This window comes from Danaus plexippus, chromosome 17, assembly GCF_018135715.1.
Source record: "Danaus plexippus chromosome 17, MEX_DaPlex, whole genome shotgun sequence".
NCBI classification, from domain to species: domain Eukaryota; kingdom Metazoa; phylum Arthropoda; class Insecta; order Lepidoptera; family Nymphalidae; genus Danaus; species Danaus plexippus.
In genome coordinates this window covers 6,623,874-6,729,662 of record NC_083548.1, presented here as the reverse complement: position 1 = coordinate 6,729,662, position 105,789 = coordinate 6,623,874, and the positions used below count along the sequence as shown (strand labels likewise).

General features: G+C 29.8%; 6 protein-coding genes and 3 non-coding genes across 11 annotated transcripts; 5 read left to right on the top strand and 4 right to left on the bottom strand.

Moving 5' to 3' along the window:
* Nucleotides 1-5,145: 5,145 nt before the first annotated feature.
* On the bottom strand, nt 5,146-6,717 carry LOC116771399 (lysozyme-like). Its single transcript, XM_032663249.2, has 4 exons — nt 6,512-6,717; nt 5,944-6,123; nt 5,788-5,861; nt 5,146-5,358 (listed from the first exon to the last, which is right to left on the bottom strand). The coding sequence occupies exons 1-4, from the start codon at nt 6,585-6,587 to the stop codon at nt 5,209-5,211; spliced, it is 480 nt and encodes a 159-aa protein (XP_032519140.2). The 5' UTR covers nt 6,588-6,717; the 3' UTR covers nt 5,146-5,208.
* Nucleotides 6,718-8,947: 2,230 nt separating this feature from the next.
* Nucleotides 8,948-9,020, top strand: Trnaf-gaa (transfer RNA phenylalanine (anticodon GAA)). The gene has a single exon. It is a non-coding gene; the product is annotated as a tRNA-Phe (tRNA).
* Nucleotides 9,021-16,258: 7,238 nt separating this feature from the next.
* On the top strand, nt 16,259-21,557 carry LOC116771367 (lysozyme-like). Its single transcript, XM_061523226.1, has 5 exons — nt 16,259-16,509; nt 17,076-17,166; nt 20,226-20,405; nt 20,629-20,702; nt 21,125-21,557. Exons 1-5 carry the CDS (start codon nt 16,507-16,509, stop codon nt 21,278-21,280), a joined length of 504 nt encoding a protein of 167 aa, XP_061379210.1. The 5' UTR covers nt 16,259-16,506; the 3' UTR covers nt 21,281-21,557.
* Nucleotides 21,558-25,612: 4,055 nt separating this feature from the next.
* LOC116771369 (lysozyme-like) lies at nt 25,613-28,672 on the bottom strand. The gene is made up of 5 exons (XM_032663211.2): nt 28,600-28,672; nt 27,495-27,577; nt 27,175-27,348; nt 26,562-26,635; nt 25,613-25,861 (listed from the first exon to the last, which is right to left on the bottom strand). The coding sequence occupies exons 2-5, from the start codon at nt 27,562-27,564 to the stop codon at nt 25,703-25,705; spliced, it is 477 nt and encodes a 158-aa protein (XP_032519102.2). The 5' UTR covers nt 27,565-27,577; nt 28,600-28,672; the 3' UTR covers nt 25,613-25,702.
* A 2,344-nt stretch (nt 28,673-31,016) lies between these two features.
* On the top strand, nt 31,017-35,197 carry LOC116771368 (lysozyme-like). Of its 2 annotated transcripts, none has more exons than XM_061523349.1 (5): nt 31,017-31,176; nt 33,011-33,094; nt 33,856-33,945; nt 34,203-34,276; nt 35,028-35,197. In XM_061523349.1, the coding sequence occupies exons 2-5, from the start codon at nt 33,025-33,027 to the stop codon at nt 35,181-35,183; spliced, it is 390 nt and encodes a 129-aa protein (XP_061379333.1). In that variant the 5' UTR covers nt 31,017-31,176; nt 33,011-33,024; the 3' UTR covers nt 35,184-35,197. The 2 variants fall into 2 exon arrangements, with proteins under 2 accessions (XP_061379333.1, XP_032519101.2); XM_032663210.2 differs by having other exon boundaries at nt 31,018-31,176; nt 33,766-33,945.
* A 2,744-nt stretch (nt 35,198-37,941) lies between these two features.
* On the top strand, nt 37,942-38,014 carry Trnaf-gaa (transfer RNA phenylalanine (anticodon GAA)). Its single transcript has one exon. It is a non-coding gene; the product is annotated as a tRNA-Phe (tRNA).
* Nucleotides 38,015-44,555: 6,541 nt separating this feature from the next.
* On the bottom strand, nt 44,556-105,475 carry LOC116771267 (rho-related GTP-binding protein RhoN-like). Of its 2 annotated transcripts, none has more exons than XM_032663076.2 (7): nt 105,257-105,475; nt 58,126-58,269; nt 49,770-49,857; nt 47,938-48,047; nt 47,404-47,538; nt 46,555-46,698; nt 44,556-46,391 (listed from the first exon to the last, which is right to left on the bottom strand). In XM_032663076.2, the coding sequence occupies exons 2-7, from the start codon at nt 58,261-58,263 to the stop codon at nt 46,311-46,313; spliced, it is 696 nt and encodes a 231-aa protein (XP_032518967.2). In that variant the 5' UTR covers nt 58,264-58,269; nt 105,257-105,475; the 3' UTR covers nt 44,556-46,310. The 2 variants fall into 2 exon arrangements, with proteins under 2 accessions (XP_032518967.2, XP_032518969.2); XM_032663078.2 differs by having other exon boundaries at nt 44,556-46,388.
* Trnaf-gaa (transfer RNA phenylalanine (anticodon GAA)) lies at nt 48,243-48,315 on the bottom strand. Its single transcript has one exon. It is a non-coding gene; the product is annotated as a tRNA-Phe (tRNA).
* Nucleotides 65,530-66,772, top strand: LOC116771266 (mitochondrial import receptor subunit TOM40 homolog). The gene has a single exon (XM_032663073.2). The coding sequence runs from the start codon at nt 65,636-65,638 to the stop codon at nt 66,596-66,598; it is 963 nt and encodes a 320-aa protein (XP_032518964.1). The 5' UTR covers nt 65,530-65,635; the 3' UTR covers nt 66,599-66,772.
* Nucleotides 105,476-105,789: the final 314 nt, after the last annotated feature.

Here is a 105,789-nt window from a genome sequence, read left to right as displayed (position 1 = left end):
CTTAAGTAAGTTTACCATAGAGCATGCAATACATATTAACTTCAAACAACTGAAATTTTATTAAAAGTTTATAATTATTTTTTTTAATATATATCAAATCATTAAAATTGAAGAAAGAACATAGTGACATAAATATTATTATAGTAAAGAGAGAAATATAACTTCAACAAGCGTTCCTACCAAAACAATTCATGCCAATTAAGTATAAACTTTAATTCACACGTCATTTTTCCTTAATTGAAAAATACTACCCGCCCAGAAGATATTTCCCATACACATAACGACAATATAAAGCCATTGAGATTGTTTAAATTTCAATACTCCTACTCATAGCTTTAACCAATTATTTTTTTTATTTTTGAGTTTTACTTAAAGTTATTCTCACCAGATTTTATGCCTATAATGTTATATCTCGTCGAGCTAATAGCAAAATTAATTCAAAAATTCAAAATTTTGGACTTAAATTGATTTTAATTGAAATAATTTCCTACGCTATTAAAATTTTGTCTAAACAGTTACATTATTTATTAAATGTAATATTTATTATGAGCTGTAATAAACTCATTTTTATTAGGAGGTACGTTCAAAAATGGAACGTAGTATAAACGATTGAAATAAATTAAAACCTTCGAGGCTGTGAAACGTGAGTGAGAAATTTAACGATGAATAAAATTGGTGAATCGTAAAGCAAATAAACAATCAAAGTGAACAAACTATTTGTTACTTTGTTAATCTAACTAACCAAGGCCAGGCTCACGTCACAATATACATATACGCTTAGCCTGAAGTCGCTTGTTCACACCATCCATCATTTCCAGTGAATCCTTTTCTGCTAGGATTTTCACTCCAATAAACCTTCTTCAATCAGAATATTTTCTGTACTTCACGCTCCATAACAGAACGGTATGGTTAAGACAGATAAGGATTTGTTGAGTCAAGGTTATGATTTAAAGCTATTTTTTTTGTTATCAAAAATAAAAAATTGAGTTATTATGTATGTTTTTTTTTATGTTGTTTTACTATAAAAAAAAGTGATGTTTCTAACAAATAGTAAATTTAGAATGAATATTTTTTTCAAAATTTTAATTTACTGATAAGTTACACAAATTATTGATATTATTTTGATTTTTTTAAATATTTCAAGTTTTTATATTCTATCGAAATCGCTAACCGGAAAAAAAATTGCAAAATTATTTTTTTACAAAAATAGCAGTTTGCCAAAGAATAGCCTAATCGTACATCCAATTAATGAAGAACAACAGGTCATTGAAGCTACCAGACATAGAAGTACTCCTAGTAGTTAGGTAAAAAATATACTTATTATAAAATTATTAAGCGGTTAATTAAGTTTTCAGACAGTCGTAGAGCTTATTGATTCCAAAAAAATGTGCTAAACAACGGTTGAAAACCCAAACCTCAGATAGTCTCAATGTATATATCCATCCTTAGAGACTTTCTTGTTTCCTTAAATCACTTTACCAACACAATACTCGGGTTATACGTATCTTTCACTGTACGAGCACTGATCACTTTTCCAAACGATTGGTTGCGAATGTGTCGAATGCCAGTGCGACCACCTTTTTATCATCGTCTGGTGGCGCCAACGCAATGGCGAGTGACCGGGAATATTTTCAAAACTACCGACTGCAATACGTCATCTATGAAGTCTCTCATTAGTAATATTTCTAAGGTTACCCACATTATACCCATCATTCATAAAATAACGATAACAAATGTTTCCACAAATATTTCGAATACATTTTGATAGCATCAAACTTTATTGCTTTTATAAATAATAAAAGACTACAATCATTCAAATACAAAAAAGCTTAAAGAGTGCTCACAAAGCAGGATGGCTGTATTCCCCGTTATGCTTCCACTTAAGTTAAATATCAATATAGAGTCTCTAATAATATAATATATTACAGAGAAGAGCTTGGTGGCATTACAATGAAAGAAATTATCAGATGTTCATTGAGAATAAATAAATAAGACATGTTTAATGTGGGAAACCTTTATACAATGAAAACTTCAAGTAATTTTAAATTTATTCCAAGATATATATATATATATATATATATATATATATGTGTGATACCAAATTATACTCCCTTTAAAAACAAATACCTCTTAAACTTTCAGCTTTTTCAAAATCTCAATTTCCATAGCATTAGAGTAAGTAGAGTATTTGTAAGTTACTAATATTAATATTTTGGTTCCCATCATTTTTAATGACTCATTACGTAATATGTAGTTCTACGAAAAATATATAACTTACTGTTGTTGGTGTTAAAGTTAAGTTAAGTTTAAGTTAATTTTGTAAACATCAATAATGTTAAAGTATTAGGTCTAAGTCCAAATGAATCCAGTCTTCATGTTGTGAAGAAATATTTTCATCTTCAATCTTGTATATTACCTTAGCTTTTACGTATGATATCAACACAATATTATTAGATGCTATCAAAAAATCTTGTATATAACTATCGCCTTTACGTATGATATCAACACAATATTATTAAAAGCTTTCAAAAGTAAGCGATTCATTAAAAGTTATTTATTGGAAAATTACATATTAAGTCATTGAACCTTCATAATTACCTCTTTCGTGCCAGTAATGCGAATCGTATCATGTCCTTTTACGATTATTATAACAATTCTATTTATAACTCAGAATATTGAATTTTTTGTTCATTTTTATTAAAGTTTTTGTTTGTTATAAATAATAGTTATCCTTTATTATATAACTCTTATAATATTATAATGTAAGGACAAAACCCCAGACCTGTATCTAGACATATATATTGAATTTAAACTCAATTTATTCAGTTACGTATGACTCCTTTGCTTAATTACCTCTTATATGATAACTGCTAGTATCTTTCAAAGTGATTGTGATATATTTTTTTTGTATCATATATATCGGATTTATTATAAATTCATTATTTTAAAGAGAGGACGCCAGCCTCGCTGACGTCACTAATGTCACTTGTTTCAGTACGTTCCAGATATTTTAAAATGAAACTTCAATTCTTCTTAATGTTCTTGTATTTCTCGAAGGTTCTTCATAATCACATTCTTTATGATTCTTACTCGCTGAACTCTGCAGTCTGCTGTCGTGCGTCCAGACGTCATATTTATACCAGAATTCAAACATAGTTCTATTCTCTTTGATTTCGTTTTACTTTTAACAATAGTAGCGACGACCAATAAGTTGTTATAATAATTGATGACAGCCTTGAGTTATTTTCATGTTGCATCCGTTATTGAAGCTGCTTGCGCCGATATATATGATAACCATTTTAATTAATGCCGTTTAACTCAAAGTGAATTCGTGGCATGCAGTCAAAGACTTATTAGTGATTGAAGCAGAAAATATTATATGAATGCGATTGACTCGTTGAATGTAAACTCCGAGTGATACTTCACTTATTAAAACAAGTACTACAATAATTATTGATCATCATTGCAGATTTAAACTACTTACGATGTAAATATATTTTTATTGAAACGGTTATATAAGAGACGGTCGATTTATTTTTCACATATTTATAATAAAGAAATATTGTGTTTAATGAAAGTATCTCCTTTTATTGGAAACTCTTATAAATATATTTTTCTGTTTAATGTTTTATTATCAGTTCCCTTAACACGTGAATACGCAGCATTACTTTTTCTTCATCCTTCTTCAGTCTTCGTATAAAATCCGTATTTTAATACAGCTATATAAGTGTCACGAACAATCATCATTTAACAAAACCATCGTATCTCAAAGAAATTACAATTTAACTCAATAACAACGAGATTCAATTCTTCACTCGTTTGTTTTGAACTTACCATTAAAATCAAACGTAGCGTTAGGTTAAAATACATCAATGGAATCATTACAAAATTAAAGGCAACTAAACTAAAAGTGTCATTCACACTGATTCAGTTGTTTTTTAGAAGAAAGACACAGACGAGCGGAATATTCTTATTACGAGAGCCGGATAAAGGTTGCTTATATTAAGATTTTTCTTCAGGTAAGTGCTGCGCTTTAAGTGCCATATAAATCAGATAAAATACGACCTTATTATATACCCTTATTTCAGACTTCATTACTCTTTTTATGGACGTAATTGTGTAATTCTTAACAACATATTTCACAGTTTATAGCCCTTTGTTCCTGCTTAGAAATTGTATCATAACGTTATACCACAACTCATTGTGTTATCTTTGTCTGATCTTCATGCAAATTACCGAGTGTTACTAGTTTCCAGGATAATTCAAAGGGAATCTTCACATATATAATTAGAACAATAATACTATAAAAGATTTTAATGTTGGATGCTTGTCTCACTGTTAAAACTTAAGTTACATGTAATTAACGAATATAATCATATTTAGTAATGGATTTCTTATAATTAAGCAAATTTATTTTTGTTAAATATACATGTGTATTGCACAGATTTCTGCCTTCATATCTTTAGACTGTACAAACATGAACGGTTATAAAAATTTAGCATTCAACTCCCGTTTGTTATCGAACAAAATATGTATATATCAATGTTAGTCACGAATAATTCGTTGGGAATGCAATGCAGCTGTCTGTTCATCTCAAAGAAACTATTGTAACGTGATCTCATTTCAATAACATCAACTGAAGAATATTTGTATAGAACAGAAATATATTTAAAGCGCTTGGAATAAATTATGGGAATCTGAAAGATATTTTTTTGTTGATTTTCGTTCAAAAAACTTAAAAATTTACGTTCTAAGTAACTTTTTTTCTCATCAACACTTGTCAATAAAATTTATAGTTATCTATGTATGGCGTATAAATGTTTTAAATAAAAGGCTATGTGTCCGTTTGTCTGTGGTTTAGCATGTCTAAATTTAACATCAAGAAGGTTTTTATAGGTTTACAAGACATTTTATTAAAAATTCTAATGACTCAAAATTATTCTGTGACACCACGTTTTAAATAATCATCAACAGCTCCTGGTCCTTACCAAAACATTAAATCACCATAGATAGAAACTAGTGTATGTGATATCAAATAACTTAATTTAAGTCACGAAAATGAAGACGAGAGGCCAGTTCAGAGCAATATTTTCTGTCCCTATGACTGACTTTCCTTATATTCGGTTTTTCATAAAGTGAAAATATTATTAATATTTTTATTTGTAATATATTAAAAAATATCGAATACATTAAACATTATAATAATTATCAAGCCAGAATTCTGGCTACACGACATTCCTCGTAACGTTTGAGCCACACGCGTCCACTCAAAGACTGATTTAGCGGCCTGCAGTCTCCGCCGTTACTATTAATCGTCAAGATGTCATAGCAATTGATCATGCCATCACTATTGCAGTCCTAGAACAGAATAAATCAATTACTATCAATAGGTATGCTGGATTAAATTAGTTGATTTAACATAGTCAATAAAGCAGTTCCCCTTCTTGCAGTTAGACGTTAGAAAGTGTGATTATACAGTGCCGAAACAAAAAATTGGAGCAAATTTTAAAATTTAAATATAGGGTATAATTTTTTTTGATGTGCTCAAAACATTATATGTACTAGTAAATTCTGCCGAAACCTCAAACTAACAGTGGCTATAACTAATATCATTAGTTCAAAGGTGACTTATCGACTTTAAAGTGAACATGCTAACAGGTCTGTTAACTCGTGATAGTAGTTTCTATCATTAAGTTATACTTTGTACTTATAATCTATTTAAATAGAACATAAAAACCCATACTATTTACTAAGGGTACTAAAGAGGAACAATTAAATCAACGTCACCTTTGAAAACTTTTGAAGATAGCCTTTCATTATGTCCTGAGCGCAGAAGTAGTCATTAGCGCAATCCTTCCAAGCTGAAAGAAAGATTCAAATAAGAAGTCCCATTAAAATTACAATTATTAACAATATATAAGATATAATATTGCTTTCACGCACCGTTTTTTCTGTCAGGATCGTCCCCTTCTAAGGTTATATTACCAGCTTCTATCCAGTAAGACTTTGATATGTGGAACGGTCCACAATATTCCTCGCCGCACTCATTGGATATTGTACAATAAGTATATACGTGACAAAGACAGCGAAAACAACCCCGTGTTATATTTAGGTCCGACAAATCTATAAATAAATACTTATAAATAAAGCATGTTTTAAGTTTCGTCTTTATCAAATTATATTCATAAAAATTGTACCTATTGGTTAGCGGTGATCTACATGGATGGAACTTGTTTAAAAAATTATGTGAAAAATAACATCCTTATATACTTTTATTATTAATTTAAGTACTACTAACAAATTTAACTAAAAAATATGATGACACCGTTTGTGTGTATAAGGAAGTTTTATAAATTAATAATAATTATTAAAAATTATTTATTCACTTAAATGAAACTGATATTTTTCGGATAAACTACGCGTGATTTATTTTTGTAAAAAACTACATACTCCCGAAGTTTCGATTACTTTACAGCGACCGTGATCACGGGCGGACGAGATTATTACCTACCTGCAGATTCAATAAATAACAAACTAGCTGTGATCAACAGAAGTGACAGTATTGAAGTCTTTGTGTCGGTAAACATGTTGATTGCTTGTTATTTTAAAACTTAACCACTTAATTTTAAATCTCAGCCACAGAAGAATATCTAAAATGTATTAAAATTTCCTTAACATTAACTCAGTTGACGTATCCTACAAAACCCAATATAATTAAATTAATATAAATATTAAAAAAAAAATTAAGACAAGATATATCGTCTCACCGAGATCAGACGCACATTGACGTCTTCCAAAATAATTCTTACCTTAAATATTATTTATAATAAAAAAAGATTATTGAACTCAAATAAAAATCTTTTAATTGTTTTATTATTATTATTTTAATTTTCCAAGTACAACGGGCGGAGTGGAACTAATTGATAATCACAAAATAATATAAAATATTGATTGCACAAAATTATGTATACTGACTGGTGTATACAAATATTCATTCACTACATAAGAATAATAAAGATTCCATACAAATTTATTTATTTATGACATTTAATAAAATATACAGAGTATGTATTACTGATCTTACAAAAGTATAACAAGTGATGTAATGAGGTAAAGAAAAGTTAAGCTAACAATATATATATTTTTTAATATTAACAGAAAATCAAACAAGCGGCTGGGATTAAAAGAAAAAAAACATGACAGAAACATACTTTAGATTGTATGGTTTTCCACTTAAGAGAAATATTTTTGTGAATATTATATTTTTGTGATATCCAACTGACAGTTTTGTCTGCAACAAAAAAAATTACACAAAGAAAGTATTATTCCAACAAACAAATCAGTCACCTGGAAAGCGCTAAATTGATTATTTGGAGTCTAAAAGAAGTGATATTTAATAAGATAGTTTACGCTGGATTTAAACAAAATCTCATCTTTAATTTCGTCAAGATAAGTGCATCTGAATGATTTGTTAAAATATACTTTTTATATATATTTTTATATCTATATCATCTATCGCATGTTGCATTACAGCCGGTCACTAAATATTAGTAAAATGAAAAGATCTTCCTCTGTAACGTATGTAGTTTCTTAACATCAAAATATACTTTTGTCTAATAGTTTTTTCAAATAGTCTTACATCATGTGTCCAGTCAGATTCAGTAGGAGTGTACGTTGAAATTATTAAATATATGAACTCAGACCACAGCCCAAACCTTGTTTATTCAATACACCCTTTTGTCTTAAGAGGAGCCACTTTCGTGGACCAACTTATACGTGAATGATCACTGTCGAGTGACGGATCTCGTAAAATAATAAGTGCATTAGTATTAGTACTTCTTGTTCGTAATTTTATGCGAAAGGCAAAAGGTAAGTGATTCCTCAACTTAATGCTGTATACTATGATATATTAAGTTATATAAAATGCTATTTAAATTATCGCTATTTTATAATAGGTTTAGTAAATCGCTTAATAACAATGCATCACCGCAATAAACCGCAAACAACATTACTTTATATACATAGGCTGTGGTCGTTCGTCACGTTTTGATATTATCGTATATATTCGTTTATTTATCATCAATAAATCATTACATATTAATTTTATTCTGAACTTTATTTAGATAACATAGAATTTATTTTCGTATGCATTTCTTTTTTTCTAACATTGAAGTAATTTTACGCCAACACTTCCATCAACTAAAACATTATTGCCTCTGTTGCTCCTGTTATAACCCTTTACATGAAAAGTTGAATACGATATGCCATTAACGACATTCACATCATCAACCCAAAATACGATTATCTTTATTAAGACGTCCCCAAAAATAACTATCACGGAAATAGACAGAAACAATGGATATAAATACACGTCATATTGTTATTATAATAATAAGGAAACTGAATCTCAGTGGAAAATTACGTCATTTCCCTATCGTGACGTTATCCGGGTTAGTGTTATTTGCTGGTCTCTGTGAATCCTAAATATGTTTTTCTTATTCACTTATTTTTTTTTTATCATACTCATTGTAATATTTTTAGTCATCTAATCCTAGAATGCTAGTACAATAACCTGCAGACACTATCACAGAATCAGGTTATTTGGCCCACATTTAAAGCTATACACATCAAATAACTTTATATATATAAATACAGTTTCATTATTATAAACATTATTATTAATACCAACAGTCAAACTAAAATTCAAAGTAAGACGCTTCTTAAAACTATAAGATAAGCTTCTTTTAATAATAAACCATAGCCACATTATTTCGGTAAAAGCTCTTACGCACTTATATTTAAATGGGAGATATTACATGCATATCTACTATTAATATCAGTTCGCACACAGACTTTGTAATAAAACCGATAATTAAAAAATCGTAAACAGTCAATAAGTATACACCATAACTTTTTGGGAACTTTATTTGAACTAGAAGTAAAAGAAGCCGAAATAGCTCAGTTGGGAGAGCGTTAGACTGAAGATCTAAAGGTCCCCGGTTCAATCCCGGGTTTCGGCAAAAAATCATTTTGCCGAAACCCGGGATTCACGTCTCATCTCCCCCTGATAACGGTTGCTGAAAAGTAACCGAAACGTCGGGAGTATGTAGTTTTAAAATAATAAAATACGAGTAGTATATCCGAAAAATAATTTTAAAATCAATTAATGAGATCTAAGATTTTAGCGAGTTTTATACATTTAAATGAATTGTTATTTGAGTTGCTTTAATTTTGTATCCTTTTACAATTGCTTCGTTGTATACTTAGAAAGCAGCTTCCCTTGTTCTTTGATCGCAATTTCAAACAATGAAAATAATAAGTAATCCCATATATAGTATTTCCATTATATTAAAACATCACTGACGCTAAAAATGTTTCCTATGGATTTTCAAATAAAGTATGATACAAATGCTAATTTAATTCCCTATATCACCGATATTTTAACTGTGTATTAGTATAGCTAACGTCATTAACTGGTTCAAGATCATAAAGCACTCAGCTGAATGTGATATGCGTTATTGTGTTTGTTCAACGCATCTGAGGCTAAGATGTACCAGGAACTGACAGGGCCTCGATATGAACAATCAATATTCTACAAACATCTCGCTTAACACGAGTTATACGCAATCTAATGGATAGCCTTACACGACGCTGTAACAAGTTTTTCAGAACAGCGTTCACTGAATTAATAATCCTCTATCGAAATTTCATTAAATAACACAATTATTAATTACAATAACAGCTGTTGTTCTCAGTGATTAAAAATAATTTAATCACTCCGCACAAGGATTTCTGTGTACAATTATATTTTATTAATGTACAGACAATCGATATCCTTTTTAATATTCATCGCCCATAACAAGACATGAACATTTTTTACTAGTCATATTCACATTATGATTACATATAATTCGTGTTCATAAATAGAAAAATGTGAACATTTGTAGCATCATGGGAAACTTTTACTAGACACACGAAATACTCCGCTGCCCAGCTGGCTCGAACAGCTTTTTAATGTCAGAAGTTTCAGAAAAAAAAATATCCTGCAGAGGGTTTACAAAACGACTGCAAAGTTTGGCGATTTACAACATGTCCTGAAATATATGCTTAGAAATATATAGTCTAGTACTGGCGTTATACGCTGTATTAATTAGTTTAGAAAACAAGTAAAGATTTAATTTTATGTCGCAGGAAAAGCTATAAAAAAGTATGGAATAATTTTTATCTATTAAACAAGTTAGAATTACAGCAGACCATGGATTAAATATTCGTTAAATGGACATCAGTTTGATTTTTTAAAGTCGCTACTGCTGTATTTCTGTCCTGTATTTTTCTGAACTCACTTTTCAAAACAAACCTCTTTTTTTTATCCTTCCCACTTGTTTGTTTTAGTTTAGACAAACCGAGTTAGATTAACTAGTGGAATTCAATTAATTACAGTTCTCAGCAACAGGATTTAGAAGATATTTTCGCTTATCCTTTTAATACAGTGAGTAAAAAAAAAATTTATATAATAAAAATTGTGTTTCAAGACTAACCCAAATAGTGAAAGTATGGAATCAAATTAAAATGCAATATTAGTCTTGCATAAAACTCCGTACTGTTTGTAACAACGACAAAATCCTTGACAACTACAAAAACTTAAACACGCCTTAATCTCCGAAATAGTCAATAAGAGAGAATTATTAATAATGGCAGGATTTAATTAATGCATATATAAAACACATCTAAGTAACGCCAAGTCTTCTTTATACACAAATAAACCTTTTACAAATTAAAGAAAATGAATACTTAAAACAATTACTTAATAAATAAATGTTTTTACAAAAAGAATTATTTTATTTATCTGATACAAAAGGTGGTACGTTCCTTATCATCAAACCACTTCCTAAACAATAATTAAGTGGTTTTTGAAGTGAAACTTCTTTAGAATCGTTGTGATTTCAAACCTGATGCAACGGAAAAAACGACAGGTAAGAGACACAAATACAAAAATGTGTAGAATGAAGCCGGTAAAAAATGAGACAGAAATATACATACTATTCCATACTTCGTAGCGCCCCCACTCCCGTCTTCTAAGCATAGTCGCCTGTAATTAGTGAGCCAAAGCGAGAGAGCACATATTATAACATTTAATTTAAAAATGTGAAACAATCGCACTCAATCAACTACGAGATCAAAAACGGTAATAGATGCAGTATTCCAAAGATATATCAACCAAATTGAAACTAAAATATTTGTATCGTATTTTAGTTATCATAAGCCTCTTGTATCATTTGTTGAAACTGAAAATATGGAACTTGAGCAATAAATTATGTAACATATGTTAAATAAAATATCTATTAAAATTAATCAAAATACTTTCATTTTTAAACGAACAAACTTTGTAATTATCCTACCCTTGTTATATATATTCATCTCATTCTTTTCTCGATTTACTGAAGTTTCACTTCTATCGTGTGTGAATCGCACACGCACCTTTTTTTCTTATTACTGAATTGCGTCGTTAATTTACAATTTTTAGGTTCCATAAATTTAATTAGTTGGTATTCATGGTACGGAAAAGGGTTTAGACTTTAGGGTTCAGCAAAGACATAGATAAAATGCCCTTTGATAAATGAGATGCGTAAGGTTTAGTGCGTGTAAGATAAATAGTGTACGTAAAATGACATCACTTAACGCTGGCATTCATTATATTTGAAGTCCTATTCAGAGATGAACAAACATACAATCAAAAGCTTTATCAAACAATGAAGTAGAAAACAATGCCTGCTTCATGTGCACACTACATTTAATTACGTTTAATTACTCGTTGTGAAATCGACGTTAGGTAAGAAAGGAACTAACGAGCTGTTATTTAGTCTAACAAGATAATCATTTATACCGTATATATTTAAAGAACAACAAAACCTCTGTTCTCATTGGTTACCATATTTCTAACCATCACTTGCCTACTAAAAGATTACAGTTGGTCGTCCACAGGCGTTCCATGTTTGACTTGTTTAAAATACTAAAATATATGTAAAGTCAAAAACAAAATACAAAATATTTACACACATATTTTATCGGTGAATAGGATTCTCATATCAGTTGGAGTAAAGGCGACTATTTTGTCACATATTAAGATAATAAATTTAATTCCAGCCTTCATTTATTACACTGTAGTCGAACAAGCTTAACAAATTGTAACAAAGTGTATTTTATGTGACGCTTTGAATTGTAGCCTCGAATTAAATTTATTTTTACAAAAATAACATAAGAAATAATATCTACGTTGGTTTGCTTTAAACGATATATATATTTTATATCTTTATAGCATATACTTGTTTATTTAATGAAAAACTGGATCTCGTCCAAGTGTTGCCTTCGCGTAATACCGTACATTCGACAGCCAATTACTGGGACACCATTTACATCTATCTGGTTTTTATTTAAAGTCTGTGTGTTTTTATTAAATTACAATAATGTATAATTTAATTTTGACCTGTGAATAAATTAATATATAACTAAACTTCCATTTAAGGCACGCTAAATTGTTTTTGGGGCTTATTTGTTAGAACGTTCAGCAAAATTTTCTAAAATTCATTTCAGACCTTTTTAGTTCTCTTAAAATCTAAATCAAAACTTTTATATTTATAGCATCATAAGCTTTAGTTGCATAAAATAAAAGAAGTGACAAAATAACTTTAAATAACCGACCGTGAACTTTAATTGACGTGTGGTCCACGTTAGAGATACGAGCAATAAGATACCTTTCTTCTAAGCAGAGTGAGAGACTGTTTTAATGACATTAAAGAAGGATGATACTTAAAGTCTTTCTTATCATATCACATATATAATAGACCAATATGTTTAGTAGACATAAATCCTCACTTGTCTGTTATACATGGAAATCACTAACGGTAGAAATGAATAGAAACAACTTTATTATTTATTTAGGGTAACATCATTTTCATCCCAGAAAGACTTCGTAAAGACAGCTAATGGCCCATTTAAACATTAGGAATAAGTGAAGCCGTCAAATGCCTAGATTACAGATTCGACAAAACCGAAGAATTTTTATATTTTAATAAACTTTAAACAACTTTATTGATAAACTACTAATAGAAATTACATAATTGAGGTATGGACTTTGAAAAATTCCATACTCCTTAATATACGGTTAAATAAAGATATTAAATAAAAATAAAGCAATATCTATTTTCTGCTGTTAGAGATTGAAACGACTTATTCTGACTGCAGATTGTAATGAAATACATATCTTTGCACTGATAAAAATAACAAAAATAATACTTACAGGCGAAAAACAAACAAACCTTCAGGGCCCTTAATTCCATCGAGGACTAATAAAAAAAGTCTTAACTATTACCTAAAATTAGTTAGCTACAGATCGCAATAAAAAAATTACCGTATGCCCTTGGAATATGGTGAATGGTATAAAACCAAAAAAAAAATATGTATTTAAATTCAATGTGTCAAAAATCATAACAAATTCAACCCATACAAGGGAATATCCAAAATATTCTTTAATTAAAGTCATTTGATAAGCTTCGGTGTAATATTAAGCAAGATTCCTAGTATATTTTCTTTAATAACGCACTGCAAAGTTTGTCACGTAGTGTTCCTACATTGTTTGAGTTCTAAGTAACTTTTAATAAGCTAAAGGAACTCTGGAAAATCTTAAGAATATAGGGACTTAAATTTTACTTAACATACATTACACGCCTTCGCAAAAAGTAACGTTAAAAAATATTTTTATTAAAAAAGTAAACTACACTTAAGACAGTTTAAGGGTTTTAACCGTACATTTTAATATACAACGAATTGGACTTAGTTACCTAAAATGTTTGTTAATCCCTTTTTTGACTTCGTCCTAAAAATGTATATTTTCCTTATACAATAAAAATTACTTGGACATGAAAAGAAGTCTAGAATGTCTTGCTGTACTTGCACCATTTAACTGAACAAAACTTTTTTTATATCAAAGGCGGTAAACGAACAGACAGACTACTTGATACAAAGTAGTCACCGTCGCCCATGGAAATGTTAAGGAATGTTGATGCGTTGCTGACTTTCATTGTGGAAGAGGGAGAGGAAAGGTTAGGGAAAAGGATAGGACAACCTGCTCTCTCACTTATCCGACGAAACGCAGCCATTAAAGGCTACTTCTCGCCGCTCTTCTATGAGAGGGTGTTACTTTCCCAGTCGAACCAGCCCATGTTCAAGCTGTAGTAACTTGACAAAGCTAGGCTCTAGCGCCTATGAACCCGTTAAATAATTGAAAAATATGTGGACATATTTATAAATGCACTAGTATTATGTGAATACGATTTCTAATAATAAATCCGATACTCCCTTGTGTTGTAGGACAGCTTATCCACAAGATCCACACAAAGTGGTGATAGATAGCATAAAATGGTAGCAGCAGACCTGTCAGGACATATTGCTTCCAATATACATATTTCTGTCTTATTGTCACGGTCATACTTAAACTTTTGCTTAGAGTGTTCATGGAAATTGAGAACAGCTCACATTATACTTATATAACTGAAAAATATTCTTCTCATAGAAAAAAAACATCTCAGTTTTTCGGTACGTATCCCTTGAGTCTCTCTAAGCTTAACTTAAGAAACAGGAAAAGCCAAAGCAATACCGACTGACTTTTCTATCATTCAATATATTTTATTCTATTGCACATTTATACCAAACGAAACAATGTCGAAATCAATTATTGAGGTTGTTTAATAAGTCAAAAAAAATAAATTGTCACATAATCGTGCAATTGTTTACACAATTTAGATTACATGAACCTGTAGGCTAAATTCAATGAAACATGTTGTTGAAATCAAAAGAATAGGTGAACGTAAAAAAATGCAGAGTACATGAATTATTTGTTTTAGTAAATCTATTTTGATACATTTTCATGGATGAATGGTGGAGGGAGTGACAGAAACATCAGACTTATACAGTGGGGTATGAATTTAAGAGGCTTTTAAAAAAAAATTGAAGCTGTTAGTTTCATAACTAAACTATTAAATATACACGAAGATTTAACAAATTGGTGTCAATTGGCTGCAATACAGTCCTTATCATCATCATCATCATCAGCCTATGAGAGCCCACTGCTGAACACAGGCCTCTTCTCGCATGGAGAAGGTTAGAGCATTAATCACCACGCTTGCTCAAGACGGGTTGGCGATTTCAATCTTATAATTTGAAATTATAAGACCAGGTTTCCTCACGATATTTTCCTTCGCCGTTTGTCAGTGGTGTCTAAATACTCTTAGAAAGTACATATGACTCGGAAAAGATCACATTGGTACTTGTCAGGTTTCGAAACCGTGCCCTCACGTATGAGAGGCAGGCCTTTAACCTCCAGGCCACCACGACATATATACTATTATATACTATTTATAGCATGATGTAAATATTTATTGCTATTTCGCTGTATTTGTTTTTTTTATAAAATTGTAATAGTTTGGTAAGTTTATTGTTGTAACCATGGCTAGCGTACAAAAAAAACGGTTTGACTTGTCAGGTCAGAGACCCGAAACATGCTACAACGTGAATAGCTTACACGTTGATACCAGTCATCAGTATCAACACGATTTTTTACCACCAATCGTATAACATAATGATCTTCCCACATTCAATCTTTTGCTTTCGACAGAATGTTTTTCCTTCACTACTTTGATCGCCGTGTTGGTTCTAACACTAAGTGGACAACCTGATCTTTTTCTTTCACGAACAAATGAGGTTTCGATGTACTCATCTCTAGTCCAGTACATAACCATTTAAATAATACAAGCATATACCTGGGTTGTCTTTTTCAACTCACTACATTTTAATTTCACAAATATTTTACAATACATTAGAGAAAAACATCCCTGATATGAGAAAATACCTCTGTATAAAGACTGAAAATTCTCAGAAAAATATATTATCAAACTTATAATTTAAAACTATAAGTCCAGGTTTCGTCACTATGTTTTCCTTCACCGCCGGTGAGTGGTGTCTAAATACCCCTAGAAAATAGATAAAGACTCGGAAACAACAGATTCTTACTTGCCAGGTATCTAACGCGTAATTTACATATGTTGATATACGTTCACTATCATTGTTAATGTTGTAAAAAGACCACTTCAATACAAGCACTGATGATCCAGGACAAAGTATGTAATAAAACCAGCTGGTACTCAGTGAGTATATAGCTGTCTCATAAAACCTGTATCATAACAACTAAAACGTACAATGCTCATATAGAAACAGTCTGTACACTTCAGTTATAGCCGACCACCGTGTACAATGTTCACAATAAATAAATAGCAAATATTCATACATCATATCACAAGTATTCATAGCAATTTTAATAACACAAAAGTACATACGGATAGTTATGTAGTAGTCATTAAAAATACAAGTGACCTTTTAGTGTTTGTTCAATACATTTTTGTGTCTTTGGATTTAATTGTGTCAGGATATATACAAGAATTTTTTTTTACTAACATGGTAAGTTAATCTTTACGATCTTGTGATATATCTGTGTCCACGACTTCTTCTGCGTGGAATTTTTATTATATTTTTTGTATATAAAAAAAATTTAAAAAAGTAGCATGTTACTTCTTGTTACATAAACTATCTGCCAGTGAAAGTCTCGTCAAAATTGTTGTAGCCGTTTCAGAAATTAATGAGTACCAAAAGAAAGACCGACAGATAAACTTAAAAAAAATACATTTTGATATAAAATGAATCGTGTATATATTTATATTCATTTCGTTAAAAGCTTTTATTTTAATGTTACAAACAGACACTCCATTTTAATTTATTTTATGTAGATATAATATTGCAATAATTACCATATACTGTTAAAAATACATGCCTTTATAAAAAAAATATCTTACTTATATAAATGTTTCATTAAAAAACGAGTTTTAATACCTATTTACGTATTGTAGAAATACAAAGTTCTAGTATATTATTATTTATATAACATGAGGCCAAATGAAATAGTGTTCGTTTTTATAATACTACATATATTTATCTAGTTAATTGCTCTCTTTTTTTAAAACATTAAGGTCAACCAGAGCAACATGAGTACATTATCTCAGAAGACGCTTCTTACATTCAGTATAACGACTGCAGCTTTGTTATGGACCCAATCTGGAGGTACCTTTTTAAATTGTTAAATTAACTTAGAAGTTATAAATACAGAATATATAATTTTACTGGTATAAAATAAAAAAAAAAAGGATGTATTATTCTATTATCGGATACTAGTGTCAGACACTTTCATCTCGTCTGTCCATGACCACGGTTGCTGTAAAGGAACAGAAACTTCGGGATTGTTGATATAAAGTAATAAAAAACGCATAGTATTAAAAAACCTTTCTTTCATTTAGATGTCTACAGGCGAAAATTTTAGATATTATTATTCTATACTCGCCATATTTATCTCATTTTATCTTATAACAGAACCAGTTGGTTTAATTTTCCTTATAAATATTACAATTGCTAATAAACATCAAGTTTTTATATGTCCTTTAACTATAAAGACTTTTTGAATTTTACTCATATATGTTAATATTTCAATCTTTTCCATGAAATCAGTTTCTGATACTTATTTAATGTAAATATATATATATTTTTAATAAATATTCATATGTATACAGCAGTTATATTTGCTTTTGAAATATGTTCCATGAAATCATAAATTAAATTACATATTTTGACTGGCATTTAACATTTTATCAAATGTCAGATGCCAGTCAAAAGCATAAAATTGAAGCTAATGAATAGGTTCTTGACATTTTAGTACATCAGCAATCATGTATTATTGCTTGTAATAAAAAATACACAGAATCCATTTTTGCCTGATACGTAACACCAAACACTGTCAAGTACTATTGGATGAAGTGGATAAATTCCGTAAGTGGAAAGACGGATTAATGACAAAATCAAATAAATGTCACTGTATGTGTCACGGTAGGCGGAAAACAAGATATACCTCATACGATCCGCGATTATCGTGAGGCGGTCAATGCGTTGCTACGATTACGGAAAATGCTCCTTTTAAATTTCTCGGTCGTAAGATAAATAAAAAATGTCGTCCTTAGAAGAATAGAAGATTGAACGATCTTAACCAACCAATAAGTAAAGTCAAAAAAACTTGGATCTACGATAATTATCTAATATCACATTGGAATTGGCCTTTCCTCGTCTATGATTTTAATAAAACCCTTTTTTCTAAGTTAGATGGAAGCGTCATAAAGGTATGATGGACGGCTCGGGCTCGCGTTGTCATCTGATTAATCAGCTTTATTTAGGAATCGTAATAATTTTGGGATGAATCTAAAAAGGCCAGCGGAGCACTATAAATACCGAAAAGTTTGCAAGACGCATATCCTGGAGAAATCTGATGATGACGTCGTTACATTACTCCTCAAAAACTAAAGATGCTCAAAAATCAATACTTCAATTCCACAAACAGTTTATGATAGGGGCATAAAGTAACAGAGTAGAGTTAGGATCAAGTAAGAAGGCCAAAGATACGGATATATTAAAGACTTTTATTCGGCACGACGAGTAATCTAAATATAAGATCCATGCAATGAACTTAGAAATGCAGATGACCTTCCCAGATAAGAGAAATTTAGTAAGATGTGATAAAGGTACCGACAAAACTTGCTACATCTCCGTGGAGGCAGTTGAAACTGCTAAGCATTTGCTGAAGGGATGTAGGGTACTCCTGGATAGCGGTCAATACTCGCGTCCTTACGATAGGGTTTAAGAAATTAGAAATCATTTGGTAGCCAGACCCCAAAAAGAAATAATCACAAACGAGAGATCAATAGGTTTTGTGAAAGAAGGCACTAGGGCTACAAAATCAAACGTCAAGCCTTACTCTATCATTAAAGCGGTTTCGGAATGGACTATTATCATAGATACGTATGAGAAGCAATATAAAATCCCAGAGGATATTTGTGTGTCGACCTACAGACCAGACATATTTATATTCACGAATTTAAAAGCGCGTTGTACTAATAGAACTCACGGTTCCTTGGGAAACCAACATCCCCAAAGACCATGCCATCAATACGAACTCACTAACAAACTCACTAAGAATAAATTTGTCGTTAATTTGTACGCAGTAGAAGTGGGAGCGAGAGGTATAACAGCTATATCTCTCTGCAACGTACTAAAAGACTTGGGCCTGTCCAATAACAACATGAATTCATTCTTAGAACGTACTTCAAAGGCAGCTCTAGTAGATTCGTTTCAAACTTTGCTTAGATAGAGAGAAGAGGGAAGAGAGGAGGTCGCAAGTCCCAGGCACTGTTAAAGCTACTAAGAAGAATACTAAGAATAATCAATAATAGAATACTAAGAAGATTCGTCTTTATACATTTTTTTAAATAACGAGTAACGTAATTAACATTTAGTGTTACCAGCTCCTGCTAATATTTAGTTTTGAAATTAAGGCACTTTATATTTAACTGTCACTTAATCTCGGTTTTATTCAACGAGGAAATCGATTCCAGCGTTTGTTCAAGCTATATTGAAAATTTCTTTTAATTTCAAAGTTTTGGTTCAAATTTTTCTATCGCTCCTACCTTTGGCGATCATGAGTAACTAAAAATATCTAATCGTATCTGAGTTCAAAATACTTCTACATAAAAACGTAGACCCTGGTTTGGTACTTATAATTATTTATGAAAGAAATCTTAGGGGAGTAACCGGAGTATTCTTCCATTCAATTACTGTAACGGTTACTGAAGTATTCAGGGATTCGTTTTGAGCCGCGTGTATATTACTTAATGTAATGAAAAATCCCATGCAGGGACTCAAGTTGCACTGAAATCTGGCATTAACTCCAATTTTTAATATGAATTTATATACAGTCAATAAAAATAACGGTTTACCCAAAAAAATATTGTCAAGAAAGAACTATTAAATAACATAAAATTTACAAAAAAATCAAAACTATCTTAAAAAAACTAATCAGTAAAAAATAACCTGTGAATAAATTTACATTAAAATTCTTCCTTTCTGCAAATTATTTGATAGTTGTTTAGATGGCCAGTCGTTCTTTTTTCTGCCTCTTTGCTTTTTCTTTAAATTTATCTACCGATTTAGTTGAATGTAAATTTTTTTCATCACAATAAGGATGGTGACATATCAGAGTTATTTATGTTTACAATAAACTACATTTTTTATGTATACTTCAGGTGTCTTCATTCCAAATCTATCGGAGGGTTGCTATCGCTGCCTCTGCCACGTTTCTACTCTTTGCCAGCTCTCAAACGAATGCAAGGGTGGGTACTGTGGACCCTTCAACATCTCCAGGGTATACTGGGTGGATGCTGGCAAAGTCACGCTACCAGATGATGATCCTGACAGGAACAATGGTAAATTGGAAATACGGATTTTAATACAATATCCGGTTTTAAGCTTTCATTCTATCAATCACATGCTGTAATCCAATTAATAAATGCTATTCACAGTGAATAATTACGGATAAAGTTTTGTTAAATGATGATGTGAAATGTAGAAAGATTAATGTTATTTTTACTAGTTTATCATCTCTGGACTATAATAATTATGGGTTCATAATATACCTGTTGTTATTAGCGTGGAGAGACTGTGCCAGAGACTACTACTGCGCAAAGAAAATCATAGAAGGATACCTTCAAAGGTTCGCTAAGGTAGTGTAAAATAAGGTATATAATTAAATAATTTTAATTGTTTAGTTCAAAATATCTCCGTGCATTTTTTATTTGAGCCTTTTCATTTATTAACATAAATATAACAGGTTGAGTAGCATTCATTGTCCGTTTTATCTCACCGTCGTCCTTGATCGTTAAAAAGGTTAAAAAGGGTAATACTTACTGAGTTATACACGAACAAATTAAGTGCCATAAATTTATTACATTGCTTTTGTAATTTATTAAGCTATTAATATCGAAAAAATTAACGTTTACAACTCTAATTATATCTATACTTAATTATTTATTAAAATTTACATTTGAAAAAAAACCTTCTTTATCAGTAAGCCTTGGTAATGGTACTGTTTTTTGTGTTTTTGTTTTTCAAATATATTATATGCCTATAATTATTATGTTTCCAGGACTGCAACGGTGACGGTGTGACAGATTGCTATGACTACATGATGATTAATGGCAACGGAGGGTATGGATGTACTTCGCCTCTCAACAGATCAGAGAATGGAAGGAGATGGCTCAGGAGATACGAGGAATGTCGCAGTTCACTCATCAGAACCTAAAACTTAATATATATAGTAACATTTCGAGTTATATTTCTAAATTAAATCTATCATGGTTTTAAAATATGAGAATTTTATAATATTTATCAAGCTAATTCAGACCGTATCACCCAAAAATAGTCTTAAAAATATCTCACTCATAGAGCGAATGCTGTGCCATCAAAAGACACATTCCTTTATTTTTTGATAAAAAAAATTATTGCATGTGTGCTCAGTAAAATATTTACAGGAAAGGGCTCAAATAAGATTGATTAAAATTCAGGTTTTACAATTATTATTATTTCTTTTTAATATCTATGAGTAGTTCGTTTTTAAGTAACGATTAGAACACAACTTCCTTCATTGTAAAAATTACCCATAGCTGTAAATAAACAAATAAGAAGACGTTTCAGCTAGTAATATATATATATATATATATATATATATATATATATATATATATATATATATATATATATATACATATATATACATATATTGAATTCTCATCAGACTGCATGTCCCATATACGGTGCTATCTTAAGACAGATTTATGTGAAACGTACTTGGGGCATTGTAAAACAATGATTTATATAACAGTGTCTGGTGATTAAAGTGATGTATGTGATGCATTCAAAATTATCCAATATATTTCCCTAATAGTCCTTTAAAGTTAATAGTCCTTTTAACATTTTTAATAAATATACCGTATAATTTGCTGTAATGAAACACTATTATTCCACAACTTACTAGATAATTACCAGATAATCTTGTTAAAATGAAATGTGGAAATTCTCTCCGAGGACTTCAAACAATGAATACTTCATTTTATAATAGTTGAATAGCCATATTTATACAGTCGTTTTTATGTCAGTCTGTTGAAACAAATATATATTTTTAAAGATGATCAAAGTTTAGTTACCAAGTTATCAAACATAGGAATATATAAAAGCCGTTACAACAATTGACAAATATTCCAAAAATCATTAAAAAATATCTGCAACTCATTATAAATGCAAAAACCAGAAATCTAATACGGATCAGCAAAATCAGCTTTAATAGACAAAACGTCGAGTAAATTTGTTCAGCCTTAATCTCCCCTTTTCATCCTCTACAATATGTAGAAATAAGTTAGAAATAAGTTTAGGCAGTACTTCCACTTCGATATTTATCGCTCCACGACTTGTAACAGAATTCCAAGTTCAACATTTACATTCTATTTAAAATACTCATCTACCCTCAGGTAAGTTACATTATACAGAGGGCGCTTCTTTCCCTCATAAGAGTTTACATTGAATTAAAAAAAAACTAATCGTTATGTAAAACAAGCTATGACTCTAATTATAAATCATCAAATCAATCGTTAAGTATTTGTATATTTAAATTACTGTACAAACATATTAGCAATATTAATTTACTATATTTAAATGAAACTAGTATTGTTCGGATATACTACGCGGATTTTATTATTTAAAAACTACATAATCCCAACGTTTCGGTTACTTTGCAGCAACCGTGATCACGGGCAGACGAGGTGACACAGTTTTTAAATAATAAAATCCGCGTAGTATATCCGAATAATACTAGTTTCATTTAAATGAATAAAACTCGCGAAAATCTTAGATCTCATTAATTTACTATATTTTAACTTATACACACATGGCGCTAGTTCACTATTATAAGAATTATTATTAACAATATATATAAAATAAAGTCTTCTTAGGTACACTATTTATTATATATAACTCAAGAAAGGCTCTACGGCAGAGGTAACCTGAAACTAGCAGACCAACATAGGATACCTTTCACCAACTTAGACAGAAAAAGAAAAACAAAAAACTTAATAAAATACAAAATCTCCTTATTTACTTACTGCCACTGAGGTGGAACAGAGTTCGCCCGGTTAGCTATACATTTCAAATTTTGAACCCAACACAGTCGAAGTCGCGAGCAAAAACTAGCAATAATTAATTAACAATCTGATGGAATTTTTTACTTTAATATTATGCCATTAGAAGTGCAACAGCAATTGTTTTATACAATTAATTGAATTAAAAAAAAACATTATGCATATGTGCAGAAATCAGTCATGATGTTTATTCGTCCGACACACTTCAACTGTGCGCAATTCAGTTCTATAGTTATTATTCAAAATAAACGTTTATATATGAAAACGATAAAACCAAATGTAAGCTCCCTTGTCACAACATTCCCGTTTCATTGAATCCAACGCTGGTAATGTGAAGCGTTATTGGCATCCACATTTTATGTACCATACAAAATTTCTAATAAAATGTGTTTTTCAGATACGATACGGAAGCCATTTATGTTCTGTGTATTGCCGTATTTGGATTTTGATACTGTTGCCCTTAATCTAAACGCGAATCCAACGCGATAAAAATATATATCCATGTGTATTTGTTGCTTTAATATAAATATTTTTTGTAACTTTTTTTTTTGTATCAAAAAAAATCTGTAATACTTTTGGAGTTTTAGCTCCCCGAAGTTGACTCAATACTTAATAAGAACTGTTAAAAGGATTTTACTAAGCACTGATAGAATTGCAGAACAATTTTAGATCATTAATGTTATTAAGGTATGGTAAAAAATTTCTCTCTTCTATTCCTAGACTTTATTCAAAGCAGGAACCTGTGCTACATGTTTCATGAAGCTCATTATGTATATAGTCTTACAAATTTCTTTTTTCTTCAAAATCAATATTAGATAACAGAAAACAGCGACTATAATAGTTTGTACACGATTTAATTTTAACATCATTCATCCCCTAAGGACAGGAAATTTATTTCTACACCCCCAATAAAAAGGCAAGAAGAAAGGTTTTAAGAATTTTTTCATGTTTTATTAATGTACTCACTGGCTCACTGCATACTTAGATTTGGTTTCATTTAAGTCCGTAAAATAATCAATACAAAATTTAAACAATGATTTTTTTCATCAGTTGCAGTGTCGTATATCCTAATTATTCAATGATCAATAAAATAAATTTTTAAACAACGGATAGAATACATAAATTTAAAGAATGTTCTTTTATTTTACTGACACAAACACGCATATTGCCAGACGATATGCCAAGTAAGTTACGGGCAGATTAATCATACGATTAGTGTTACTGGATCGTTCTCAAATCGAGAAGTACAATTACTGGTGACTTTACCTAGCAATTAGTTTGTTGGATTCTTTACTTGAGTGAGAGACTTACAACAAATGTCATATAGCCTCATTTATAACCAAAAAAAAAAAAATATCAACCGTTGATTCAAAATGAGCTTCACATACTTAACTATGTCTTTATATATGAATGCTTAACTATAATATTTGCAACATTAAACGAAATATTTTAGCTGACTAAAGTAATAGTTCATACCCGTGGCTTCGTCCTGGAAGTTGTGTTCAGTGATAAAAAATACAATGTCTAATATAAACATAGTAATCGAACGAAACAATCTATCGTTACACACGTTACACGACTTTTATGATGTGTTACCATGGAAACGACACTGAATTTCGCCATTAATTCTTATACAGACATGTATGAAATATAATTAAATTTCATGTATTGTAAAATATCATTAAAATCCATTAACAATATATGTATTCAATAAATATTTATAAATAGAATAAAGCCTGATTTAATTTCAATACTTATTAACAGTTCAGTATGTAAATTATCATATAAAAATCAGCTATAACTCATTTAAATGAAACTAATACTATTCGGATGTGATCACGGTCGCTGTAAAGTAACCGAAACGTCGGGAGTATGTAGTTTATTACAAAAATAAAGCACGCATAGTATATCCGAATAATATTAGTTTCATTTAAATGAATAAAACTCGCGAAAGTATTAGATCTCATCAGGTATAACTGACGCAAATAAAACTCTATCCCGAATATTTACACAAGTAGTTACGCTATTAGCTTGATCTTTGATCTTGAAAAAAAAAATATTATCGTTGGACAGTTTACATAGCATTCTTTTAAAAAATTTTATTTCACCCGGTATATATTTATAACAACCCGATAAGTTTTTAATGAGACAACCTGTTTTAATTATTAATTATATAAAGCTATCTCGATTTTAATTATACGTACATACTTGACTAGTTCTCCGCCACAATCTTATTACAAATTATACTTTTTGTTAACAATTTTTACGATTTATTATAAATTGACATATATATTTATTATATTGTCAAAATAAATTCTTATATCTACGAATAAATGTATTCACCCTATTAATATATCATCAAAAAAGTATTGTAGATAAACAACGGATTTTCTGAGCATTTTATTGTCTATGGTTTCTCAGATAAGAAAATAACAGACCGAATCTATGGCGTCAAAATTTTATTACCCAAAGTTTATTGTATACGAACGAAACAAGAATATTATTGTATATTACTTATTTGATATTTATTGAAATCAGTGCAATAAATTAAGTTTCGTGTGACATTCGTCGTAACGCTCCAGCCACATGCGCCCCGTCTCGGACCTGTCCAGCGGCGGGGTACAATTGTATCCTCCATTACTATTGATCATCATGTAATCGAAGCAGTTGATTTCACCATCGTTATTGCAGTCCTATGTAACACAATTAATTTATTACTATAACATAATATATGTATTATATAACAAAGATTTTTAACACAAAAGTCGCTGTAATTATAGCGGTTATATTTAAATCGGAAAATTATCCGATAATATTATGATTTACGAGTATTACAGATACAATAATTTTATTATAATTATCACCGTAATTCAAACGTGTGATAGAGAATTAAATAAATATAATAAATTATGTAGTGTAATGTAGTGGGAACATATTTATTGCTATATATTAAAATAGACAGAGAAAAGCGCCATGTGTGAAAAATTACATGAATACATATGTAAATGTTTTTTTTTTATCGAATTTTATAAATATACATTCTGATCCACACAAAAAAGATGGTTCGTGTCAAAAATATTTATAGCGAGTAATGTTGTATTGTAAAAAAAGCGATGTGCTTGAAAACAATTTTAAAATGAATGTGCCTGAATAAAATATGGGCTGTAAGTTTAGATGGTAAAATATCTGGATAGTGATATTTCAGAGATAACAGGTTCGTTTCCCGTTGTGTCGATACTTTTTCATTTTATATATACTAATTTAAATACTAGCTCAACATTGCACGTTTTTAAGTTAAAAATCTGGTCAATGCCGAAATAGCCTCTAATTTTTTTTTGCGATTAGTCAGTCTGTTCCTACGTTATAATTATTTATATGAAGAAATTAAATAACCTTGACAAACTTCTGAAGATAACCTTTTACGATCTTTTGGGCGCAGTTGTAGTCCGTAGCACATTCCTTCCAAGCTAAAACGAAAAAAAAATACTATGTACATTTTCCTTATTCATAAATTTTTATATTTATCGTTTTAATGACAAGAATACATTCAGCAAAACGTGTTTGCGTGAGACGTAGGATCCGATTTGGATTTAATTTTTTTTGCTCTATCCCCATAAAAAAAATAATATTATAATTTTATTACAAAAACAAATCTATGGGCTAAACTAAATAATAAGTTTTATATAAGTAGTATTAGCGAATAATATTTGTGACTTTAGTAAGATATGAACAGTTGTAGCGTGGTAGGGATTGGCCCTAAGCTACCATCGAAGGAGTGAAACACTTTTTCATTGGTCTGGTCACTTAGCAGAATACGATAAATTGTTGACAAATGACAAATGCTTTACAAACAAAATAAAATTCTGCCTTCAATTTTGGCAGTGTGTCATCATGCAACAATCACAAATTTAACACATAAAAATCACTTAAACTTCCTTAGTTGCTGTAGTACTCATAGCAAAATTTGAGATATTTAGGCAGACGTTTAAGAACGAATTTCATTTACCATTCTCGCTAGCGGGATCGTCACCCGGCAGAGTGATTTTGCCAGCCTCAGTCCAATACACCTTAGAAATGGTGAATGGACCGCAATAATCGCCAGAGCAATCGTCTGATGATTTACAATTGGTATACACGTGGCAGAGACATCGGAAGCATGCCTGATTTAAATTAGGGACATCTGAAAAGCAATCCATATTTATACAAAACAATTGTGATATGATTCTAATGATAGAAATAGAAAAAGTAAAAGAATCTGTCGGACTAATGTTTCACAGTCACAATTAATAATTAAGTGTGGTTAGTAATTTCCAGAACAGTCTTCACCTGTACATTCAATGAGAGACAAAGCAGCGAGTACCGACGTAATCGCTAGAAGCTTTACTTTCGCTGCCATAATCAAAGTTTTTCTGAAATATTAAATAAAATTATATACCTTTACTTATTACATATACAATCTCTTATTTTCCAAAAACATTCTTATGTTATAAATGTAAAAAAATGTATTCATCTATTTTGTCAATTCGATCGCAACGAAAGTTGTCATTAAGCCAGCTACTGGCTTAGACATAACTTAATTTCAAACAAGTTCAAACATTTCAAAGAAGAGTAATAGATAGTTATTCATTAAGACGAGTAGAACGGCGAGGCAAAACTAGTAGCGTATATCAGCATCTATTTTTAAACTAGTTTAACAATAAAATTTCTATTATATTCATAACGAAATTAATATATCTTTTTACCAATCTTAACTATTAACAAGTAATTTCTCCCAAACTATTATTATATACAATGACAAAAATTTTATTATATAAAAGGGGCAAAAGATATAAGACACATAAATGCTATGCTTCATCTTCACAATAACCTGTAGCTTAGGAGGAAAAAGATGAAGTAAATTGATATCACAAATAAAAAACTATTGAAACAAACATAATAATCAAATAAATTTATGTTTATATATCGTTTTGTTAAAATCTATTTAAAATTATTTTTATATAACAATTTTTTTATTTATATTATATCATATTGAAACCCAGACCAACTCATGTTATTTTACCTCCGAAAATCAAGAGCTTTAGAACTATAGTTACACTATTATATGTATATATACAGATATTTATATATGTGAAAAATTTTATTAATATATTTAAATACACGTCAAAATATACAACATATAATTTAAATAACAAACTTGTATAATATAATTTAAATAAGTATATTCTTCATAGAACACTTTTTCAATATCGTAGTATACATTAATACAGTATTGTAAAATCATTTTTTTAATTTCCTTTCAGGCATCAGTCTTCCAAATAGATTTAGAACCAAAAGCGACCAACCTAAACGACTATTGTAACCACAAATTATAATATTATTTAATAATAATTAATAAATTTCTAACACAAAATGATATACACATATTACTCACCCACAGTTTTGCTTATAGTATAATCACCGTCCTTGCACGCGCTAGCTCTTATATAGCCTTTGTGGAATACATCTAAACAGTAGTAACAACACAAACAACTTATGGAATAGTCCAGTTTTTTAAAAATAACTTTTCCTTATTCATAACCATACATTTTACAAATACACATTTAATTTTGAATTCAAGAAAATGAATTTATTCGCTCCTTAATATATTGTGTTATATTTTTAATATTAAAAAATGCTAACAAACCTATAATAAATTAAAACGTAAACATGTATTAAACAGCCTTTCGTAATGTACACGAAAATGTACATTAAATCTTATTTGCTATATTTTATAACAAGGCTTTTACGATGAGAAAAAAAATATATTAATCGCATAAAAATGTCCTCTAACGATCTTCATTAGAAGCACCAATTAGGCTTGTACGAAATCCGTCGTACACTAGTCCTGTAAAAAGAAAAAGAAGTTTAATAAATTCACATTTGAAATTACAATGTCTGAAATGTTGAATTTCTTTAAAAGTACCTACTTACTTTTCTATTTGCCACATATATGTCTCTTAAAAATAAAAAGAATATTGTATAACGAGCATTCGTATACAAAATAAGTGTATGTATAACTTGTGCCACAGAGTTAAACAAACATAGATACTTACATATATGAGTATATTTACGCTCTTTACTTTAAAATAAGTCGAAAAGTATGCTGAGTCCAAGTCCAGGAAGTACAGCTTTTCATTCATAAATCTCCTTTTTAGTATTAATGTATGTTATTGAACGAAAAACGCTCCGTATATAGTCTGACGATGGAAACTTAGAATAAGCATAAAAATTCGAACTTATATATTTTCACTTAACATTTATTTCTTAATTAATCACGAAAATATGAATTCATTAAAATAACAAACAAGCATTTTTAAATAAAAAAAAAAATAATAATTGTAAAAAAAAAAAAACATTGGCTGTATATTTTGTATTTATCTGTCTGTATACATGAAACGTTTAGCTTAATATAAAATTTAAAAAAAAAATTGCAACGGTATTACTGCCCATTGCTCTATTCACTATTGCATTGCTTGCTGATTTTATTCAAGGCGTACTAAATGCAGACTAATATTTAAAATACACATAACTGTCTTAGCAATATATTTACCAAATTATATTCCAAGAATAGTTATATTTCAAATGCTTGTTACACGACTCAACTCATAAGAGTGGCCAGTTTGATGTCTTTTATATTTTCAAAGAAAATAATATCCTCTTAACTAGAAGACATGAATATTTCTATCTGGAGTCTGTCATTACAATAGTAATAAGACGAATGTATATAATTGATTTTTATTTTTATTTTTATATCATCTATTGCTGTAATCATTCTCGCTAACTGAATCTTCTAAACTGTTGTAACATCACAAAAAAATGATAGTATTAACATAGCTATTTGTATGACGAACAGAAGACGATCGTGATAAGCGTATTTTGAGGAAATCTGAAGTAAGGATGAGGATTTATTTCATATCAAATTTATACATTGTGTGATTGACTTAAAAGTATAACACTATGTGACTATCGCAAGCTTTTAGATAATAAATTCTTCCTAAACCTGTTTAATTCCATATTGAAATATATTATCAATAACATGCAACACAGACGACGTTTACGTACAATTAATAATTACTAAAAGTCTGAAAAACTTCTTAATATTTATGGTACACGGAAAAATGTCTAATAATGAGTCACAATCACAACCTATTCACGATACAACAGGTACGCTTAGTGCAAATGTTCATCAGCTCTTTACATACGGAGCGTCAATAGTTTATCAGTCATAAATCTTCGCCCATTGATAATATTAACCTATGTTATTGCGAAAAAAACGGGCAAAGTTTAGTAATCGTACGTAATGTGATTTTGCGAACTTGAACTAATCACTTATTATATGTAATTTTTGAAAGAACTATTCAACCGCTTAAACTTACAAATTAAATATTATGATATATTTTATTCTGTGATGGTTATAAATCTATAATTGTATGGAATTATGTGATGATTGTATTTTCGTGCCTCTGAAACAAATATACATTTAGGGAGACTTTCAAAACATTATATATAATTTAAAAAGTTGAGTCACTACACACAAGACATCCATTCAATTATATGTAGAAACCAACTAACAAAATCAACACGAAAAAAATATCAATCACCTAACTATAAATCATGATCGATAGAACAAAATATGTAGTTGTTTCGTTTTACAATATTTTGAATATAGAATAAATTATATATAAGAGTCATGATATGTAAATAAAAATAGTAAACATGTGTCTGTTTATTATAAAATACATTAAAATAACTTAATACAAGACGATACGAAGTTTGCGTATGTATATATACATACTGACATGACAACATAATAATTATAGACAACACGTACATTCATATACAACCTGATCTGGTTACAATAAAAAAAAAATAAACTGTGATGCAGAACTAGTCTGCCAGCTAAAGTGTGCGAACGCTGTGGATTTTGCATTCGATTTGACGCTTGGAAAGGAAACAGACAAAGAAAATTGTAAGTTTTTCGAACTATATAAAACTACTTACAATAATATTTGTACGTGTATGTGTATTTTTTAATATTATAACAGCCCAAAAAAAAATCATATATTGTGTATATATTAGAGTAACAAATATTTTTTTTTATTGCATATCAAAATCCAGTAAGGAGGTTTTATAATCGTTATAATATGTCATATACATAATTATAATTTATATATAGTACGATTAATGATTAATTATGATCTATAGACATTTTGATTAGCTGTTTTCCTCAACACAGTATTATGTTACTCAGTTCGAATGATAGTTTTTTCAGCCCGGTTTCGCTCGAAGTAAACTTCGCCGGATTAATGTAAAGCTAAATTGTCCAGTCAAGTCGGGAGTGGTAAAAATATAGACGAATTTTTATATCTTATTTGATAAAGATTTTCTATTTCGTTCTTTCTAATCAAACTGTAAGCTCTTTCTTAATAAATTCAGACTTTGGTTTGGTTTTCACTTAATAACAATAGCTTACAGAACAAATATTAGATAGGCTTTGTATGTTAAATTTAAATCAAGACCGTTTTTAAATCACACACGGAAAAATATTAAAAGATTCAAAGATCCAGACGCCGACTAAAGCAATACATACAAATATTACATCAATATATGTATAATTTAATTATTCAACACTCATTATTTACTAGTCAGATACATATATACATATCTAGACTATATATATATATATATATATATAGATATCTTGTTTATTATATTTCAAATAAATAATGTAGATTGAAGTTTTCTATCCACCATATCTTTTCATGTGTTTGTTTTAAGTTTCTTCTTCTTCTTCATTCATGTGTTTGTTTCTTCTAAGTTAAGTTTCTTATTATAGCTATGAAGCCTATGGTTGCGGTTCAATAAATCTTAGTAGAGTGACCGAGTCTCATTAAAACTTTTGTGTGTACTTTTTTTTATTTCTACCTTTGCAAATATTTTCAGTATATCCTTAATCCTGATCGTGATACATAAATACTAAACTGTTTTAATGAGATTTTCATATACATAAAGTTTAAAGTTTTTTCATACAATGCTTATACTTAAAAATTTTAACTGTAACTATATCTATTATAATTGTCGTTCCTTAAATCCTTCGAAATATAATGTTGTGAGTTAATTTGTTTACATTATTTTCCTATAGATATAAATATATATATTAGATATTTTTTATGACTCATTCCTCAATAGATTCAATTAAAATTCACTGAAGTATTGTATATATATTGGATTGTCCTCACATTTTTTTCTCCATTTCCTCATCACGAGGAAAATATGTCTCACTATAGCGACCCATTATCAGTAACATAAATATGCAATTGAGTTTTGTTATACGTACCTATGCCATGATTCAGGACTCACTGCTGACACGCTAATGATTTCCCATTTAATATTTCGTTTCTTACAAAAAACAACCCACTTTCAATATTAAGAATCACCCGTAAATAGTATTTGTCTGATTGGCCGGACGTTCCTCTTTGAATATATATTAATAGGAATGGGAATCTTTTTGAACAATCGCAAAAAGGCATAGTAAAACCTAGCACTACCTATCAGAGATCTAAAAACAGAGCAATGGTAGAGGTACTTTCAGATAATTAAAGACATTGTTCTCAATTAAAAAGGGTTTGAGTTTTCAGTTAAAGACCTTTATCTTGGGTCAGTTATTGGGTTTCGAATTTCAAACAAAATTTCAGTGCTATAGTCTTTAGGTCTGTACTTTGGAGTTTGGGAGAATTTTTTATGTTTTAGAAAATTTTGGCAGTACAGAGTCTTGTTTATTGTATTTTATTTTCTACTTCCAGTTAGAGAGTACAGCATGATATCACCAGCGCAAGTGTTGTTATTGTCGATCCTGCTCATTGCGTTGCTCTGGACCGGATCTTCAGGTACTAGAAAATAATTAATACTATACTTAAAAATTGCTATTATTTCAAATCTATTGAGAATAAATCCAAAATATATTTATATATTTATTACTTTTATAACAACTTATCTGAATTAATAGGACACTATCTTAATTGTTTTTGTCCTACAAGTTTGTGAAGCTAAGTCATGTAACCTCTATGCAAAATTTTCTGAAGTCTTCATATTATAACTTGACAAATCAATTTCGTTCATTCTTTTAGTGTTCATTTGGCTTAATGTATTCTGTCAATGTTATTTACATATTAGTGCCCTTCCGAATTCTCGTTTCTAAAATCTAACGCTTGTTAGCGCCGGTTAAAAAAATATACACTGTTCCTGGAATACGCAACCATAACAGACTACCCGAATAAATAAATACATACACAAACTTAAGCCCCCTTAAAGTAATATATGTATATCAATAAATTTCTACCAATAAGACAAACAGATTGAACTAGTTTTTATTTGTCTTGAAGAGCAAATACCCTTAGAATAAAACCCATCATTTAGAAAGAAAAATTTGTAATGAAGAGATTACATTTTTTATACAGTTCATATTTTAGCTGCAAAGAAGTCTTACTGTCTTAACTACAACTCTACAAATACTGAGAAAAATAAGGTTTTACGCTATATAACCATTAACGTTTTGCAGGCGTATTTATACCAAATCTAACAGATGGTTGCTATAGATGTTTGTGTTACATTTCGACTCTTTGCGACGTATCCAACGATTGTTCCGGAGGCTACTGCGGTCCTTACAACATCTCGAGAGTGTACTGGGTAGACGCCGGCAACGTCACCTTACCTGATGACGAGCCTGAGAGAAATAATGGTTAGCATATTTCTGGTATTGAGAATATTTTGTAATATAACTCTCCATTTAATTATAACTGTTTTTACTTATCGTAATTGTAAAGAGAAAATAAAACGAAGCTGTTCCTTTATTCCGAAAACCTTTAGTGGTCACAACTTGACATGAACTTTATTAACTTACTTTATCAATATTTTGTTTATGCATAAAATTTATAGGCCCTACTCGATTTTAGTTTAATCAATGGTCGTTTGTATAATACTTCTTTACCTTTTCAGCTTGGAAGGACTGTGCTCGGAACTATCAGTGCGCGAGAAAAATTATAGAGGGCTATCTACAAAGGTTTGGGAAGGTGATAATACAATAATTATATATTCTTACTAGCTTTTTCTCACTGCTCGACTTGTCGTACGTCGGCTATCGTACCAAATATGCATCAAAATTAAATTTCATTAATATAATATAAAACGTTTGACCGTAAAAAACAAATCAGCAAGTGAACATTTGATATAGTTCGATAATGTATTATAAACACTAAGAGCGAGATAGTTATGTAATGACATCAAAGTGAAATTAATATTTTTCGGATATACTACGCGAATTTTATTATTTTAACTGTATAACTGCATAATACCCACGTTTCGGTTATTTTACAGCAACCGTGATCACGCGCAGACAAGACTATGTAGTTAAAATAGCAAAATTCGCGTAGTAAATCCGAAAAATATTTATTTTAATGTATAATAATAAAAGTCTTAGATCTCATATATCTAAGTATTTCGAGTGTACCCATTAAGTGAAACTAAGTATTTCGGGTAGTACGCGGTTTTTATTATTTTATAACTACATGATTTGAGTCACTGTAATGTAACCACGATCACTTGAATCTCGTCTGACAAATTTCTATTTTCTATTTTTTAATTTTAAAATGTCAACTGTCATCTACAAATATATAATTTATATTCCCAAAGAAATGGATTTGTCTTACAAATCCTTTTATCAAAAATATTACTGTCTACTTGTGTACTATAAATGACTTTTTCAATTATTTTAAAGTTCAGAATAAACAATACATTCCTTAATGTAAATGAGTCTCTTTGTAGGACTGCAACGGTGACGGTGTGACAGATTGCTATGACTACATGATGATTAATGGCAACGGAGGTTACGGATGTACTTCGCCTCTCAACAGATCAGAGAATGGAAGGAGATGGCTCAGGAGATACGAGGAATGTCGGAGTTCTCATCTAGTAAATTAAAACTATGAAACAAATCAATACTTTTTTATAACTAAATATCCCTCAATGTAAATAAGAAAAATAAAACAATTATAATTGACACTATTACAAGACCACGTATGCCTAATAAAGGCCGGTCGAAATAGACATTCAAGGCTGCATTAATTCGCACAAAGCTGAAAATTGGCATGAATGTTTTGTTAAATGCAAAAAATCGATTGTTGCAACTTTTGACCTTGAAATAATTTTTTGGCCCATTCACGTCACGATTTTTGACAAATTGTTATAGTGTTCCCAACATTCATCCCGATTTTCAGCTTCATGCAAATCAATAAAAGCTTACGTCTATTTTTGAAGGTAATCGTAGCGGTCTAAAATCTTAATAGCAAAGCACTATATCTTGATAATGAATTATTTATAGACAGATATTGCTTGCAGACTACAGCTGAGGCTAAGTTTGGACAGACAGGCAAACTGTTTTCTACTAATACACATGTGTGTATACATACAAACATACGCTGTGAAAAGTTAACATCAGATTAATCCTTTGTTTTTATTAGCTTTTTATTAGCTTCACATGTATGTTTGTTTGTATGTTTGTAACCAACTTCTTTGGGCGCGATTTTGACCCACTTTAAATGGCCAGATTTCGTTCAAACTTTGTAGATTTATCGAGGACCGATGACAATACACTAATTTGATAAAACTATTCCATTTTTCAATTTGCAAAATATGATATTTGTTAATTTATATAATTTTCATCTATAGTCGATAAGGTAAGAAACTTAATTCAAATTAAAAAAAAAACAAGATTTTATAAATAAACCAAACTAAAAAGTAAAAAATAAATAATAGTTTAAAAAAACTTAAAAACACGCTTTTTATAGAAAACCGAACTAAAAAATAGAAAATAAATTTTAATAAATTTAAATTTAGAAAATAGTGTTAAATTATATTTAAAAAAAAGCGTGGGTGCATGGTGTCAATAGTTATAAATATATTATTGACAGATATGAGTAGAGAGATTATCATTTCGATAATATCTTAAAAAGCACCCCACGCTTTTTTTTAAATAAAATTTAACACTATTTTCTAAATTTAAATTTATTAAAATTTATTTTCTATTTTTTAGTTCGGTTTTCTATAAAAAGCGTGTTTTTTATTTTTTTTAAACTATTATTTATTTAATTTTCTTAAGAGAAGCACAAAAGATAAATGTAGCATTAGGTATAGTTCAGAAGGGGATTTTGTTTTTTTTATTTAAGTCTTATTATTTTAGGAGCCATTTAGTTCAAGAAAATCCCGCAGTGCCAATACAACAAATGTTTAGACTTATTTTATTAATAAATAATCTTAAGACGTAACAGAAATGTGTTTCACCTTAAACATCTGTTAGTTAACTAGAGAAATTATAATTAGTACAGCACTATCAAATCTTTGATTCCTCTTTCAATGACATGCTACAATTTTTTTGTTTCACTTAAAAATACTTTTACTTATATTCGGAGTAAAGATGAAGTGTCAATAATAAATAAAGTTGTAGATATGACTGCAGCCGGAAAACAATATATTTTATTAGAATTTTTTATTTTATTTAAAACAGTAGTAGTTATAGTTCTCCAGCTTATATGAGTCATCTAGTGAGATAAGTGAGTGTCAATATTATTCTCAAATCATGATTCAATTATTTGGGTACGCTTGTTCCTGACACACAAGCTATAAATATCGTAAGATAGAAACGACAATATCAAAAAAATAAAAAAATTAAGTAAAAATTTTTTCTCAAGTGACAAAAACATTATGAAACACACAATGGAAATTCAGATAGCAATAGGTTTAAGAGGTTTCGTCTGAATACCAATATTTTATATAAGACGTCGAGACAAAAACTTCTCATCATTCCATGGATAGACCGTGCGGGTGCCGGGTCCATGGCGTTGCAGGGAGAGGAGCTTCAACAGTGCCTGGGACCTGTGACGCAGGTGTAGGTCTAAGGGGGCCCTATCTTACGCGCGTTTAAGGCTCCCTGTATTAATATTTTTTATTTGAAAAGTTTTTTTTAATGTATTTAGTATTCCGTTATTTGAAATACTTCATGTATATATTTAATTTTTATTGCTTATCTAATTTATAATTTTAAAATCCTAAATATAGAACCTACTTACCAAGTTCTGTATCTGATAATTGACTGTTTTCGTTTTTTAGAACGATTATAAAGCCACAAAGATGGAACATGAAAGATTGTTTTTTTTTTTAAACCTTATTAAGTTTTCAACTGTCATTATTTCTAATGTAACCCCAGAAATCTATTTTGAAAAACAGTAATGTATTTAATTTCTTTTTTATTACATCGTATAACAAATTACCGAATTATTTTCTTTTGTATGCATAAAATACCATCGTAACTTGGTAGTTCGGAGATTTATTTGTCATTAAATATCTCGTGTGGGCCATGTCGCTAAATAAATCAGTGGCGTCCACCCCGTCTCACCGCTGACATACCTCATTTTAGTGAAAACTTCTAGTAATCATGTTTCATTGTTTATTTATTTGAAAAAAAAAATTTGGAAGAGGTAAAATTAATGACTTTATAGAGATAGTAATTAAAAATAATTTATCAAATAATTTTCGTATAAAGAGATATAATACTCTTCTCCGTATGAAGGACATAATTTGACGGAGTTGAATATTTTGAGTTAAATATTCAGGAGTAATAGTAAAGGTCAGTAATTAAAAGTTTTTAAAAGTAATTCTTAAAAATTTTATTCCGATTGACGGAGCCGAAATAGCTCAGTTGGGAGAGCGTTAGACTGAAGATCTAAAGGTCCCCGGTTCAATCCCGGGTTTCGGCAAAATGTACTTTTTAATTAAATTCAAGGCTTCGTTTAAGTAAATGTTAATTTGAATACTTTTAGAAAGCAGCTTCGATGCCTTTTACTTTGAATACAATGTGAAGCATATATTTAGTGCAAAAGAAAATTTAATATTAGATTTATATAAAATAAGTCGATAAAACCTCGTTTATTCTCGGATTTCAGCCAAATGTCACTTTTAATAGAAATTAAAGTTATCCATAACTTTAATTTCTAGTCTAGTGTGGCTTTATAGATCAAACGTTAGATAAAAAAGAATTTTTCTTATGAAAGAAAATACATTCACCAAAAACACTTTCATCCAATATCTCCAGGACGCGTCGAAACAAGTTATACCATCTTGATGCTTGAAGTTGGTTCATGTAAAGATCAAGTCCTGACTCATAGCCTTGCTCTATTGGCGCTAACTATATTGTATATTTTATTAAGTAACAATACTTTCACCTGAAATTAATATCTAAACTTATTATTTGTTCCTTACTTTTGTTATGGTTCTTGTGTAGTCAAGCGGCTTTTAAAATTTTATTGATTGATGCTTGATTTGTTTGCGTACCATTACCCTGATGTGATACAAACATTATAAAGTAAATAATCATCATCATCATCATCAGCTCACATGGAGAAGGTTAGAGCATTAATCACCACGCTCGCGATGTTTTCCTTCACCGTCTATCAGTGTAAATATTCTTAGAAAGTACGTATGAAAAGATCACATTGGGACTTGCCAAGTTTCGAACCTGCGCCTTCACGTGTGAGAGGCGGGCCTTTAACATCCAGGTCACCACGACTAAGTAATTAGTTATCAATAGAACTAAAATAACTTATAAATATAACGTTTTGCCGAAAGCCGGGGTTGAACCGGGGACCTTTAGATGTTCAGCCTAACGCTCTCCCTACTGAGGTGTTTCGGCTATAATAACCAACTTCAAGCTGTTAAACTTAAAAAAAATACCTTTTAAAACGAACTTTTGTTGACCTACTGCAAACATAACTTATAATTCAATGATATTAAATGGAAAAATATTTACATCCTTCACTATAATTAGTTTACTGTCTTTCATATGAACATGCCTTCATACTCCAATTTTACGATAAAGTTGTTTTTAAGTTTATAGTATAAAAGGATTCTAGAGTGATAAGTTTTGGAGTTAGCTGCTATAAACTTGTTTAAAATACGTCAGTAAAATTTTATAGAGATTATGAAAGGTGGAATTCAACAATCCTCCTTTTCAACAACCCTTATAATATTTTATAGTTATAAAATCGTATAGATTAAGGAAAAAAATTTTTTTGCCTTTTTATTTTCGACTGGATTGTGCTTGATTGTCATAGTCCCAGTAATTAGATGGAAAATGAAGTTGTAGTTGGTGTACAAACTATCCCACTAACAGCCTATTCACTCTAGTCCTGAAGCAACCCAAATTATAAAAGGATGAAGAACAGACGTAAAAAGTTTCAATCTTTTTTCTGTGCATGAAGAAGTAAGAGTCTTGCTCCGTGGGGACTCTAGAATTTTTTTAAAGAAAAGATGTTTTTCGATATCAAAAATGGGCTGAATGAAATTCGGAGTCTTGTGGTTTTTTAGCATCTACTCGGGAAAAATCATCTTTATTAAAGCTGAATGCTTGATCTCTGCTACCTGACCATATCAAAATATCAATCAAAATCAATCAAAAGAAATGAGATATAAACCTGATGCCATAGATAAGATACTAAGAAATGTCGCATCTCATCCTAATCTGCTGACTTGAACTGGTACAGTCACCTTTTATCGTGAAGCTCATGATTCGGGGGAAAATATGTTGACAAAGACTTAACTCGATAGTGGTCAAAGGTACCCAAAGTGAAAGAAAACTTGATAGTAGTATATTTGTCTGGATCTGTTTCTATCAGAAGATAGTATTTGGATGGAGTAGAAGGTATAGCCCTACATATCTGGCATCCTTGTATCTACTTTTAACAGTTGGGAAAGTTTTAGAGATAAGGAGACATTTATTTACATATTTACAGTCAGTTTATATGGAAACAGCAAGTCTTGATGATAAGCATAGAAGTCTCCTAAAAAGACCAGCAGTTTACCCCAGTAGAGCCACATCGGTTGACTAACTAGAATGAATGAAAAGCAAGCTTACTAGTTTTTAGGATGTGGTGGACATGTAAGAGATTACAGCGAAGACCTCTGCCACGAGTGGGGCGAATTTTTAAAAGGAGGGAGTGCAGCCCTTTTATTTTGGATCATTTCGTTTTTATATAGAAAATAATAAATATGAAGGACATATTTTAGGAATGTTATTCAAAAGTAGTAACCCTATTGATGTAAAGACTTTTCACACCCAGTAATTCGTATGGACAGACTTTTAGATTTTCAGAACGTAATATTCCATAATACAAAGGTATATGTCTAATTTAATAAATGCACATAAGTTTTTCACTAATCTTGTTATTGATCAAATCACTATATTTATAAAGAAAGATATTTTTTTTATGTTTCTCTCTGTGTTAGCTACACAATTTACTTGAAGTAATAAATCATCTTTATTAAAGGCTCTTCAAAGGAATTTCGCTTCAACCTTAGAAAATGTACTGTATTATTTCTTATGATAAAAAGATTTTTATGTTCGATATAGAAAAGGGTAGTTATAAAAAGATATTTTTTAATATATGTTTTATTGATACGGTATATGTTTATATGATTCTTCTTTTTCAATTGTTTGATAACTAAAATAAATAAAGGTAGTCGTAGACTAGACTTATTAATAAGTAAGTCTGTATTTATGATAAGTCTGTATTTATGAAATGATATTCTCATCCAGAAGAATTTTCATAATCTGTTTTGATAAAAGGTTGGCTATTAAACTAATAAGAATTTAAGTGTAACATTGCTTTCAACTTATTCTTGTTACAGAAAAAGTCTTTTGCGAAGAAATTACATTATCGGCAATGTGAAATAAAAGTCATCGAGACCTTTATGTTCGAACAAAGAACAAATAATTTGTTATGTCAATGTTCTTAATTCACTTTGGTAAATTAATTAATAAGTTTTCAAATAGTATGAGATAAATTATATTTTGAATTTATTACGTAATGATAAATGTCAATTCAACTTGCTTTTTACGTAACCAGTATAATCATAAATTAGAGATGGGGTTTTGATGGAAACCAGTTGGTTTTGACGATGGTACAATGATGTAGAACCACATCAATTTTGGTAGCGATTGCAAAAATCCCTGCTAATTTAAGGACAGCAAGAGAGAAAGGGCTAAGTTTCGATTGGAATATCATCGACGTACACTATATCTCATTTTCGGACTTAACTCAAACAAATACTCACTTCTTTTGGAATTGAGTCTATATTTTTAGTCATATTAAAAATAAAGTATGCTGTTAATCCAATATTGCAGATGAAATAGCTTTCGAAAAATGTTATAAAATTTCTTCCACAATTTTTCTTTACCAATGATACTGTTAAATTACTTATTAAACAATGATATTCTTGCTGTCTTCATGTTTGTGCAGTATTATAAGTTTAGCTGTAATCTGTTAAATGATGTTGCAATATGAAGACGGAAAGTCATCAGATGTTATTTTATTACGGCAGACATATTTAAGGCATACATACATAAACACAGTGGATTTTTTTTTATCTAAATTGTTATATAACTATCGATTTCTTTTTAAAAAAAGTAACAAATACTTACTACTTTTAGTGACAAAAATATTTGTACATGTTCACTTTTAATTTTTTCATTACTAAAGTGTACATTAGTTTGTATTAAACATAATAATTATTAAGCACTTTAAACTGAAACCATTAATGTCTACTTAACTAAAAACTATTTCTTAACTGTAAATTTATTTCTTTATATTACATTATACTTTAATATAATAATTTTACCACAACGGAATAAATACTTACGGAATCATCAAGTCTTTTCATCGCGCATGTTGCTAAGTAGGTAAGTCAAAATTGTTGACAGTACACTCTGCTTACTGGTAATACTATTAACAATTATTAATATTCATTAATGTTTTACCGAAAATTTAATGTATCATGCGTACTATTGTACAAAAACAAATTAGATATATTTATAATATATATTGTATTCACAGAATACTCAGTCCTATTTCTTATAATATCTAAGCGACATATAGTCTCGTTTTCTTTTTATTTCTCTAAAACGGTACCAACTTAACTTATTGGGTCTTAAAAAAATAGAAATGAGCCAGACGGCATTGGAAATGATCGAAACAGTTGAAACTAGTACTAAGAAAATGTATGTAAACATTAAACCCTTAAAAAAATATTATACATAGGAACGTAGAAGTAATGTGAAACTTGGTAGATTATCATCAAACTATGATATAAAGACAACTATTGACTCTCAAATCTGAATATAATGGATTTTCCATCTTTTGTTAATAATAATTATTGTGCTCAATGTTTAATACAAACTTATGTACACTTTAGTAATTAAAAGTGTACATGTTAAAATATTTTTATCAGTACAAGCAGTAACTTAATGTCACTTTATTTAAAAAAATAAGAGAATATGTATTTTTTTTATACTTTTTATGAAATAATAATATCCATGGTATATCACTCCGTAAAGAAATTAAATATGTGAAAGCAAAAAGAATGTCATAAATAAAAAATATATGAAAAGTCCAGGATAAAAAAATAAAAGTCCATTATATTTGTTTTAATAATAAATTTAGATAAATAAAAAATATGACTAGAATAATAAAGCACTTATTCGACTATGTATTTTTAGATATATGAGTCTTATTAGGTTTTTACCATATGTAGCCTACGATATTGTTTTAGGCTTTTGTGAGACGATATTTTTTCATAAACTAAATATAGGTTTTATTCCTGTATGAATGTACTTTTTTATATTATTTTTGTTGTTGTTTGTTTAAAATATTGCCTTCATCCGTGCAGAGACGTGCACAGTATATTCTGCCAGTGTCGTGTAGAATGGAGGGGGCACGATCCGGGATAAACTTTTGATTTTTTTTATATTATTCCATCTTTAATTTATTTCTTGTTGTCAACAATTTGGACTGCGAACAATTTGGTCTACAACATGTTGCCGATGTTTGGGGTAATTGCTCTTTCATCGTTGTAGGCGGTAAGAGCTAGCGATTTTTTACACGCTTTTTATTAGCTTCACCTGTATGTTTGTATGTTTGTAACCGACTTCTTTGGGCGCGATTTTGACCCACTTTAAACGGCCAAATTTCGGTCAAACTTTGTAGATTTATCGAGGACCGATGAAAATAGACTAATTTAATAAAATTATTACATTTTCCAAAATTATCTCGACAATAGTATGCAAAATATCTTGATTCTGTTAACTAACAAGGCTATAATACTAAAAATAGTTGCCAAAATGAGGCGATAAAAATTTTTCGATCGTAAAGCACTGTCTGACGCTTCGCATCATGAGTCGTGCAATATTTAGTCAAAAAAACAGACTATTATAAATAAACCAAACTAGAAAGTAGAAAATAAATAACAGTTTAAAAACTAAAACACGCTTTTTATAGAAAACCGAACTAAAAAATAGAAAATAAATTTTAATAAATTTAAATTAAGAAAATAGTGTTAAAAATTTCAATAAATATAAATTAATAATAGTGTGAATAAAAACAAAATTATTGTTTAAAAAACAGCGTGGGGTGAATGGTGTCACTAGTTATGAATATTTTATTGACAGATATGAGTAGAGTGATTATCATTTATATTATATCTTAAAAAGCACCCCACGCTTTTCTTTTAATAAAATATTATTATTTTTTTATTCACACTATTATTAATTTATATTTATTGAAATTTATTTTCAATTTTTTAGTTCGGTTTTCTACAAAACGCGTGTTTTTAAGTTTTTTTATTTAAAAATAACTGGTTACTCAAACGGACGAAACCATCTTTATGATGTAAATAATGAATACTGTTGTCTGCTCGGAATCTAAGACACCACAGACATTTGTATAACATCTTAAATTTATAACATGGAAGACTATATTCTAAAAAATATCATTTTTTTCTCGCGTTGAAGAAAAATTTGGAATAAATACCTAGTGTTTATGAATATATCGGCGTTATCAGCACCAAAGATGGATGCAACATAGTGATAACTTGTAGCTGGCATCAATTGTTATAAAAACTTATTGGTGTTCATAGTTATTGTTATAAGTAAAACAAAATCACACTGTTAATAAGGAGAATAGAACTATGTTTGAATTTTGGTATAATTACGAAGCATGGCCCCACGGCAGCAGTGTTCAGTGAGTGCTGACCATTGAAGAATGTGAATATGAAGAACCTTCGAGAAATACAATGACATTTAGAAGAATTGAAGTTTCATTTTGAAATATCACAGACGTCCTCAAAGAAGTGACATTATAAAGGTCAGCAATGCTGCCGGCTCTTTCTTGAAAAACAAGGAATTTGTTATAAATTCATATATATATATATGTGTAATCTGAAGCAATAGGGGCAAAAAATAAAACAAACTTTCAAAAAACATTGAAATCTATATTCAGTATTCTAGAAACAACATTCAAGTGACTTAATTAAAAATTCTACGAAAGAAACTATGTTATATTACACTAAATCGCAGAAAAACTTAAACAAACCTCAATAGCATTTACATAGAAGCAATTGTTATCAACCACAATTCAATCTACAACATACGTGTAATGTTCATAACATCTTCATTAACGCTGCCTACTTCACATATTTTTATATTAGCCTTTCATCATTGGTACATTTCAATAATTTAAAAATAAAAATATTCCCATTAAAATTATGAATAAATGAATATTTTTTATGATATGTTTTGTTTGACGACAAAGAAGACATGTGAGAATGTGATAATATGTTCATAAATAAAAGTAATATATTAAAAAAATATTATTATATCATTAAATACAGCAACAACTTTTACACAGTAATTAAAGCTAAACTTGAATTTAAAGCTTTTAGAACCTACAAACAATTTAAACAAAATACGATTGATGATTTATAAAATGCTCTCATGGTCTATCAACAATAGAACGCGCCTTTAGAATAAGCGCTTTTCTATATGCTTATATAAAAAAGCGTCATTTGAATAACTTTGTATAAGGGATAAGAATAAACTGTAAAATAATTTTAAATAGTGAATATTTCCGATCGTAATAAAAAAATAGTAATTTCGTATTTCGTCTAAACCCTCATTGGAAATTTCATCGTTTTATTATTAATAATTATACCAAATTATTACAACAGCTCGAGAACTACGACACATGAAAAGTGGAAATTGTTTTCTAATCTTATATAATCCTCTGACATTCCTCAAAAAATTGCATATCATAGACACCGAAGACAATTTCGAATACACTCGTAATAATGATATCGTTACAAGCAACACTTATCTCACTTATTAAAAAGTACAAAAATCTACTCTAACAGCAATATGGACGTGGAACTAAGTGTGTGGACCGCCGTAGTAAGTATTGTCCATCATTGTGCATATCCGTATTAAAATACTTTACGTATTTATATCACAAATAAAACTTCGATTCATCAAACGTCCCAAAACCCTAACGTCATCCGAAAAATCGCTAAACAATTTGAGCACATCAAATATATTCAAAATGTTATATCTATTTATTATATTTTATAGAAAACATCGATTTAATATTTATTCTATGTTATGTATATGAAACACATTGAAATATGTAATGCTTGTTATATATAAGTAAATATAAAACCTTTATCGCCGTGTCCATAAACAAGGAAGAAGAGCGTCTATGCCTCACTAATTTCCAATCTTTCCTACTGTTATCCAAACGCTACATTTTAACATTATCACAGGCTTTTCACGCTCTTAACCCTGGGGGTCATTCATTGCACCTTAGTTCAACGATTTCAAATAATTTTCTAGTACTTATTATAAATTTATTAAAACGAACTCTGTTCCAATTACACTAAAAATATCAAGATAATAATATTCATCCTTATGTTAGTGTATTTTTTGTTTAGTAACGTATTTTGAATTTGAAGTTCACTTAATAATTTCAAAAGTCTTTAGTATGTAGCTTGGTTTTCATCGCAAGCCAGTTAAGGGTTCCACAAGGCGCTTTTTTAGACCGGAAAGTGTTCCTTGGTTACATGTTTAACCAAGTATTTGTTTAATTTTTACGTTAAATGTTTCGAACTTGATTCTTGAAGGGTGGCGGTCACCTAACAGTCGTGCGGCCACCTGGATGGGTGGCCGGCCACGGATCACATGACGCAACAACTTTTCGCTCTTCCCTTCAGCTCAGCTTTCAGATCGCGTTTGCTCTTACTACGTCCCACTTGCTTCTATCACAAATAATATATATAAACAACAAGTACTTATAAAATAGCAGAAAAGTAAATAAAACGTACAAGAATAATAAAGACGAGAATAATAGCTATCTGTCAAACAGTTTTATGAAATCTGAAAGGATAAAGAGCATTTTATTAGCTCCTTGTTGCTTCGTACCTGTTGCTTCATTTGTTGTTTGTTAAGTTTCCCGAGAGCTGCTAAAGCTGCTACCTCGAAGGCATCTTTCACTCCCTTGCTAGATGCTCTAGCTGACGTCTCTACATATGTCGTCGCACCAAGCTGTCTCGCTACTGATAGAGCCTGTGAGAATTTTTTATTTAAATTTTCACGCCTAAACGAAACATTAAAGTAAAACTATTGATATATATACATTAACATTATTACAAGGACTACATTTTTCCAATTAAATAATATTTTCTTTGCAAAAAAATTATAACAAATTTATTAAAAAAAAAAACAACTTAAATTTAATTTCTTAAGTATTTAACATCAAAAGCACAGTAGACCAGCATAGTGAAAGTAATATTAAAATATTTTTAATTAATTTTCAGTGCTAAATGTAAAAAAATAATAATACAAAAGGTTTTCTGAAATTGAAGAATACATTTAATAAAGATTGAAGTTGGGCTCGGTTAAACGGGCCTTGAATTAATAGAACATTGTTCCATATTCTTGCTTACAATTGGACAGACGAATTACATTGGAGTTATATCATAACTATTTGTAAAGGGGATAAATGAATTCTGAAATTCTTTAACAAATTTAAAACAGCAACACTCCACTTTTATTATGAAAATTGAAATGTATTTTATATTGTCAAATTGAAATAAGCCCTTATGTTACTGTTAAACGAATGCATTCGAGCACTATTATATTTTTCTCGTCGAGTGATCATAAAATAAGTGATAAGTAAATGATAATATAAAGAAGCTTCATATATCAACTGAGTGATGCGAATGAGGACTAAAAATTATAATGAGTTTGTTTTGAAGAGCTAAAATATACCTCTTCACTGGTGACTGGGTGAGTTCTGAGCTTGGACAACATAGTGAGGGTTTCTTTGTCGTGTCTGAGATCCGCCTTACATCCACACAGTAAAACTGGAGCTGAACCTCCATGAGTCCGTACTTCTCTATACCACTGGAATCATACATTACATTACAAATAGATTTGTGGAAATTGCACAAGCAAAATATTTGCATATTTTCACAATCGTCGGTGTAATTATAAGCAAGATTTTAATTAAAATATCATCAACGTTGTTTATTAAGGTATAATGTGAAGGTAAATATAGAATTCAAAGTCCATGAGCGGAATGTTATACTTCAGAATTTAATTCCCAAATAATTCCTAAAGAATTCCAACCCAATGGACGATGGCTAAGGATTTTAATATAATATTTAGATGATTTATTAAACTCAATTTACAGTTTGTTTAAATATATTAGCTGGAGTTTAAAATTTTATGTCGGCTATTGGAGGTTCAGAAATAAGGTGCACTTTGTGTACCATAATTACTGTTTGTCTGCTTTATCCATACCTTTGCGGCTGAATTATTTAAGGTCTCTGGTTCAGCTATGTTGAAACAGATCATAAATATCTTCGCATCCTGATACGCCAGGGGCCTGACGGTGTCGTATGCTGTTGTTCCTGGCAATAAAAGTTAATAGTAACAATTAAAACAGTATTTAAAAAAATGCAATAGTTCATTAGTCTGATCTTTAATTTCTTTAGGTAGAATACTTAAGGTTAAAATTCAGAGTTACAGAGCCGTTAACAAGAAATAGGTAAGATAAAAGTGTTATACTTGTATCGTTAGGTTTGGAATTATTATCAAAAATAGTCTGCCGAAACCCGGGATTGAACCGGGGACCTTTAGATCTTCAGTCTAACGCTCTCCCAACTGAGCTATTTCGGCACCAATTGTTCGCTCAAAAGTATTATTGTCATAGGATACAATAATTAATTTATAATGATAATGCTTCATGATAATTTAAATTATTAGATAAGAAATGATATATATAGTTATTTATATAATTAATTTAAATCGTATTGACATTTTGAATGGCAACGTTTCCTTATAAGTCAGTGCGTGTCGGCGTTGAGTGATGTGTGAATGAATTTATGACTATGTAATTTGTGTTTAGTGTTGGAAAGACTACCGAATAAGTTCGGATTATTTTTGAGTATGTATTCAGAAATGGTGCTGGTAGAATATAGGTCAAACATTGTGTTGTGATGGAAAGGTAAAACGGTTCTATATAAAGTGTAAAATATTTCCTATTTATTAAAAAAAATATGTCTTATACCATTACGTTAAGGTTCAAAATATAATAAATGTTCCATTGATTTTAAGATATGGTGTGGACAAACTAGTTCTATTTATGACACTAATTGAGGTGATATTAAAAAATATATAAAAAGAGGTGCGCTATGTGTAAATATACAACAAAATAATTGTATAAATATTGCAAAGATAATTTGGTTCTATGAAGTTGTTATCGGTTTGGGAATATATAAAGCTAAAGAAGGGCTTAGATTGAGTTCCCATTTACATGCAAAAACTCACTAAGTATACCACAAATTTCATACAAATAAAAGTATACGAGAGGAATATATTTCCAAAAACAATATTAATGATTTTTTTTATAAGACAAATATATGCCTCATATTTTATATGCTTAGTAATGTGAAAGAAAAACGTTGTAGAAGTGAAACCTTTTATTTATAGAGAAAACCTCAGGAAAATTCTCTTCTAGGTTATTTTTCTATTATTCTTATGTGAGTGTTTATTTAACGTCCAAGAAAAGTTTATGTGGTAACCCTATTAACTATTTGCGGGAGTGAAACTTTGGAACACAAGATCAATAGTCTTCGATTGTTGAGCCACAATCAGGTTTAGTTGTTCTTTATTTGGAAGTTAAGTATTGCTAGAATTTATTATTAATACGTATTATTTCTGTATCGTTTTTCATTCATAAGTAGTTTAATAAACCGAATTAATCTTGATACATATGAGGATATGACCATTTCGTTGACAATCCAATGCCTTCACGTTTCAGAATCACTAAGGTCTCAAAAAGCACTTCGGATACTTGTATTCGATAGACACTTCGGACTTGTATTCGATAATCGATCGCAATTCTGTCGTTTCATTCATTTTAAAATTTCAAAATGGACCGATTTTTTTAATGTTTGCATAACAGGTAGAAAATACCTTTAAAGTTGAAAAGTAACATGATTGAGGTTGTCTTAGATCTTTCGTTGTTATTAATATTTGAAGAATAAAATAATAATAATGAGCGCATTTTTACTCAGAAATCGAAAATAAAAAATGTTTTTTTTTTAAATTATAAAACATAAAAATCTCACCCGAGGTGTCCCAAACAGAGAAGTTGACTTTATAATCGGCCACAGTGCACGTGTACCCATATTTCTCAAAGCCAGTTGGAGCGTAAGCCTGGAACAAAATAGTTATAAAATAAATATCTCAATAGAAATAATTATTATAACATTTACATGCACATTGACACTCAAGACGCTTTAAAGCACGAAATTAAACATTTCATCAAAGTAAATAAAAAATAAGCGTTGATGTTCAAGCAAAAATTCTCTGTAAATGTTTTTGATGAAGTGACACTCGAAGGAATTTCGTGCTTATGGTAATTTTATTACTTTTAGGGACAGTCTGTTAAACATCATTTAAGAATTTAATTTCAATATTACTCAATTAACATTCCACTGAAAAGAAATAGCCGACGTCTCAGCGTGGCGATTAAAAAGACTTCTTTGAAAGCGGGAATGAATGACGTGCCCTGGATTTGAAAAAAAAAAAACTCTTCGCTGTAACTTAAAATCATATATATCAAAAATATTAAAAAAAAATAATGTTTTATTTACGATGTTATTGAAAATTTTAATAAGGCTTCTTTCTCTGAGTTCCACTTTATTCCATCAGAAATTGTGCTTAGATTACTTTAAAATGAATTCACAACAACTAGCTCAGATAATTTGAACTTGTATCTACATTTAATAATTATCGGAGGAGTATTGATGACTATAAAGTGATATCAGATTATAAGGTAAGAAATAAACTAATTTATTTCCTGAATTATTGAATCATGGTGTACTGTGACCAGTTGTTTTAAGATATGCCAAAAGACATCTTTATCAGACAAAAATAACAAGTAATATGTTACATGAATAAGTTGAACACGTGTACAGCTTTACGAACGAGTAGAAACTAAGGACTTTCGATCAGCGGTATTCATATCGAGAGAAGAGATTTAACTGTGACAAAGTTATTTCGAAAATTAAAAAAAAAAACAGGCATAATACGCCACCTAGCGAAACTCCGCCGAAGCTAGAAAAAAGTCAAGTTAAGTGATTTAAATGAAACTAAGCTGTTAGAATAACTGAGCTTTGTATTATTTTATTTCTATATTTTGCAATCGTCCATGAAAGGCAATAATTGTATGCGTATTTGTCGTTAATAGGCAAAAATTAACTACAATAAATTTGGAATTTTAAATGTAAATAAATCAAATAGAATTCTTGTTATCTCATAGATCGATAAATTGAAATTTTCCCAAATATCAAATATTGTGGTCTGTGTTAATATATATAGGTTATATAAATATATTTAATACAATAGTCATAAAGGTCGTGAAATAATAAAAATAAAAACATTCGTTCCTTATAAACTAAGGTTCAGTGACCCCTGCATATACATATTGTATTAGCAAGATGCCAAGGGAATTGAACAGCTTGGAATTTTTAAACAGAATGTGTTTGTTATTGAAACGGTAGAACTGAAACTATTCAGTAAATAATAAGTAAAACTAAATAATATTTTAAATAAAAATATTGACGTCATTTAACAATTATTAATTGAATAATTCTCATTATTTACGAATCTTAGATCATATGTAAGTAAAAAAAAATAATATCAAAATGTAATCGCCTTTGAAATTAATATTTTTTTTAAACAATGCACACGTTTCTTACAACAAATTGATTTAATATTTCTAAGTGTATTACAGCAATAAAATACATTAAAAAGTCTTATATCCTGTATAAACTCGTATGAATCATTGGTAATAATTTCGGTTGTGAAAGAACCAGATTCAGGTAAGTAATTAAGTAAGGAATTTCTCTAAGTTTTGAGTTAAAACATCATTGACTATCACACGCAATGAACATTTAGATTAGATTATAAAACAAACTGGCAGTAAATATGTACAACGGTTGCCTTGAGAATAAGTAAAGGTGAAGCCTTGAGAATAAAGTATAGATAAGTATAGGGAGCCCAATATATTAACAAAAAAATTTATCTTATATAAAAAAAAATCTCAACAAACATATCAAACAAAGTTGTAATTCCTGATAATCATTTTTAATTAGAGTCTAAGTTTTTGTGAATGACTTAAATTAGTCGCACAAAAAAATCAAAAACGCAGGAAGTGGATATGTTTAAAAAAAAACTGAAGAACATTCCCACGCTCGGAGTTACAGGTACGTATTTTTTATAAGCAAATATTATATTGTTACACTAATCAAACAATTAATACTTGTACGTAGTATTTTAAAATGAACTGACTCAATTAAAATTATACCATACTCCTCTAAGTTTATAAGTTGTATCTGAAGTTGAAAATTAAATTACAAGACTTACACAATCAGCAAAAGTTTCGGGCTTAGATATCTGTAAGGTTGTAATTGAATTTCTTCGTATATTAGAAGGAGGGAAACTCGTGTTAGTATAATAAGATTATAAAGTTAAAAATATTGCCTGTAAAAGAATTAATCCTTTGTTTCAAATAATGAAAACGTGTATACATTAGAAATTTGAATATTTAAAACATTCAAGGCTCTCGGTGGGAAATGTCGAGATTGGTGGGATGAACGCTGTTATAAGATGTCTTAAGTACAAGTATTTTGTTAACAAAGAAGATTCAAATTTGAAAACACAGAAATAGAGTAATTTTAGCAAAACTGCACTTAAACGAGGATAATTTACCATAAAACGGAATTGCTTCCTTATTTTTAACTGCCGTAGCAGAAGTCATTTATATTTTACTTCAAGAGTCAAGATACTAATGGACGATTTAAATTTTTTTTATGAATTTTTCCGAACGTTTCCAAGCGGTTACATAGATTAAGGATAACTTATTACATTTTAATGGCACGGCTAGGATTGAAAAATATATAGTTTTATGCCTTTATAAGTAAAAACTTCGGTGATAATTTTATTAAGATAGTCAGCTATTGGTGAACACGACAGTACCATCGAAGGACCAAGATGTGTCATGATTCATATAAAGTACCTTGTTACCTTGATACGCCTTTTATAGTCCATATAATAAAATGACTAGTTCAATGAAATTTGGTTGATTTTGATGAAATAAAATAGCTTTATCCGACGGCATTTCCCCCATTTATTTGTGTCCTGGGTGCTCCATATTACTTTATGAGGTTACAATTGATATCAAGCGCACTTAAATATTACATTAGTATCGTAACTATGTATATTCAGGTTATCTTTCAACTGTATAATCTAATATAATATAATATTGTCACGTTATTACGGAATTATAATAACGCAGCCGCTTAAAATAATTGGTAGTTAAAAATAAACTAATAATCAACTGTAGTTCTTGTAAATTATTAATATTATAAAAATTTCATAAAATAAAATTCAAGCAATGTTTAATAATTCGATATTCCGAGTTATTACTAACTAAGTGAAATATCTCGAGATGTGATACGTTTTTGTACGATCTGTCTGTAATTAAATTACAGATATGAATTTACACAGATAGTATTTCCGTGCCTTAGAGTTGTGCCTTAAAATTGTTATAAACCATGTTTTGATGGCAGAGTCGAAAAGGAATCACGAAATAATATTGACATATATAATATAATTTTCATTTAAAATAATTTTTCAATATACTCGGTTTATAGGGTTAAAGTTTATATACTAGAGTGCTATAAACATTTCAATACTTTGGTTAAATTAAATTTTAATATAAAATTATAGTTTGCTACTGAAAGCTCGACCATACTAAGGAAGACATTATGTTATTACACATATATATGATAGATAATAGTATATACTTATTATATAATGTATGTACAACAGAGTTAATAACCGTCCTTATTTATTTTGATTTACAATTATTAATTAATGTAAATGAAATCGTATTTATCTCGAGAAAATTTAATTAAACGAGACTTCTGAGGGTCCTTATTGCAAAAATTAGGGACCTTAAAATTTTATTCCATTATAAAATTCCAGATATTAGGAGGCTTTTGAATAATGATTACATACGGTTTTAAAAATTAAGTTATTTTGTTTAATATGTGATGTTTTGTTTTGCTTCTTGTCTTAATTTTATTCTTAAACTTTTTTGTTCATCAAGTTGATATAAACAGAAGCCTAAATTTATTTTCCGAGACTAACTATATGTTAATTGTTTTAGAAGTTTTAGAGTGTTATATCCTTTTCATATATTTTCCTTTTAATATAAGTTGAACTGTCTATTACTATTTTTGCCTTGTGAATAGGATTTTTTTTTTGCAAATTTTCTGATGTTTCATGAATACCGTAGCTCTTAATGAAATCCACAAAAAATGTTCATTAAATTGTGGAATAAATTGTGGTAGAACTCAAATCATTAAGTCAATAAATCAATCTGACTTATCAGAAATTGAATCGCAACGAATTAAAAATTTGTCTTCAACAAATACTTTGTTCTTTGTTGAAAACAAAGGTTTCAGTGACTCTTTAATCAAGTTGGCGATTGAATTTCCTTCGTGATGTTTTTTCGATAACAGGATATAGATGGAAGTAGGATTTTTTGTACATTTATTATTATTATTTCAAAATTTTGATAAGATCGTTTACATTGTATATATTCGCTGGTTTCATTGTAAGAAATATGTGAAGTAGCGTCGATTTCTCCTGAATACCTATGATCTATATACAAGATTTTAAAATATTATTAAGTCTTAATCTAATAAATAATTTCCTTAAAATTAGTAACACCATTGAATTATTGTAAACCGTTTGTTTTAAGAAACATCTTAGATGTTACTATTAGTTTTTATTATTTTATATTACAGTAGAATACAATGTCTTTGAACGTTGCTATAGATTAATATCGTAGTCCGTTAAGCAAATAATACTCAATAATTTAGATCCAGTAAAGTGTAGGTTTGTGCATTGTACATAGTTACTAAGATTTAACAAACTTGAGATTCGTGACTTCTTCATGCTTGTAGAGATTATTTCTGTTTGCAGTCTTGTAGCAACATCGTAAACAATACAGTCTTCTAGAACATTATTTACATTCACTTACAAATAGTTAAATTTGATTTTTTTTTCAGGTTCTATATAGAACCTCAATAATAATAGTTAACTTTTTAATTATAATAACACATTTTTCTTTTTAATTACGAGTATGGTCCAAGATTTATGACTGAATTACTACTTTAATACTGGTTATATTTATGTCAACGCCGCGTCGCGGTTAGTTTACAGATAATCTTTTTATATTTTTCCAAAACTAAAATCGTATCCGTATGAAAATTAATTAAAATCTATTCCGATTCGTAAACCCTATATGCTCGACGAATTTCGAACACACCGACGCTGTAATCAAACAGTGGCTGAATGAAAAGCGAAACACATTCATCAATCAAATCACGTTCGCAATACATTGCTGTAATCATTCACTCTTTGCCCGCGGCCATTCTGTTTTCGAATTCATTCACTTGGCTATCAGTTTATTTTTATTTTCACCATATAAGGGAAAATATTATTTTGTTCAATACATCATAAATCCCTTCTGACACTCAGCACCAGATTAATTCCGCTGTGTGATTTTAGTAATTTATGTGTTTATATTGATAATAGAAGGGGGAGTTTTTTTTAATATATTTTTCGTATTTATATCATAAGAACGGGAGGGTGTATCAAGTACTTGACCTCTATATATATGAGTTGGCCTTTTCTTGACAACAGGAGCCAAAGAATCGGTATCAAGTGTTTTTTTTTTTTACGATAAATTAAATTTTACTACCAATTACTTAATCTGAACGTTGACGAACATAGACTTAATCTTCTGCACGTCGATATGTTTGCTAATTCAAAGTGTTCTGGAACAAAGAAGTTCACAAACTTCCGGGTAACTTGAATATTTTCTGCTGGCTTATATTTTCTTAATCTTGTATAGAACAAAATGAGAAGTAACTAGTTTACCTTAATTTAACAAATATCACAAATTCTTACCACAAAATCAGCACTTGAAAGAGGAGTTACTAGCTTTTCAGTTTACAAACATACAAGTAATGTATAGTTTTCACCCTTAATTTTCCTTGTTGAAAAAGTTGACCAAAAAATTCAAATAGACTGCCAAATTTAACCAACTTCCTATAAACTTTAACGGGCTTTGTTAAAATTAAGATTTTTCTAGAATACAAAAACAAATGAAACGCAAGAATGAATTTAAAACTCAGTTTCAACACAAGATATTTCTGTTTGCTTGTGCGAAAGTAATTAATGCTAAAAGAACAATCTGAATCTTCATATTTGAAAGAAATATAAACGAGTACTGTAATATAGATATGTCACATCGGAGCAATTATTAAAAAATATATACTTAGCCGTAAAATCGACTAAAAAGTTTGTATATGTATTGTAATTTATTCTAAAACATCTATACGTTGACAGTGACATTATGCCAAGTGCATAAAAAAGTAAAATAAAACGAATAACGGTTAGCAATAAAACGTCAAAACTATTAAAATTCCCTTTGAAATTCAACCGATGATTATTTAAAATAATTTGCTAAGGCACATTAGTGTACTTACGCGAATAGGTAAAAAAGGAGTTTATAGCCAGCTGTACAATTATATTATTAAATTATCCCTATACACGATAATTACTGAACACTTTTCAACACGTTCTGATATTATATTTCACAATATTATTGACATATAATTCAATGATAGCGGCTTCAATAAAAACTTGCTACACCAACCGCATTCAGTAGATTCAATTTTTTTTTTTTTAAACAAGCAAACGACGAGAATACGAAATAGATATGTATTTGAGAATTCTGTAAGCCTTTTTCGTAGTCTCCCAAAAATCTTGAATAAAATTTGTTTTTACAATTACTTCAACGAAGTTAAATTTTCTATCTAGGTTTAACTTTCATGAATGTAAATGAAATTTCGTATTTTTTTTAAAACACTAGATTAAAACCTTGGCTTTTTCTGTTTTTAAGTGTTACAATAACAATTGAAGCAATATTTTATGACCAGTGCTTAACTTGTTTGAAAGCGCTATAGTACTTTTATTTTCATTTATTAATGAAAACGATATCAAAATCCTAGCACATGTTAGTGAAAGCTAGAACAGAACGTTTCCATATTTTGGATAGTGAAATGAGAATAATAATAAAAAAATAAAATCTAATAATTAAAACAACATCATAACTCAATGAGCATATAGTTCTTATTATAATATATCATATATATATAAGGTTCTTTTCATGTAATTTTGGGCCTCATTTGCTTAAGCCTCGGTTTCATTTTGTAGTTTGAATATATACATTTATTTGCTTCTTTTCCTCAATACAATTAGTTATTATTACAATTATTATTATGAAAAAATTAACATCTCAATTCAATATATGTTTAATTTAAAAAAGCAAAGGCTAAAATTTTACGTACGATTGTAGTATAGATTATGGAACAACACATTTAGTGTTAAATAACTGATTCAAGTCGAACCACTTGTGCATATATTATTAGATAAATAATGAGGAACCGTAAGTTCTTTCAACAAAAAAGATAAACCTCGCCGTTGGAAAACTTGTCCTCTCACTTCGACATAAGTAGGTTCATTAGTTCGTTGACTGCAAATGTTTATACGGATTTATAATAATGGTTCGTTTTTTAAATTAAAAAGATAAAGTGAATTCAAAATACTGTCGTTCGGTTTTTAAACAGTTGTTTATTTTTCTGTTAAAACTATGCCAGCTTTATGGCCAGCATAGTTTCTATTCCACATAGTTTCTAACTTTCTATCTAGCCGAAACTTTTGCAACAGACTGTATCTGAATTATTTTGATTTACAATATATAAATGTAAAGTTTGTATAAATTTATTTATAATTTAAAAGAAAATAAACCAAAAATTAAATAGGTACATAGAGTGGATTTAAAAAAAAATAACCATTCAGGGAATTACGAAAAATTTTATTACTCAAACAAGCAACTTCATATTAAAATCATAGTTTTAAATGAAAAATATTATATCTCAGTTAACAAAGGGACACAGCGGTGCGTTTAAAAAGTTACCACTTCATTAAAATTGAGTTGAAACGAAAAAGTCGGTCACGAGAGGCCTATTTAAAAAAAAAAACACTTTTGAAATATTGTGTCGCTATACAATATTGCTACAATTGTATGCCTTTAAAAGATATAACAACTATCTTGTTACTTTTTGTTTTAATCAAAGCCCATATGACATTTCATGATATTTAGTGAAAAATATATCGATTAGCACAAGGAGTCTGCGTACATTGGAAAAGGTGGATAAAAATATTTTAGTACAAAAATTTTATACACAAGCAATTGTCCTTTGTCGTCCAAAAATATAAGATCGGAATAAAATCTAGGAAGGACACGAAATTACGTAATGACATGTGTCAGGTACTCACCTCAACAAAAGTGTCAGACACAAATCTCTGAACGAGTGATGTTTTGCCGCACTGAGTGTCACCCACAAGTACTACTTTAACCTCCTCTTCAGTGGGTGTACCGGCGCCCCCCTCTGAACACTTCTTGCCTGACCACATGGCTCTCTGGAAACAAATACAACTGTCTATAATCTGAGTAAACGTGTTTTTGAATATCGAATATATAGACAAAGCAAAAGGCATTTAGGTTGTTTAGAAAAAACAAAATTCTAGTATTATAATATATCTATATATTTAGTTACCAAAGACATTTAATTCTGTGTTCAGAGATTTAAAAAGGACCGTTAATTTAACTGACCTGTCCTCGAGCACTTGTTAGTTTTTAAATGAGCATTGACTACTTTTCTGTGCTTAAATTAGTTCTGACATGTTTGGTATAGTCTAATCAACGAGATAATTATTTTAATCCTAACCCAACCTCAATTTAATCATAAATATGGTACTTACAAATCTTTGATAAACTAACATTGAATCAAAGATCAATGTCAAAAATCATACCAATTCTTAGCAGTAAATAATTCTGCAAAAGATTCCAAGTAAAAGAAAAAAACGATCATATAACAATAAGGGTAACAAATTAAATGTCCTTTAAGGTAGTTCAAAGTTAATAGGATCATAAGAAAGTGAGATAAAATCTCTCAGGGCTCGTAAATCCATAAGAGAGGGAAGAAACGATGACTCAAAATTATTTTTACGAGGTAGTAGGGTGAGCTAGTTATTGTTTTACTGCGGATGGTATATTTTTCATTTAACTACTAACATTTCAGTTTTGCTAGAATTAAAGCAGACTTTTTTTATATGACTCACAATTTATTGGCATCACGTGTATTAAATTTTTATGGAATAAAAATTATTTCGTTTTATACATATACATATATGTTTGTGACCTGAAGTCATAGATTTGTCCACGGCAGCTTACATAGAAAATAAAATTCTTATATATTAATATATTTTTCAAGTTTGTTCTAAATTCATATTATTATTATTTCGTTCAAAACATCAACTTCCGAGAGAATAAAAAAATTTATTATGTTTAGTTGGCTGAGTAATTCTTTTTAATATAACGATGTCATTTTCAGGTTGTATTTTTAACGTAAGATTTTTAATTTTATTAAAAAAAAAAAATAACGAAATTAAAAAAAAAAGGTGACAAATGATAATTATTATCAATTGTATATATTTTATAAATGGTATTGAGTTAATCAGTGAAACCTGACTCTTGAAATATTTAAAAAAAAATATATGGAAAAATAGATATATATATATGTATATATATATGATTTTTAACTCAGAAATTTGCTAGGGAATAAGTAGGACTATAAAATGCAGACTTATTTTAGTAATTTGTTTAATGTTGTAGTTATTGTACTGTGTGAATCTCGTTTAATACTACAATATAACCGCTGAGGTGTAATGGTTAAATCTCTCTACAACCTACTCAGATAGCGGCCCTTTAAACCTACACCTGGGTCGCAAGTCCCAGGCACTGTTGAAGCTCCACTCCCTGCAACCACGGACCCGGCACCCGGACGGTGAATCCATAGAATGCTGAGAGGTTCTTCACATTTTAAAGAATTCATACATTAACTTGACTTTTAAGATATATTTATATACTTATAGATTTAGCTTTAAGTTATATATATATATGTAGGTTGTATGACACTCGAATGTCAATATGGTACAGCGCTATGTGACTATAATTAAATTGAAAATTCTACTTATGATTTAACAAAATGTTCCGCGTTCAATAAAAATTACAATACCTTATAGAATGACGTCAAAAACGATGTATTCTATATGAAAGGTTTATAATCATATAAAATAGTTTTATAATTGAATTTGAGCATGTTTTTAAATAAATTTACCTCAATATGCATGATATTCTTTGCTATTGTTACGTACGCGCTACATATTATAAAATAAATGAACATCGCCGGGGTAACATCGTTGTATAGATAAAATATCATATAACAAGTGACGCCGCTGACTCCGCGGAACCAACACCAAGCCGTGTGAACCAGAAGATTCCTGATACCAAACAAGCTATGGAATGGCATTGCTATCCTAACATCGGGGCAATCATGTAGTCTTAGGTGTAGGTTATATATATAAGTTTTAATATGTAATTTTTATTAAAATATACACATAAGTATGTTTCGTAGTCTTCCTGGAACCTTCGGTTGCCACTTTATATAATTCTATTCTAAATTATATGTTGTTTATAAGCTCATTAAAAATAAACACTAAATGTAACCGTCTGATAGATGATATAATTCTGTCTTAATTTTAAGAAACTCTCGTATTGAGTTCAGCAACTTTCTTTTAAAATAAAATAGCTTGTTTACCCTCTGTGCTTCCAAAAGTTGGGACATTATCTTTAATAAATACCGGCCCAGGTTTCTGTAATGCTTTTATTCTTTATCTGACAGACCCCCATAATATTCTGGAAATGGTAAAGCTATATTTTAAAGAAAACATTTCAGCCTTACTGTATTTAATAAAATTATGTTTTTGAACAAATAAATTCAGGATTTACGCTCAATAAAAACGATATTTTCGTTCTCTAACAATAAAAAGAAGTAAGTCGAATTCATTGGTTTTTATTGTGATAATTTTAATAATTAATTCAGATTCCACATTTAATTTGAGATTAAATTTTATTGTGGTAGCAATAAAACCAGAAGTCTATTAAATATAGTTTTGTATAGAATATAATATATTATTTCTCTTTTCTCAGCAGATAATATACAACATTTTGATCAACAACGTCAAACAAAACCGTCTGAACTATTCAATCTATATAATAATTTTAGTGTAAGGATCAATAAAATTGTTTCTTTGTCTAAAATTTAATTAAATTAATCAATTAATTATAAGTAAAAAACCTTTTTAAGAAGCCAGCAATATGAATTTTTTTATGCTAAAGGGGGCAACCGAGCAGAGGGCCTACCTGATGGAGGTTGTACCGTCGCCCACATCATAGTTTTGCAGATGTGTTGCCACCCTTGATTAAGGAAGAGGAAAAAGTGGGAAAGGGAGGGAAAAAAGAAGGGGTAGGAAAGGGTGGGAAAAGGGAAAGGGCAACCGGTTCTCTCACTCATCGGACGAAACGCAGCCGTTAAAGACTACTTCACGCCGATCTTCTGTGAGAGGGTGGTGCTTCCCCGGTCGAGCCAGCCCATGTTCGAGCTGTAGTAACTTAACTACAGCTACCAAATCGAATGCGGTAAAACGAAACAAAACTTTTACTTTTTACTCATAACTTCATTACGCAATATACATGATATAAAAACTTGAGATTTACTTCTATAAAATAAGTGAATTATTACTATTATATAAACACTTCAAGTGATTGGTTTCATTTGTTAAAGTTTGCAAATTATACGAAAAGGAGACCTTAAGTTTCAATAACAAGTCCGCCATTTTTGATAAGCCGCCCTAGTGGATTACCAATGACGTCACAAAGTTAACCACTAATTATTATTATCCTAACCAAACGTATTCACAAAATACAAGCTCAATAGTTGGAAGATAGCTGCTTTAAAATAGTATAGCAAAGTCTCATTGCAAGTCAAATAACAGCTTTTAAAATGATGAAATTATTATCACTTTAAGTAATTTATTGTTTTAAATGAAAAATGACGAATATAATATTTTTTTTCACTGTCGTTTTCTGTTCTTACGTCGATTGGAAAGCCACTAAGAATGATTGAAAAAAAATTAATTTGGGTATCGCTGTGATCGATTTAATTAAAGCGTTGGTTGATTTTTAACGAGACAATATTAACGTCTCCGGGTGAATTATTCTTAGTCACGTTAAGTGAAACTCCGGCAACATATTAAAATTATAAACGTGTGTATGCGAGCCTTTAATAAAATAATTCATGTTCGAATAACACAGAAAATTTAAATATTTCTATGGGTAGTCTTGTTTAAGATCTGGTTTGTTATTATATTTAATATTATAAGCCTTTTAAATAAAATAAATGAACCAAAGCGACGTTATCAGTATCATGTGTAACGCATCTTCTTGGAACGACGCCAAAGAGCTAAGGAAATCCGGTGCAGAGCCATGTTCCCGAAGTATTTCAATTTGTTTATGTGTTTTAGTAAACAGAATGTAAATAGACATGTTTTTGAGGAATGCGTTAGCGTTAACGTCTTGTTTAACTAGTCAGCTTCCGCCTTTGATATAGTTCATTGACGTTCAGTGATTTAATATTGAGAGGCATTGCTAAAAGTAATTTTAATACCTTAATTACAAAAACGTGGGATTACGAGAACGATAATAACAATGATCAAGTGTGAATATTAAAATGAAATCAAAACAAGAAAAAGACATAATATTGTATATAATATCTGATAATAAAATATATTCATTGACCTCAAATACAATGTACTTATAGTTTCTAGTTATAGATTGTATATCTTGTTTTGTGCCTTACTATACGTTTATAAGTAGAACTCATTTGTCCGAGTAAGAAAATTTGGCACACAAGAACTCAAAGCAAGGGCGCTTTCAAAAATGTGTCGCTAAAATAGAATAGCTTAGGTTTTTAGCATTGTTTAAAGATGTAAAATTTTACAAAAATTGCTTTTAAAAATTTCTAATAACATCAAAATTACTATTTTGCAGTTATATAAAAATAAGTTTTTATATGATTTTTTATGATAATATGTAAAAAAAATATGAAAAAATAACATAATTTATTTATAAACAATAATTAAGAAATAAAAATGTCTTGACAAGACAACTATTATAAAATCACAAGCAGTGTTTAGAGTCATCACTTTGCTGAAATAACTTCTTTGGGTTTTGGTCGTAAAATTTATATTATTTTGTGAGAATATTAATTGCATTATTTTTCATTAGAATCTGACTTGGGTTGTAAAGCAGAATCTGTGAAACTGTCCTTTCGAATCTGTAGAAATAAAAATTACATTTGTGTTATGTATAATCCGTTGTTCTTAGACTTTGTATTTTTTTTTTTTTAGTAGATTCAACACATAACAACTATTTTATATCAACTAAAATATCTTACGGCGGTAACTCAATAGGTTTTAATTAAATAAGACTACAGAGAAATTTATACTCAATAAAAATTAAAAATCTTGACAACCATGCTTCTGTGGTTATTAAACATTTTGAGGGTGAATTCGATATATGAAATTCATGAAAATACAGAGCGTCGTAAGTAATCATTTCGCTTACATTGTTATGAATACAAGAGATTGAACGCTTGTTCGTTGTTAGTATAAAAAAATAATCATATCACATAACATTACGCTCTGTGAACATCCGACGCTCGAGAATTCCACGTTTTATCGTTTATATTGTTCCTAATCTGCGTTTCAGTGACTGTCATTCATTAATCAAAATCTTATATGGTAATGACACGTTTTCCAGAAGTATATTTCCATCCATGTTTAACTTTACCGAGTTTCCAACAAAAACCATAACATTAAAAATATAGTTGTAGAAGTTTTTTTTTGTATTAGATAAGTAACTGATTTGTCTAGCTGTTTATCAGATTGATGGACACATATTCTTATAAGAAAAGAAATCAAAATAAGGTAAAGATCAAAGCAATTATTTTTAAATAAACAAATAAAATTTTACATGTTCGAAAATTGTTATTATATTTGTCAGTATATAGTCCTTATATTAGGCTATAAATTTATTTATATATACATATTGTGTCATTCTGTAATCCTGTTTTATACCAGGTCGGATAGTTAAAGAGATAAAACATTTCATTACTCACAGCGGTTTACATTGAGCCATATAAGTAATATTCATAAAAACAAATAAAAATCCCTCCTAACTAATTGAACACTTTGGAATTTCAATTTCCAACAAACGGAATCGAGTTATCAAAATTTAACGGTCAATAAACAGCCGCTGTTGCGTTTCACGATATATATCATTCAATTCTAACCCTTATTGTGTATACCTATGAGCTATAATGGTCTAAATATGTTATAATGTTTCCTAGTCAAGAGCATAATAGAATTCCTGTATAAAGTGAGTGTAAAGAGCAGTTGGAGAAATTTGCCCAAAATCAAATTAAATCCTAGTTTCAACACATTTGTCTTATATACGCATTCCAAATACACAGCTACATTAGTATAATGTATATCAAAGGTCTCTGGAGAGGGTCGTGTTCATTTAGAATTAAATACACTTGTTTCATGCTCAAAGTTTCCTAAGTTCTGTTCGATCCACATTAGTAAAGTATAAACCCGTTCTAGAAAATAATTACTCTAACATTCTCAATTACTTATCTAATTTGAAAGTGATAAATTGTTTAATATAGAAAAAAATCTCAAAACTAATAAATATATTTTTAGAGAGACTATTACAAAATCAAATAGAAAGATTATTTATCGGTAAATTCTTAGTAAATGCTCGGCATTCGCTTCACCTCCTTCCTCTGCTATATCCTAACAGCTTTCTGCCAGTGCCTTAAAAGGGGTTTTCTCATAAGAAACAAACTGGACAGGCGGCCAATAGCTCTCTCGAGTATTAAAGATAAGATGAGACGATTTGTATTTGAAATATAAACACAAGTTTGTATTTCAAATATATATATATTAATTATTTTAGCAGAATTTTACTTTATTTTAAACACTTTAATCCATAATGAAATTATGAGGTGTTAATTCGTCACAGATGGACAAAAGATAAATGCTATAAACCATAATATTTGGGACTATTGCAGATACAAATATTAGGACCAAAGTAAAACTTCATCTACTTATAAACTTTCAATTTTAATTTAATTTAGCCAAAGTTATTTGTCAGTTGTTGCATTTGGTCTTTATCAATATTTCAATTGCAAATAAAATGTATTTTAATAAAAATTTGTTAAAATATTTTTTGTAATCTAAAATATATATACGTTTCTTTGAAACCTTGCCAAAATAAATTTCCTTGCTGCTTTTGTAATGGAAGTGTTACTGTGTATAACGATAATCAGCTGATCAGCTCAAAAATAAACTAGAATTTTATTTATTAAATTAATTAATATCACTAATGTAAAATACCTTAAATTTTACAACAAGTCCTTCATCTGTTAGGGTTATAATCATTGTGAACTTTGAACATTACATAAATATATTTACACTCGATGACTATAATTAATATTAAAAATTTCTAACTTTAGAGAAACTTTATGGGACTCCATGGTTGAACTAAATATGTTTTTTAGATAATCGGATAAAATCAGGATGAATTATATCATAGGCAATCAATAGCGCCTAACGTATATATATAATTAATAATACGACTGTTACGTAATAACCCTGTGTTAGGTGTCTAGCCTGATATTATTTATTGTATAAATATAACGAGACTTCTTACTCCATGTCACTGGCCACATGTCACACACATAAAAAACCGGTGGGTCAATGACGTCGGACCTGTTATACAAGGAATAAAAATATACAAAAAGTAAAAAAAACACAAGCAATGGAAATAAACGAATCCGTTATTAAGGAGGAGGTTGGAAATTTTTTAAATAGCCTGCAGAAGTTATTACCGAAGAAAAAGGACTTCATAGTTATACGGAATGACAAACCCACTTTGACAAGACTAAGTGATGTTCACGCGGAGGCAAAGAAAGTATTTCCACAATGTTTTGTTGGTGCCAAAATGGTTATTATGAGGGATGTACTTGAAAAAGTGAAATTGGTACAAAATTATAACTTAGGGAAATCGAAAGACTCTTACAAATGTTTCTCACAACTTATACATAAGGAAATGGATGAAAAGAATGTCGCAGACGGTTTGTTGGTTGACTCGGCTGGGTCAGCAACAGCAACGTATACTGAAAAAATGAACGATTACGAGATGAAACTGACATCCAAGATAAAAGATTTAGTGTCATCAGAAACAGAGATATCCTTTGAAACCGATAGTAAAAAATCAATAAGGTCCATGTCATTTGCGTTAAAGGACGCAGATCCAAATACACTTAAGGTTGTCACCCAGTGGATGTACAAAGTCTCGCCAGAGTTTTGTGTTGGCAGCGAAATGGGATTTAAACTGTTATCGTACCCTTTGTCTCCAGAACTATCGATCAGTGCAAGATACGACAAACCTGCGTTTACTCTGTCATCAACTATCAGTCGGGCCGGTTACCAAGTGTGTTTATTCAAACCTTTCACGTCAGATTTGCGAATAGCCACGATTATTAACGAGAACAATCGAGGTGGTTCCGCCACAATAGGTCTCGCGTTGCACAAAAGCTACGAAAATTCTGAATTGAAAATTTTCGTTGACTCGCAACGTTGCGGAGGCTTCACTTTTGAAAAGGATGTTTTGTTCAAAGAGCAGCAAAACGATGTAAGAGTTATTCGATTAATGGTCAGCACTATCATCGATCGCCAGAAGCGAGTCCGATGCGGTTTCGGTTTCAATCTAGACTTCTAAATCACGTTAAAATTACAGTCATCAAACCTTTTTGTAGTATTATTTGTTTGTATATAAGTATACATAGGTTTTAGTTATTGTTTACTCTTGATAATGATTGTGATTAAAGTTTAGAAGTGATTAAAATTATTGATATATTATAAGCACGGTGTTTCTTTAATATCGGAGCGTAAGCTATAAACTCTCATTGATACTTCTAATTTGATGAGCATTCGTATTCAATGAAAGTGTATTGGATTCTCAAAATGTTTTCTCAAAGAACTCTAATGACTTACCGTCCGTTTATAATGAATGCGCTTAGATTGAGAGCAGAAGATTATCAGCCGCCACTGCGTTCTGCCAATAATGAGATACTTGCGTTTAAAAGATAAAAACTCATGTTTAGTTGTTGCCATATTTTATCCTTATTTATTTTCGGAATAAATGCTGGCGTTTTTTGACATTACGATACAAAATTTTATAAAATATAGATGGTCTCTAATAGTTGGTTAATATAAATTTGCAATGCATTTAACTTGAGATAACAATATTGTTTATTTACCTAAAGAAAGCCATAAGTTGTTAGGGATACAATTCAAATATTTGACAAGTAATATATTTCAACAAAGTTTAAGTCGAAAAATGAGTCAAATTGTACTCGTTAAAACTTTTTCGAGGTTTGAGATTGCCATATTATTTTGTTTGCCTTGTTTACTTTGAACGTACCCATTCCAAATGCTAAAAATTTCAGTACTTTTGATAAATTGTATATATATATATATATATATATTCAAAACATTAGAAATATGACCCTTTTATTTTACCGTTGAAAGTTAGTGCGTTTGTAGGTGTAGCTTATCTTGGTTGTTCATAAATTTATTTATCACAGTATATAAATTATTCCTTAACTTTATGGTAAGACTATAAAAAGACTGATTTATATATAAAGGCATAAATAATAGGAAAACAATAAACTACATACAATAGGAAATATATAAGCACATTTTTTTTTTTATTAAAATTGAAAACACAATGTAATTTCTAATATTATTTTAGAGTTTTTTTATGTATAGTTAAAAAAGTATTGTTCAATATTTTATGTCTTATGAGTTTTACGAGTTGGTTTTAGAAACAAAATTATTGTGTTAAAGCTAATGATAGCAATTATACTTATTTAATACTGTCGTCACTTGATATTTACTTTTATTAAAAAACATAATTAAATAAACGTAAAATTAAATAAAAGTCTTAAATAAACGAAATAAAAATGTTTTTTAATAAAAATTTAAGACCCGAATTCGAAATTCAATTTTCACACTTTTTTGAACAGGAAATAATTAATTATTTGTATTTCTTTTACTACTACTACTACTTTAAAATTATTTTCTAAGGTAGTCGTACTTTTCATGGAGAAATCATACAAACACAGACTAATTAAAGAAAAACACGAGAATTGTATAACATTTAAAAAGAAATTACAAATGAGACTAAAAATTTTGGAAGTAACTTAAGTTAGATTTGCCTTTTATTGTTTTATTTCATTTTAGATGAGGTTAACCGGTTAAATCTTTCATACGCCGAGAAAATGGAAAAAAAAAAAACAAAAAAGAAATAATTGAATATATACATTTAATGATTTTTAAGTGTCGATGGGGAGGACCGTACTTACTTTCAAAAGTTTTCCCGACTTAGATCATATAAATTTGGTTTTATTTTATTTCAAATACTGGAACAAGGAAAAGAATAACATAAAAGAGACGATAATATATATTTTTTTAATAAATACCTAAATTGTTTTATTATTTGCAGGGATTACTATAATTTTTTAATAGAAAATTTTTGGGAAACATGAAAATGTATTGTACTTATGAGATGCCGTGTGTAACACTGGTTACATTTAAGAATCTTTTCATTATTGTCGACGAATGTAAGTCTAAAAGTGTAGGTATCATTTTGAACTTAATATCAGAGTTCCCAGGACAGATTAGCCGTGTAATAAAATGCTACATGGGAGAATTTAAGCTTCATAAACGAGAGGTCTTCCTATCTTTGTAATTTGAATCATGGACATTAAAAGTCAGAGGGGAGACTAGTTGAATTTTCTTGTTACGTCCTCCAAAGATGGGTTTATATAAATAAAATACGCGTAGTATAATCGAAAAAATATTAGTTTTATTTAAATGAATACTCGCGACAGTCTTAGATCTTATAGGTATATATATATATATATATATATATATATATATATATATTAAGCATTACTTTATTTTATATTGTATATCTATATGATTTAAGTTTAAATACTACGCATCGTAGCGATGAGGCCGTAATGCGTTTGACTTTGCTATTTCAATTCAACTGTCAGAGAAAGTAAGATGGTGAGAGCGTTTAACTATGCACGCTCATAGAAGTGATTGTTTGTCTGAGGTTCTATGGAATATAGTCCTTGTTCAGATCTAAAGATAATTCAACATTGTTTCCTCCTGACATGCTAAATAATATTTTCTCCACGGCGTGGCGTTTTAATTTCAATCAAAACCATATTTTTAATATAAGACACTTTTATGACATGACATAAATCACAGCTTTCTCTTTTTGTCAAGGAAAGGTGGCATTTTTTATTAAAGTTTACGATGTTCATCATGTAAGAACATTAATCGGGTAATGTTTTAAGTCTGATTGATAACTGTCTTACTGTTTCAACTGTTATAATATGAGCAATTAAAATGTGGGTTAAAACTGCATTGTAAGATGAACTGATGTTTATTTCACGTAAAGTTGCCAACACTAAATAATCCAATGAAGTTATATTAATTTCTACTTTTTCCTGCTTGAAATTCTCGAAGCAACGGTCCTTTAACTTTTCCTTTGTCAACGTTAACTTTGTTTTATTTATTGTCAGTTATTTTTTCTTTGTTATAGTTCTTGAAGACGCGGTCAAGAAATGTGTTATTTCTTTTGACATTAATGTATCACTGGTTGCCAAAATAATGCTCTCTCTTTCCCTTTTCATTAAATTCAAGACTGAAACTTTTTTGGCTCTTATCGGTAGTTAGAATAGTCCTAGTAAAGAATAGTCCTGTGCAACATACGCCAAGTGTCCTAAGGCTTCAGTTAGCTATTAATATTTTTAAGTGACAGGCAGATATCAGAAGTAGCCAACGTCTGAGAAATGAACATGTATACTAAGTTTAAAAAGTATGTTTTTATTACTGTTACCATGTTTTTAAGTTCCTCAGAAAATAATATTACAGATCAACAGTACTTTATGCAAAAATGTGCCTACTGCAGTATAATATTATTTATACTTTTATTATTGTATAATTTTATTCTGTCATATTATTTTCTTTGCTATCTTGCGATCAGACTAAAATAACTGTAATAGAAACAAAGAAAATAAATAAAATAAGTATAAATTAAAAGTCTAGAAAAGTTACTTTGGATAAGAGCACTCTTTCTATGTATTTTTTAATTGTAACATCAGTAAGGGTCTCGTCCCCAAGTACCAGCCACTTTATAATTTAAGGCTTGAATACAATTCGAATCGCGAAACAAATTTAAGAACGTTATAATAATTAAAGATATTTAATTTAAATTTGTTCAAGGTTACAATTTAGATTGTTTAAACCACTGTTCATTCTGAGTCCATATAAATGTTTGATCATAAATAATTCTTTACACAAGACTCCTGTAATGTCTTCTTCTTCTTCGTTATCTTCATCGGTCTAGGTCACGCCCGTGTTGATGTGTAATTTCGCCATATTCATTAAAAAGAAAAAAACAATTTAAATTCTAAAAAAAATATACCATCCTTGGCAAAGCTCTCAGCATTAGCCTTTCCAATATAAAAATGCCCTAAATGTATACCATTGACCTAAATAAACACCGCTGTTTATACAACGCTGTTGAATTTGCTAAACCACTTATAATAAGGTAATGGGACATTCCAAGAGAAACGACAATATGAAAACCATCAGATTTTGTTGGGGAATATATTAGAATATTTCCCTTTATTCCCTCCCTCAATATTTGGGTTTCGCTTTGGTTATAAAAATAAGGAACAAGTCTTCAAAGCTGTTATGAAGTTAATATTTGATTTAATTTTGATAATATTTTCAGTAATCTATATTTTTCAAAAACTTACATATGTTTTATGAAATAGAAAGTTTACGATATACTCATGAGTCATTGTAGGTGTTATTTTTTTATAGGTTAAAGACACTCTCAGTTTCTCAGATCATTCTATTTTGGGTCTTTTGAATTATCAGCTTTAGATTTCCGATACAGGAAAGTTGTGTGTAATGGTTATGTCCACAATCCTTGTAAATCTCTGCCCCGAATATGCAATAACTATATCTACGAAATGCGATCACATTCTCTTAAATCAAACGTTAATAGTTTTGTAGAATTAACCTCAGATATGTTATTAAGCGAATCTATTTATATGTAGGTACGTACCAAACCTCCCCCCATTCGATGGGTACGGATGGTGTCATCATGGTTTATGATAAAATATAGCGACTCTATTGTGCCCAAAATGTAAATATTACGCGAAGAGAAAAATTCCCCGGCGTCATGTAAAATTTCATTGCGAGAATTTCGAACTAGACGTTTGAAAGGGAAAAACATTTTTAGCTTGGAATTTTGTTAAACTTTTTTCTTATTTTTATTGTTAAGTTGCATTATCCGCGAGGCATTTCTACAGCCATTGTGGTATTTCGTTTCCTCGCGAACCTTTTTGAGTAACTTTTATTTATATAAATAACGATGTTTTCTCGTTAAGAGAAAAGAAATTTTTAAACTATATATATTTTGTTAAAACCTGCCTAGAGTAATAACAGTAGTAGCAGTTTGAGAATATTTTTTTTGTGATCAAATAAAATTCTTTGTTTTAAAAACGTTTAATTGTGTTATTGACATTCAGACACAATTTTCATGGATATAAATGTGCCGCAAAAGCTTGTGTAGATGGTGAGTAACGAAATTTTAAGAGCGTTTCATTGAGTTGTCCGTAAAAACAAAAAAAAAAAAACAGCTGTTGTATAGACTATTATTTCAGTTACAACGGTTTATAAACTTACTTTAATTTACAGCATCCGAAACGCGCAATATCTGCCTTGAGATATTTACTTGAAAGCAATTTTTTAATCAAAATTTTTGTTCACAGCTTGTGGAGATAAATTGATAATTTATAAGATACAGTGGGCTTAACGCCAACTTGTCCAGACAAAATAAATGTACCCAGAAATAGAATTAATGATCATTTCTATACGCCATCTGCGTACGACTCACTTTGGTGATTACCTGAAACAAATAGAGGTTATTACTCAGAGGAACTGTCCGTGTTTATGTCCTCAGCCATCTCTTAGATATTATTATACCGGTATATGCTTTGTTCGAGCTGAAATACTATTTATCCTTTGTGTGACGCCAGTTCGTAATTTATGTTCGAAAATATTATGAATAATGGAGAGCTTTCAGAACCAGTTATATTATATGTACTTACAAATTTATCAACTAATAAATACGTATTAAGACCAGGAGAAGGCAGTTAACGATTTAAAGCTAAATATTTTTTATTTTATTATCAATATATTATTTATATGCGAAACCAGGATTGCATAAAATACATGCGTGATTGATGTAATATGATCCCATTTTATAAACGATTGCCTCTTATTGTAAAAAGATTTTAGTTAATTATATAAGGAGAATATGGAATTAGGTAAATATTCGATAGCATTGTTTAATCTTATCAGTTTCTGTGTATTCAAGGCAAGAGTGAATAGACTATGACAGAGAAAACGCGTTTACCACCTTTGGCTATATTTCTACCTATCTTGACGAATTGTAGACAGCAGCTATTCGGTTTGTATTATTAAATGAAGGTTTTAATAAATTAAAAAATGTATTCATCATTCGTCATTTAGTCAGTCACTAGGTCAGTTATCGAGTGATCGTAAACAATTTATTTATATGAAAAAAGCTTTTATACTACCGGACTATTAACCAACCTTAGCTAAAAATCACGGCAAGGAAATTGGCTTCCAAATTACCGCATCGAAATTGCTCTATCCGTTTGAGAGCTGCGATTTCACAGACAGATACACACACACGCATACGCATACGCACACACACACACACACACACACACAGAAACATATACGTAAAACTTATAACATCGATCATTTTGCTTCGGGGGCTAACAATAACATAGTTTCAAAAATCATCTTTATATAAATATATGTACAAGCCTCAGTCTGTTATATTTTTATAATATATTCAGTCTAACATCTTTAATCTCGAAGTCGTAAATAGTGTTCGAGTCTTTCATATGCTGAAGCATTATTATCACAGTCTTTCGAGCGTGTATTCTAGGAAATCGATTTTGTTACAAGTGAAAAAGCACAACACGTCGAGACACTGCTTAAAGATGCATATCAATTTTGCTTTAAGAAGATGATTGTTTACACGAAAACTTATTTAGGTATATTATATATCTCAATATAAGATTTGATGTCTGTATACCTTTCACGCGAGTATTATTTAATGCATACTTTTTTATAAGAATATTACAAATAATAAAACGTATCAGCTTAGTTTTATAATATTGATAAGTCTTTGGTCATTGATATTTCTTTATTTAAATTCAACAGACAGACAGGACGATCCGCGCTCTATATTTAATAACGTTAACGTATATCACGGGTCGTTCTCAACACCGGCCCACTCTCCTGGTGACGGTGTGAAAGCCGCAGGGCTACATTACAAAAAAAAGCATATATCGAGTTTGCCATTCCGATATATTTTGAGTAATTTTACAACGGACAGTGGTTTAGCTATTGTATTATCCCAGTTATAAGGTTATTAAGCTTGTAGAATAAAAATTCATAGAAAATTAAATGCATTTAATTTATTTATCACAATATTTTTTATACATTATGGGACTAAAAACATAGGCACAGATGTTAATAGCAAGTATACAAGAAGAAATATATTAAATTATTAAAGTAATGCAGTGTTTTCTATATATTATTCTAAATTAAGAAGTTGTTAGAGTTTCAAATTATTTACAAAATGTTTAAATAATTCAATTCTGGTTGTTATTATCGCATTTTAATGCAAATAGTTGTTTTTATTTGAAATCTGATTGTATTTGAAAATTGATGAAACACTAATCGGGCACACCGTCTCTAACACATTACAGCAAAGTCAAACTAACTTGTTGATTATAATTGGAAACAGAATTTCGTGCTAATACATTAGTATAATTATCTTAATTAAATAAAGGAAAGGTTACCTTAAATTAAGGTAACTTTAATCATAAACGCATTAAGATATACTAAATGGGAGTAAAAAATTAATATAAATGGATTAAATGCGGAGGGCCCTAAATATTCCAGTATTCCGAAAACAGGAAAAGCGGCGTAGGTGAGTTATTTTTAATATTTTCATTAAATCGAGCCAAAATAAAACGAAACTTATTGAAAATTCATAATAATACTATGTATAAGATAAATGAATATTGTTTAAAGAATGAATAAGGAAGAGAAAAATGTCTTAAAACAAGAAATTCTGAAGTCGAGGTAGTTTTTTGTTCTAATTCTGATTTAATATGGATCCTCGATTATTTTATAAGGTAAATAATCTCCCAAATATCAATATAATCGATAAAAGAAGGTAAAATTAAATATAAACAAATAATCTTATATAAATCCAGGCGGGCGAAGTCGCAGGTAAAAACTACTAATAATAAAACTACTAAATAATATCTATATTTGAAATATTTATTGCAAGAAAACAAAAGAAAAGAATTATCTCGCCTCTTTCAATTTCCAATTTCGGTCTAGTTGTGTGCCAATAACTGAACAAATAGATGCTAATATTCAGAGCCATGCCAATAAAGATTTTATAAAGAGACAGCGAGTTGAATAAATAATAGAAATTTTTAAATTAAATTTAAGTGAAAACAGCTTATGAAATATTAAATTCTTAATAATATACGTTTTTAGTATACACATATAGTGTTATTTGATTAGATATTAAATGAGAATTAAGTTTTATTTTCCTAATCAGAAAGTCAGCTGTATTCCTCTATACATTAATGTATTAGAATATCTAATTACCAGCTTGTCACACGAAGGTTTCTCTGCAGGTTGAAAGCTCTGCATGATCTTAATAATTCCAAGCAAGTTTTCCAATGTTATACTCATAACTTTGTTAATGACTTTAACAGTTTGTTTGCTTATAGTCAACGTTATAGTACAAGAATTTTTAGATCATTTATTATGTCGCGTATAATTAAAATTCGATAGTTATAACTTATATAATAAAAAAATTATTAAATGTTAAATTATTAAATTTTAGTTATATTTTATATGTAGTCCGCAAAGTGTTACATGAAACGAACGTTTGAAACAAAATTTTGTGTACATGGAAGAAGTTATGTAGGTTGTTAAAATTTACCACGTGTAAAATAGAATTTAAATACTTCGTTGCTGTTGTAATAACGCTTAAAATTATGTAAAATATATATCAAGTTCCATATAGTGTAACTATGTATAATAGTAAGGAATTAAATCATTTTATAACCGACGCTTGTAAATATTTACCGACAATGACATAGGACAGTCGTGATCACACGTGTCGTGTTCATGTAATGATAATGGTTGTTTGTAAAAAGGACTGTTTACATTTGTTTAATTGTTTTTGTTTGTGACCGGGTGTTAACAGATGGTTCCGTCCAGCGTGGAGCTTAACGACGTCTGTTTTCAACAGATATATGACAAATCACCAAACTGATTTTTAATATAAGAAATTTGTTTGGACCAATAACATTGACTAATATAGAATTTTCCAATAGCCAGTAATTTTTATTAACAGTTAATAACTTTTTGTGCTAATTGCCTATCAAATAAATATATTGTTTTCTTTAAACAAATGTATTATGATATTCGGTTTGCCAAGTTTGTTTTTTTTGTTATGGAAATAATCTTTGATTTTTCTGATACTATAGTTTTTGTCTGAGCCAAATTTCTCTTCAATCGTAACAAATGCTGTGACATGATAGTAATATATATATGTAAATCCAATCTAGGGTTACAACCAGTAAGATCAGATTGTTAGAAATATGTTAAATTTAAGAATTCATAATACAAGGGCCCGAAAATGTCGACCCAACATCGCAGGGGTCGAAAAGTAACACGTGCTTAGATGTTACGTTTACCACTTTTATTCCTGTCAAGTATTTCGTACAATATCTGAATATTAAACCACTGATATTTTTCAAACTACGCAAAAGATAAAGGGAAGAAGGAATTGTATAGTTTTGAAGTTTCACGTGCTTGAAATTCATATCTGCCTTTACAACTAAAATATTAAGTAGGTATGAATTTTAGTTACAAACAAAGCTAGCTACCATTAATTTTCTGTGACATAAATTATAACGCATATACCTCCTTACAAAGAAAAACTCACTAAGAACGCGGAAAAACGAGAAAGTAAACATTCGTTTTTATAATTCAATATGTTTTTTATAACGAGGAATTAATGTTATTATTAAAAACTTTAATAAAATAAAAATAATCGTTGTGTAGAAATGTCTATTATACGAGTATTTTAATTCAAGTAATCAAAAATTTAATTCAAATAAATTGAAAGTAGACGGTGAAGCTCAACGTAAGTAACTCAAATATTCTCGTCCATCAATAGTTTACCATGAACAAGTAACTCTGAATAACAAGTTTGAAAACTCGTATGCTTGTTGTCTCATGCTTTATAATAGCCGTTCCATAACTCGATCCAACAGTAATTCAGTTTATTGCAAATTGTATGCAGTTTCAACTCAATCCTCTGGTAGATAAATGAGAATTAATCAAAACTACGACAATAGAATTATTATTGATCCTTCATGTGTCTCGATGGATGACTTAATTTAGTAAGTGATATTAAAGATAAATGTAAAATAAATAAAAAATAATATAAAACCTCCTTTTGATTTCCAATGATAGAGTTTATTTGATTCGGATAAAATACTTTATGAATGATTTTTTTGTTTATATTTTATTAAATGCTTTATTAAGAACTCATATTTGTTATTCTTAAATATAATGAAAAAAAATTACATAGACTAGTCCCATAGATCTGTTTACTCAATATGAAAATTAAATTTCTCTTTACTACCTTCTCAATTTATTACTAAACATTAATCAAAGAAAATTTTTGTTTATTTTCAAAATTCAATTGCTTGATTCTTGGATTTAGAAACTAAATATTTAACTGTATAAAATATGCTGATTTTTCTTCTACGTCCTTATATTCTTATTATCCCAGCTATATAACAATATCAATCACTCTTAAAGTGATAATTTATCACACAAAACCTTCCCATATCTGCTGGATCACTGCAAAAATGAAAGCCCGAAATTTACCATGTCTTTAAAATTAAAGAATTCATTTACTCGTGACCAAAATTGTTTGCGTCTCTAAAATTGTGAAAAACTCCAGATTGTATGTTTACCGAAATATATTTAGTCTTATTAATCTTATAACACAGATGTTTTTTGTGAGCCAATTAAGTTTTATTGACAATTTTCCACAGGACCGGTGATCCCTTCAAGATACACTTTATTTATTAAGCCATGTTTCCAAGATTGTTTTAACACGTTTAATGAAAACAGCTGAGCTTCGGGCTGTGCGGATTCAATAAACGAGATTTATTCAGGTAGACAGGGAAGCATTATTTTAACATAAGCGTAAAAGTTACTTCAGGAGAGTCCTATTTTACTATATTTTCGAAAGTGTGCATCAGGGGTTTCTAATGTTATGCTATACGTAGATTAAATTTGAGACTTTTGTGGGTGAGCTGTGTGAATATAATTTAAGTGACAGTTTTTTGTTTATTGCACATAACAATAATGAAAAAGTAAATGCCCAAAACGTTTGTTCGTCTCGTTATTATTGATTCTGGTGACCATTTTTCTGGTAAATATATCATAGTGTTTCAAATGTTAAATAACCCGAAATAAATTTGCGATTTACAGTAATTATAAAGACTTTTTTGTCTTTACAAATATGTATAATAAAGACCTCGGCCCACTGAGGACGTGTAAAGTATTGGCTATAATAAGATTAAGAAAAGGCACTCAGGCCTACAACTAAGAGCAGTGTCTTATTAGAGCGTTGTCAAGGGTTCCTGAAAAATAAAAGAAACCCTTTGTGATAACAATGTGGTGTCTTCATATTTAATTAATATATCTTTCATATAGATAAAACAACAGAGAAGAATCTTTGCAGACTCTAAAAATCCTGATAAGATTCATATTAAAGTTGAAGAAGGAATAAAAATATAACAAGAATTGAACTATATCTAGAATCTAGATAAACGGGACATCTTAGTAATCATTATTTTTAATTGGATATTGTAAGCTGAGTTCCACGAAATAGGGTCAATAAACTCTTCCTTGAGTAGCAGTTTTAAAAGAGCTCATTGAGGGCAGTTGCGTTATTAAACTGCTAATGAGGTTCTGGAGAATAATGGAATCTCTTTGTATCATCGCATAAAAAAGGCTTTAAAAATACATCTAATTAGGTGCCGTCATTCCACTCATTGTGGAGTAAATTTGCAAAAGTAACATTCATGAAATTAGGGATTTGACTCTTCTGTAAATAGAGCCAGGTTTAAAATTCAGTTTATATTTTTTTTCAGGCTATACTTTTATTTTAAATATTACAGTGTCTTTTATACCTTAATGTTCGTATCATTATTTTGATATTATTAACTTTTTTACATTATTTGATAAAGACAAAAATTTAAACGGCAGAAAAAACTAAAGGTACATAGAATTAATTCTTAGAGACGAAACCTCTCAGCATTCCATGGATTCACCGTGCGGGTGCCGGTCCATCGCGTTGCAGGGAGAGGAACTTCAACAGTGCCTGGGACTAGCGACCCAGGTGTAGGATTAAGGGGCCCCCATCTAACGCACGTTAAACGTTCACCTCCACTGTCCAAGCTCCTCTCTCTACCTAACCAAATTTGAAACGAGCCTGATCGGGCTGCCTTCGACGCACGTTCCAAGAATGAACTGATATTAGTTCTTGACAGGCCTAAGTCTTTTAGCAGATTGAAGAGAGATTTGGCTGTTACACCTCTCGCTTCTACTTCTAATCATCATCATCATCAGCCTGTCGAAGCCCACTGCTGAGCAAAGGCCTCTTCTCATTTGGAGAAGGTTAGAGCATTAATCGCCACGCTTGCTCAAGACGTGTTGGCGATTTCAATCTTATAATTAGAAATTATAAGACCAGGTTTCCCCACGATGTTTTCCTTCACCGTTTGTCAGTGGTGTCTAAATACTCTTAGAAAGTACATATGATTCGGAAAAGATCACATTGGTACTTCCCAGGTTTCGAACCCGCTCCCTCACGTTGAAAGGCGGGCCTTTTAACCTCCAGGCCACCACGACTTCTACCGCCTACAAATTTACAACGAACATTTTCTTAGTGAGTTCGTTAGTGAGCTCGTAATACTTGTTGACCTTGATGGCATGGTCTTTGGGGGTGTTGGTTTCCCAAGGAACCGTGAGCTCTATTAATACAACGCGCTCTAAAATTCGCGAATATAGTACGTCATTAAAAGTTACCAACTCCAGTCTCCAACCTAAATATAAAACTAACCTCGAATAATGTAATCTATTAAAAGTTTCAATATTTGCGCAAACGGATATGAAGTTGTATCCAATTTCATTGCTCAAACGAGTGGCAAAACAGGACACCAACCAAACTTGCGCATTGGTTGAAACGAGAATCGTGGGACAAAGATCGTCGGTGCGTGTGTTTTGACACGATTGCTTAGTGATGTGGACATCGCCGTGGTGTTGTTATTTCATCGACAAGCGAAAGCAATCCTTAGTAAAAATTGAATAAGGTTCATTTCTGAGTTGTGATGTTTTTGCTCCACATGTGTTCTATTCATTCACTGATTGCTAATTGCTAATTCATCTTTGGCTTCGTTTAAGTGCTTTTTTTAACACAGAAAAGACGCGCTTAATTGGTTTGGTCGCATCATGTTATTTTATATATTTTATAAGTATGTCAAATATCTTTATTTATCTGAATAATAATGAGGTAGACATTCGAATAATATTAGGCACCTATATATACAGTTAGGTAGAGTTTATTTCCTTTGAGTTTCGTGTTTACAAAAATACATTTTAAGAAAAGCTTGTAAATGATTAAACCGAATTTAATTTAAGTTGTTTATGAGGACAAAAGGTTCGGGTATTTCTGCTTTATTTATTTTCGGGTATTTCTGCTTTATTTTTCGGGTATTTCTGCTTTATTAATTTCCATTAAGGAAACTAATATAGCAGGACTGGTATAGGAAAAAAAAACGGTAAACTTTTGCTACTTATCAGTAGTTAATCGTAAACCGTTATTATGCCATGAAGCATACATATCACATAGATATATATTGCATTTATTACTTTGTTACAACCATTACTTAATTAATATTCATTACAAATGGGTCCATGTGTAGCCTAAATAATGCGATAGTCTATCCAATTTGGGTTACGCTATCACATTACTTACGCTACCTGTATGCCGATATTAATTCAAATCCCTTCAACCGGTTAAGCTTAACGTACGAACAGAAATTCGCAAATATTTGCAGCTACAATAATATTTAAGATTCTTTTCTGTGTTGATATTGACCTACATACAAAATCAATTGATAGCAGCTGTTCAAAGAAAACACGAGATATATTAGCAAGGTCGGACGCAGCCGTTGCGGAGGCGATGCCAACTTTGGTAGTTCTGTAATATATATATATATCCACATAATGTACAATGTACGTCTATGATTTTTAATTATATATTGTAATAACAGCGCTGTTTTTATATATAAAATATTACCACCTTTATATGGCTGTAATTTAATGATGTGGATACTACAAAGTCATAAAGGTAGAAATTGTTTTAAATATTTTAGCTCAACATATGAAAGCCATGAACATTGTATATTTAAAGTTTGATGTTATTCGAAGACATATTAAAATTAAATTACGTACGAGAATAAAACCGTTCTATTCTATCATCGAAGAAATATTTGTAGTTCAATGTGTGATAAATAAATAGTATTAATTATATAAAAGTGGCTCTTGTATTTGACTTTTTTAACAGAATTTACGACTTAATATTAAATGTAAAGGAGAAATGTAATTAGAGTCTGGAACGCTTACTTAATTTAGGTATTACCTTTGAAACTATAAATTTCGAATGTCTATGTAATATTTCTATTACCCTTATATTTCGTAATAATTGAAAATTATTTACTTTATGTGAATGTTTTAATGAAAAATAATTTACAGAAATTAATATATTTTGTCTAGTATTATTGATTCGTTAAATAAAACGGGCAGACATAATTTTGTATGTTTTAATACTTTTTATGGCGTTATAAAGACCGATTTTTCTGTTTCATGTTATTGATTTATAATCTAGAGTATACAAACACGGATACCCGTACATAAAATACTTTTTGGAGCACTTGTTTATATGATCTGTTACAGTATCAATTTACTATAGCTATAGTAAATTAAATGTGTTATTTTTTTTTCTGCGTTTCATTCGATCCGCTTTAAGCTAGAACTTCACAACTAGAAACTTCTAACAAAACTAATTTTTAATTTTTTACTTCGTTAAAGTTATTGGTAATAGTGTCTTCCAAAGTGACAACATTTCAGTTATAGTCACCTCTTGAATTAACTATGGTCTACCGGAAACTTTTCCTTACCGGAATCAAATTTAAGATTATTTATAATTACTACTGCACAAAATCCCATATTGATTGTCAATCGAAATGAATATCAAAATGAAATTTACTTGGAAGCTTTATCCTTGGTACCATCTTATAAAGTTTGTTTAAAAAGTGTAGGAAAGCAGAATTTACTTCACCACCGGCTCTTCTTAAAAATGTATACTTGTTTACATTGTAACGTTAATAAATAAGAATATCTTGACTTTTATTATACTATTCAACAGTGTTAACTTCAAAGCTGGATTTAAAACTTCTTACTTTGAAAACACTATCTTGCGACTGTAGAATTTTCCTATCATAACTTCGGAGGATAATTTCAACTTATTTGGTATGCTATCATAATCTAATTACCATATATGGGCGACACTCCAATCATTTGATTTTAATCATAAGAGATTTATTTAGGTAAGATTTTATTTGAAATACCTTACGAGTTTGAATGATAATCAGGCGCAAGAGAAAGTTAGTAAGCGACTAACAACACAGTTCCGTAGCTTTGTGTATTAAAGATAAATGTGTATTCAAAATAATTCTCCTTTACTGTTAGTTCTTGATTTGATTTTCATAACACAATTAGCAAACAAGTATGTCTTAAGAAACGAAATGTCTGTTTAACTAAAATCACGTGTTTAACTCAAATACGAGATTGTATAAATAAATAAGAGTAAATTTCTATAAATTGTAAAGAACAATAAAATATATCATTTGATAATAAAACAAAAAGTAATTCTGAACTTTTTATAATAATTATTTTTAAAATTTTATTGTTGGAAATACAGATGTTATTTTCAGAAACTTTATACTATATAAACTTAATAAATATTATGACTTTAAGGTTGACACGCCGTTTTGCAAATCCAACGTAATTAATGCTTTTAATTTATATTGTTTAAGATAATAATCTAATCAAATCATATAGAAGTACAATTATTTTAAACACACATTAAATAATCTGCAGAAAAATATTGCTTGTTTACAGAAATATATATATATATATTTCTGTAAATATATAAATTAATATATATTTCTGTATATATATGTATATATATCAAAATTAGTGTATCATTATAAGCGCATTCAACTGTTTCACGTATTTTCCTCTTCTTTACGGTCATCTATTATTAATATCTTAAAAACCGTATTTCCAATACATTTACGGAACCTTACAGCACGTCCGTGTCTAAACGTGTAAACTAGTTTTTCTACAATTGGTCCAAACAACTGTACTGCATTCTATTTATCTGTTGTACCCTAGTTGGCTATGTTTACCGATAAATGTTAATGAATTTATGTTAGATCAAAACAAAGAAAAACAGACTCTAATTGGAATTATTAAGGTCGAAATTACTTTCATACAAATAAAGTTCACTTGGAGCTTGGGTATCGTTTATTACAATGAAATGAACCCTCAATAAACAAGTCTTGGATGTGAAATAATTTGTTTAATGTTAAGGTCCGTTTTTGATTATTATATAAGGGTTTTATTATAAACATTATAATGGTAAAAGTTTTTAGTTAATACTACTTGGACCGTTCAACATTACTGTAACAAATTTAAAATGTTGTGATTTGTGGGTGACCTCCAAAGATCCCCGTTTGAAATAATATAACCTGATAGTAGCCATACAAATTCATCAATCATATTGCAATTTGTATGAAATATGAAGCTGCTCAAACATTTGTAGTAAATAAAAGGAAATACGGACTGGTAAATAGACAAAAGTTTTAAAAAGTTTCTTACCTCTTGGATTTAAGCAAAAGAATCTAAAGCACTTTACCATATAAATAGATAACATCAATAGTACGAATATCAGTACATGTGTACTCCTGCATTGAGATATCGTGAGAAATATAAAAAAATATATATTTTTTTAAAGAAAATTTATTTGTTACACAGGTCTAAGTAGGACAATATTTGCTATGTCAAAAATTCAAACGTTTGCTCTCACCAGCAATATGTGGTGTTGAAAACGTAATGAATAGTGAATATCAAAGATTATGATCTCAAATAACCTCGATAGGAATAGAGCAATCAAAGCGTTCCTTCAGAAAAGCGGGTAATCACGGATTTCCTACAATGAAACGTTCTGTGGTAGACAAATAAATTGCCAATTCGACGGTTAATATTACTGCATTCGAGGCCCGATAATACGAACACAAATTAATTAGTAAAGGATTTACCCTATTTGAAAATAAATCAAAATCAGCTTGGAATGGGCCAATCCTATCTGGGGATTATACGGCTTCTGCCAATATTTCGAAATATAGAAATGATATAAAAACAATTCCACATATCCAACATATTAAAAATAGCTTAGGGAGCGATAAAAAAAACCTACAACGCTCCCATCAATCCAGTGGGCGTACGGTGAAGTTCGGGAAGCAGGGGAAATATATTTCCTAACAAATCTCCGAAGACATTAAACGATATGCGATGTGAATAATTCATGTCTATTCCATAAACTACCAGAGAGTTTTTCATCGAAAGTTCGTTTTTTAGTGGATTTATATTATTTTTCCAATTTGATACTTTGTTGTATTATAAAAAAGGGGATTAATGCAGATGGTAAATACAAAGCCAATGCTAGCCAAAATAATCGCATCAATTAAACCGCAATTTGAAAGCAAAATACAATTGGAACACATCCAGCTATCGCCTTAACAAATTGAGCATAAATGAAAATTGTCAACTTTACTTTATTGTAGGTACTTTAAAAAATACAAAAAATATCTGGTGTTTCTTACCCCATTCTAATAAACTCTGATGATGATTGCTTTAAAGTCGCCACTTGATTGAGGTCTTTTAAAACCATGGCCAAGCATTCACATAGTCATCTTATTTATTTATTTTTGTCTGAAAATTTAAAGAAAATACCCACACATATTTTTAGAGAAATTTTACTGTACAGACATTTTTTCTTTTGACATACCACAAAGAACTATATGGGCAGAATAAATTCATTGTACTGTATTACTGACGATAAATCTGTAGAGGAGTCTATTTATTTTCACTTAAATCATTTTAAATAAAAAAATTGCTTTGACATAAAGTTGTACGCGATAAGAGATAAAACTGACAGCAGTAATCGAACATAAAATTTAACAGCACTTGAACCAAATAAAATCATGCCTGAAACATCGGTCACTTCCGAGGATCTAAAGATTCTGTGCTCTGAATACAAATGTATCCATTACGAAATTCACCTTCGAGTCTAGAGACTAATCGATTTAAAACTTAAACAAGAACTGAGTAATCTTATACAATACTCGAAGGAACACAACAGAAAGTAGTATAAAAGAAATGTTATTCCTTCAAAGCCTTTAGGGAATTCTAGATAACAATTTTTCCGACTTATTCTTGGCGGAATAAACAATAAATAAAAAACCACCTCTCAGTTTCCGCGCTGTAATAACAAGAGTATGCATAAAGAAAACAACTACCGACATTCGAAGCATCGCAACATGTTACACGAAAATATACAGCGCGTGTACTTCAAGCAGAACAAAGACTTCACAACATATGCAGCCATGTACGTCGGGAGTATGTATGAAAAGGGATGTAATTACATTTGAGTGTGTGTGTGTCGTATCCAGACGATGTGCACATTATGTGCATTTAGTCTGTGATCTGACTCGAAACTTTCTCCTGCGGATGCTTTCATGTACAACGCTTTGGGCTTCTTTAACTTTACCAAGTAGCGTACCAGTATGTTAATTTATATTCAATTTTATTTTTTATTTATATCGTACAGTATGTAGCAAAGGAATGGAATTTTATCGTCAAATATTTATTGTCAAAACAAATGTAAGTTGAATTTTTTTTCAGGTATACTAATTGTCTAGTATAAAAAGTTTGAATGTATCAAAAGATAAATATAGAAAATTTATTTTCATGTACATGCCGGAGGAATATCTTATAGTTTTTTAATGAATTAATTAACATAGCTAGGTTATAGCGAGACATGAATATTTTGAAACTTCAATAAAAATATCACACCTAACACATAAAGAAGTACAAAAAAAAAGATTTCACTTAAAAAGTATTACAATATCGTCTATTTAATAATTTGAAATATACTATACAATACCACTGTACATATTTGTATCAATAATTAATTGTTACATTGTATTATATATAAATAGCATATCGTATTCCCCTATGGGTATAAGGTTATCACTATTGTAAATCTCTTGCATAAAATGATTAAAAACTTCATATGATGCATTCGAGCAATTTCACTTCAGGTAAATTAATTTAAATGTAAATTTTTTATGTTGTCAGTCGATTTGTTATGTACTAGGAGAGAGATATCAGTAACGATTAAACTATGCGAGAGATATATGAGAGAGATAAGATATCCAAAAGTTACTAAGATATATTATTAGAAGTTAGATAATATTAATTTCTAATTAACTACTCGGTTTTATTTTTCAAACAGTTAGGTTAGGATACTTTATAAATGTAAAGCAAAAGTAGTCCAAAAACTTTCATTTAAATATTGTGAAGACTGACGTAAAACTGTAGGGCCGAAAAATAAACGATTGGTACCCGTCAAAATATCCCCAAACCGATCCATATCCAACAAAGCATGCTGCACACTGTTTATCAACTCGGCCAACACCAATAAAGCGTACGAAAGTTGATCTAGAACAATTCCTTTTTCAACAGAACTAAGTTACTACAAAAATAACTGAGTCATCAATATTTTAAATAGCCATTTAAAAAGTTTCAATGTTGTAAAACTAGTTTACCCCATAAAAGAATAATTAAAATACATATATTGGTTGGTTAAACTTCTCTTTGAGCTATAAGGAACTACCTCAAAAACTTTCCCTCTTACCTAAAAGATAAAAGCAGTGTTTGCTCATCTACCCTTCACTGGCTTTTTGCCAGCCTGCCCGCGTCGCGCTAAATCAGGCTTAGGAAGATGGATGACACTGTTCCCATCCCACATTACATTGCTTTTAGACCACTATTTATGTATCGTGGAAGACTTTAAGTTTTAATAATGGGACTACATCATCTGTATTCTGGATTGTTTCATTTAGATATAATATTAACAAAGAAAAATGACTACGTAAGTTTCGGCTAACGACTTCATAAATAACGTCTTAAACAATGAACACCTACAATTTATGCATATCAGCGATTGTTTTCTCTTAAGCGAACAGAAAATTTCTCAGTGTTTGGTCATCTTTTACTTCTGGCTCTATGCCAGCCATCCTGTTTGTCGCCCTAAATCAAGCTTAAAGCAATGAATGAGGCAAGGTTACCGAAAGACCACATAATATAGCTCTGGAGCACCTTCTAGGTACCAGTATAAAGCATTGGACATACGAGTAGAAAACGAAAGATTACAGATATATCCAAGTGTTACGCTTTGCTCATAGCCTTGTTCCACTGAAATATATATTTTTTTACAGTAACAGGCAGCCTTTGTCACAAAAATTTCAAGCGTAGAGGGAACAAAAAACTGAATTCCTCAAAAAAGCTGGAAGGCAGTTCTGTCAATATTAAAATCAAACACGAATTTTTAACCTTAACTGTTTTATATTAAATAGTGAAGAGTGTTGTAATTAAGTTTGCATTCGAAGTCAACTTAAAACAATCAACTAATTAATTAATCTATAGTATTTTCAATAAATGGATTATATATACCAATTAAATTAAAGTACTTTACCATTAAGTGGTTTTTTTTGCATTTTACTTGTCCAATGTGTTTGATAGGTCTAAAAAATTTATTTTATAGCGATGTTATTTCAGTTACATTTAACAGAAAATGAAATATTTATTGTGCGTGGTAGCTGGTTATATTATCAAAGTAACTTAAGGTTCAATGGCAAAAGATTACATCATTAAAGAATATGCATGAGTATTTATAAAACTTACTCTAATCTTTAAGTAGTTTCTGTACCTTGCTTCTCAAATGATAGCACTTATCGCTTCCTCCCAGTGTTTATTTACAATTTGAGCTATTCAGATTTAACCCGTATGATGAATCTTTATCTATTAAAGATTATTAATTTTCATAAGTGTAATGATCTAATAGACAAAGAGGTTGTTATGGTTCTGTATTCGCTTTAAGAAAAACTTGCAGAATATAGTCATTACAGGCAATCTTTCTCTCATATATACACAAAAACGAATAAATTGACTAAAAAATACGCCTTTTTCAGAACGTTTAATGCCATTCCTACCTCCCTTCGGTGGCTATGGACAATGGCATAGAAAAACGTAAGCATTAGATAATGTTGAACAGTTTAATTTAGGACTTTTGTATTTGTTTAATCGTCGGTTTAATATTGTTTTGGTTTCCCGTTTCCATTGGAAAGCATCGCATAACTAACATTTTATGTTTCAGATATTAACGAGACTAACTGTGCTCAAAGGATAAGACTAGATAGAATGAATGATAATTAAATCATGTTTCTGGTTGGATTGCTGCATATTTAAATCGCTAATTTTCATTCATATTTTTGTTTATAAAACACCAATTCGTGGTAATTTATATAAAATCTATAACAGATATTAAAATGTTTGTGGCATTTTAAAACTAGCTTATTTTTCCATAAGACACTTAAATTTTCAAGCAAATTAATTTAGTTGCGGATAATGACAAGTCATTGATAATATAAATAAGCTAGTAAGCATTTATTACGAAGGATTTTTTTTGTGTGACTTCAGATACAAATAAGTCACAAGAGAGGTACGGCGGTAGTTAGAAGCTGTCTGACGCCTAGACTCCCGACTGCACTCGTTCCACCCTAATGGTACGTTTATCGCCCGTACTTAGACTTACATTATAATCAGTCCTGTTTTAGACTTCTAGTGGCTGTTTAACGGTTTCCTGTGTTGTAAAACTATCTTTGGATAATGCTATTGAAATTTATTTATCTCTTTATGGTGTTGTAAAATTTTGTTTATACATAAATATATTTGGATATAATGTTTATGTTTCAGATAAAATTAATATGATCCGAATACACTGTTTAATGGGAGTATTTTTTATATAGATGTAGTTTAGGATAAAGCCTTTCTCAAAGTCCGCGTTATTTTAAGTTGGTGCGCTCAAAGTGCGAGTATGTATTATGCAGATTTCAAACTTCCAATTACACTACGTCTTAATCAAAGACCCGAGTAAGCTTTTGAAATTGCTCAACACTTCCCTTCCATTTTCCTAATCGCCTTGATTAAAGACGTTATATTCAGTCATTATTCATAAGAAATATATGCAAATAACTGTATTAATGTAATAAAGAAAATAAAATCCTATTTCTTTTCATTGTTAATTAATTTCTAAGAAATTCGCATTTAAAACATCATAGGAATAGTATAATTTTCTATTCAATGATTTAGATATTATTATTTTAAGCTAAATTATTACCATCAACACACATTAGGAAAGCTCTTCAAAAAGACAGCGGTAAAAATAGAACAATTTTGAATAATGCTTCCTCTCTTTATATTACATTTCTTTATCAATAAATAAATATTATTTAATATAAATTAATTTAATTTTACTCTTTCTAGAACCTGGCTTTATCCATGATGGATCCTGTTTTCTTTTCTTCTTTTATGTTTCTATTCTTTACGGTCTAAATATGAATTTCGAATTCCTCAAATTAAAAAAAAAAAACCTATTAATACTTTTTAAAGATAAATATTTGTTGTTTAATATATAATATATGAGATTTCATAACCTTTAACATTACTTGATTTCATAACAAAGTTGAGGAGTCAATATTAATTTATGAACCAATATTACGAGGTTTATAAGTTATTAGGTTTATATTATACGCGGTTTGAAATATATTAGTGGTTGTATAGAAGTAGTACAAGTCACTATTTCTAATTAAAATGTTAACAGAATGTGTAGGAGATACAGTTCTAAATAAAAACTCTCAGATTTATAGTTCAAAAGAATAACGAAAAATTTAATTTAATTACAGATTGAGAATTAATTTTAAACAAAGGAAGCAATTTTATATTGTGAATAAAAGCTACTAGAAGATTCAATAAACTCACAGGTTGTAATAGAAGTAATTCTTTGATATAAAAGTAAGGATTCTTTTAAATACATTTACAAGAAGAGTCTTCTAACTGATTCCATTTAAACTTAGACTAATATTATCCTTGTGAGACGCGAGAGACCTTAATTCTTTCGTTGAAAGCAGTAAAAAATATACAGATAAAACATAAAAAAATATACAAATTATATGCGTTTACAAAACTATTTAAAACTTACAACAAACTGTAGGTGTATTTTTTTAATAAATATTAAATAAATATTTTACTGCAAGTCAGACGTACTGCAAAACCTAACAGAGCTAGACACGAGACACTACACATTGATCCCAAATTTAGTTAATGGAATCAAAAATAACATTTCCTTTTTATATAAGGATATTGCTTACAAAACTTACCTTTAAAGAGGAGTAGCAATTATATATTTATCTAAAATACATACTAAAATTATGAATTCAAAACGTGTTTTGTTCATTTTTCATTAATTAAAAATAATTTGATGGAATATACGAAAGGTACGAAGTAGAATAAATATAAAATCTATGAGTTTAACGTCGTGAGGCAAAAAATAGTAATTAATAGTATACAATAACTATTAACAACTAAACACCGATACACTTAGGGAACATGATCAAGAGGATTTAACTATATTAATATCAAGGAATTTATTTTTAAGTTTATTTCAATATAATCAACGGACATACATATCTCTTATAATATATATGTTACGTTTAATGCTATGTGGAGTAAACCTAGGGTTACCCGGGTTGACTTAGTGTTACCCAAGCTTCTTGGGTAAAGTCCGAATAATAAATAAAATAAACTTTAATTCGGGGTTTATCTATGCTCACCTAGGTCTAGCCAACTTTGGCTGGGTAATGTTAAGAATCTGTCTAATAAATTAGTAAAATGAAAATCGAAAGGCATTTTAAACATTTATTACTTAAAAAATAAGTAAAGGCGAACGTAATCGCTTGAAGAGCATTAACGTAACAGCTTTAATAGCAAAAACTAATAGCGGTCATTTTTATTAAAATTGAAATTATTTATTGGAGCAAGATAAACTGATACGACATTTTGAAATACAAAATTTTCCGTCTACGCTTTTCTGTAGCACAATTTGTTTTACAATTATACCTTTTATAACCCTGGCCTCCTGAAAGCGACTGTTCATTTGAAAGCTCTCATAAGTTTTTTTTTCAGGTGATATATTTTTGATATCATTCAGTTTATCAAGAGACACCGAAAACTGATTCCTTGAGAATATTTCCTCAATAGTACCACGTTCGTTTCCTAGCCTAAATAAATCATTAGCTTTTTTTATAACTGCCATAAGCACGTTCCGGAACTCGCCTCTTCCTCTATCGACATCTGGTATTATGACTCTTACCATACCGTCTCAGAACATGGAGGAAATTTTAAACTAGATAAGGCTTTCATTTTTTTAGCTTGATTTTCTAAGATTAATCGGGCACGTCATCTATGTTCATATAAAGTTTGTTGAGTAAAAAAATTAACACAGGTTTATTTCTTGTGTACTTGTGCCTGGATAAGGGTTAGGAGCTCGTTTAATTCCATCGTGAAGTGCTCTATTTTTCATTAACTGTTTCCATGTAGGATGGAAAATGCTGGCAGGCGCAAGCGGCGGGGTGGACCGCGGGCCCCCGAGTTTCACGCCACGGGCTCGAAAATTACGCAACACCTAAAATTACCCAGCTAGACTTGGGTAGACCTAGGTTGGGTAATACTAACCTAACCTGACCTAGGTTTTCTCTCTCTTCTAGCATTATCCGTAACATATACACTACTACTTGAAGTTTTTGCCTTCAATTGCAAAAAAAAAGCCTGTACTATATATACTATACTATAGGCTACTCCACTAATAAATTATGACTAGCTGATTATGTGTATATACAAAATATCTTAATTAATTCGGTAGATATAGTCCAACAAACACATACACACATCTTTGTGTTTATTATTTAGAGAGTGATGAGTTTGGTGAAGAAAATAAGAAGGACTCGTGAGACAGCTATAACCTTTATTCAATAAACAGTGCAAACATATTTTAGAATTGAAGAACTTTCTCTCATGTTTTATGTATTTGGACATTAGGGAAGGGCATCCGATTATTAACAAATTACTTTGAAGGCGACGTAAGTATAATATCAAAAATTCTGATACTGAATCAAGCTTTATACCTATTCAAAAATATATATAGCTGACTCGAGAAGCTAACGACATTTTCAGTCAAGAACCAACCCTAGTCAAATCATTGGGACTTTAATTTTAAAACATCATATTAGCACTTAGCTTTATGAGAAAAGTACAAATAGCCGCTGCAATAAAAATCTATTGCTGCACAATAAACCCATTGAGTCAAGTGGAGCAGCACAATGCGGGGTTCATTCACCCGGGTAGCAATGGACAGAGAATGGCTATAAAAAAATCGATTACCCAAATATTTTAAAAAGTTCCATACTAAATCGACTTCGCGCTATGCATCATACAAATACAAAGATCCTCTGAAATCTGATCAATACCTTATAAAAATCTCTATATATATATACACTCTATATATATATACTCGTATATACATGATGTTTTCAACAATTCTCTAACTTTGAAATGTTAAAAGACTTATGCGAGTACTTAAAAGCAAAGCTTCAATACGTTCGTAAGTTTTTATATTTTAAGCACAAAGTTTTGTGTCGAAGATTTAAAGGCAATACTCATTGCATTTCGATTTTTTTAATAATAATTTTTTACCCTAAGCAATATACTAAAAGAATAATTCTCTTTGTGTGTTTTTGTTATTTGCCTAACTATTGATATGTTTTGATACTCACCGAATATATGATATCAATATATGACATAAACTGACATTATTAAAAACTTATAACCGATAACAACCAATTAAAAACTGTCTTTAAATATTTTACAACAAAATAGAATAAACTGTGACGTTTTTAAAATATGTCAATTTATTTTATCACATTTTAATTCTTCATCCACCCTGTAGATAAACAACTAAACATATAGCCTCAACTGTAAGCCTTTTTCTAATAGAGGTCAATGGTATCAAATTATTATAAACACTCTTTGTTGTCGGGAAATAAATTTATATAATTAAGCAAAACATATAATCAAGTTTTGTTTGCGTTTGTCTATTTCAAGAAACTTTTAACCAGCTCCCTTTGAAAGTAGTTCGAAAATGTATTCCATGGAGAATACGTTGCTATATGAATTGAAATGATTCATGCTAGAGACGAGAATGTTTATAGAAAATAAATATTGTTTGCAAAACCACTCAAATGTACATTTATAACTTTTAAACAGACATTTCTGTTACTTTATGCTTTCATTTATTTAAAATTCATATCATACAAAGTACTATACAAATTAAAAAACTATTAAAAGACTTATTGACATTAAAAAAATAATCATTCAAATAGCTAAGATACCTTTTGTTCAAATGAACAATAAACACAACATATTTCATAAGGTATAGAGATGGGTGAGTAAATTGGATTCTTAGTACCACAAATATCTAGTGGTCCATAGATTTCATTCCATTTAATCACTCTAATGCATCCGAAACTGAAATATACGGTTCAATGCTTGCTATTGGTTATTTTGATTTATGAACGTGACATTTGAACAATGTTCAAATACATATATTATGTTAAAATTCAATTGCAATATATCCCTTCGCTCATGTGGGAATAGAGTATTTAGAATTCACTGGTCTAATCTAACGTTTGCTAGGTGAGAAAGTTTAACATCGACAGTTCGTCTAGTTACTAACCATCGACCAATTTGTTAGGTTGCTATATATTGTCTGATGAAGCCGTAAAGCTGATGGCTCTGAACATTTTCTTAAAGTTTGAGTCGATAAAGGTATAAGATTCAAGGACGATTTCTCCGCTTACCTTCCGTAGTCAATTCAGGTCTCAATTAGTAGGCCATAGGTTGTCAATAGGTTGCTCCGCCGATTGTGTTTACTCTTAGGGTGGCTCAAACGTCCTGTTTTGTGACTGGACGATATGATAATTTCTGGGTATTACCTGGATACACATCCACTAGCGAGAATATTTTTTTTCCAGCAACAAAGTATGTGTGTACGTGTATGTCCACAATAACATCTGCTGTCCTTAAAGACTCCCAATTTTGCAACACTTTGGTTGCTGGTTAACACAGGTATTGATGAAATACTTTATGTTGGTATCTACCGATCGCAAAACAGTAACCAGAAGACGACTCACTCATTTAAAAAATTCAGAGAGGTCTCAGAAGTGGCCATACGAGTTTCTCCAAAGTAGGTGGACTGGGAATTTTCTGGTGCTAGCCTCAGATTTGTGGGGAAGAACTCTATAAAAGAACGGCGAAACTCATGCAGTTAAACTTGAGAATTCGAAAACTTACGACAGAGTCTGGCTCGTCAGCCTTAAGGATAAGTTTTCTACCTATAGCCTATTCCCTGATTCGATTGCCTACATTTCTCGCTTTTTGAGGGACTCTGCACTACAAGTAGTCGTTAATGCCTGTTTGAGTCAATATAAGTCAACGTAGACGATAATCAAGGTGGTACTAGTACGGCCGTGGTAGAGTATATTAAAAATCACACTTCAAGCAGTTTCCAAATAGGGTGATACATATCTTGTGAAATGAAACACCATCAAATTTATCTTTTTACCTCCTAGAGGAGTCCCTTCATTGTCATCCATCTTCACGCCGAAGCATAATTTTTATCTGTACAAAACCATAGGCCTGATGGTTTTTCAATCACTGCTATCACATTTGAACCGGCGCCACCAAGTGTCGACCCTCTTATTTGATAACTTATTTTATTTTTACCTACCAACGGGTAGAATGACATATAAGAACTATTCTTTAGAAGTTTAAGAAAAACCCGACTGACTGTGCTAGGAGAGTAGAGCAGAATTTCACCTTGCCATTAAATCTTTCAAAGCTGGCGAGCGAACCTACAAGGAGCCGTCAACAGAATTTGCCTTAAGTTACAGGATCAGGGTTGAGCGTGAATAATCTCAATTGTGAGTATCATAAAAACATTCTCGTGTACTGACTCAATGCCAGCACTAGGATTTCTGCGTGAGTGGTGGTTTTGTAGTGTCGTCGTATTCATTAAATCATTGATTCCAGTTTAAGTATCATTTTTGTTTTATTTTCTAATTTAAACAATAAATTATTATACTAATTCCTTAAAAAAAAGTACATTGAATTAGAAATTACGGGTTAAAATTGCAGTTGGCATAAAAGAGAAATGGCGGTTAAAAATATATCCAATGCAACTTTCTCTTTGGCGATTGTTCAGTAAACAATGTGATTCGTAACAATGGTTTAGTAATTTAACGTCCGATTAAATTGTAAGCCTTTGGTAAATTTGATGCAGTCTCTAGTGACGAAATGTGTGTTTACCAGTACATTAAGTTGGCATATATCTTAAGCGTGTTTGTTTTGAGTTGAAACTAAATGTCTACATTTGAAGGAAGGGAAATGAAAGACAACTTTAGTTAACCATATCTTCGCAATTAATGTTAAGTTACATAAAAGAAATGTTATTTATTAAAAAAGTCATGCTAAATTTAATTTTAAATATTTTTCTTTCTCAAGAGAGAAATATTAAAAGTGTAGAAATCAAACAAAATAAATAGTCTTACTCCAACTTTCTGTGGAAAATTAGATAATTTATCAAGACCATTTAATGAACAAATTAATCTAAGCCCGACTTCCACTAAGTTGTAGTTTGTAAGTACAATTGATTGAACAAGTAATTGTTTTAAGCGGATAATTATACTTCCTAGACTAATTTCTTAAGTCCTATTTGTTTTAAAAACTTTGCAATCAACTTTTTCTTAACAACGTCAGTACTTTTATTTGATTCATAAGTAATATAACGTTTGCAGAAATAAAATCTACAACTATTCAGTTTTTAGTCAAAGTTATTGACTAAAAACTATTTTTCTTTTAACCTGGAGTTAATATGTTGCTTTTTTAGCATAAATGAAGCATAAATGAACGCGCGGTCAGTGTGTTTAGAAAAATAAATGTTGATCTTCATGTATGCATTTTTATCGATTTATTTGTACAAAATAAATTTATTTTTTTTAGTTGTGGTTATTCGTTATGACATTGATCATAAAGTTTTGTATTTGAAGTTCGTTAAAAATTTTAAAGATGAATAAAATTCCCCTATAAAAGCAACATTTCAAATTGCTCGCTTAAATTTGAAACTGATTCACACATACGGCATACAGATAAGACACTTACATACTTAGTCAGGATTAAGCAAATTTAAATATTCAGCATTGCTTACAGGTTCATAAGCACCTTCGTTTGAACAGAGTGTCCTTTGTCAAATTCTTTTTGTTTCATCGCTTTTATACAATGAATGATGTTAAGTACACATTGTTACTGTCTATCACCGAATGTCTCGAGTTCTTTCGTTTAGAGCAAAACATTTGAAAGACACTTAACACAATACCCAAAATTGAATAGGAAAATATCTTCAGTTTTCGTTACAGAACAATGGTTTAGTACTTCAATAAGCTCAAAAGTAACCATTGACTCTGAAATTAAGGCAATAATTAAAGTTTAAATTTTAACATTTATTCCAAGTGTACTTTTAATAAACATTAAATAGTCCATAAGACTTTTTTATTTTTTAATGACAACGACACCTCGTCCTTTGAACTCTATGTAATTGTACAATTAAAAGTTAAAGGTGTATTAGTAATAGCGGTTATAACCGCAATGAAAAGGTGTTTTTGCAGCTGCTGATAGAAAAACAATAGTAATGAATATTTTTTTTGCAGGACCGGCGCCATGACTTTCTATAACGTCGTTGGATACGTTAAATACATTTTAATATATACGTTGAATTTCTTTTAATGTTTATTATAATATAAGGAAACTTTCTCTAAATATATCCATAAAACAAAATATTTAACTCATCAAATACATGATGTATTATTTTTATGAGTATAGAATCACCAAAAATACGAAAAAAATTGTACTTTTAACTCTATCAGTCACGGTTTATTATTGTATGTTTCCGAAATTGTGTATACGTTCAGGAATGTCAATTGCCGTCATTGTGAGACCAACTTCCTGGCATTCATTCGTTTTGCTTAAATATCTCACGGCTGCAATTAAATTATATTCAAGATTTTTTTTCTACTTCAACACTAGTTATATAAATCGTGATATGAAATTGAAAAATGAATTCGATTATAGATATCTGCTACGTTTTTAAAATAACTTCAGATATTAAAAAAGTTTTCAAAGTAAATCACTTTTTCTGCATCTTTGGGCCATCGCGTATTTGTTCGCTTATTGCAAATCTTGATTAAAATACTTTTATTGAAAAATTTTAGTCCCTAAGTTGAGCGTGACAAATGTCGACTGTAAATCATTTCTTATTACTACCAATCTAATTACAAGAACTAATTATGATAAAATTGCATTTTTTCAATAAAAATCATTGCAGAATATTCTCCTTCAAAATCAGAAATCTGTCACTTAAGTCACTTCCAGATGGAAGAACCGAAATAAACAAAAATTTAACACGAAATAATACCCATAATTTCAACATTATTTGCTATGGATGTTCATGTTTTAAATAAATTTTACAAACAGATATATTTTATGTAAATAATGTAACTATACACCGGCCTCATACAATGTGGCGGTAATTAAAAACTTATTTAGAATACAAATTCGCTTTTACGTCTAATTTATATTCAGTAGAAACCAAATGAATTGCGAATCCTCGGTTACGTAACACGTGGAGTTATGTGATACGTTATCAACAAACATAATTGCAACATAAACGATTATAACCGTTCCGTAATACGAAATAAAGTTTATTTTAGAACGGACGCTCTTGAAATAAAAGTCAGTTTTATGTGGTTTGTATAGTTGTTGTCTGAACAAACAATGCTCTGTGTTAAATTCAACCGCACTCAATCCATCTGCTGTTTAAATTATTTTAATACTAAATATTAAAACGTCCGATGACCTTTAACGTTTTCGTAAGGCTGTTGGGACTTAAAATATTGTTACATAAATATAAAACAGCCCTGAATTTATATAAAAACCGGTTGTCCTTATGTCAAAAAGAGAAAGCTTTTATCTTTGACTGCCAACTCGTGAGTTATTTTTAATGTTAACTTCATGATATACTTGACTAATGTCTTAATTACATTCTTATCTTAGTATGTGTTGTTATTAACTTTAAAAAAAAGATTAATAGGATAACTTGCTTGCTATATACATACATTATAATTGACGACAGGGCTATGATAAACATCTCAATATAATTGTTATTATCTCAAGATTATTCTCAGCAAGATCAGTAGCAAAATATTTGATAGAAACGTTTTCTTAATTTCCGCCCTAAATACAAAAGTTAATTTGAGATCAAGAAATATTCAGTTAGTAACTCATAATTTCCGTGCCCCTTGAACTGCTATTTGTTAGGAGTTTATAGTGTGATGGATAGATGATTGGTTACTTTAACTGATTGTTACGGGTTAAAAATTATATTGTTTCATATATAAAACAACGAATACTATATTGAAACCGCAGTACGCGAGTGGCGTATGGATAAGTACAATTTTTTAAATAAATAATAAATGTTTATTTCAAGACAATAACGTCTTGAGAAGACAATTTCCTCTACCATTTTAGGAACTGGTCTCATTGGAGCACGTAAATAGGGTTCAGCTACAGAAAAGGTAACCTATAAATAAGAACGTACCTGTGAGATTCCTTGCAGACGGACATAGAATAAGTACTTGGTATAATATATTACAAGAAAAACTTTTAAAAAATACCGTTTCGTTAAAATATAACAGAGAAAAGCTAATAAGATTAACAATAAGTTAATAAGATTAACATCCAATACAATTTTATTGTTCGTGTAATTTGTGACCCGACCACTGAATTCTTATTATAGTAAAGAAAACATTTAATGTCTTATGATTTAATATATCTTATAAAGTATAACTGTGAAGCAACTTTACTACAGATTGCTTAACCCCAGATGTGTATTTAATTCAGTGTTCATGTCGAATTATCGGGTTATTTAATTAAAGTTTAATAAGGACTAGCTTCATATTTGTATTTAATTGTAATAATATATTATTAACCGACTTAACAGTAAATAGAGGTGAAAGAACCTCTACATAAGGCGTAAGCGTCAACCGCCCACGTATCTGGTCCCTAAAGACTGAATAAATAATACTGGACTAGCATTCCATCCTGTCGTTACTCGGAACACAGGAAGGGACAATACAAAGAATTTAACTAGGTTTAAAAATGACGAGCGTCATAAAAATGAACGGTGCTTAAAGTTTACTTTTATTTTAATAAAAATAATAATAAGGTTTTAATATGAATTGTCATTTGTGACAGCTAAAGTCATTTACATTTAAAAAAAAAATCTCAAACAAAACCTTTTTTTCGTAATTCGTTCTCATTTCAATATTCAAGCATATAATTTCGGCTTACCAACTTTCTCCGCGACTTTTAACTAGCCAACTTCGGTATCGCAAACATGCTTATAAAAGTTGTTAAATAATATAGTGGCAGTTACGAGAGAAAGTACGAGATATGATTAAAGTCCTAGTTAATAAAACATACATACATCTTATTTTATTTGGTTTTTTTAATATCTCAATAGCAAAAACGCTTTAGATATTATCAACTATTTTACTTTATACCCTAACTTGGGTGTCTTTGAAAAAAAATATATGGTTCTATAGTTTTATGGATACTACTTAGTAAGAATAACTTAATTTCGTTTTGTGTTTATACAAAAGAATATAAATATTTTTGAATTTACGCAAATTAATGAACAACACTATATATATGTGTGTTTTTTTTTAATTGTAAAATTTTATATTCTACTTGACATAAGGGTTACAAACTAAAACATTATTTCAATAACGAAAGCTATTCAAAGAATTTGTATTTGGAATTTCGAAAGCTTTTTATTGCTTTATATACTATGTAGATGAAATAAAACATAATGATAGACCACCCATAACACGACTGAATTAAGATGGACAGGCGATTTCCACCGAGACGGGAAGTCGTTTGATATCTCCCGTCCAAAGTTTTATTACTTTTGGATAAATTACTTTAATCTCAAAACAAACAAATGAATTTATGAATAAATAAATTGAATGCCTGTCATTCCCATAATTCATTGTTTCTTAGAAATGTTGTGAGTTAATAAAAGTCACACAATGATATATAAAACCGTGTGGTAACTATATCATTTTTATTTACTGTGTCGCCCCGTTAAATTTCTCACTAAGTTAGCGGATTTGCATAGAGGATTTCTTTGTACAGCTCCGCGAAATATTCTGTGGAACCAAATTTATCGATATATTATGCATGAATTAGGTACAACGAATACATTTGTGGTCGACATACATTGGATCTATCGATATATATTTTAACGGGAATAAAGTTAAGCGAATCACTTTATCAGAGATGGCGGCCGGAATGGATCTGTCAACGATACAAATAGTGATAATGTTTTTTGTTTATTTTGTAAGGAATACGTTAATACGACCATGACAGTTGATGTTACGTCATTAATAATCATCAATTGTTATCTATATAATCATATAAAATTGGAGTGTCTGTTTGTAATATTAAACCTTACTTTCAATTGTAGACATTTTATTTATTTTTATTAATTAACAATTATTAAAATATAACAAAGAAATACAATAAAAGTTTTTTTTTTATTAGCCATTTGATTCATAATAATGCTTCAGTTTTTTTTATTTTAATTGAAAGTGTTAACACCAAAATATATTTACGTAAAAATGATTCAGACCAATCGCGTAATCGTCAAACGAATCCATTGAAGAAACTAAACAAAAATATTTTTCTACAATTTTGTGCTTTAACTCGTTGAAAATAAATTCTATAATCCGTTCACATGTGTCGTTATTAATATTTGATAATCCCAGTTTATTGCCAGTTTAGAATATAATCATATCTGTAGTTTACAACTACTTCAGATACCGTGTTCAGAAACTCTCCGTAGGTCCTACTTCTACGGTTTAATAAGCCACGTGTTAATTTAGGTCATTCTTTTGAAAGATACATTTAGATTTTTTATATAACACACTTGGAGATTCAAGTGATTTAAAATCATTGTGAAAAATCTATCCTCATTAATTCTTTACAATCTTTAAAAAAGAATTCTTTTTCTAGATGAAGTTTTTTATATACTTACGTATTGTGGCTGTATACTTTTGTTGAAAATTTAAGTCATATTTTATCGTGTAAAGGCATCTTTATTTAAATTAAAATGAAGATTTAAAAAATGTTATTGTGACTGAATATAATACATGTTTATTTTATAATATATTAAGTTTCAGTTAGGTATAATTTATGTCATATATTTTGTGCGGGTAAGAGGAATTTTATTTAATGTAATATTTTATAGTATAGAAATAACTTGTGCTGACCTATGTGTATACGTTATTATTTCTTAGATATGGGATTATGAAAATAATATGAAATAACAAAATACTGACTATGAAATAATACCGAATGTCCAATATAACTTGATCTCTGTCATTCATTTAAACTAATAAACTTGTAACATTAAACAAACGTTCATCTCACTTCTAACTCCGTCTCAAAACTTGTGATTATTGCTTTAATATGTGACATTATTAGGAAAGTTACCACCTCTGAGAACGCGGGGGATAACTCCTTAAATATATTTCAGTTCACAAATAAGCCTTGCGTAAACTTTCTTAAAATCTTAGTAGTATAATAACACTGAATTATATATTTGTAAAAAAATATATAAAAGATACGTCTGTTCTGAACACTAATAACGAGAACTAGGGTACTATTAACTAGGTAATACTACGATTCTGTCTATTAGTCTGTTTTATTGATCCGAAGCAACTCCTAAACTAATTGATTTGTTTCTAACTAATATGAAATGGGAATGGACTTACAATAAATAAATTCTACAAAAATTAATTTAAACATTCAAGAAGTCTTACGTAAAACATAATAATTTCTTTTATAAATGCGAAAAAGTTTGTCTTTGTGTGTCTAATGTATGACAAAATGACGTAATATTGAATAAAATTGAATATATATATATATATACTTCGTTAATAATTTTATAACGTAAAAACATCTGATATTTTCATCATTTGTTTATTTGAATAAATTAAACACAACTATTTACATGACTTTATTAAAAATACATACATTTTTAATGAACATGGTAAATTAACTTTTAAACCATTACTCTTTGTTTGCAGTTATCGTGTTGTTGACACATTCAAAGACCTAATTACAATTGATAATAATGTATTCTAGCAAATTATTATCGATGAAATATGGGTGCGTATGATAAGAAGTTTGCTGCTATTAAAGATATATTAAATAGTACATATTGATATTTACGTTAAAGAATAAACACGAACTTCTGTATGTTTAATATTAAATCAAAATACTATAAAAGAAATTTTATTTGAAGCTAAAGGCAGTCCTGAAACAAACATGCGATATATTATCCCATAGTTTGCGGGTAAAACCGCGTAAAACCAGTTAATAATCGAATTTTGAATAGTTATTTAAAGGTCTAAAGATAATATGCTTACAATTTTAATGACAATAGAAATTAAAGACATGAATATAAAATGCAGTATATAAAATTCTTTCGATCAAAATTGCTAGATTCACGTTTTTGTCCAAGCCATCGCAAAATTTGCATCAGCAATATCAATGAAGTGAATTCTTGGGTTTTATTGAAGTTTTAAATGAAAAATATAACATTTAAAAATATTAAAGAGTGCCATTTAATGAACTTCTTACGTTAAAGAAGAATAGTTAAAAAACAAGCAGTATTTACAACTAGATATATTTTGTCACAGCCAGCTTATCTTGGGCCATTACATACTTCATTAAGCCATTGTCACACTACCCACAGGTGACCTTCTCTTAAACCTGCGTTACACTACCCACAGTTTCCGTTAAGATATGAGATAATTGCATAACCATTGTGTTTGAGTCATAATGACTTCACATGTATATAGAAGCTTGAATTAAATCGGTCTATAGCATAAATACGGTTGCGTCATAAATCTCGTTATTAAATGAGATCATTTATTATATAATAAAAATGAAAAATTTTAACAAATTCTAATGGTAATGATAAAAGATTCCTAATGTTTGTTCCATATTACTCTTGTACTCTAAAAATATTTATGCTTTAAGGGAAAAAAATATAGTAAATAATGTAAATACATTATGTGCTGATAGTACTTCGTATTAGTCATCCACAATTAATAAATGTTTAGAATTTTTTCGTCCTTTAGTCTCACTTGATTGTTTCACAAGAGCTAATGGTGCAAGTAAAACGTGGTGACAGAATTTTGTATTTGACCTTGGGTATTTGTTTTTGTATACAACTCAAAAAACAGGCTCAAAATATTCTTATTCCATAAGCGAACAGTGATATTCGAGGAACGAAAGTTCCTTGAAGTCTGAGTTCGTGATATTCCCTCCAGAGTAATTTAAACGGAAGACTCACTGAAGATAATTTCCCAAAAGAAATCTGGTATTTCATTGGCAAGAGACGGTTATGGTCTTCTTTATTACGTGGTGAGATACGAGAAGAGGGATAAGTGGCTGCTACATGTCATTCACTCATTCACTTATTCGATTTGTTCAGCTTTGGAATGACAATAAAAGTTTATTTACCGTTCGCATAAGACGTTAGAACGAAAGATATGTCAGAGGCTATTGAGCGACTGTTTGAGTTTAGATTAATATAAAGTCATTACTGGTATCAGGTAATTAATAATAATTATGGTACATATAAAAGAAAAAGATAACATCGATCTTAGAACATAATTTTATTGCAACGAGAATAAAGACAGATCCACAATATACTACCCATCCTTGTAGGAAAACAGAATAAAAAAATTATTGCACATATACATTAAGATATTTAGTAATTTGAACTATATTGGTTTTAATTCAAAGTACGACATATACATCTAAAAACTTAATCACAGTGTCATCCTAAAACGATCTTTTATAAATGATTAAAGACGTTAAAACGGTGACAGCTTAGGGTTGTTTGATAAACTAGAAGGTCATCTTAAGGTTCTTTGTTCGAGACAACGAATATTTGGACAACATAATACACTGTGAAAAATAATAAATATCCTTTGAAGTTATTCAGAATCATCAAATTATTTTGGCTCTGGCAGTTCTTTTTGTACGTTATTCATTTAAAATATTCTTTTCATAAAAGAAAAGTCTTGTTTTCGTTTTTGTTACACATTTATACAATTTTTTTAAGATAATACGTCGTACATATTTTTTTGTATTGTGTTCTATATAACCGTGGTACTGAGAGACAACTTCCCTCGTAAATCTCTTTAATGGATGGTCTCGAAAGTAACTTCAAACACGCGAGAAAAGTCGTGGGTGAACAGTTGTTAGGCAATAACATAATGAAATAATGTAAGCTTGTTATGCAACACTGCAAAATATTTATATATACGTAATGATATGTTTTAAGCCTTAAAGCCTATAAAATTGCAAGAAAACTAGCAGTTTTGGACTAAGTCCAAGTCCTCTTGTCTCTGGTGGTAGCAGGTAGGCTTATAGGCTGTAATGATTTACATAAAAATACAGTACATGAATAGCTTCATGACAATGAAAAATCTTTCAAAAAAAATTTGTTTCTTCAAGAAAAAAAAATGTATACATTTTATAATGTATTTGATTGTATCTTTATCAGCCGACTTCACGACGGAAACCGTTTGAGTTCATTCGGCTTATCTTATCTTTCCTAAAGTCACTAATTATGTTATGATTATATATAAGATTTTTTAATATGTTTATGACACCGCTTTAGATCAGGAATACTCGTGACACGAGCAAAGGACCGCAAATAGCGTTATAAAGTCAAAACTGACATAAACGCTGAAATTGATGCCTTTAAATATTATTAAAGCAAGTCTACTTGGGATTATTATAAAAAAAATGGATACACAGATTTTTAGACATTCATATAATTGTCTGAATAAATAAATTCCACAGAACCTTTGAAGTACAGTTGTTGAAAAACACATTAATGTTGAAGATCGAATGATTATAAAATATTATTTTAAAAATATACAAAAAGTTTAAGTATATAAAAGTTTTTTTATTTCTTTGAAGATTTTTCTTTAAAAAGACATTAACGTAACAAATCCTAAACAACTATTATTACAATGTACATGACTGGAATATTAAATTTAAATTACCTATAGCTAATCTGATAAATAATTTAAAATTTAAATTTTATTTGTATAGAGAAAATATAAAAATAAACCATTTGTTAAAAACTACTAGTTAATTCGGTAAGTAGTATCTCGAGCCAATTATCTCAAACCTATTATTACATGTCGTTCAATATCTCGTCTCACTATTCAACTTGTTGGTCGCAGTCCCTTATCATGATTGAATTACGTGAGTTAGATTTAATAGTCTATTTAAATGCGGTTGTTTTAATTCAAAGAAAATATGCGGGTACTTTTACATGGGTATATCCGAATTGACGAATCGTTAGTCCACCATCATTGTGTAACTCACGATGAGGCGAAATACCAAAACAATGCAAACGGAATCGCAAACGAAATACCTTCCCACGCTTGATCGGACGAAAAACAGGTCTGAGTTGCATACCGAAAGGAAATCACAAGTATCCGCTGCTACATTATAATTATTAAAAACTTTACCAACAAACTGGCTGACATACCTTTATGATGTTCCAGTCACGGTATCGTATGGTCCAAAAACATAAAACACAGTCACATAACACATATATTAAAACTTTATTCGAAAGTATTACAATGTGCACTTATAACGTTGGCGGAATTCGACTTTGGATTATGCACGCGGAGCCGGTTATTGTCAGATCAACGACACGACCATTCTCCGTGACGGCCGGAGCAATACTGGCAGGGTTTTAATGTAACGAACCATTCTCAAATACTACGAGATACGGCCATTCAGGTATGTGAACAACCTCTTATACAGCATCCACACATCTGAATATATTCTTTATTATTAAGAGTATAGAAGCAATTATCGCATAACGAATCAGCTTTGATAAGGCTGCGTCGATATCAGCTCAGCGACTAGGATTCCAAACAAGCGAGACAGCAACATATATTAGTGTAGTGTTTGATAGAGTGAGGGACATTTCGACATTTAAGATGATTGAACCGTGAAATTTTTATATTCACATCTAAAGAAGAACATCCCGACAGTCCTTTGGAATGCACTTGT

Bases quoted from the DNA above. Each gene is read 5' to 3' on its own strand.
- LOC116771368 (XM_032663210.2), top strand. From the start codon at position 33,025: ATGATATCACCAGCGCAAGTGTTGTTATTGTCGATCCTGCTCATTGCG. The intron at 33,095-33,765 runs GTACTAGAAAAT...AACGTTTTGCAG, and splicing joins GCTCTGGACCGGATCTTCAG to GCGTATTTATACCAAATCTA. The intron at 33,946-34,202 runs GTTAGCATATTT...TTACCTTTTCAG, and splicing joins CGAGCCTGAGAGAAATAATG to CTTGGAAGGACTGTGCTCGG.
- LOC116771367 (XM_061523226.1), top strand. The intron at 17,167-20,225 runs GTACCTTTTTAA...TGTATACTTCAG, and splicing joins GTTATGGACCCAATCTGGAG to GTGTCTTCATTCCAAATCTA. The intron at 20,703-21,124 runs GTAGTGTAAAAT...TTATGTTTCCAG, and splicing joins ACCTTCAAAGGTTCGCTAAG to GACTGCAACGGTGACGGTGT.
- LOC116771399 (XM_032663249.2), bottom strand. From the start codon at position 6,587: ATGTTTACCGACACAAAGACTTCAATACTGTCACTTCTGTTGATCACA. The intron at 6,124-6,511 runs GTAGGTAATAAT...ATTTATTTATAG, and splicing joins GTTATTTATTGAATCTGCAG to ATTTGTCGGACCTAAATATA. The intron at 5,359-5,787 runs GTGACGTTGATT...ATTCTGTTCTAG, and splicing joins ATCTTCAAAAGTTTTCAAAG to GACTGCAATAGTGATGGCAT.
- LOC116771267 (XM_032663076.2), bottom strand. From the start codon at position 58,263: ATGTGGTCAGGCAAGAAGTGTTCAGAGGGGGGCGCCGGTACACCCACT. The intron at 47,539-47,937 runs GTATGGATAAAG...GTATGATTCCAG, and splicing joins TAAATAATTCAGCCGCAAAG to TGGTATAGAGAAGTACGGAC. The intron at 46,392-46,554 runs GTACGAAGCAAC...TATTTGTGATAG, and splicing joins AACAACAAATGAAGCAACAG to AAGCAAGTGGGACGTAGTAA.
- LOC116771266 (XM_032663073.2), top strand. From the start codon at position 65,636: ATGGAAATAAACGAATCCGTTATTAAGGAGGAGGTTGGAAATTTTTTA.
- LOC116771369 (XM_032663211.2), bottom strand. From the start codon at position 27,564: ATGGCAGCGAAAGTAAAGCTTCTAGCGATTACGTCGGTACTCGCTGCT. The intron at 27,349-27,494 runs GTGAAGACTGTT...ATTGCTTTTCAG, and splicing joins GTCTCTCATTGAATGTACAG to ATGTCCCTAATTTAAATCAG. The intron at 26,636-27,174 runs GTAAATGAAATT...TTTTCGTTTTAG, and splicing joins CGATCCCGCTAGCGAGAATG to CTTGGAAGGAATGTGCTACG.